This window comes from Ochotona curzoniae, unplaced genomic scaffold (assembly GCF_017591425.1).
Source record: "Ochotona curzoniae isolate NIBS_2020 unplaced genomic scaffold, NIBS_Ocur_1.0 contig_1071, whole genome shotgun sequence".
NCBI lineage: Eukaryota > Metazoa > Chordata > Mammalia > Lagomorpha > Ochotonidae > Ochotona > Ochotona curzoniae.
The window spans coordinates 12,858,369-13,002,547 of NW_024464939.1; the positions used below are offsets into that span (position 1 = coordinate 12,858,369).

A 144,179-nucleotide genomic window follows, 5' to 3' on the forward strand; every position below is an offset into this window, starting at 1 on the left:
ACATCCTCCTGTTAGCAGCCACAACACCATTACTTGCCAGTGAAAAGGAGAAGTGGGAAGACCTTTACCTGGGGAGGCATGAAACAGCTTGTGTTTTACAAATTCGAAGTGCAGACACAAATCAGGAAGCTGTAGGTCCAGACAGAGGTTGGAGAGTCAGTTCTCTCTATTCTCTCACCAAACGATTCTCCAGCAGCTTTCCATCTGTGGTCTTGTTTGGGTATTAATTCCAGTCCATTAAAAACAGAAAATGCCTGCCTGGCAGAAATGAAATGACCATGATCCTCACATAAATAAAAAGAAAGCATATGACTTTTCATAATTAATAACCCTATGTGTGATCTTTCTTACATTTAATCTAATTGATCTGTCATATCATTTGAACTTTATGCAACTGCATCTAAGATAAGCCAACCTGCCTCAAAAAGTAATGCCATCACCCAAGCAAATGTACTCTAATTTGGAACTTGGCAAGAGTGCCACCAGAACCAGTTCAAATGTTGTGTCACTCTTGAATCCTTTTCTTCTCTTCTCAGCACAGTGTATCTTGACATAGAGGCCAAAGTTATGAATCAACATTTTTACCTGTGTGAAGTTAGGTTTGGATTCTTATAAATGTCACTGGAACCTTGGCTCTTCTTATTACCAAGCTCAGACTATCATAGGTTATCACCTTTCCCTTTCTCCCCCACAGTGAGGAGCCCAGGCAAGACAGCCTATGCATCAACTGGGAATTGCTTTATAATCCTTGTGGGCCACTGAAATGAAATTTTCCTAAAAACAGACACTTGCACAGAGCCAACCCTGGACTTACATGCTTAGGACCCTACAGATATGAGCTAAAACAAATTTTAAAAAGCCTCAGTAGAATGGAGAGATGGAGCACCTCCCCTCATAGACTCTGTGGTAGAATCTCCAAACCCTGGAGACAGAGGGTTACAGACTAATTCTTAGAGTGTGTAGGACTTCTAGGATGCTGTGCCCCCTCCTTTCCAGACATGTACTGTTTGGAAACCCTGGGCTTTGACTACCAGATCGTAGAAGTACTGAATTTTCAACCAGGTAATTTTCATTGTTCTTCCTCTTCCAGAAAAATCTAACGTGTCTCCCTTATAATTCTTTTCACTTTACTCACTAATGAAGTGATACATGCTGTTACAGACTCTAGTAAAAATAAAAAATAACATAAAAACAACCACTGAAACATTTTCTACATGATTTATCATTTCATTAGATATGGATTAAACAGAACTAATAAAGTGGAAGATACAGGAAACTAAACAGTAGGAAGTAACAAAAAGAGAAATGAGTGGAAATATGGAAACGGGGAAATATGAGAAAGCAAATATCCTACAAGTAGAAGACAGAACACTGCAGGAAAAACATTTTACAAAACTAATAGCTGAGATTTTTCTAGAATTGATGAAACATGTCCAACTAGAGATTCAAGAATCCATGTGGCTCTAAAAAGGAATGAATAAAAATAAATTCACCCTGCAACACAACATAATAAATCTTTAGAACAAATAGCAGTAGAAAACGCCCAAGAACTAGCCACAATCAGAGGAACAGATTTTAATGTCCAACATATTATGACCCAGCAACTTTACATGCAAGACTAAAAAGTTCCAGAACATATGGGTCTCAGAGGATAGTCCAGTCTTTTAGTACAGAACTAAGACACCATATGAGAGAGACCACTGCACTGTTAGATAGCTGCAAATGGTAGAAAGTCAGTGTCTCACACTCTTCTTTCCAAAGGTATGCTAGTAGATGATGCATTTTATCACTTTCTATGCTGAACTTAATCTCACAGTCACTGACTTCAAGCAACCAATGGGCCTCATGTAATGTAGATTTCAGAAGAGGTACACATGATCACTTCTCTCCAACCAGTATGAGTCAACTCAAACACATTATTGGCTGTAATCCTGATTGTATTTTCTTGTCAAGCTTAGGCTTCTATAATTCTTCACTTTTTTCTTCAATGTGGTTGGTTATCTTATTCATTGTATATTAAATGTTTACTAAAGGCCTGTTAGTTGTAACTAAATCTCCTAGGTCCTAAGAATATACCAATAAACCAAAGGAAAAAATCATGAACCTATGTTCTAATGGTGAGGAAAAGGCAATCAACTGATAGGTGAATGCACAATCCATCAACTGTTGATAAGAGCTATGGGGGAAAAATTATGAAATAAGAAGAAAGAGTTATTTTATGTGAGGTGTGGAGATCATATTAGACTTGCACTTTGCTTTCATTCTCTCTTGTATGCTATCAGCAAATTCAAGAAAAGTATTTGTATAAAAATTTTGAAATTATGTGTTGATTACAGACAAGATGAAAAGATATTATTGTGAAGCAGAGATTGCAAATTTGATATTGAAAATAACTGAGAACATTTTTTCAAACTTGGGAAGTATATAAACATGAAAATTTCAGTCCAGCTGTGAAACTGGAAACCAAACAGTGCTGACACTGGTCCTTCAGACCAGTGATTTCCAGTCCCTGAAGCCCCATCATGCTCTCTGCATTCACTTCACATTGCCTGCTTGACTCAGTACGTAACTGATTTTTAATCCTGCCCAACATGAGTGAATAGTTAAGTTTTTTATAATTTTATTTCTTCTTACATTAAAAATAGTTGTCAGTGTTTTCAAAAGTCAGATGCACAATCAAATCACCAAAAACTAGAAATAAAATACTAGAAAAATATAATGGTTTCTAGGAAATATTTTGAGTGGTTTCTAGGAAATATTTTGAGTGGTTTCTAGGAAATATTTTGAGTGGTTTCTAGGAAATATTTTGAGGAATGGTAGCATGATTATAAAATAGCTATGTGAATTCCCAAAGTAATCAATTTGAAGAAAAACCACCATCAAAAGTAAATTTTTCAATGTATTGAAATATTAATGATAGATTATGTTAGTTCTGAGATATATAATATTATACAGATATTCAAATTCAATGTGTATATCCCAGCATAACTTGATGTTTTAGACCATACAATTTCTTTCTGTGATCATTGTACCCTTCCTTTAGCATTATGGAAATACAATGAAATATGAACAACATCATACGTAAACTGCTTAAAACATATTATATCATATCAAAGAGTTTGACCACATTAATTATAAATAAATAAAAGTATTTATTCATCAAGGCATACAGTGTCAAAATTATGAAGTCTAACCATTCATCCAATTCAGATATTTTCAATTTCACAATAAGATTATTAAAGCAGTTGTGGTCTATGTGTTACAGTAGATTAAGCCACTGTCTACAGTGCCGGCATTCCACATGGGCACTGGTTCAACTCTCAGTTGCTCCACTTCCAAATTCAGCTCCTTATAATGTGCCTAGTAAAACAACAGAAGACAGCAGAAGTACTCAGGGCCTGGCTCAACCCTGGCAATTGCAACCATTTGGCAAACAAACCAGCAGATGGAAGATATCTCTCTTCTCTCCCTCCCTCTGTAACTTCGACTTTCAAACAAATAATGTAGAAATGATGTAAACAATTCAAACAAATAATAATGTAATAATTATGTAAATGTTCTGTTCCCCTCCCCCTCCCCCGTTGTGGACTGTGTTTTCTGGCTCTGTATTTAAGGGAATGTATAAAAGAAGTATAGTGGAGACTGACGTATCCAGATGTGGAGACACAGTGCAGTATGCATCTCTGCATCCAGACCAAAGATGGACTCCCAGTGAAACTTTTGAATATATCTTGTCAGTAGGTTGCTGGACTCTGTAACATTGTCCATGCCGACAATGTTGGGAAATACTTCAATAGCGGAATAATGGACTTAGGACTATTGATGAAGGACCACCCATTGTAACACTTAGAGAGGAAATCATTGGCAGGTCTGTGAGGAGAGAAGGCAGGACACTTGGCGGGGAGGGATGAGGGGAAATCCCAGAGCCTACAGAACTGTATCACAAAATAATAGTAATAATTTTTAAAACTAAAAAATGCCATTTGTTTGAAAGGCAGATTTTGCAAAGAGAAGAAAATACGGGAGAAATATCTTCCATCTCCTAGTTCACTCCCCAAGTGGCCACAACAGCCAGAGCTGAGCCCATCTGAAGCCAGGAGATTCTTCCCTGTCTTCCACATGGGTATGGGATGCCAAGGCTTTTGGCCATCCTCTATTGCTTTCCGAGGCCACAGGTAGGGAGATGAATGGGAAGCGGAGCAGCCAGAACATGAATTGACACCTATATGAGATCATGGGGTGTGTAAGCTGAGAATTTAGCCACTCAGCAATTACACTGGGCCCAAACAGATAAGTCTTCAAAAAAAATTTTTTTTTCAAAACAGTTACAATCTAGTTGTTAAGTATTATTGGAATAAAGATTAACCCCATACAAGCTGCATTAGTCAGAACATCGTTTAGGAAATAAAATCTGAGTTTAGCTGGAGGGGTTGAGTGGGAAAGAATAGTGTCAGCTAAAAGTACAGAATGTGAAGAGATGGAAAAGAGGAAAAATCAGAGCGTATTGAGGATTCAGATGTCAAATGAGAGGACAGTGACTCTAAAGCATAAAGAACCATGTATTTCAGCAGAAATGACCATGTGCTTAGGGAAAAGAAAACTTCTGGAAAACTGAAAGAAGAGCATGATCATTTTCTCAAAATCATGTGTCTTTTCTGTAATCAAGAAAAGACAGGAAAAAGAAGAAGCTATACACAGGTAGCATGAATAGATAAGAATGGACAGTTAGTGGTGAGCAGTTGATATCAGTAGGATTAGGTGAGATTTTTATTTCCAAGTATAATCTAGGTGATAAATAAAGTGCACATTCAGAGAAGGTATAATAAGAAGAAGGAATGAAGTAGAAAAATCAATGTATATTTGTATTTGTTGAGTTTGAGATATCCTCAAAAGACTTAGGTGCAGGTGTCCATTAGTCTATTAGATAACAGGGTTGGAACTTGAGGTTGTGGATGACTAAACTACCGATCAATAGTTTGCAAACATTTGGTAGAAACCACTGGTGTGGATGTGAAGCTCCAGGAAGGTAATCTTGTGAAAATGGTGCCAAGGGTAGAACCCTGAGGAATAGAAAGATTACAAGCGACAGTGAGAGGAAGAGAATACAAAGAATGAAAGGAAGAACTTACATCTTTGAAGTGATTATTACTAGAATGATGTCAAGGGAAATACAGGAAAGGTCCTAAGGTGAAGTGTCAAATGCTTTGGAAACATCAACAAAGTGCAAGGGTTGAAAGGTGCTCACAGTGTTTTTGCAAGACTAAATCCAAATCTAGAAGCGACTAATAAAGTTATTGGTGTAAAAACCAATAAAGGTACTTCATACATAAGTTAGTTGCTCTAAGATAATAAAATTAGACCTTTATATTTAGTATGGAGAAAATAATTACCTCTTGGAACCCAAGGTATATATCATGTACAACTTTTTACACACAATTTATCTGCTATGCCTTTATATATACAACTACATTTTGAAAACATACATTAAATTGGTAAAATAATCATGAAAAATGATTGTTAGATCTCTTTTAACATATAATAATTGAAATTAAAAATGTTCTCCAAAGGACTCAAGAAACAATAAAAAAATTGAGGATCATTTAAGCTTCTCTTACATGTTGTTTGATTTAATATGTATATGTTATATGTAAGTAACTATTGTTTTAAAAAAAAGTAAGTCATTAGGGCTGGCATGGTGGCTTAGGAAGCTAGTAAGCACTGCTTGTGGTGCTGGTATCCCATGTGGATATCAGTTAGAGCCCTGGTTTCTCTACTTCCAGTCCAGCTCCACACTACTGGCCTTGAAAAACAGTGTAGAAGTGCCCAAGGCATAGGCCCGTGGGCCCATGTTGAAGAAACTTCTTGCGTCTGGCTTCAGCCCAGCCTAGTTCAGCTCCGGCCAATGCAGCCATTTGGGGAGTGAACCAGTGGAGGGACGATCCCTCCCTCTTTCTTCCCCTCCCTCTTTCTCTGCAATTCTACTTTTCAAATACGTAGATAAATCTTTAACAACAACAACCAAAAAGTCAATTTTGTTGTTTTGGTTTGATTTGGTTTGGCTTCTTTTGGAATTTACTTTGAAGTCACTGATTTACATTTATTATTGTTGGGAAATACCTGCAAAAACCTCTAGTCTCAACCATTCATGAATAACCAAGCCATTACCACAAAAGTAACATTTACTTAAGTTCACTCTGATGTTAGGCCATAAAGTCATGTAAGTAAAAGGTAAATATATATTCACATACTGAAAGCTTTGAAAAATTAGGTAATATAGTCTAATAGGCATACAGGAATTAATTTGTATGTGGTAAATGGTAGCAATGTTTCAAAATTTTCTTTTGGAAAAAGTTACAGTATGGATGAATTTCCAAATAAAGTAGATTACACTTCTGTAATCTAGATCAAAGTTTAAAGATCTTAGAGAACAAGTTTGGTAGTTATTATTATTTTGAAAAGCAGGCAAATAACAGGAACTAGAAAATTAAGCCTATGTGCCAGCAGGAAGCTGCATTGGAAATGGAGGAGCAAGGACTTGAAACAGCTATCCCATACTGGATGCAGACATCCCAGGTTGCATCTTAACTTCTGTATCAAACACTCAGCCACACCCTACTGTTTTTATCATTCCCAAACATCTTTATTTTTCTTAATTATTTGCATTTCTGATGATTTTTACATAGCTGATTAGGGTGATAAGGATCAAGGGTTGTAAGAAGGTGGATGAGATCACTATTTCCACATTCATTTTTTTCTTCTGTATCTGGAGGAAGGAGGTAGATAAGGAGAGAAGCCAGACCCAGCCTCCAAACAATCCCAGGGTCCCCATAGTTGAGCATGCTCTGAGGGTCCTGCTCAAGAGGTTTTGAAAGCTAAACAGTTCCGAATTACTGCCAATCTCACCACTCCAAGCACAATAAAAATCTCTCCAGAATCCACTGGTTGACATAGTCCACCTTAGAGTCTTCGTTTGCCCAGATATTCACTGCCAACACTTGGCTGGGGTAGTTGATCAATTTGTTCTGTCCTACGTCCTCCGTTGCAACAGGTGTCCTCTGCAGACTCCAATGTACTGCCATATCCTCATGTACACCCGGACATGCGATCCACTGTGCTCTGTCTAAGCCACTGAGGAGGACCAGCCCTGACACATGCACTCCATGATCAGACCATGGAACCTGCAATTTCTTCATGGTTGGAGTTCTGAATCCAGCAGTTCGGGGGGGAGGGGCGGGATCCCCGAAGAAACTTCATCTGATGTGATCTCTGACCTGATTCTTGTGTGTGCTTGCCAAAATAGGGTCCAGCACAGTCCATCGCCCCAATCAACAAATGCATATGCTAGTGATCGCAATTGCTGGGTCACTTTTGTCTCCAACCCTGTCTTCTACACAAACCACTGGATGTTGCAGCCCAGCCCGATCTTGCACACCACACTCTCAGCCTTCACATACACCAGTGGGAGCCACAGTATAGTCAGAGCAACCTGCAATAACCCCCACCAGACTTGCCCCTGCCCCAATTACCGTGTTTGCCAGTATGTACAGCCGACTGGTCCAGTCCATCCCACATCTCATTAAGCTATCCTACATGTCAATGGGCATTGAAACCTAGTTCAACCCAACCAGCCTCATCTATCCCACACACATGCTGGCCCATGCCACTCTTTATCTAGTCATGCCTGCCCCTAGTCCTGGTTCTCTTGCTCACCATTCAGAGTAGCAACCCAAGAGGGAGGTGCCCACTATTTCCTTATTGGACCCACTCCCACTCCTGGATCCTGCACTCTCAGGCAAACATCTTTAAAAGAATGTCCCTTCTAACAAACTTTTTTTCTTCTATCCCCTACAAACTAGAATACTGCTTCTGTCTACACGTTTCTTCTCTTACGAGGACCATGAGTGATCAATCTATAATGGCTACACCAAACTAAGTGTACATAACTTCAATCTTATTTAATCTCTTTTGTTGAGCGGAAATACTAACTAATTAGTCTATTTTGAAATGCATTTTCCACCTACTTCTGAAACATTGATTGCCAACTCTCTTCTTTTGCTACCTACTCTATGTTCATCTTGTTCTCATCACCCGTAGTTCTTTGTGTACTTGTTATGCTTGAGCCTCAGGGTTCCTTTTGGTATTGTGAGTTATTTTGTTTATTCCACAACTCAGACTATTACCCGTGCTCTGGCATGCACTTCCCCAGTTGGGTTCTTCCTGACTGACACAACTATCTTGATTAGACCTTCAGAACAAATCTTTTTATTCAAAATTTCATGAAGCTCAGAATTAACAGTCTTATCCTCTCTCTGGACTTCATCACATAAAATTAAGTATGTTGTATGGGTGAGCTCTAGCAAATCTTTCAGAAACAAATTGTCCATACAATGCACAAAGTTACAGACCTAAAAAATACAAAATTCCTAATTCCTTTCATGAAGTTACCAAAACATGACAAGACCAAACTGCTGTCACTATTCTCAGTTAATCACAATATAAGCAACCAATAAATCCCAATTGTAAATGTAGTTGCAAAACTCCAAGTTAAATATTGACAATTTAAATTGGTATTTATGGTTTATGGTTTATTCAAGAACATAAGAAAAATATGACTATGTAAATAGACGTTTATTAGTCCTTTGATAAAATTAAAATACAGTTCCCAGGCTTGGGCTTCAAAATCAAACGGCTTTGATTATAAATTAAAGGGCATCCACTTACAGCTATTTTTAACTAGACAGGTGAATAAAATTTTTAGATCTTATTTTAGTATAAAATAGTTCTAGACTGGCTTACATCTCTGGTTCACATAGCATTATTTTTTCCCTTTACATAATATTCTTCATGCTTGAAATTACACATCTAGCATCTGTTTCCTTTCTTGGGTTGTTACCATCCTAAAGTCATGCATTGCTATCCATAATGTAGAAATTAACATGTGAAAAGTCTGTGTGAACAGAGGAAGAATTTGTGCAGACCAATGCAAAATGAAAATAAGGTTCCGCTTGTCCAAAAATAATTAAGATTTTAAGATTCTAATAGCAGAACATTTAAAGCAATGATCCAACTTTCAAATCATATACCATCAGTTACCTTTGTGTGTGTTTGAAACATGCTGAATGTTATGCCTAGAAAATTAAATCAAGGAACTTCAGAAAAAATCTGTGAAATATGCATTAGATAGAATTCAGATCACAATCTCTGAAAAGTAGCAGAATTGAGTAAAATTTTATATAAATACTGAAGGAATATTTTATAGGAATACATTTTGAAATGTACTTGTAATTAAATATTGTAGAATACTAAAAATATACTGTTTAATAATTTCATGTGTTTATTTCAGTTTTTCTAATGCACTAAGTCCATCATTCTGAGAATGCTGTCTTCCCTTTCAATATTTGTTAATTATAGCTTACAAAATTTACATACTGCTTTTCTCCTTATTGGCTTTCCAGCATAATTTCTGTTTATGAGCCAACAGAAAGTTATTGATCCATTTATTTAATCATAAAGTACTATCATAAAACTTGTAAAATGCTATATTCTTATCAGCCTTATTAGAAATAATGCCAAGTTTACCAATACAAGCTTATTTAAGACTTTTTTTGCATTTTCCAAATTACATTTATTCTCTCATAGGCAGAAAAATAATAATTCATTGCAGTTAAATTGTGCTCTTTCTCCCACAACCATTAAAAAATCCAAGTGCTTTAAGCATATTCTCTTCAAGAAATCTATCACCCTTTGGGTCACATTTCAGTGACAATTTACATCTCCTAAATCTGAAAATAATTTCCTTCCTTTCCCCTAATGTTCATGTATGCACAAGTTCTTATTCTATCAGGTTTTATGGTTATTACAGCAAAAAGGAAAGCGGATTTTGCCTAGTGCGAGTCATTGATGGATGCTCTTTTACTCTGTCCCTGAAAGGTAGATAAATAAATAACAGACAAGTGCAGGCACTGAGCAGCTGTCTGCCTCAATGCTGTGGTTAAGGATTTTAAGTAAATACGTCACCTAGCTGCACCATGTTCAATTACAGGATTCATTTTTTTTAAGTAATGCCAGCTCCTTGTTTCTCTACTCCCCATCTCCCACTCTAAGTCCAGTCAAGTGAAAACTGTCAACTTTTCCCTCTTCATTGTGTCTGCTAACCACTCCTGCCCCAATCAGTTTCTTCCACTTTCCTTCTGTTTCCCATCTGCTGTCACACACTTTCACACAGTCATGCATGTGTTTTCACACAGAGCAGCTCTCGTTCATTCTGTCACTCAACAACAATTACTCATTGCTCCCCATGTGCTGGATACGGTTAAGTAGCAGCAAGCTGGGTTGGGTACAGGGAATTTTAGAAAGCCAAGGTGACTGAGCATAGCCTAAGGGTGCTTTGAGGGAAAGATTCAGAGAATTCAGATCACACAGTGTTTGGAGGACCTGGCATGCAATGGATCTGGGGTAAGGGAATGGCATCAGATATCTAACTTCTGGGAAGGGGCTGAAGCAACGGTGGGCAAGATTAAAAGCTTGCATATCCCTCAGACAGACTCTGTAATCACCAACAGGTTTTATTGGAAGGCTACACTGTCAGGACTTGCCTGAGCATTGCATTTGGAAAGTGAGAGCATTGCATTTGGAAAGGAGAGGATTCACAGACAACAGTGGAGAGCTTGAAATCTTTTGTCTTATAAATTTGTTCCAATTGTTTTTTTTTTTCTGTTTTTCTGGTTTGTTTGTTTGTTTGTTTTGCCACACTGCAAGAGAATCAAGAATGCCTTCCACTAGTCCACACCCTTTCAGGTGTCAATTTAAACATCACAAGCCCCAGAAACTTTCCCTGTGGTCAAAGGTCCATCTACAGGATGCCTTCTCTTTCCTGGCATCACTTTCTAAACGACTGCAGTGTTCAAAGGTCTAACACAGTGATTCCAAGAATACTCTCTAGAGCAAGAATTGAGATTTCTGTCCAAAATGAGGCAGTGAACTACGGCATGCCACTAAAGGAAGTCTCAGTTCCCACATCTTCAAAGCACAGGTAAAAAAAAAAAAAAAAAAAAAAAGTCTGCCCCATTGAAAGTCTTACATGAGACATGCATGTAAAATGCCTAGCCTCATTCTGGTACAGAGAAAAGGCTAGATAATGAATGCTGCTACTATTATCACTGTTGTTGCTAGTTTTCAATCCCCTCCATCAGCTCTACAGAATATAAACCAGAACAAAATAAGAAATAACTAGATAGCTCAGACCTAGGAAGGAAATGAACATCCTAAGGACATAGGAACATACTGTTATGATGGGCAGTTTGCTTTCTTATTCAGTAAATACACTCGCAGGAATCATGGTTATTACAATCAGTTTCCACACGCTCCACTTAATGGGAGTTAACTTTTTAAAGACATCACTTACCAGAGTAAGTAGTTCCACAGGACAATTTTTTTCATAGAGCTGCACCTGAGCAGGTGCATGTACGAAAGACAGAACAGAAAGAGACTGATTAGAGAGGTTAGAGGGACAAAGGGCGTGACCCTCTTAATCATTCTTCACTTCCTTTTTTTTTTTTTTTTTAACAAGACGACTTGGCAACGTCCACCACATCCGCAGCAGAAGCTGCAACGCCTCCTCGGTGGCGTCCACTTGGACACTCTGCACATTCGTGACTTCCGTGGACATATTAGCAACTGACAGCCTTAGCTCCCAGTCGCCCAGAGTTGCCAAGGCTGTTAGGAGTCCTCTGGAAAGTCGTTTGCCCCGGATCGCTTTGATTGAGAAGGCTGGCTAGTTTCTCCGGAGGTACTTGAGAAACTCTAGTCCTAGTCCAGGTGCATAGGAAGCTGTGAAGAAAGACGCAGGTGCCCAGGAGAGGGGAAATGGTGACGGCTCACCTGGAATAAACCCAGCGATTTTGAACCTGCAGACCAAGCGCAAACTAGAAACTGAAAGTACACTGCCGATTGATCCTACGGAAGTTATGGAAATGGCAAAGCACAGAGCTGGGCTGTGGTGTGTGCCGCCCCCTCGGGATGGATGAAACAACAGGCGCGGCGAGGGTGAGCAACCAGCCTCAGACACTGCCCTACCCGGCACCGACTCGCGGGAACTCCGCGGAAGACCAGGGTCCTGGGCGTGATTATGGGCGGTGAGAGCTTGCTCCTGCTGCAGTTGCGGTCATCATGACTACGCCCGCCTCCCGCAGACCATGTTCCATGGTAAGCGCTCCTCTCCCGGGCGCATAAGTTCGCGCACCGGGCGTGCCGAGTAACTCTGGGTGGCTCTGCCTGCCCCCTGCGCCCACGCACGTCCGGGAATAGCCCGGCCTTGCCCTTTGGACAGTTGAGAGCACTGCCTCTCCCACTAGCAGCCGCCAATCGGTCCTGGATACGGTGGCGCACAGGAGTAATTTTCCTTGAGGTCCCAAACAGCTGGGGCTACCGAGAATCAGTCCCGACACCTGCTTTCCGAACCCAGGTCAAACGCCACAGGCTTGGTGCCACTCATGGGCGACGGCCTGCAGCCAGGTCTAAGAGGTAGTCACCGGCTGTCTGTTACTCCCCAGCCAGCGTTATCTTCTGCCAGCTCCACGCCCAATCAGCCTTCTTTAGATTCCTGGCCACGCCGACTTACAGGCGGCCCGGGTTCAGCCAGTAACTGGGTTCTTTGCAGCTACGAACTGCCTAGAGAATTGAAAACAAGGCTCCCATGGGACACACTTTTAAAACCCTACGGTCGCCGGAAAACCCCGTTTTCCCCCCTCAGTGTGGCTGGGAGTTTCCGAATGGGGCAGTACCTAGCGCTCTTTGCTGAGAACCCAAATCTAAGAAATGGGCATTGACAAACTCTGTGTGTGTGTGTGTGTGTGTGTGTGTGTGTGTGTGTGTGTGTGTGTGTGTGTGTGTTTTCTGATCGCTTGCTCCTGGAGAAAAATTCTTACTAGGACCTAATTCATTTTATTTGCTCAAAATATTCATTTACAGTGAGAGGGGATAAATGGAGGTGGGATTGCTTCCTTTCGCAAAAGAAAAAAATAATATTGCAAGAAAAGAAGAGGGAAGAGGGAACAGGGATGTGAGGGGGAGGGGATATGAGTGGAACTGGAATGTTTTACAGCAAGCACTTCTTATGCAGAAGAGGACGGGTGGAGCAGGGCTGGGAAATGGGAAATCCACTGTGCTTGTCTCTCAGTGAGCTCCTTTACCTCGGGGGTCCTTTCCCTTTCCCAGGCTTTCAAGAATGAAGAATTGACGTAAGCATAGTGTGAGAAAATTAAATAGGATTAGGTAGGAGAAAACAGGCGATCAGGGAAGATTCAAAGAGGTGTCCTAAAGGTGCTGAACACAAAATTGGAAATTGAACACCACTCTCTTTACAACGCACGCGAAACCTCTTGAAACTACTATTTCCTGGATGACTCCTGGTTTCAAACCTTACATCACCGGTGCTCTAGGGAGTTGAAATGCGAACAGGGAGCTAGGATGTGCATTTATAATACGGAGTGGCTCTTTCCTGAACTGCTCTCACATTAATTCAGCACCACTAGTTGATAGTAGAAGTCAAAGATTAAAATTCTAAACTTCAAATAACGATGGTTATACTGAGGGACTTTCTGCAATTTGTTCCTACATTTTTCACTAACTGGTTAACTCCATCAACAGCTGGATAGAAATACATTTTACACTTCGTCCTGAGTGTCTCCTCTGTGCCACTCAGTCCTGCTAACTGCTTTGGGTCACTTTACCATACACAAGGACTGAAAAGCAGAATAATAGATAGAGAACTGAGAAAGATTAGAAAGCTAGAACAGATGCAAAGACGAATTATAAATAGCACTGTACCAAGGTGTAAAAGTCTTTAAGTGGAAAAGGTTGTTTCATGTCATGATCATACTCCTGTGTATGTGTGTTTTCTGATCTCAGTCCTCACCTGTAGCCAACTATAAGGAACAAATAGTTAATGTCTCTTTCTCTAAAATAAAAGTGCACGATATAGTTTCAGAACGTGGCCAGGAAACACTTTAATGAGGCTCATGCAAAAGACTATGGATTTGTGTGCATTACACTGGATCACTTCTATAAAGTTATTTAGTTAGTAAGTTGTGCAGTTCAGTGTCTCTACACACTGCGCCTATAGGCTCCACCTGACAAACCTGAATTTGACTCCTGGCTTTAACTAGTCACATTTTATAAAAGAATACACACCCCTTCTACCCTATATTCTCCATTTATAAAATATGAAAGACTTACAGGCCTAACCTTGTATCAGTGCAAATACGTCTATGAAATGTACACTCAGTAAACACTTACTATTCTTAAAGATGGATTGAAGACTGAATATGATGAAATATAGAAGCCAATTTATTTATATTCACTTTGACCCCATAACTTAAGCAGCTGAAGATTGGATGTATTACTTGGCTTAAATTAAAAACCAACAAGAATTTTTAGACAGTAATCATTCTGGTTTAACCAAATTCCCCACAGAAAAGAAATTCTTTGGTTTCAGTCCCTTCATCCAGGAGACTTAAGACCGTTCCACAAACCCACACTTGCTTTACATTATTCCTTATGGGTCTTTTTGGCTTGAAAAAAAAAGTTTAAGCTGGAAGGGATGAGTGTCTATTGTGTAATACAAGAAAATTTGAACAATATAGAACTCCTTTTTCTCACAGTTACACAAGTAAGATACTCTTAATACATTATTGGTTAAGAAGTATTGGAGAAACTACAGGCAAAACCATACATCACTAATGAAGACCTAGATATGCTTGCAGCATCACCCCTTAGGCAATTTCAACTTAAGAGACATATATAGAAGGCCAGTGAGAGTATTAAAATTAAAGTGTGTGGGAGCTGAATGTGATAATGAGAATTCAATTATTTTAAAATGTCTGCTTTAGAAATCAGAGAGGTGAAACATAAAGGATGATTTGTCATTCACTCAGTCATACAAGGTAGGGGGCATATAAAAACACAAATCCCAAGTCTGCTTATTTCAGTCTCTCAACACTTGCCTTGCTCTATTGCTTGGTGTGTGAGAAACTTAAAGTGACAATAGAAAAGTGAAATAGAAAAGACAAACAAAACTGAGTATTCTAGCATGGAACTGGTTTCCATTCAAAATGCCAATGTGATTGCATTGTTTCAAATTACTACAATCATTTCTGATCAAAGCTGGGTGCTGTAACAAATCCAGCAGCATTCAGACCTGGCACTTATCTGTGCATTAATAAATATCAAATGCCAATACTGCCTATAGGTATCAGATAAGCCACTATCTCCTTATACATGGTGAATCCATCTCCTGCCCCTCCCCGGCCACCTTAAACAGAGGCGATATATTCCAAGATGTCCAAGATGTGCAATGGCAGTTATGCCTAAAGCCTCACTTAGTACTCAACTCTGTATACTCAAATACTAGGTTTTTCAGTCTTAAGGAATTACTTAAAATGCACCATGGCCACAACTACTGTTTAATTAAAGTATAAGAATAAAATCAGCATGAATTTTCTTTCCCATTTACAAGTTCACATATAGAAAATTTGTAATTCTTAGCAACCTGAGCATATGTTCTTTCTTGTTTTTGTTTTTGTTTTTTGCTAAACAGATGGGTTTTTTTTTTTCCTTTTCACATAAAGGAGGCACATTATGGCTTCTCTTTGACATATGTGAATTACCAATATCACTAGTTGTGAGCTTTGTCATTGCCAAGTAAAATAAGGGTTACTTTAACACAAAGCACTCCAATATCACCATCAGTGATATGATAACTGCTAAGTGATTAACAGGCAGATAGTGTATATAGTGTGGATAAAAGAGACAAAAACAAGATTCACAAATAGAGTCAGATGTAGTAGGACAGTAAAATTTCTTGATTGCACATCAGAATGGCATACAATATAAAACTTGAGATATTATTGGAATTTTCCATTGAATATTTTGGGATAAAAAATATGTAACCTGATAACTATGGACCCATAATAGTTACTCAATTAAAGGTAAGTAGCATTATCATTATTAATCTGTCCATTCTTGCTTGTTGTTTATGTAAGCACTAAATCACAGAGCTGTGAATAAATTCCATGTCTTACTCCTGGGTTTTGTTTCTCTGACAACATCAAATGTCAGTGACAGCCTAATTAATTCTATTTGTAGAAATACGTACCACTAATATTATCTATTTACTAAGGGCTGTTTCCAACTCCAACTTCTTATGTGACAGATTATATGCTACATGATGCATTGCATGGAACTTTCTGATATGATTGTCACAATATTCCTTGTGTCTAAAGGGTGTTGCTTCTACTCTCAATCTTGTGAAATGTTTTGCACTCAACAACTAAGTAAAAATTCACTTGGGAAACTTATAGGGAATATATTGTTAGCATTACTCGGAGTTTGCAGAAAGATTCGAATAAAGTACGATGTTAACATATAAAGAAACAGATTCCCATGTAACCTGATTTTTATGTTTTTGGGAGTTACTTGCTTTCTGTCACTGTACATTCACTGTCTGAAATGATACCATTTATAATTTATTTTTTATTGCAGTAGGGTCTTTAGATGGGAAGCTTATCAAAGCAGATGTAAGTCATTAGTTAACAAGGGTATAGATTTATTTTTGGGCTCTTTGAACACAGAAAGAAGCTGGACAGAGCTATGCTTGAAAACATATGACTTTGAACACATAGAAAAAGAAACTAATGAAAGAATTGAAAGGAGGACTCCCAATGCACAACAATACATTTTTAATGATTTTGTGCTAAAAATGTCCATGATTTCAAAAGAATATAATCATAGCAGTTTTATGGAAATAGACTTTTCCAATTGTTGCCTCTAGAATGTAATTGGATATTTGGAATACCATCAAATCCATGTTGTAATTATACTTCCTAAAATGTCAAACTATGTCAGTTTAGAAAAAAGATGTTAGCACCACTTTGTACAAACATATTAATACCTCTTTGTACTTTGTAGATGTCTTTTCCTGGAGGGACCTTCAACATAAATACCAATTGTATAAACTGTTATCATAGCTTGAAATTTCTGTGAGAAGCAGAGTCTATGAGTTCATCATACCTGTTCTGCGCTTTTTCAAAGAATGATTTCTTTTTTATAGAGATTTATTTTATTTTTTTAATTGAAACATCATATATACAGAGCAGAGGAGAGACAGAGAGGAAGATCTTCCATCTAATGATTCACTCCCCAAGTGGCTACAACAGCTAGAGCTGAGCCGAACCTATCTGAAGGCAGGATCCCGGAGCCTCCACGGGGTCTCCCGTGCGGGTGCAGGGTCCCAAGGCTTTGGGCCGTCCTTGACTGCTTTCCCAGGCCACAAGCAGGGAGCTGGATGGAAAGCGGAGCTGCCAGGATACAATCCGGCGCCCATATGGGATACTGGCGCGTGCAAGGTGAGGACCCCAGCCTCTAGGCCATGTGCTGGGTCCACAAAGAATTTCTACATAAAAAATCAAAAAACCTTAAACCAGCAAATGCTATTCCCCTTTGATGCTTATAAAATTCTGATTTTTAGGACCCTTTTTTACCTAAATGCTAAAAATTCATCTTAAAATATGGAAATAAGTAATCAAGTCCTCTGAAAAGCTACGGTCAAATGTAATATAACCTAATGATTAGCTGATTCTTACTTACTGTTTCATTCAGTTTCTTTTAGGTATATCTTTGGAATTCCTCCTTTGATCCTTGTTCTGTTGCCAGTGACATCACCTAATTGTGATATAGAAAAAATTAAAGGCGGCCAAGTATATGAAAATGTTCTGTTAATCAGCATCAATGAATTGGTATGTGCTTATTGGTTTCCCTCGTATTTTCACTCACTGGGAAAGTTTGAAATATACTTTTGGTAGGCGATTTTATAATTAAGTTTACATCTATATTTCTTGACATATAATCAGCTACAGAATAAAATGTAATGTGATATCATGTAGTTTTTAGCATCAAATGTTCTTTAATTATTTCCTGAACCAAAGGCTTCCCAGTATTCATTTCAGCACTATTGTTTTTCACTACCAAATTTATTATATTCTAGCATCATTACCTAGATTTCCTCACCATGGTACACTAGTCCCTGAAGATGCATAACTTTAGGAAAGAAAACATACTAATACGTAACACTTAAAAATTATGACAACCAGATGTTTGTTATGGTATCAATGTGTGCATTTGTGTGTGTGAGTGTGTGTGTGTGTGTGTGTGTGTGTGTGTGTGTGTTTGATACACATATAATTTTATGCTAACTTTTAATGCTGTGGACAAAGTTTTTAGTTAAAACAATCACATTTTGTTTTACAGAAAATATATGCAAAAAGTAGAGCATTTCCTATTACTCCCCTTCCCCCTGCATAGTTCCCCTGTTATAATTTTGCTTTACTGTGACACATTTGTTACTATTGGTGATCTAACATTGATATGTTGTCATTAAAGTCTGTAATTGACATTAAGATTTAATACTTGTGTGAACCAGCTTTGCCAATTTTGATGCATGTGTAGCACCATCCCTCAGTGAGTATGGTATCATACAGAATAGCTTTTCTGCCTTAAAAGCATTAAGATCTACTGATTCATTTTTCCCTTCATCTCCTTGAACTATTGGCCACCACAGATGTTTGTTGTCTCTATAGTTTTGCCCTTCTAGCATGTTGTACAGTCTGAAACATGTAATGTGTCGACTTTGGACTTGATTTTTCCCTTTGTAAAGTGTACCAAGAGTTCTTCCCAGACTCTTGCACTTTGGTAATTCACTGTTTATTGATGCTGAATTATATTCCTTTGAAGGCATAAGCCACATTTTATTATCTCATCACTGATTGGTCATAACGTGTCTCATTGGCTATTTCTAGAAATAAAGAATAAATCTAGTAACACTACTGTTCAGGCTTATGTGGATGTAAGTTTTAACCTCATTGGAGTAAATACATAGGGCCATGATTGATGGATTATAGGGTAAAACTATGTTTATCTTAATTTTAAAAATACTCTGCCAAACCATCTTCCAAAGTGACTAGAGCCTCTTACGTTTTTACAATTAATGAATGATATCCTAAAATGCTTCCAATTTGACAGTCTTTTGTGTAGTTACTGTTTTAGGTTTAGGCTAATTTAGTAGGTATCTCATAGAATCTTTGCTGTTTTAAATTGCAATTACATAATGACATCTGATGATGAATATTTTTCAGATGCTTATTTATGTCTGCCTATCCTCTATGATCAGTTACATAAAATCACAGCTGACATCTTAACAATATTGGTCCATAATCATGTGATAGGACATATTCACTTAGTGGGTTCATCTAATCACAGTTTAGTGCTTTTCTTCCTATAAAGCCTGTACATATTTTGTTAGATATTCTAGTTATTTTCTATATTATAGAATTATAGGTGATGTATTTTTAGCTGCAGGTTGTTATTGCTGTTTACCAGTGCACAGGAAAGCAACTGATGTTTGTATATTAATCTTCTATTCTACAACCTTAACATAGTCGTTTATTAGTTCCAGATTTTGATATTATCGCCGAATTTGGGGGATTTTCTACAGAGATTATCATGTCATTTGCAGAAGTTAACTTTTACTAAGGCTTAGTAGCTGTTTCAATATAATGTGATGTATTATTTTGATAGTCCTTCTCATCAAACTGAGGTCTCAAAGAGCAAACAAAAATTCTCTCAAATGTTCAGAAGTTTGAATACATTATCTAATATGTCCACTTATCCTATACTTACATAGGCTCACTGCATTGTTTCTTCCTCCTACTTATACTGAAGTGGTGTGGCATCTTAGGATTTCAGTGTTATATCACTTGAAAGACACAAAATAATATACACTAAATGTTTAATGGTATGTTTTATAATTCATACTGTTCTTGACACTGTTTTAACTAAATAATGCTATATGTTGTAAAACTAAAAATAAAATAATGCTGTTGGGAATTGAGATGAAGTTTATCTAACAGATCTGCAGCAATTATTTTCTCTAGAAATATAGAAGAGCTTATCTGATTATTATATGTAACAACAAAAAGAACATCAATAACAATGAAATACTTTTTACTTTTGAAAGATTTTTCATTCCTACTGGAAAGGCAGATTTACAAAGAGAAGGAGAGCAGACACAAATGAAATGGTCTTCCATCTGCTGGTTCACTCCCCAAATGGCCACAATGGCTAGGACTGAGCAGATCCAAAGTCAGGAGCTAAGAGCTGCTTTTGGGACTCCCACATAGGTGCAGGGTCCCAAGGTTTGGGCCATTTACACTGCTTTCCCAGGGCACATGTAGGGAGCTGGAGAGGAAGTGGAGCAGCTGGGATACAAACCAACACCCATATGGAATCCCTGTGCTTGCAAGAAGAGGATTAACCAATTGAGCCATCATATTGGGATTACTAAAATACTCTTTTTTTAAAACGAAGAATATGGCAAGCAATTGCCGGTGACAGACAAGATACTACTTGAGGTACATCGATCCCATATTGGAGTATTTGGCCTTTGAGTCTTGTCTCCCCTTGTGACTGCAGTTCACTGTTAACGTGTACCGTATGAAGTAGCAGGTGATGGCTCAAGTTCTTGAGTCCCTGACACCCAGGTGGGAACCAGGCTACTGGTTTTGACCTGAAATTCTTGTGAGAACTTAGGAAATTCTCTTTTGGGCTTTCAAATAAAAAGAAAATATGCAACTATTAAAAAGTAAAGAATTGAGAGTGAAAAACCAAATCTGTGTGTTTGGGCTCAACTGATTTTGAATTAGAGTGCTAATGCAATTCAGTGAAGAAAATATTTCTTTTATGTAGTCATATCCATAGAATAGAATTTATATGTACCATATAAGCATCAACAAACAAGGAGTTATTTCCCTTCTTAGAGAGAGATCAGGTAAATTCTCATTCAGACAAGGTGTCTGAATCTTGAAATACAGACGGGTATTACTCACAGGGACTAAAACTGAGAGATGGCTCATGAAAACAACTGTAAGTAGGAAACCAACATTATGATACAGTTGCACTGTAGGATGCAAGATGAGAATCAAGTCCTTACAGGAGGCCTGGACACCTGATTGTCATATCCATCATAGAAATGAGTTTGGGCATTTTGGGGGGCGGGGTGTCACTGGGAAGTCACTGAGGAATTTTTTGGTAAGGGAGAGGATTAAGATGAAGGAACACTGAATGTTGATGCCATAACACCAAAACCTTAGTTCACGTTCACCACTGTACCCTGATAAACTAGAATGCTCAAGAAATCTTTGATAAACAGAAAATAAAATGACATGATCATATTTTTAATCTTATAAGATATTCTGGAAACTACATAGATGATTTGTGGGATAAAACTGGAAAAGAAACAGAAACAGCTTCAGTCATGGAGGAGAAAATGGTTGCTGGGTATGCACCAAGATTCCCAGATTGAGGATGCTTCAGAAAGCATGCTGAAACGCAAACTCCTGTGTCTCACCCATACAGCTTCCTATTTTTGAGGAATTTTAGTGATCTGGGAAACTCACTCGATAACTTGTGAATTTTTTACTGGGTCATATGGAAAAAAATTATAAGCTTAAAGGAAATACACTATAGTATCCCAATCTTTGCTTCATATCTCGGTTTTGTTGTATGTACCAAGTCGAAAATGTTATGGTTTATTTTGGATCCTGAAGCTTTGAATGTATTTGTTTTTCATGATTTGTCTTAATGATACTTACAAAATAGAAATAATGTAAAGAAAAAATAGTCGAAATCATAAATTTAATGAGCATATTTTGTTACTTATTTCAGAATTCATGTGTACATATTGATTCTAAGGACAAGGAAATCCCCTGCAATACTAAAATCAGTTTTTTTCAGTGATGCCCTGGTTGGGATTATTTTTCAGAGTAACAGCTCTTTTTTTTTTTAAATTAATTACATTTCATTTTGTGACACAGTTTCATAGGCTCTGGGATTTCCCCACCTCTCCCCGTACCCTTCCCTCATGATGGATTCCTCCACCTTGTTGCAGTGTTACAGTTCAAATCCAGTCAAGATTCTTTCAATGAAAGCGTATAAGAAGCATAGAGTCCAGCATCTCACTGTCCAGATAAAGTCAGTGGTTTCTTGGGGAGACCATCTCTGGTCTGAAGGCAGAGCTGGCAGAATATCATCCCAACCAATTAAAAGCCACAGCATAACATCAACAACAATTTACAACACTATGGAGTTAACTGACATGGTATTGAGTAACAAATATGTTAGAAAATTCAAGTTCTTAACCACATCCTGTGACTACTTCATTGACATTTCAATTTTAGTTTTTATACAGCCAGCTTCTATACACCTTAAAATGGCCGTAGGGTACTATTCAGCTTTCTCTTGTCTATTTTCATTTTTGTATTTAGCAATTTATAGTGTTGAAACATAATTTGTACTGAACTTGGCAGATTTTAGGATAAACTAAACTGGCTTATAACTCTAACAAGTAATATGTCAACAATTGAGGAGCGGAACAGTTTTAGGAGGGTGTGCAGAGAAATCTTCAATACCTTAGTGAGGAGTAACTTGTCTTTGTGTCCTACCTAGTAAGGTATATGTGAATCCAAGTTGACCATTTCCTGTCGGGTTCTAGGCTTTCTTTGTTATTCTCTATCTGTCTACTCTATTTTTTGGTGGGAGGGTGGGGGGCAGGGGGCTCCTGAGTGACCCTGATGATCATTTCAAGAGAGGGTGGGGATCCAAAGTTGAAACTAGAGAAAGCTCCTCTCCTGAGTTCCAAAGGAAGTTTACTGTTCTTCTGTTTCTGAGGTCCACTCAGGGCTCGTGGCTATTGTTCCAATGACATTAGATCCTGTGAGGAAGGATCTAGGTTTTTTCCATCCCATGTGGAAGATCCGAGAGAGAGTGGATGACCTCAGAGTTCTTGGCCTTCAAGGGCAGTCTAATTCCCAGCGGTCTCCTTGGCCCTTGCTGCCCATACTGATAATCCTTGGTGAGGATCCAGGAGTCTCCAGGGGTGAAGGGTAACAGCTCTTTGCGTAGTGACACTCACGAAAGATCAGAAATCCTAAACTGTTAACTTTAATATTAGCAGGCATTGTGATCTTGGATATCTCATGTGGTCTTTTTGATATTTTTTAAGATCTGCAAATTGGATATTTTAATTTATACATTTTAGTGCTCAAATTTTTTTTTAGGAGAAACTACATTTCATTCCTTGCTTGCTTCCTTTCTTCCGGTCTTCCTTTCCTTTCTTTTCATAATTGCCTGCATTAATTATTTCCCTCCTTTAACAAATATTTACTGATCTACTGCATGCAGTGTTCCATGTCAGCATTAAAGGAGGAGGACAAAAAAGAAAAAGGCCAAAGCACATATAACCAATAACTGGAGAAACTTTATTCACTCACTGCCACCCTATATAGCTATAAGTAAATGCTTGGAGAAGAAAGAATTTTTTCTACTTCCAGTATTCTTGCCACTCTCACCAAGCATCATTAGGCCACAGTTGCATGGATTTGTTTTAGGACTTTCTGATTCTGTTCATTGAGTCATAGATCTATTCTGGGCTAGTACCACACTGTCTTTATTATGCTCTGGAATAAGTTTTGAAATCGGAAGTGAGAATTGTCCTACACTGTCATTTACTTTCTAGATTGCTCTGGTTATTTCAGGCACATTGAAATTCCAAATAAATTTTAGAGTCAGCGTCTTGTTTCTACAAAGAAGTCAGCTGCAAATCTGATAGGAATCATATTGCACCTATAAGTCAATTTGTACATTATCATATTCTAAATAATGCTTCTGAATCATGAACATGAGCGTTTTCCATCTATTTATATATCCTTTATAGTATTTTAGCAGTATTTTGCACTTACTTTGCTGAATATTCCTATTTCGTATTATTACAGATAGAATTGTTTTCTTCATTTTATTTTTAAATCATCTATGCTCAGTAACTCTGTACTCATTGCAAACTTCTCTAGGTTTATTTTCCATACCAGTAACTGAGGCTCCTGAAGTACAGATTTTAGGTTTGATTCATCATTGTGTCATGCAGAATGCTCAGCAGAATATCCCTACACAATATGGCTCTTTCAAATATTTGATAAATATTATGTACATTTTAAATTAACAACATAAACTAATGAGAACCAAAAAGTTGTTTAAAATACTCTAGGAAATTTCATTTTGTATGGTTGCTTAGAAATTAATCAGCAAACAAATTTCAGATAACTGCTGATATCTAATATTGGAGTTTCAAGTTTCAAACATTGTTTTAACCATTAAACATTTTGCAAAAGAGACATTATTTCATAGAAATCTAGCTCACAGGATTGAACTGTGTAACTGTTAGTCAACAGAACTGAAGCTGTTTCAAAATACTTACACAAATGCTGCTACAAACATTTTTTTCCCAAGACTGACTCAATCCAATTACAAACACATGAAGAGATTTCCTGTTTAAGTTCTGAATTTACAAAGATCTAATGACTAATAGTTTGTACTCAAATTTTACAACTTTGAATGTCTTTAATTTTGAGTCCACTTCTATTCTAGAGACCTTCAAATTCACATCTCTTCTAGAGCATTTTACTTCAAGTACCAATTAACAATATTTACTCATATGGACTTGTAGTGAATTAAATATCTTAACTTGTAGTCTGCTCTTACTTCTCTATGCTCTAAGGCAATAACACCGACATTTCCCCTTTCGATCCTGCAGCCTGGAATCATCCTTGAGACCTTACTTCTTCACTTCATATCTCCAAATAGTGTAATTTAGTGTATTTCCTTTTCACTTGTTTAAGCCATTTACTATTGTCTTCTGCTAACGCATCTTTATTCAGGTGCTTACCAAATTTCACTGGGATTTTTTTCTTTAGCCTGCAGTAGGCCACTGGCTGATTCCTTTGTCTCCTATGTACACCTCTCCTCTTCACTGTCACTAGAGCTATCTTTCTGAAATTCAAATTTGGTGTTTCTCTCTCTTTTTCAAACTGTATAACATTGTAAAAGTTATTTTTCAAACGCCTATCAGGAGTTGGTCTTATAGTTGATGAGTTTACTAACAGAGGTTGCTGAATAAGCATCAAATTCTAGTCAAATACTGTTTCAAAATATATTTAAATATAATATGCCAAAACAAGTGTAATTAGTAGTAAATTAATCTAAATTGATCTCAATAAAATTTAAATAGCTGGTTATTAAATCAAGTCTTACTAGAATGTGAGCCACAGTATCTGTATATATAATATGACAGCATGACTGAATTAGTTATAATTTAACATGATAAGTTGCCTTTTAAAAGGTGAATCTCTTTATTGTAAAAATAACATGTTAAGTTATAAAGATTTACCTGTTAAAAGAGATTATTTGAGTGAGCTTAAAATAGCTATGTAACTACACCTGGGGCTGGAGTTGTGGTGCAGTTAATCCAGTGTCTGCAGAGCCAGCATCCCATATGAACACCCATTCGAGTGTTAGCTATGCCACTTCTAATCCAGCTCTTTGCTTGTGGTCTGGGAAATCAATAGAGGATGGCCCAGAGCCTTGGGATCCTGCACCCATTTGAGACCTGAAAGAAGCTCCTGGATCTTGGCTTTGGATTGGCTCAGTTTCAACCTATTACAGTCATTTGGAGAGTGAACCAGCAGCTGGAGAGTCTCTCTCCCTTTCTCTCTGTAACTCTGCATTTCAATAAAAATAAATAAATCTTTTTTGAAAGATGGATATGATTATATATTATCTACAAGAAGCCCACTTCAAATATAAAGATACACACAGTTTAAATATAAAGGAATGGAGGTAGGTGCTGTTGCACATTATATTAAGTTGTTCTTTGGGGTGCCTGCATCCTATATGGTAGTGTCTGAAATTATGTCCTGCCTCTGCCTCTTTTTCTGATTCAGCTTCCAGTTAATATGCCTGCAAAGCAGCAGTGACAGCTCAGGCACTGAGTCTGACACCAAGTGAGGTGGGAAACCTAAATGCAGTTGACTAGCCTTGGCAGCTGCAGGTATCTAGGGTGTGAACCAATGAACAGAAAAAAAAATATCTCTCTCTCTCTCTCCTTCCCTCCCTCTCTACCTGTATATCTTTTAAATAAATATGAATATATTCTATTTTACATTTTTAAAAGGAAAACTACAGTGATCTACTATAGTAACACTAATCAAATTCAGAATACCAATGTTTATTTTAGCCAAAGTTATCTTCAGAACAAGGAAGGTTATCAGCAATGAAGATAGGCATTATACAATAAAAATAGTGTCAATTATACCAGACATAGAACATTTAGTGTGTACATGCCTAACTACAGCATCAAAATCTGTGAGGCAAAAACTGATTACAAGAACAAATAAATAAATCCACTATTATATCTGGTAACACTTCACCATTTTTCTTAAGTAATTGACAGATTCAGCAAACAGAAAATCAGTAACAATAACCACTGAACTAAAAAGCACCATAAATCAACTGAATCTAATTGACATTTACAAATTATTTCATCCAACAGTGGCACAATATATATTTCATAACCTCCTATGGAATAGTCAGCAAGTACATTCTTAAATAAAACACACTTCTAACAATATTTTTAGGTAGAAATCCTACAAAGTGCACTTCCAATCCAAAATATGATAAAATTAGATACTGATAACTTGAAGATAGAGGGACAGGGCAGATGTTATGACACAGTGTTTTAAACTGCTGCCTGTGACTGGCATCCCTTATCAGAGCTGGCTGCTCCACTTCCAAATCAACTCCCAGCTAACGCATCTGGGAAAGCAGCACAAGGTGGCCCATGTGCTCAAGCCCATGCACCCATGTGAGAGACCTAGGAGAAACTCCTGGCTCCTGGATTTAGCTCTAACTGTTGTAGCCATTTGGGGAATGAACCAATAGTTGGAAGCTCTAACTGTTGTAGCCATTTGGGGAATGAACCAATAGTTGGAAGATCACTCTACCTATCCATGTCTGTCTATCTGTCTCTTCCTTCCTTCCTTCCTTCCTCCCTCCTTCTCTCCCTTCCTTCCTTTCTTTCTCTCCTTTTTTTCTTTCTTTCTTTCTTTCTTTCTTTCTTTCTTTCTTTCTTTCTTTCTTTCTTTCTTTCTTTCTTTCTTTCTTTCTTTCTTTCTTTCTCTTTCTTCTTCACTCCTCCTTGAAGATATGAAGATAAAGAGCTTATCTTTTTTTAAAAAAAAAAGATTTATTTTTATTACAAAGTCAGGTATACAGAGAGGAGGAGAGACAGAGAGGAAGATCTTCCTTCCGATGATTCACTCCCTAAGTGAGCCGCAATGGCCAGTGCTATGCCGATCCGAAGCCAGGAACCAGGAACCTCTTCCGGATCTCCCACAGGGATGCAGGGTCCCAAAGCTTTGGGCTGTCCTCAGCTGCTTACCCAGGCCACAAGCAGGGAGCTGGATGGGAAGCTGGGCTGCTGGAATTAGAACCAGTGCCTATATGGGATCCTGGGGCGTTCAAGGCAAGGACTTTAGCCGCTAGGCCATGCTGCTGGGCCCCAAATAACTTATCTTTAAAAAGATGATGGAAAATTTCAAAGTATTTGGAAACTCCACATATTATTTTTAGATAATAAAGTAAAAAGAATATATATATATATCTATATATATTCAGTTAGGTAATACATAGTTCAGTAAAATTGATGAACTCTAAACATGCTAAGGAATTGACTAAGAAGGAACAAATGACTAATGTTCATGAAACAGGGGATTTAATTCTATGGATATTAATGTAAGAGGGCCTATAAGTACTAATTCCAAAGGAATAGTGCTATGATGGCTAGTTGTACATGTCAATTTGGCTAGGCTATACGACCAGTTTGCTTGTTCAATGATCAGTCTAGATATTTGTGTTAAGTAATTCTTTAGATTTTATTACTATTTAAGTCCATAGACTATGAGTACAGCAAAGTTCTTCTCCACAATATAAGTGCTTTCCATTTAGTATGGATCAGATGTTTATGTCAGCTCAAACTTCACCAGGTATTGCACTAATTCTCAATGTGATGCTATTAGAACATAGATCTTTCGGAGGCAAATGAGTTAAAGTGAGGTCATGAGATTAGAGAGCATAGTGGGATTTTGTACTCTTATAAAAACAGGAAGACACACAAGGTTCTTCTCTTCAACACATGAGGGCACAGCTTAAAGATGGCCATTTGAAAGCTAGAAAAAGGGCCCACACCAGAAACTGAATCAGTCAGCCTTTTGGTTTTAGATTTCCCAACCTCCAGAATTATGAAAACTAAATTTATCCTATTTAAGTCACTTAGTCTATGGTATTATGCTGTAGATACCAAACAGATCTCATTCCATTGATCGAAGATTTTTTTCATAAAGCTCTCCAAAGAAAAAGGAAATCTACCTCCAGCCTGCCATCAGCCCCAAGACAGTAAGATGAGCTCTGTGCTGGGTCTGCACACCACTGGTCTAATCCTGTGAATTTTGAATTTGTTAGCCCTACAATTTTATGGATATTCCCTTAAAAATACACACCCACACGCGCGCGCACACACACCCACACACACATATGTATTCCATTAGATCTTCTACAGAATTTTTTTCTAAAATATATAAGAAATATAAATAAGAAATCTATGTCCACAAATTGGATGGTATAGTTGAATTTGACAAATTCTTTGAGACACAAACTGCAGAATTCCACACAAAAAGAAATAGGTCATCTTGATAGGTGTTAATCTTCTAAAAAAAAAATGAATTAGGCAACTATTTGGCCTAACAGTGGAGACATTCATATCCCATAGCACAATACCTGGGTTAAGTTCCAGTTCAGCTGCCTTTTCAATTTCTGAGCAATGTGTATGTGTATGAGATAGAAGGGATGGATTACGTAGCTATGATCCTGCCTTCATGTGAGAGATGTGAATTAAGTTCCAAACTCCAGCTCTAGCTGAGATGTTGCAGACACGTAAGGAGTGAACTGGTGCATAAGCAACCTCTCGTTCTCTCTTTCTCTTTCTCATTTCTTTCTCCATCCCTCTTTCTCCTTCTTAATTTTCTAAAAAGAACAAAAAGGATAAATTTACTTAAAAAACAACTTTCCAAATCCCAAAGTAATAGACCTACATTATTTCACTGGAGAACTATACAAGGCATTTGACAGAAAAAGAAAATGATGGCAATTTTTAGAAATTAAAAACAAAAGGAAAAAAATTTTTAATTAGTTTTGTGAGATCAGTATTATTATCCTAATACCAAAATAAGACAAAACAATTGCAGGAAAGAAAAGTTTCAGGTGTATCTTTCTAAGAGCATAAATTAAAAAGAGAACCTAAATAAAACATGAAAAATTGAGTCTAATACTGAATTAAAAGCTATACATTATGATCATATAGGATTCATTCTGAATTTTTAAACTTAGTTTGATATTTGGAAATCACTTAACATAGTTGATTGCATTAACAGATTAAAAAAAGAAATGTCACATGAGTGAATCAATATATGTAGAAAAAGCACTCAATAAAATCCAGTGGTATTATTTATGAAGTATGAGGAGAGGGGAAACTTACAAAAAAACCTACAGCAATTATTATACCTCATGATGAAAAATGAGGTGTTTCCCTTAAGACAGGGAAAAAAAAAATGACGTACTTTCACCATTTCTGATCAGCAACAATCTGCAAGTCCTAGTTAAGGCAACAAGATAAAAAAACAAAGGAATACAAGAAATAAAACTGCCCTCATGTGTACATTAGAAGCTTATCTTACAGAGCATCCAAAGAAGAAATCAACAAAAGAATTCACGCAACTTTAAGAAGTTAGAGGAAAATTTAAGACACATAGTTAATATAGAAAGGTCAATTACTTTCCTGTACATCAACAACAAACATTGACACTGAATTTAAAATATTTAAAAACATTTACTTTTGCCAGAAAATAGGAGTAAACACTTAAATATGTCTCTACTAAAAAAAAAGGGAGGGGCATATATATCTGTATGGAAAAAATTACCAAGCTTCGATAAAATAAATGAAAGAATATCTAAATAAGTGGAGAGAAGTTTCATGTTTTTTAATGTGATGACTCAATATTGTTAAGATGTCTGCTCTTTTCACCCTTATCTGTAAATTCTGATCTAAATATGACATCATTTTGTAGATATCATCAACCTAATTCTAAAATGTATATGGAAGTTCAAGAGTCAAAATGACTAACACAATACTAAAGGCAAAAATAGTGGGAGAACTGATAATATATAAATTCAATGCATATTATACAGGAAAATAATTAAAACAGCATGATGCTGGTGGAATACAGAGAGCAATAGAACACAAGAATAGAGAGTCAAAAATAGACCAAGCCAACACACTTAATTCATCTCTGACAAAGGATCAAAGGCAATTCAAACGAGAAAGGATAGTCTTTTTCAAAAAACAGTGCCAGAACAACTGAACATCTACCTGCAGGATAACTCAACTGTATAAAGATATTTAAGTTTTTATAATATCGATTCTAAATGGATTACAGCTTTATATGCAAAATGCAAAGCTACAAAACTAATAGAAGATAACATTGAAAGTTTCCAGATCTTAAATTGATAACTTTTGATACATAACGTCAAGTATAATCTATTACATGAAAGAAAAAAAAAATCATTGGTAAACTGGGCTTCATTGAATGACAACTGCAACCAACTTGAGAGTTCTTGGAATGCCCAGCTCCTGTCTCTGGCCCCCCAGCCTCGGATAGAATGAGCATTTGGTGAATGAACCTGTGTAGAGAAATGCCCTCTGTTTCCACACCCCGGTCTGTGTCCATGTATCTTTGTCTGTACCTCTATGGATTTTAAGTAAAAGTAAATAACTAAAAACATAAAGAAATTCTCTAGATCATATGCCATTAGGGGGTTATAAATGAAAAGAATGAGTTAGCCTTCCACAGCTAACCAAATCACTAAAATCCCCCAAAAAAGTTTTAATATATGCTGAAAAGTATGTAGAAAAACAGTATTTCTCTTTTTATTGGTGGAATTACAAAATAGTACAACCACTTTGGAAGATGATTTAGCAGTTCTTTACAAATATAAATACGTCATACAATAAGTGTAGCAGTCACACTCCTAGGTATTTATCCTAATGAGTTGGAAATATGTCTATACTGAAATTTACACACTAATGTTAATAGGGCTTTATGTAATAATAACTGCTAGAATTGAAGGGATGTGGAGACAGAAAGGTCATTGTTTGCTGTATATTCTGCTGTGAGTGAATGCATGAATACATGGAGCACAGGGTAATTCTAGAATAATAAAACTATGGTGTACAACTCCGCAATGGTAATTTTATTTATATATGAACATTCATTATTGTTTACAGCACACACACACAAAAAAAATAATCCTAAAGTAAATACAAATATAAGTGAATAATAATGTAGCAATGTTTTCCCATCAATTGTAACAAATGTGCCCTATTCTGGTAAGACATTAAAACATGGAAAATTCAGGTTGCAGGGAAGAGGAAAGAAGTGGTATTTGTAAACTCGTTCTGTTCAATTTTACTGGGATCCTAAAATTCAAAATAATTATCTGAAAAAATAACATAGAATAAATTGGTATTTCTTCTACAATTTAAGGAAAGCTAGCAACATTTATCTTATAGCTATAAAAAGTGCAAATCCATCATCTTTCAGCATGTGCAACTAGTTTCTGGGGGAGAAGTGATTATATTTTTAACACATAGCTCTCTGGCAAGCAGGAATTTAAGACTCCAACTCTATTTCTGGAGGGATCAAGACACTAGAAAGACTTTTTCTAGGCTAAATTCCACCAGTACGCTGATTTCTTCATGAGGTAAAGAGTTCTAATTGCTTTACATGGACTGACCACAACGTTAAAGATGGTTACAGGAGAAAGTTTATTCCAGAAAAGACTGTTAAGATTGGCATCACTTCTAATACAAGTTCTCGACCATTACATACTTCTTTAGAGACAATACTCTGCACAAATATAAATTAAATAACTACATAATTTGGACCTCAGGTCTGTGCCCTGTTGGAGCTTGTTCAGATCTGAACTAGCAATATTAGACTATGTTTTTACTATTTTCTCTACTTTAACAGAAAGGGAAAAAAAAACATAATCCAAAAACAATAGCTTTATTAGCTAGTCCTAATTTCTCTATATGGTATGTGAAAAGAACCCATTCTCTTTGGTCTGAATCATCCAAAGCACACATGTTTTTTCATGATCTAGTTCCTTAGGCTCAGGGATTTCCCCTTCCATAGTCTTGGGCTCCCTCATTGTTTTCCCCTACATTGTAAGGATAGTTTAGTTCCACAACAACGGTGACAAGTCCATCATTCTGTTATTTAAGAGCATCCTGACATTGTAGGTATAGAGAATGGTATAAAGCCCAGCATTCTAGTGTCAAGATGTATTTAGTAGTTTTATTGGGAGTCCATCTTCTATTCAGAAGTAGAGATGCATATTTCAATATACCTCCACTTCATGGTATACTTGGCTCCATTATACAGATCCTCTAAATAATTATATGTATAAAGAAACTGATATGTCTTCTCTATGAAATATTACTCAGTCATTAAAAAGAATGACATTCTACCATTTGCAAGCAAATGGTCCCAACTAGAGATCATTATGATCAGTGATGTAAGCTAATTCCAGGACAAATACCATATTTTGTCTGTGATAGAATGCAACCTTCATGCAAAATACTACATCAATAAATATACAGGTAAGCATGTATAAAAAGCATTCATTCTTTAACAACATGAAAGATTGGAGAAAACTTTGCTAATCTAGCAGTGTAGTGGAGCTGGTTTAATTGGAAAAATTGAATAACATGACCTTATAATTGATCTAACTGTGTTGAAGCATGTCGTACCTACTTTTAATAATATCAACTCATATGATCTTGTTACAATAAGGAAATAACATTTCATGGACTTTAACACACTCTCAATTAGAGCAACTGTGCATATTCATGTTGTTCATGATTTAAAATGATGGAAGAGGAAAACATTAAAGTCAATTAAAATTGGGAATTTAAGCCTAACAAAACATGGAGAATTAAATTAAGGAAAAGATACATTCTTTTGCAAAAAAAAAAAAAATCATTGAAAAGTGGCAGTCCGAAAACGAGGGGGGCATGCCAAGAACTTATATGATCTTCAACATCTCCTAAAATCTCAGTCCTCCAAAGGTCATACATTAGATAATACAGCGGCTTGAAAAGCACACATACACCTGGAATCTGTGACTGTGACCACATTGGAATAAAAGAGCTTTGTAGTTATAATTAACAGCCTTCAAATTAAATCCCATAGAGTATATGAATCCCAAATCTAATAACAAGTCTCCTTAAAAATGAAAAACATACAAGAGACACAAAAGAAAAGGCCACATGAATACAGAAATGAAGACTGAATTTCCAGTTACAAACACTAAAGATTGTCGGTAGCCACTAAAAGCTAGGAGAGATACAGGGAACAGCTTCTTCCGTAGAATCTCCTAGTACCTAGCATCTTGAACTTGCTAGCACCTTGACTTCAGACTTCTGGCCTTTACAACCAGGAGAGAACAGATTTCTGTTGTTCTAAGCAAACTCATTTGTTGAAATTTGTTACATTAGCTGTAATAAGTTCATGTAGATGGCTTAGGTAATACTGCACCCCCACAAAGGTCTCATTAGTACTCCACTGTGGAGAAGCATTGAAAATGTCTACAGGGGAAAGGCCAGTAAAGTACAGAAATGACACCCTGAGTATGACAGCCTTTACCAAAACCAAAAATTTCTGTTCTCAATTGGGAAGAAATTCAAAGGTAAAGTGCCCATTTGTTCTTTATGGGAGTCAGATCACCTTAGTAGCGATTCTGCAAATGTATACTTACATTTGCAGATATGGCTATATCTATAATTAAGAAGAGCAGTGTTGAAAAGGAGGAAGGCTATGCATTACAGGGACAGGAGATACAAAGAAAATCTGCACAAAATGGAACTAATACAACAAAGGAGGTACACTACCTGCTGTATAAAAAATAGATGCCAGGATTGTCAATAAGTTAGAAGTTGGCAAAGTGACTGATTTTCAAAATAAAGAACAGTAGTTTGGGAATTCTTTGTTCTACCTGGGCCCACCCCACTTAAGCCCATCAAATTTTTTCAACATATTTGGTCTAGTACAAGGGTTCTCATGTTGTTTCATTCATAAAATACAAATATGTCTTACAATTGAAATGAGTACATAAAGTTAGGTAAATATTAAGGCACTTTGGTGATTACAAAACTCACATGACACATTCGTTACTTGTATTTTAAATTTCCTCTTTTAAAATAACGATTAATGATTAACCTTAAGATTAATCACTAAAGTCTGCTAAAATGATCCATATGCCAAAATTGGTAGGTCTACAATAAACTTTTCTTGATCTCTAAAATTTCCATTCCTTAGTGGTTCCATTAATTAAACACTTATTAAACATCTACTTAAAAATTATATTCTCCACTCTCCTGGTACTCCAGTGACTAAGGGAAGGGTCAGAACTTTAATAGGAAATTGAATCATGGGTAGGTCTTAGATGACAGAAATGAAAAGGAATACTATGCCATTTTTAAAAGTACTTTATAATCCTGGATTTTCAAAAATAATTTTGTACATAGTTTTGAAATTCCTGTTGCTGATGGCATGCAAGTTGTCAAATAATGAGCATGATTCACAACAGTAAAGTCTACCAGACTGGCTTCCAGTACTGTGACATTCAGTTTTGCAAGAGTCAGACACTTTGACTCTTCAATTTAAAACATGCTCATAATTACAATTCAGTAAAGTTTGAAGAAAGCAACTATCTTGATTTGGAAGTTTAGAAACTACATGTAAAAAGCCAGTAGTCCTTGTGGATTGAGTTTAGGATAAGATTTGAAACAGAAACTTTAGGTGTTGTCAGATCTTGGAAAGCCTTGCACACCACCCTGAGGAATGAAACTTGATTTTACAGGATTATGCAATAGGGAGCCACTGAAGGTTTCCTAACTTCAGAGTGATAGAATTAGATCTAAATGATGGCTATAAAATAAATCGGAAATAATTAGCATTCAGAAATACAGATTTTGGCATTCACAGTTTAACATAAATGCTGTTAACTTTAAAAAAATGGTAAAATTTACAGATGTCCTTTGAAACTTCTGGAGTATACAATTAGTGATATTGTCATTTAATCAGCAATTTTTTATTATATAAAGTGACACTAGAAAATTTGAAGATTGGCAAAAAGCTCTTCTAAGAATAAGTAAATATAAAGCAGTAAACACTAAGTAAATGAAGAAAGTTCTTTAAGTTTCCCAAAAAGAGTGGTGCAATTAAAAGGTTCCAAGAACCTGGGAAGGAAAAGAAGTTTTTCTAAGCTGGGGCAATGAGATGATTACTAAACTACCTTATGATTACAAGGTCTGTCCTTGTGAGGAAGGAAGGTCCCTCAGAACTCTCATTTTTACCAGTGATGTCTACTGTTATAACTTCCTCTGCTTATACTTATTTCAGTCTTCTACTAAAGCAGTGCATTCATCTTGATAGCTAGAGCACAGTAGAATGTCCAAAACTGTCATGATTAAGGAACAACCCACTGAAAGTTATCACAGTAATAATTATGTGTCAGCATTAGCTATGGTAACCATTATTAAATCTGGTTTTCCTAGCCTGTTGTATATTAAATTAACTCTCAGATAACCTTTAAGGCAATGTAGATCACCTAATGATATTTGTACTTAAGTTATTTTCACATTAATGATAATTATTTAGTATGGTTATTAATTCAAAAACTATTACTACAGCTCAGGATTTTAATGTTACTTATAGAAAAGGAAAGTTTCTATGAACCGTGAAGATTACAGATAAACTTTATTCTGCAAGTACCTGTTTATGTGATGAACTCATGGAGCCATTATTAAAATTGAGCCTGTATCTGCTACTTGCTGGATACTAGACACTGGGTAAATTACTCAAACTTTCTTTGCATTCACATGATGATTCCTAAATGTAGATTAAAACTAGTACCCATATTTTGTTGGTTATCATAAAGACTAAATGAGTTAACAAAGGAGCTTCAAAAAATCCGTAAGAATGCATATTTTAATAACATTTTCAATGAACTTTTTTGAAACATCCCTTTGCATTAAAAGCTAATAGAAAGTAACCAGAATAAAAGCACTTAGTAATTATAAGTTCTTATATTATTCAAGCTAAAAAATAACACACATGAAGCCATGCTTTCTAAATTTCCCAAGGAAACAAAATTTTAAAACATACTCTATTTGAAAATGATTATAAACTGCTTCACTTTTGAGAGCAAGTTTTTATTAACATTCAAACATATACAAGATGATTTTGCATTTATAGAACTTAGAGGAGGGTCTTTAACACTTGTGAATTTCAAATTTTAAAGTGAGGCAAGATTTATTTTTTGAAATATTAATATCTTGAGATTAACAAAATACTAGCTTACATATCAGAGTAGTGTCACAGATGCATCCCATAAATATAAAACACATATGCATTGTTTTGTTACCACCCCAAAAATGAATTTAATATACATACAACTTTATGAAAGACTAAATATGAGTTTATCAACTAAGATTTAGTCAATACCCCACTCATGAGATCCTTCATTATTTTGTATTCAACATTAGTGGTATTTCTAATGAGTGTATCAATTGCACAATTTCTTTTATGTTAAGCCTCATCAAAGAAATGCTATAATAGTGTTTTCACAAGAGGACACTCACAAAATGGTTCTTAACTAACTCTCTTCATAAAAATTTTAGGAGCATGATCATCATGATACTATAAAACAGATATTTATAATATAGTCATTTTCAATATTTTTTAAGTTGCCATTCTTTCATTCTTGGTTTTCCTCTGGTAGTTTGTCACCAGAATATTTTTAAGAATTTTATATTTACTGGAGAAACAGAGAAAGAGCACTCCCATTTGTTGGAGTCAGCTCAAAGCTGGGAGCTAGAAACCATTCTGGTCTACCACAGGGCTGGCAAGGACCTAAGTAGTTGAGTCTTATTCCACTGCCTTTCCAGTCACATTAGCAGGAAGATAGCTCAGAAGAAGAATAGCCAGGCCTCAAACCCAGGCTCGGATATGACGTTGGTATTACAATTGGTCATTTCACCTGTTGTGTCAAATGCTGGCTCTGCTCACCACCAATATAAATTATTAAAATATTTAACTATTTATTTATTTTATTATAATTTGCAATTCTTTTATTACCATGGAAACAGGCAATAAAAAAACATTCTATTTACCAGTTAAATAAGCAGCATACCGACAATAAACTGTGTAATAAAGTCTTCATTTGGTCTACTACTGGTCAAAGGAAAGACTGAAAAAATAATGTAACCGTATTTTAGAGACTCAGAACTTGCTTTAATTAATTACAGTCATTAGTGAATAGCAGGATATATTCACCTCAAAGTCTTCTCATAAAATTTAGTAAGAAACACAATTTAGATATTAAATTACTATATTATATATATATATCTGTTATTGACATATAAAAATACAATTTTTATTCATGTTAAAACAAGTAACAGGTAGTTACTATTTTCCACCTTAGTTATTCTAACAATGCTGGACTTGGAAGCAAAACAAAAGATAAATACTTTGATAGTGATCTGCTGTTTTTTTCTGCAAATATTTGATCCTCTTACCTTCTCAAAACTTGTCCAGTGAGAAACATCTCCAATCAGTGAAATGAAAAAAAAAATCCAATATATTAGGCAGAATAAACATAGCTGAGTTTACAAATATTTGTATGTGGTTCTTTTACATACTATATCTTTGGTAGAAAATGTAGAGTGTGATTTTTAAGTTTAGAGTTGATTATAGCTCATTTCATACTGGTTAGTTCAAACTGAATAATGCCTGTTCATTATTGCCTAGTTAGAGCCAATACTTTCATTTACATGAACTTTATCCAGTTGTATATTTCCAGGGGAGGCTTAATTCATACAAATATAGTCTTTCTTTGGATCCTTCCATCTTTGCTTCTTATCACATAATTTATAGCTGCCTCTAATTTGCTCCCTGGGGAAGCCAGATAAGCATCACACTCAGACATGCATTATGAATGCTTCTCAATCACATACTAATTATCATAAGCAGGGATGAGATCATGTCATATCTCAACAACTTTGCATCAGCTACCACTCCTTATCCTTATGCATGCAGAATTAATTTCTTATCTGTACATTTGGAAAACACAATCCATTTTCTGCCTGCACTGCTAATAATTATTATCTTGAATTACCCTCCCAACACCACAACCAAACTGGATTATATCACCACAGTGTCTTTGTACTGCATTTTCTTAGTTTTGGCATTTTTCTACTTGACACAAGCACAATTGTACAATTTCAAATATAGTTCAGATTCTACTTTGGTCTAAGCATAAAACCAGCCAAAAATAACCAAAATATTAGCCAAAAATAGCCAAAATATTCTTTTTGTAATACTTTCTTTGTCTATACTATACTTTGTATACTTTGTATATGTTACTTTATCTTTTATGTGTAAAAAATGTAAGTATACATCTGCAACCAATATTTCAAAGTAAACATGTAATTAAGCAAATAAAAATTATTGCAAGTCCTATTATGGACACATGTTTAAAAATTTAGAAAGGAATAGGAAGCTGTAGCTTTTTGGAGTAGAACTTACATTCTCAGCTCTTTTTTCAAGCTCTGCTGATGGATACTTTGAATCAAGTCTAATTTACTTGTTAAGTCAGCACCATAGAAAAAACATGCACGTGTAATTGAGCAAACCTGCATTTGCGTGTTGGCTTTCTCAGTTACTATTCTGTGAATCTACCTTGTCTGGAATTGAGTTGTGATGTCTAATGGTAATGGTGACAAAAGTTAGAAATTTTTTTTACTGTCAACCATTCTAGCAAGGAGAGTTGCTATGAAAGGAAATGTGACAGGTTTTATTTTTATGAAGAGGAGTCAGAATCTCTCCCTTTAGTGGGACACATTCTATGATTAAGTGTTCTAAACAACTCAATTAAGACAGGGCAAGAGCTGCTCTAAATGCTCTAAATGGGTAAACTCCCCCTGAGTAATACGTAAATAAACAAACCCTTAAGCTAAAAGAATAAGGTAGAAATGCTGGCGTATGACTTACAAAACTAGTTCATAAAAGTACAAAACGCCCCCTCTCTTGTTTTGCATGCTTAGGAGAAAGCCATGTGCAATCTTGTAAAGATGCTCAAGAAAGTTGAGGAGAGGCTGGCTCACAGGATGAGAAACCGGGGCCTACACTCAGTTGCTATGTGAATGAGACATCATGGGAATTGACTCTCCAATCCCAGCCAAGCTACATAACTAAACACAAGGCCACCATTTTGACCACATGCCTTTAAGATGCAGATTCAGAAACTCCCAGTTAAGCAGTCCCTAATTTTGTGACCTAAAGAAACTACACAATGGTAAATTTTTATCATTTTAAGCTACCTTTTGTGCTCATTTATTTAATGTTTACTTTTTGCTTATTTATTTATTTGAAAGTCAGAGTTACAGAGAGAGAGGAAACGGGGAGAGCGAGTGAGAGAGACTTTTCACTCACTGACTCATTCCTCACATGTCTACAACATCTGAGGTTGGTCTCAGCCAAAACAGAGGGAAAAAACCCCAACCATGTCTCCCATGAAGGTAGCAAGGACTTATAGAACTAAGTTATCCAGATGTCTTAACAGGAAGCTGCACTGGAAGTAGAGATGAAACTTGATCCTAGGCATTCCGATATGGGATAGAAGTGTCCCAAGCAGTACTACTATGGCCACTGACTTTTGTAGTAACTTATTACATAATAATAGATAATGAACACCTATACCAAAAACTTATTCTCACTATGTGGAGAGTAAAACATACAAGAGGCTAAACCCCGATGGGCAATGGGATTTCCAGCCTCTACTTAATGTGTAATCTGCTAACATCTGCTACTATAGCAAATCTTCTGGTGAAACTCAACATTAACAGGCCAAGGAGCATACTTTCTGTAGTAGCCTCAGAAGCAACCCTCTAAAGTTATCAAAGTTCATAAGGTAGAAGAGTTTTTGTTGGTGGATTAAATTAAGGACTTTGAGATGGTGAGGTTTGCTGGGTCATCCAGGTGGGCCCAAATCACATTACCAGGATTCTTTTGAAAGAGAGGCAGAAATGTGACATGCAAGCAATGAAGGCACTGTATAAAGGTGGAGACAAAAAAAAGGTTGGAGTCATGTGGCCACAAGCCGATACGAAGGAATTTTGGCACCTGCCAGAAGGCAAAAGAGGCAAACAGTGGATCCTCTGCCAGAGCCTGACTCTGGATGTCTGGCCCAAAAATGTGAGACAATAGCTTTCTACTATTTCAGAGCACTTAGTTAGTTATTGGTAACTTACTTATATTAACTCTGCAAACCTCATATATCCTCCTTTGTATTGGATTGTAATTCTGAATGATGGTTAAATAATACCAGAACCAACTTTCGCATTCAAAAAAAAAAATAATGAGAAGATCAAATAATAGGAAACATCATACATTGACAAAATATATGAACATATAAACATAAATAAAAAGAAAATAAGTATTTTGCTCAAAAAATAAATTATCTATGAAAGAAGTAGAATAGTTATCAAAAATATCTCTTAACACTAAGAAGCTAGTCAAAAGATCTAAAATTGATACAGTATAGGGCAAGCACTCGGCAGGCAGGTGATGGCTCAAGTAATTCATCTCCACTAGTGCTGTGGGAAATCCGGACAGCGTTCTGAGCCTCCAGCTTTAGCTACATCCATCCACACATGTCGTAGGAATTTGGAAAGTAAACCAACAGGAGGGAGTCCTCTTTGTATCTGCCTGTTCTTCTCTTTTCTTTTTTTTTTTTCCTTTCTTTCCTCTCTGTTTTCCAACAAGTCAAATTAATTAATCAATCAAAAGCAGGCTTACCAAAGGTGTGATATAGGAAATTACATGAAATTTTAAAGAAAAAAAGTGTGAAATAAAGTGAAATAGATGATCTTTTCAGATAATTAGTATCTGTAAATAAGAAACCTTAAATGTAATGACAAAAATTCATAGGAGAAGCTTCTACATATTGGAAGGATGTTGTATGCAGTACCATAGTCCACAGTTACATGATATGAGGTTTCATTTTGTGATTTTTCCATATTAATGTTAAAGAAAATCTTTACACATATCAAGGTGTCTTTAAGAAATTATTATAATGATCTTAGCCAAATAATTCTGTTCCTTGTTAAATTAAGACAGAGCTGTATAAGTGACTTTTTGACTTCTGGATTCTCTAATTCCTTCTCTGAATTTCTCTTATGATAGAACTTCAGTGAAAACTTCAGAAAACAATTGTAGCTGACATCCATGTAGATCTATGCTAAATATATTCATAAAATATACAAATGTTAGCTCATTAGTAATTGCAATCTCTGTAAGAGTTTACATTTTAAGAACATAATAAATCGTTATATTCTGTATCACTCAAACAGGAAAAGAAACCAACTTGTATAGTATGTATAAAATGAATATTTTTGGTGCAGATTTTCTGGGCATTTTTCTGCCTTCATTTTTGAAATATTGAATAGCAAAAAATAAATGTTCTATGTTTGACCAAAAAAATATTTATTTATGATTCATAGGAGTCAACAGGAAACTAGCTCAATAGCCACATGTCAATCCTCTGGTACTTTTTTCGGAGTGTGGATTGTGGAAACATGAAAATAGTTATGAAAGCGATATAATTTGTACCTGAAATGTTTACATTATGGTTCAGATGGTTGGTGCTACAAAGCTTGTTTCCAAAAGCATACTTTCCAAAGATAACAAGTGATACGAATGTGTCCAAGGGATGTTGTGTCCATCAACTATAGCAAATGACACAAGAAACCAGGACTGTGTTTTCTTATCTTTGTTTCTACATAGGGTTTGGCAGAAGACCTTGCACATTGGCCCTTAGTAAGTATTGAATGGTTAAATGAATATGTATTCAGACACTGCCTTCTGCAGGTAAAACATATAACATATGCATTTGAAGGTGAGAATGAATATAGAAATCATTTACACATGTCACTAGTGATGAGTAACACATACTTTGCTGAGAGACAAATAAAGCAGAGACATTCGTGACTAAATCTTGCCATTGCTCCACTTTTTACCCTGCTTTTATGATGACATCATAGACTATGCTTGCTCAAAAGCCTTCTAGAAGCTCTGATAGCTTGGAATTGCTAATTTACTGGAAAGAACTAATCCAAAAGTGTGTATAATGTGAATTCTTAGGAAGTTCTTTCTTCTTGTATGTGAACTATGCACTGTCTTCATCACCTCCCCTACCTTCTTACACTACGCTGCCTAGAAGTCATGACTGAGCATGTAGTAATCTTCGTTTCTACCTCTGTGTTTACAGTATCTATACAGTCTCATTATATTCTCTAAATTTCTGCCTCAACAATACAAGACAAAATGAGACAAAATGAAGTTTGTGAAGGCCACTGTTATGCATAATTTAAACATTTTATATTACATTAAACTTCTTTTAGTTACATGTTTTACAAAAATAAAATGGATTGTTAAGGATGTCAAAAAATGAATCTTAACTTTAGCTCTGTCAAGGTTGCATTCCTTAACTCTAATTTCAATGTCATTTTTTAAGGTAATTTCTCTTCCTTGTTTTATGATGGTAGGACATTGAATGGAATAAATACATTTTAATTCGCGATTTAAAAGTTTACATTATAATGCCTACATAATAGCTATGATCTCTAACACTGGTATGTTCATAATTCTATATAAGACAGATTCTTTTCCTGAAGTCTGAGGTTAAATTATAAAGTCTGGGATATGCTCTCAGTATATAAGGGATTAAATATATACTTGTTTATTATTCAAAAATTAAAAAAAAAAAACTATTCTTCATGCCTAATCAGCAGAGCCTGGAAAAATTATCTGTCTTAAAATACACGTAAGAACACCAGATATTATAAGATTGCTATTTTTATAACTAGAAAAGCCCTCAGTTTTAACCATATTATTTTATATTATTTATTACAGGACAGAATGATAGAAATTGGTAGCAATTGCCTGAATAATGAATCTAACTTTTTTAAAAAACATTCATGTGATGATAATAAGGTAATGATAACTGGAGTTTGTCATTCAAGCTTGGTTTTATTTAAGCTTTTTGTCTCTGTTAGATAATTATTTATATTAATAACATTCTTTCGGTTCTTACAAAATAATTCCCTTTGATCTATTAAATTTTTCAATGTGCAGCGTCTTCTTTAATACTTGTATATTACAAACAGCTCTATCTTTGTTAGTTTTTCATGTATTGCCAATATGTTTTTCACAATCATCAGAACTACTGAATCCAATGACACATATATTTCTTATTTGTAAGGTTCTTATGTAGGAAAAGAGTTGCTAAAATGATTGTTTTCATGCCTAAACATGTGAGTAATTGGTATAATTTAGCTGCAGTGTTTTGAAATTTTTCTTTCAATATTTACTTAGTTTAGGTTACTATCATGTTTACTCAGTATATCATTATAATTTACAAAAGTTCCAAAAGTTTGTGTAATTTCTACCTATAAAAAGTAGTGCACTTTTTGATATTTTCTTTAAAACTCAGAATTACTGAGTTCATCTCTTGGTATCTCAGAGTATAACCAGATTATTTTATTTCTTACGACAAATACTGGGAAAACACATGCTTTATATGACAATGACCCTTTGCTTTCCTAACATCACTCATTTATCCAAAGTTCAATATTTTCAAAAATAGTAAGAAAAGCCATACTTACCTTTCATCATTATTGCTTCTAGAAATATTCTTTGGTTATCTTATTGAAACCAGAATAATCCTGTAGATGCCATATATTAGTCCATAAACGAAAAGGTCACACTTATATAATAAAGAAAAGAGATTTTAAGAGTGAGCTAAGCATTAAGCCAAGCTGTAGTCACTTCTTGCTGCCACCTGGGAACTGTCCAGTTTCAGTTCCATTGCTTGTCAGTCACATGATAAACTGGAAAAGAAAACTGGGTTAGAGGCGGGGTATTGCAGAGCAATACCGCTCCAGCTGTAGGCTTTTTAAAGAAGCTTATCATTTGTCAATACTTTATTTGAACCAGCCCTTGTTCCTTTCTATTACAATAGGAAGCTGCTTTTCTAGAACGTGCTGCTCGTAAGTTGGATCAATTTCACAATATGAGTATCTCGGATCAAGCGAATAATACGAGTATCAATGAGGATTTCCAAAACCACTTAAAAATAGTATCAAAAGGCACATTAACTGTGGTGAATTGCACTGGTAAGGTAAGCTAAGGAATATTTACTTTGAACAAAAACTTCTATTATTCTCTGATGATCATACAAATTAACATAGAATTTTAAATGCTTACTGTAGCTTAAGGTTGAGATATATTTATTCAATTCTAGAAAAAAAAAAGTCAAAATCAGAAAGTACCTCTCCAAGGTACTAGGGTGAGTTCACTCTATCCAAGGCTAACGTGACTTAAGGATTTGTGAATGGGGACAGTAAAAAAACAAATGAACAAATAGTTTGTTGCTATAATTTATTCCAGGAATTCAGTGGTGATAAAATGTGGTGGGGAAGTTTTACTTTTTATAAAGATTTGCCTATTTGTTTGAAAGTCCATCATAGAAAGAAAGGAAGGGAGGGAAGTGAGAGAGAGAGAGGAGTAAGGGAAACTATTATTGCTTTATCTACTTGAGGAAAATCAGTCTGAGCTTGATAGCCTTCATCTGACAAGCTTATTTCTAATTTTGTGCCTTTACTTTCATTGTTGGTTCCCTAAGGGAGATTATACTCTGCTCATTCAAGGCACAGCTCAAGATTCCTAAAGAGTTCATAGTTTAATCTAATGCTCCTATTCCTACTTACAGTAATTCCGACGTGCCAACTCAGGAATAACACATTTTCCTGTTGTTGTACATGCCGTTGCGTAGTAGTAACTGTTGGAAATAACATGCTGAATATAAGCCTCGGTGTGGGCTTGCCTGAAAGGAGTGCAGAAAACATAAATGATTTCATGCTTTGCATAGGAAGAGGTAAGAGTGTAGATAGGTTCTATACTTGAAGATCCCTCTTTCATATATTGAACATTGCATAGATTATTATATTCTTAAAACAACTGATTATAAAGGGAAATAAATAAATGTTGAAACTATACTTCAACATTAACAAAATTGACATCATTCACTTATTGAAATAGAAAGGCAGGATATTAAGGATAGCTACACAGAGTATAAGCTTTTTTGCTGTTTCATTTCATTTTGCTTCTGTGAAGTGCAGCTAAATAAAGAAATGGCTAGGCTTTAACAATTAAATGTTAATGTTTTGCATGTTCATTTAAATTCAAATATCTTAGATGAATAAATTTTATGTGAAAATCCACAATTACAATCATTGGGAGGAACAGTAAAGGATTAATTCTTACTCTTATAAGTGTGACTTTGTTTTTAAGATTATAGAAAGAAAACTACCATCCCAGGTAGAGCCCAATTAACGAAGAGTTTAGTGAAAGCAATTGTGTACTTCTATTTATAGTTCATCAGTTTTTATACAACTTAAATTCCTTAATATTTCTGATACATTCCTTTTTTATGGTTGTTTTTGAAAATATCTATTTTAATATCAGTAAACAGAGATGGAAAATTCCTCTTAAAAAAACAAATTCCCTTTAACTGTATTTTTAAAAAGTCACTATTTTGAAACGAAAACAATGAGAGGATTATATTTTAAATCAATAAAGTCGTATCAACAGATAATAGGCAAAGACACTAAGAAAACACATGAGGGCAAAAAAAGCTAGAAAATAAGTGTCTGGCAAAAAAAAATGTGTTAATCTGACAAAAATGGATAATAAGGATCTATATTATGCCTATTAGTATAAAGTACGCAGTATTGATTTTACATAATAGTGTTTGAATATTCTGTTTTTTATATATATATATACACACACACATATACTTTTGTTTACTAGTACACTATATAGCAAAATGGAAAAATTTTTAAAGATTTATTTATTTCATAGAAAGGTAAAGTTGCAGAGACAGAAGGAGAAACACAGAGAGAGATTTTCCATCCACTAATTCACTGCCCAAATGACAGTAATGTCCAGACCAAAGCAGGTAACAAGAGCCTCTTCCAGATTTCCCACGTGGGTGCAGGAGCCTAAAGCCTCAAGCCAGCGTTCACTGCTTTCTCAGGCCATAATCAGGGAGCTGAATTGAAAGTGGAACAAATAGGCCCAGAGCAATAGTCTAGCAGCTAAAGTTCTCACCTTGCATGTACCGGGATCCCATTTGGGTGCTGGTTCTAATCCTGGTCGCCCTGTTTCCCATTCAACTCCATGCTTGTGGCCTGGCAATGCAGTTGAGGATGGCCCAAACCCTTGGAACCCTGCATCCTTGTGGGAGACCTGGAAGAGGCTCTGAGCTCCTGGCTTTGCATTGGCTCAGCTACGGCAGTTGCAGCTGCTTCGGGTATGAATCAACAGACAGAAGATCTTCCTCTCTGTCTCTCCTCTCTGTATATCTGACTTTCAATAAAAGTATATAAATCTTTAAGGGAAAAAAAAAGTGGAGCAACCAGATTCCAACTGGCACCATATGGAATGCTGACACCGCAGGTGGAGGCTTGCCATGTCACACCCCCAAGCTGACCTCTAGCAAAATGGAAAACATTTGTGAGTATATAAGATAGAATATATAAAGAAAAAACCGTGATTAGAGTAGGACATGAGAAATGAACATAGCTGATCCATATGAGGGGTAAGTTCCTTGGTATTTCTATAATTATGACCATGAGGTTTGATCAATAGATACAGAAACATGGATATGTGTTTCATACTCCTAGAGAAATAGGGTGAAATCATATCCTGGGGCTCAGGAAACCCCAGCAATTCCACCTGAAATGGAAGAAAGGAAATAAATGTATGAGCTTAAAGCAAGGTGAGCAGTTTGTCGTTTGGCATTCAGCTCTTGGTAAACTGGTTCCATTGCCTCCTAACGACTGCAGAATTTGCAGACTCATATCCCTTGTCTAAAATGACATAATGCATGCCTAGTCCACACAATCCTACTGTGCACTTTAAATCATCTCTAGCATACTTTCACTGCCTAATAAAATGCAATGATTACAGAAATGTCTGTTGTTCTCTATTATTTAGGAAATAACACTAAAAAATCTGCATGTGTTCAGTACAGCTACAATTATCACGATTATTTTTGATCTGTGATTGACTGAAACCATGCCTGTGAAAACTTTAAATACACTTAATAAGCAAATTTCACTTAAAAATCCAAATGCATTTACTTAAATTTAAAATATTACTTCATATTCACCTTTGAAATCTGTTGTCTAATCTTTGCCATATGTCATTAAAAGATATGTGTTAAAAAAAAAAGGTATGTGTTAGCGTTACTAAGTATACAAGTGATCAGAATTTATGAATAAACAGATGAGCTCACAATATACTCACTGCTGTTACTTGGCCTGTGATCTTGGCAGTGTATTATTCTCTTTGCAAAATGGGATGAAATCAAGTTCATAGGATAAGATGTAGCAGCACTTGTAAACCCTGGAACATAAAGCCTGATCTAGAAAACAGGCAATGACTGGTCATTATCTAAGTGAATAATTACTTTAGGTGTGCTAATTCCACTTCTTGGGGTCAAAGGGCTCAGAGGGATATAACAGTCTATGCAGAACTATTCATTAGGAATAGGAATGCCCATTCCTTGTAAGATAACTGTTATTCCAGTTTCTATAGGTTGTATAGAAATTATAACTTTCTGTATAAATTACAGTGTATAATTTTAAGACTTATATCATTACAAAAAAGTAGCACATGAAAGAAACATCTGTCACATTCCATTGACTACTTTTAGAGTAGATTCTAGGACAAAAGCTCAATCAGTTATATCTTTATTAAGCAGTTTTGCCAAAATAATATAAATGTTCCTTGCTAATTATTTCATCAACCATAAATGCATTATCCATATTTTAAAATTTAATCTACAAGTACCTTCTGATGTAAATTTAAACAATAATATATCCATTGTTGGTTTATGAAAGTGGCAGCCAGATGATGGTTCATGGATAAAACTTATATCTTAAAATTACATCTATCTTGAACTTTCTACATGTTAAATATCATGTATACTTATAGTTAAAAATTAGGGTTTAAAAATGTGCAACATTATGCTTTTCTCATTATAGTAGACTTTCAGTATATCATATCATATGGAAATGAAAGATTGCACATTTTAAAACAAGTGATTTTATTAAAATGTGAAATTTAAATTTTTTAAATATATTTCCCTAGGAAGAAAAGAAACCTTTAAAGGATCAGAAAAAGAATAACCGGTGTTTCCTAAAGAAATTACTACAAAAGATAAAAACTTGTTGGAACAAAATTTTGAGGGGAATTAAAGAAAACTGAAAAATGTGGAGTGGCAGTATAGAAAAAATTAAACTGTAGTGCATTCCCCCAAGTATATATCTACTTATACAATTTTAGGGAGGGAAGAATACCTCCTAGAAGTTACTGAACGCATCCAAGCAGAAAAGGATTACAGCACTTGAAAGACTGATATTCTACGACAACTTGGACGCAGCAATGGAAACTGAACGCTTCACTCAAAGTATTTCATATGCATGCTGACATATTTCAATCATAGTAATTCTGTGTTGATTATAAGACAATCTATGTTAGGTATCAGTTGCAAAAATTCTTTTTAAATTTGTATAAATAACTCAGGAGAAGATATCAAATCTAGCAAGTATATACAAAAGCTACAAGGATTCAAAATCAACACTGCTTTATACTCAAAATAAGGTTACACTGCATTAGTATAGTATATTAAGAATGGATATTGTCATCTATGCTGGAGATGTTTTAGGGTTAATACTTACATATGAATAATGTCCATGAGAACAAGAAAGCCATATACCTTTAACAAGCAGCAACATAAAGAAGTTCAAGACAAATAGCAGACATAACATGAGATGTAATCAAACATGCATGTATAATATGAGTCCCTTCATGAAGTGATATATCAAATATTTTTGAGTGGAAATAAGGTTTGTAATAAAAACAGAGATTCACCTCATCCAAGGATGCTATATGTTAGTATTGAGTTACTTTGGTCATTTATGTATAATAAAACTTGTCTAAGTGGGTTTTGATTGATGAGTCTGGAAAGTATATTTTTAAGAGAATAATATATGTTGAACTCTTAACCTATGGAATGTATATATTTAACACTATGTATATAAAATATTTTCATATAGTAATTAGAAATACTTTGGATACCATTTCTCTTGATAATAAATTTTGTATGTATTAATACTGTCAGATTCAGTGAATGAAGCATAACAGGATTAAACATGTTTTGGCTTTTAATAGGTTCAATGCAGTTCTGAGAATATGATGCTATTGCCTTTCACCCTTACTCCTTACCCAACAGTATTTGTGATAACCTACCACTCCTTGTTCTTTCATATTCTGTGAGTACATGACTTTAGTACCTGATTATTGAGAATCAATGTGGGATCAGGATGTCAAAACTACGTAAGACTGGGAACACTGCTTTCTAAGTTAAATACTAGTCTTTCATAAGGAATTTTGCATACACTAGGGCCTGTTGAGAAAAACCTGAAATTCTTGTTCATTTACAGAATGATATAAACACTATTCTAGGCAAGAAAATGTACAGAAGAGTAGCAAAGCTAGTCCAGGATAGTTCCATATCAAATGTGCCTTTTTCTAATGGCACATCTAATTAGTCTGAATATTTATCCAAACTAGGAAAGTGAGTAGCTGTGCTCTGCTATGCATGGTAGGATATATATATAGTGGCATCCTGGGTCTCTGCCATTTAGAGGTGAGAGACATTCTCCCACAAATAGTAATAATAGACCTTCAATGCCCTATGAAACAAAATCACTCAGCTGAAACAGTTCTAGAAGTTATGCATGTTTAAGTACAGAACATATTTTAAGCTTCTTGTGTAAGATGGAAAGTGTATATTAAGGTTCATTTAATTGCATGTGGACATTCACCTATTTATCATTTGTTGAGAAGACTGTACTTTCTCAAATTTCCTTTGTATTTCTATAGAACTGAACAAATTATATTTGTGTGGATATATATATATGTATGTATAGATAATGTTCTACTCTATTCCAATCATCTGTATGTCGATAATTTATCCATGTCATGATTAGTATATCATCATCATAAGTCTAAAAATTAGGTCACTGTGTGTTTTTTTTTCCTTTTTCTGATATTCTTGTTCTTTTGTCTTTTCATATACAGTTTATGATCAGCCCGTTAGACCACTAAAATGCTTACAGGAATTTGAGGAGAAATTGTTATTAAGCCTACAGTTTAAACTGGGGGGTGCAAAGTTTATTGTTTGACCTAAGGAATACAGTATGATTCTGTATTTAGGTCTTTGAGTTCTTCCATCAAGTTTTATATTTTCCAGCATACAACCCCTAAACATATTTTAGTCAACATATATGCGTAAATACTTGGGTAAGTTCATGTGTGTAATATTACAAATGGTATTTTTAAATATAAAGTGATCCTGCTTACCGTTGTCATATATAAATAATTATTGCTATTGTACATTGTCATTGTATCCTGTGATCTTGATAAACTCACTTGTTAATTCAGCCTTTCTATGGATTCTGTGGGATCATCTATATAAGCAGTCATGATGCTGGCAAATAGTGATCCATTCTCTGTGCTTATAGATACTTGTGAAATCTCACATTTTAAATTCTTATTTTATCTTCTGCATAGCACCATCAGAAAAAAAATATGATTTTTTTTTTTAGCTTTGTAGCATGAAGACACTAGGTATATTCAGTTTTCCTTTTTAAACAATCTATTGCTCCATCATCAAAATGGCTGATGCATTACTACTCAGGGATCTTTACACTGACATAGAGAATATTTGTATCGGATTAATACTAATAAAGAGTTACTGAGAGTTTTTTGTATTTCTGCATTTTTATTTTAACTGCATCTCAAATATGCCAGTTTAAAGGTTATCACAAATAAATAATAGGTCAAATCATTACCTGCCAAGTTTACATCTGCAAGAATTTTGCACAACCCGACTTGAACTAAGTGGCTCTGTTCTTTGCCATGTGAATTTATGCCTCTGTCTCAAATACTGAGAAAACACAGAAGGGAAATTGCACTGAGTGAAACCAATTAATAGTTGGCAGTGTTATATGTCAAAGCTCAAAAAGATATGCTTATTTAGGTGATAAGAATTTGAGCTACAATTCCACATGAATTTACTCTAAATGGCTGAAGTAGTAGTCAAGTTTAGTCAAATTGGGCAATGGCAAGATAAAGAGGTGAGGAAGCAAACAATACTTACCAGTGAGTAAAGGAATACACGAGCTAAGTGAGCCGCTGAGGTTGATAGATGGACCAATCCTTTGAGCTTCCTAAGGGACTAACCACTTTTCGGTTCTGCTCCATCTTGCACCTTATATAAAATTCCTTTTCTCTGGTTAATTTGGAAGGACCCCTATCACTTATATCTGAAAGTGCCATTGAAACTGTTTTCCATGAATGAATGCGGAACAAAGAATGAAAAGTTTGTGTATAAACATTAGGTACTATTTTAAGAAAGTAAAAGAAAATGAATGACTAAAATGTGCTCCATGATCAAGACAAAGCAACTGAGTCAACAGCAAACAGGAATTTATTTCCCTCCCACTTTTGTATTTTTTATTGTTACTATTATTTTCTATGACATGGCTTTCTAGACAGGGGATGCCCATTCCACCTCTCCTTCCTCCATCCACATTATTCCCTACCACCACCATCCCCCCCCCCCCATATTATTACAATAGTATAGTCCTACAGCAACAGTCACAAGTCCACCATTCTGCTATTCAAGTATAGGTATTAGAAATTCTGAAAAAATCTAGTATCATAGTCAAGGCATATTTAACAGGAAACAGATAAAGAAACTGTGATATATCTACTCCATGAACTACTTCTAAGTCATTAAAAAGAATGAAATTCTACCATTTCCACCAAAATGCTCCCAACTGGAGACCATTATGTTCAGTCAGTGAAATAAGCCAATCCCCAAAGGACAAATACCATATGTTCTCTCTGACATAAGGCAATAATCGTGCAAAATACAAAACAATTAGAAATATAGGTAAACATGTATTTATATACATATATATCCTCAATAGATGAACTGCATAATGAAGACTAAGAAATTGGTTAGGGAAGATAGGCTGTGCATGTATCTCTGTTCTCGAATAAAAGGAGGACTCCTATGAGTAGACCCACAGATGGCAGAGTAGTGGACAGGAGAGCAGTCTTACGAAATGAGAAAACTTCTCTTTTTATGTTAAACCAAGGGGTGGGACAAAAGCCTCAGTTTGTTTCAACTCTAAGTCATCACGTGAGCACGTTTTTCTGAAAGCTAAATGCTCAGAATGCTTTATGTGGTCAATGTAAGTTCATACGGCTATTTCAGAGAGGAATGGGATACAACCACCATCTCTTGCTTTGTTTCTCACTAACTTGGGGACCAAATAACATAAGAGTATTCAGATTATTTATTTAAGTGAGACCATATTACTCTCATATTCAAATCTTAATCTGAATGAGCCAACCTCATATTTATGCCACCCAGAACATACACTATATGGCTGCTTGGTTACCTGATTTAACTTTCTACTCTCTACCCACACAGACAAACTGTTCAGGACTACCAGGAATGTGGCTTTACCACAGACCTACGGAGTTTATTTTACTTTCATTATGAAATGTCCTTTCCTCTCCTATCTACCTATATACTTTAACCTTAATGAATAAACTTAAAGAGAGAGCATTCAAACCTCAGGGGTACTCAATACAAATATAAGAACAATAAACAAGTAGTAATGGCTTAGCCTCTCTCAAGTTTGTGCTCACAGATCACTTTATCAATGAAATCAACTCTAAACATTGGAACTAAAATTGTAATCGACTCCCACTCTCCCCGTCTACCTTCTAACCACCCTCCTACTTTTTCTATATAGCATTGTCATTATTTAAGATAAAGTATTTTAACTTATTAATTGTCCATGTTTTCATTCTTCCTTTACTATAATGTGACCTTCAAAAGGGCAGGCAATCTTGACTGCTTTGCTTATTATACATAGGAAAGTGTCTTAGCCAGAATTAACATGTAATATGTACATCACCTTGTAACATAAGCAAAATTATGTAATAAAAAGTATCAGTAAGAACCTGGTATTGGGCATTGTGACAAGATTTTATACAAAATGTTGATAACCCTCAAATTAGTCCAACAAAATAGAGGCCAAAGTCAGCAAAGATTTAATATTGTCCTTCTCAACAGTGTGAAAACACCCTGCCGCCACTTCCTAAGTAACAGGATCTTTCAGAGTACCTCAGCAGTGGACAAGGAAGCATCTACTGTCCCTTAGGAATGGACTCTTCCAGAACCATCGCAGAAGAACGACTGATTCCATTATTTCATTCTGCATATATGCCACACCCTGTGTGGGAAAGTGACATGCCTCCTTATCAATAATCAGGTCTGTTAACTACCTCAATTTTCAATGATGTACTCCTCAACTATCTATGTGATTGATAACTATACATAATGTTGTATTCCAACCTGATTCAATGCAAGTACACACCCTGTTAAAAAAAAAAAAGAGGGGTACAAAGCCTATTATCAAACTCAGGCTTTTCTGAGCAGCCAATTCAAGAAATTACTTTTTATTTTTTTTTTCTTCCTTCTTCCTTCCTTTTCTTTTCCTTTCCTTTCCTTTCCTTTCCTTCTTTCCTTCCCTTTCCTTTCCTTTCCTTTTTTTTTTCTTTCCTTTTTCTCTGTCCAGTGATTTAAACCTTTAGCTTGACTAGCTGAATAAGCTTTCACTTTGCTTTTTCCAGCAGATTTTGTCAGTAAGAGGTAAAATTATACCTGAAATATATTAAGTCAGTTTACAATTATCTAATACCATGATAGGAATGAAAAAGGATGTTAATTTAGCTTCTCTTAAACATTTCCTCATTATCACAGCCATTGTAGAAGAGAAGCAGAAGATCACATTACTTTGTTGAAGCTTTTGCATGCCAATGGAAGGCCTTAGTGCAACAGATGTAAGCAACAAGGAATTAGTAAAACACTGTCAGGTAATTCCTATAGTCCTCTGGAGAACCAGATTGTAAGCGTGGAAGTTGCCCAGCAGAAATAATACCCAAATAGTAATGACAGATGATTCTAGCAGAGGACAAAATCAATGCAAGTGCTCTCCCAGGGAGCAGGTCACATTTTGTGATGAGGATGCCATTTCGTGTCTGCCTACTAAATCCCAGCGATTACAACAAGCAATGCAGATTGCACAGTCTTTGCCTTCTATGACCTGCTGCAGAAGCAAAATCTCTTCGGTCGCTCCCAAGTAACATAACTACTTGTAGCTATGGAAAGGATGGAAAATAAAACTCCGGCTGAGTCTGAGTCATTGAGATTTAATATAGAAAAATCATTAAACCAGGAGGAATTAAAAAAAAATGCTAGCCATAAACACATACATGCCTATTACTGATAATTTAGGGTATATTACAAACCAAGCTATTTTTTTCTCTAGTACGTTACGTGAGCTGTAATTAATTCTACGATCGTCCAGTATGGTAATAGATCTGTGACAATTAGTAAGATCTCCAACAGCCCCCCTCTGTCCCCCAAATAACTGTTGATGGTATCTATGAGGAGAAGAAATCTTTCTGTTGATACAAGAGGGATAACCATGAAAGCATTTACCAAAATGGCCATGAGAAGAGGGTCTCACAGAGAATTTTTGAGCTGGGCTTGCACACAAGCTGCTCATTCAACTGCTTTGATATCATGTATAGCCAGACATATTGTTGAAATATCTATTGTTTAAGATTTTCAAATTAATATCTAATGGCACAGAATGTTTTCAGCAAATCATGGTTGAGAAATTAGGGTTTAAAATGAAACTTTTCATTCCTGTTTCTTTGTGAGATCTATTTTTTTTTTCCTGTAAGGATTCTCAAGTGTGATATTAGTAAAAATCCTGGACTAACATTATGAGAATCAGAACAAAAAAATATTTTAAGTTTTAAAAGGAATATGCAAAAGTAGATCTACGTTATCTTTATACAGACATATGAATATATAAAAACATATATCCTCACTCTAGCTTGATACCATGACCAAATAGCTTTTAAATATTTAGACCAAGTTTATCTTTCACTTTGTGTGCTATGAAGCAAAAATCCATGTTTTAGAATATCTTCTTGAGTTAAATTCAGGAAAAATGATTACATTAATTCTTTTACCTTCACATATCATTTTCAGTAATAAAGGTATTATGAAAATTATCTATTGCAGCTGACATTGTGGCAAAGTGCGTAAATTCACTGCCTCACATTCTGGCATTACATAGAGGTGCTTGTTCAACAGTAGGCTGCTTCACTTCCAATCCAGCTCATTGCTAATGTGCCTGGAAAAACAACAAAAAATATGAAAAGGGGAAGGGAAGGGGAGGGGAAGGGAAGGGGAGGGAAGGGAAGGGAAGGGAAGGGGAAGGAAGAGAAGGAGAGAGTCTAACAGTGCTGCAGAACTCTATCAGTTCCTTTATAATTAAAACAAACATGATGCATTAAACTGGGTGGGAGTGGGCATTTGATGGAGGTCAGGATGCTGCTTGAGATGTACACATCCCACCTTCGTGGTTTGAGTGCTGGCTCCAGTTCCAAATCTAGTCTCCTGCTAATACAGACTAGAAGAGGTTACAGGTGATGGTTCAAGCCATTTGGGCCCTTGCCACCTCTGTGGGAGACACAGGCTGAGTTCCTGCTCCAAGTGGTAGAACGGTAAAGTACAGCCATTTCAGGCATGCACTTGACGAGGAAATGGGAGCTTTCTGGCTCTCAAATTTAAATGAAGAATTTTTCAAAAGGAATCACTTCTTTTTGCCCTAAGTTGCAATCACTTTGGTTTCACATCAGCTATTATAAATAAATCATACCAGTTTAATAACAGAATTAACCACATCATATTCTCTTGATAGTGAAGATTTTATAGAATGAGCACATACTTTTCAAAATATTTCTAAGCATAAAGTTTTAGCTTTTCACATCTTACAGTAATTGGAATATCCACTAATGTAATAGCTATTAACTAATAGAAGCCAGCTTGCCAGATTAGATATTAATTTAGGGCAAATGAGAAAAAAAAAAAAGATCTTTACGCTAAGATCTTAACCTACTAAACTGCACTATAGCACAGATGAAAGATTAGTGCAACTGTTCCAGTTATTTGGCAACGTGAAAGCTTAAGATTCACAACTCTGGTAATAAAATATTGTAAAGTATAAATTCTTACTATTCCTCTCAATTACTACTAGTTGGTGGCATAACAGATTGAATTAGGTTTTTAAAATAAGTTCAACAACTTTGAATTATTAAAATCATAATAAAAGAAATTAAAGTCTCTTTATTCCTATGCATGAAAAAGGGAAGGAAAAAATTTATCAAAATTATCAGAAAAAAAATCATTCTTATATTGCTGAAGCCTGTCAACTTAACATAGTAATTCAGACTAGCAATTACACTATGCATTATCCACAAGCACCCTCTAGTGGCAAAAGAAGCAACTCACACATTACATTAAGAAAACATATTTACCTTGGCATCCTGAGTATTTTATTTTTCCAAATGAAAATAAAAACAAGTATGGCTACAAATAACTTAAAAAAAAAAAACCAATTAGTTGTTGTGACATTCAATAATATAACCATTTGTAAAAAAATAACCTTATCACTCAAAATATATTCATCATACAAAACATGCATTACACACATAATTCTCACTGATTTTTTCTATGTACTTCCATTATTTTCCAATCTTTTACTTATATTTTTACTGCAGATAACTCTACATTTTTAAGTCTAAATCATAAAATATTATAAAACAGCTTCTGCTATGACATCATACCAGTTACAAATAAGTTTCCTATTAATTTGACATCACTAATGTTTTTAATTACTATTTCTTATTTTAAAGATTTATTTTTATTTGAAAGGCAGAATTACAGAGAAAGAATCTTCCATATGTTGCCTCACTCCCCAAATGACCTCAAAGGCAGAAACTAGAAGATGATTCCAGGTTTCCCATGCAGGCAATTTTCTGCTGCCTTCCTACACACCTTAGTGCTGGATTAGAAGTGGAGCAGCTCCGATTCTCTCCGTCACCCATGTGGGATGGCAGAGGTGCAGGAAAAGGCTTAGCCTGCTACACCACGGTGCTAGGCCCAATTGCTAAGTTTTATTAGATGTGAAGATAATGTCTGTATACTTGAAAAAGTATCTATAATACTGTCATGATATAATCTAGTAGTAAGAAAAATTTAAAGAGGCCATCAAAAAGCCAGTAAAAGCTACCTTCTCATTTTTCTTTTTTAAGATTTATTTTATTTTATTGGAAAGTCAGATATAGAGAGGAGGAGAGACAGAGAGGAAGATCTTCCTTTCGATGATTCACTCCCCAAGTGACCTCAACGGCCGATGCTATGCCAATCCGAAGCCAGGAGCCAGGAACTTTCTTCCAGGTACCCCACACAGGTGCAGGGTCCCAAAGCTTTGGGCCATCCTTGACTGCTTTCCCAGGCCACAAGCAGGGAGCTGGATGGGAAGTGGAGTAGCCGGGATTAGAACCGGCGCCCATATGGGATCCTGGCGTGTTCAAGGTGAAGACTTTAGCCGCTAGGCCACACCGCTGGGCCCTACCTTCTCATTTTTAAAAATCTATACATTTCAGTTCAAATATTTCCTGATCAGTGAGTTCTTATCTACTTACATGTTGCTAGAATCAATGAATACCAACTAGCATATTTATGCTTTGTGTCTTTATTGAATTGACTCGAAAAAGATAACATCTTGATAAAAACACTTAAGAGACAACAAACAGCAGCCACATTCTTACTTTTTCAAGCTAACGACTTTCAGAATAATATATAATTTTTACAATTTAATTTAAGCTTATCATTTCTTATTCTACTACACAAATACTTGTGAAAATAAATAAAATGATGCATAGAAAATTTTCTCAACAAGAATTGCACAAAAAATCAATGTGAGAACAAGATATGCAATATGAAATGCATTTAAATTGTCACATGTTTATATGTCATAAATATATTTCATCTACTTACTGCTTATAATAATCTTTGAGGCCTGGATTAGATCATCTCTTACCAATTCAATTTCATTTGGCAGACTACAACATTTACTTGCTACTATAAAATTCAGTGAGAAACAAACATATGCCAATTTACTCACCTTTTAAAAATTTTTTGTTATTTAGTTTAACCTACCCCTGCCTTAAGCACACACGAAAAAATTATACAATCTTTAAAAATACTAGAATGAAAATAGTGCTCATTCCTAAGATAAAAGAAAGTGTTCAGTGCTCCTCATCTGATTTCTGACAATGAGGATAGAATAAACATAACGAAGAGGAAGCCCAATGCATACACAAGTCTTTAAACACATTATAGCTTATTCTAGCTGATGGATATTTGCTTTTTCTTTATCAATATGACTGAATATGATAGAAAGGAAAATACTAATAAAAATTATCAGGAAGAAATCTATAAGGTACACAAAAATAATAATCCTATAAATAAACTAGGTTTAAACTCCTGCACAAATCAACAATAAAAAAGCAAGTAAGAAAAATTCAGAATTTCTGAAAAACTATAACCTACAATTTTTTACAATGAATACAGTTGATCAGAATCATAAACAAGCTAGAGATTACATAAGATATAAAAGGTTTGCTTCTACCTTTTTAAGATGTTCACTTACATTTGACTGAACTGAAATTACTACAAAATGACTGATTTCCTACTAAACACTGTGTCATCCTAAAAATGACGATGATTGAAAGCTCATTTTTAGTCGAGCTGAAGAAAAAAATACAAACTTTTGTATATATTTAGTTATATAACAGGTTGGTTACACATTAAACATATTTTGACTTTGAGATGTGAATGGTGATTCAATACTAAACACTAAACAAAATGAGTAGGAAAAATGAAATATCCTTTTATCCTACTCACATCTGTATTTAAATATACGTCAAGGAACTAATATTCAAATACTTTTGACTTGCATGCTCAGCACTAATGATTAATACTGTGGTTATTATTTATTAGGTGAAGTGCCTTAAGATGTATTAGAAATAGTTTATTCTAAATTCAGTTACACAAAAATAAAAAATTTTAAACATGTAGGATATAACAAAAATTTATAAAAATGAAGCAGTAAACTAAAAGTGCTCCATAAAGGTTTTGGAAAAGAAAAAGGAATGAGAAATTTGGCAACATGATTAGAATGCAGGAAGAAAACATAATTGTTCAACTAATTCACACAAAAGTTTTAAAAGCTCATTTGGTTATAAATTAGACATGTCTTTAAATTTGTGTCTCTGAAAAGAAATGCATCATTACATTTTCACAGAATGAGTAGTAATAATCTTTACATAATTAATAATACGCTGTGAGCAATGTCGATCTCGGGGGGTCTACTGCTTGCATTTTTTTTAGGATTTATAAAATTAGCTATAACTTAATTAAAAATCTCAATAGGAAAATGACCTCACAAACCCAATAGTACTAAAATCATTATCCTCAATCAGTAAATTCAGAATATGCCATCCTATCACACCACTATCTAGAGACAGGCATCAATAATGAAAACAATCACTCTGATTTGTTTTTAACCTTCTGATTACCCCAAGTGTGAAGCATAAAGTCTGAGAATTTGTGGACACATACACTGAATGTGCCTGCACTACAGGAGAAATGTAATACCTAAGTTAATGGTTCCATTAGAAATTATTTTCTGAAAGACAAGTATTTCCTTGCATGGTATAGTTTAAGGAATATCATCAGGTATTTATTCTATACAGCTTATGTACACATATATACAAATACTCATAATACAACCATAAGATATGTGCCCAAAATTACCAGTAAAGATATTTTGAATATTTTTAGCACAAAATAACCAGAGGAAGTGCTCTAGCTGTCCAAGCAGCAATAATCATAGAATTCTGAACCTGGTTCTTTTTCATCTGGGTTGCTATTCATAGAAGCATTCTCCGAACGCCACATTCACAACAGAACTTCGCCCATTCTACAGGGTATTTAGTCCCACACTCGTGGCAAAATTTTGGTAAGTGTCCAGATGAATTTCCTTCAGTGCTTCTAATGCTTCCACCATTAAACGAAGATGTGTAGTCCCCATCTGGCCTGGAAAAGTATAGGAGAAAACAGAAATACAAAGTTCTCATCAGCTTTTCATTGAGATGTGAATGGTGATCCAACATTAGGCACTAAACAAAATGAGTATGAAAAATTATTCTTTTATTCTACTCACATCTACAATTAAATATAAATCAAAGAACTAATATTCAAATACATAAGACTTGAGAAAAAATAAAATATAATAACTTACTCAATCTCATTTTCAATAGTCTTCTAGTTCAAATTCTAAGAGAACTCCTGTTAGTACGTATCATAATTTTAAAAGCCCTCTTTAACAGATCTGTCAGTGTTAGAATTTATCTTGACCAAAGATAGTCAAACTTCCGTCTCTTCTCTGTGTAGGCATTTGGTACACTAAACCCTCATACAAAGAAAATCTAAACTCACAGAGAAAACCAAGGGTCTTCGGTTTCCAGGTCTCCCTCCTCAGTTAGAAGGATTGTGACGTGAAATCTCCATTAATTTACTCTTTAATTTTATTATTCAATTAGATCAAGCTATTGTGACGTGATGGTAAGCACTTGTGCATGTCATGATGGGTTATTTAATTCTATAAGAATGTCTTCTCTCTCTTCTGAGAATATGATGTTTACTTTAAAATCACCACAAAGGGAACTTCTCATCACTGGAAGATTATAAGCATGGTACTCCTAGAAAATAAAATATTCTTTCTCCGCAGAAATTTATTGAAGAATTCTAGTTAATTCACAATTTTGGTATGATTTTCATACCTTTTGGGAATAATAAAGAATTCTTAAAAAGTCTGGCCTTGTGAAACTGCTGGGTTAAGCTGCTGCTTTAGGGACACATACAGCCCATATTACAGTGCTTAAGATCAAGTGTGAACTCCGCTTTCAATCCCGTTAATACTCACTGTTGGGAGGCAGCACACAACAGCTCAAGTATTTAGGTCCCTGACATCATGTGGGCCCAGCAGGGAAATAGTGGGCACCTCCGTCTTGGGTTTCTTCTCCAACCAGTGAGCATGAGAACCAGAAGTGGGGCAGCCATGGCTAGACAGAGTGGCATCCACTGGCATGTGTATGGGCTGGATAGCGTGGCTGGTTGGGTTGAACTAGGCTCAATGCCCATTGACATGTATGAGAGCTAAAAGGGATATGGGACAGACCGAACCAGTCTGCTGTACATACTGACAAGCACGAGAACTGGGATAGAGTGTGGGCCAGGTGGGGATTATTGCAGGTTGCTCTGATTAGGCTGCAGCTCCCACTGGTGTACATGAGGGCCGAGTGTGTGATGGGCAAGATCGGACTGAACTGCAATACCCATTGGTTTGTGTAGAAGACAGTGCTGAGAAACAGAACTGACCCAGCATATGCATTAGCTGACTGGGGTGGCTCACTGCGCCAGATCCTGCACTGGCAAGCAGACACAAAGAATCAGGTCTGGGATCACCTCAGATAAATTCTCTTTGAGGATCCCCCCAACACGATAGTCTAGTGTCAAAAGCTCTTGCCTTGCTGCACTGCTGGTTCCTATTCTGGCTGTTCTACTTCCCATCCAGCTTCCTGTTTGTGGCCTGAGAAAGCAGTAGAGAGGATGGTCCAAAGCCTTGGCAGACTAAACTGGGTGAGAGACCCAGAATAAGCTCCTGGCTCCTGGCTTTGGATCAGCTCAGCTCCAGCCAATGTGGCCACTTGACAGTGAACCAGTGGATGGAAGATCTTTCTCTCTGCCTCTGCTCCGTAAATCCGCCTTTCCAATTAAAACAAATCTTTAAAAACACTTTTTAAAAAAGATTTATTTATTTTTATTGGAAAGGCAGATATACAGAGAGGAAGATCTTCCTTCCGATGGTTCACTTCACAAGTGACCATAACAGCTGCTGCTGAACCTCTTCCAGGTCTCCCACGTGGGTAGGGTCCCAAAGCTTTGGACCATCCTTGATTGCATTCCCAGGCCACAGGCAGGAAGCTGGATGGGAAGCAAAACCACCAGTATTAAAACTGGCGCCCATATGGGAACCTAGCATGTTTAAGAGGAATTTAACCGCCACACTATTGCGTCGGGCCCTAAAAACATTTTTCTTAAATGTTAGCCTACTACGGATTTTACATACATTTTTCCCAACTGCTTATAAGGCTGATCATCTGTTCATGTTTCTTGCCATCTGAATTTCTTCCACTGTGACATATCTGCCTCCAATTTCCCATCCACAAGGCACATTTTGTACCACACAGGTTCAGTTAAAATTCTGCTTGTAGAAGCTGAACAAATATTCTCAACTATAACTTGTCACGTATATTGTAAGTTTCCTTTCTAATGTGTACTGTTTATTTCACTCTATCCCAGCAGTCTTTTGCAGTAGTAGTTTTTCAGTTTAATCTGAATAACACTTTCTTGCCCACAAGCAATATTAATCAAGAAATCATGATAATGACACTTCATATTCAAAGATAGCTTTCCTTCCACCTTAATTTACTTGTAGTTTTTTCTCCACATATGCAAGACCCATATGTCTAAATACTCCACACTTTTACATATTCATTGCTACCTTTCAAGTATGATAAATTTCCAAGTATTTGTGGGATAGTGGTCTTATCTGAATGCTCAATTTTGACCTATTATTTCATTTTACTCTCCTTGAGACAGTATCACAATGTCTTAACTGTTATAGTTGCATACAGCATTCACACATAATTTTATTTTTTTGATACACACATTATTGTTTTCAAATTCTCTTTGCTCCTTCACTCTTCTCTTGATTACTGACAGTGGGACAAAAGTTTGTCAAGACACGTGATTTCTGCACTGACTTTGTTAACTCGGGTAAGGATACGTGTATAAGACAACTTTGTGATATTACTCTATTTGATGGAAAAAGCATATATCTCTTATTTTTTCTCTTAATGTCTTTTATGTTTTACAATGTTACCAAATTTAAAGCTCTTGCTTAGCTTTTTAACGGATTCTTATATACCTAACACTTATGGATGTTTGTCTAAAAAAAACTGACTATAATAACTTTCAGTATACTGACCGCATCAGCAGAACATTCACTGAGATATCACTATTTACATTTTAGTAAATAATACCTTTTTCCTCTATTCACCGTTTTTAGGTTGTTTTACTAGACTTACCAAAAATATGTATCCTATCAGGTTTGAAGAAAAAAAGAGTCACTGAATTTTCTTTATCTATTACGGTTAGAATTATTTCTCTCCGGGTGGGGGTAAGGATGAAGCCCAGTGAGAAAGAGGCAGGATCCTGGCTTCCCGTTAAATACCGGCCATTTTTTAAAGGAATAAAACCAAGAGCCAAAACTTACTGCTTAATATGATTTTTGTGCCTCTCTTTTGGCATTTCTTTTTCTCATCTTTTGAAGAGATGGACGCTTAATTCACATAGATTACTGCATATATTAAGCTTTCCATTTTTATAAGAGATTAATTTTGCTTAGATTAAAAAAACACATTATATAATATGATAATTCATTCAAAACACAAGGCACTCTCTCTACATTTATATATATATAAATGTAGCACATTGTAACATTAAATTTTCTGAGATAATTAGCATACTTTCTTTCCTAATTTGTCATGTTATTCACTCATCTTTGACGTCACTGTTTTTAAAGGTAATAAACTAGGGCCTGGAGTGGTAGCCTCGCAGCTATAGTACTCCTCTTGCAAGTGCCAGGATCCCATATGGGCACTGGTTATAATCCCCATGACCCTGCTTTCCATCCAGCTTCCTGCTCGTGGCCTGGGAAATCAGTTGAGGACAGCCCAAAGCCTTGGGACCCTGCACCCATGTGGGAGACCCAGGAAAAAACTCCTGGCTCCTGGCTTCGGACTGGCTTAGCTCCGGCCACTACAGCCATTGGGGAGATGAAAGATCTTTGTCTCTGTCTCTCCTCCTCTTTGTACATCTGCTTTCCAATAAAAATAAAATAAATCTTAAAAAGAAAATCATGAACTCATCTCAGTTATAGCTATTTTATACCAATCTCATGCTGTTCCAGAAACTGAAGGGAAGGGACATAAATCTGTGAAGTACAATGAGCTGCAGCAACAGCCATAACTGAGTTCATTACACTTAAAACACTAATGTCAAAGAGTAAACATCATGAAAATCAGAAAAGGAAGTATGTTAATCATCAGAGGGTGGACAACAATAAACCTGCTGACAATAACGAGAGCACAAGTTCAAAGGACCCATTTCTCCACCTGTTGAAGTAAAAACGCTGTGCAGTTAAAATTAACACCAAAAATCCATATGGATTCAACAAAATGAATAAATGAAGCATTCATAACAAATAATGACAAATTACAGGAAAATTTTACATTCAAACTGTGTCTAGTGTACAATTTAAAGATTAAATTACATAGTAAAAGAAAAAAATCACTGTATGAACAGCATATTATGTATTTTTGTCCATGGTTTGTGAGAAACTAAATACTCTAACTTCAATTTTAGTTATTAGTTATAGTAAAATGGAACATACCTTGCTACCTGACTGTCAGCTCCATATGTTTTTCTTTTGTTTGTAAGTGCACCCGAGGCAGGGTTTCTTGCCAAACTAGGTGGTGTGGAATTTCGAGGTTTGATGTTAGTTCTAGAAGACAGAAAGAGATGACATAATGAAAAATCACTGAAAGACCATTATTCAATTACAAAAATTATTAAAGCTGAAGAGAACTTGAAAACATCGAAGTCCCAATGATTATTTGCAACATGGAAACAAACAGTAGACAATCTGGAATAAATTAAAAAGAATTTACTAACATCATCCTTGTAATATCTACAATCAGTTAAAATCTGCACATACACTTTACATGAAATTTTGTAATATAATCCTTAAAGGCTTGAAATTTTCTTCAAAAGTGAATTTATAGTATTTTCAAATAAGTTGTTAATGCCTACTAATTAAAAAGTAAGTAATACATTCAACAAGCTTTTACTATAACTCTAGTCATATGAAGTGTGGTTGAAAAATAATACACAGCTAACTACTTCAGATGGTAATGATTCAGAGACTGTAAATGAAATAAAGGAGGCAGTGTAACTTCTCCTTTAAAGATTTAATTTTGCGAACTACACAAGAGCTGTCTGGCATTAGAACTCTTAGTTACATTATCAACTAATTCTCACTTTGAAATTTTAGAAGTCATAGAAAGTTTAAGAAATTAAATGATTAAAAAGAGACAAGAAAGTTAAATGACGAGCCTAATACAGTAGTCTAGTGGCCCAAGTCCTTGCCTAGCTTGGCCCAGGATCCCATATGGGCACTGGGTCGTATTCCGGCTGCTCCACTTTGCATCCAGCTCCCTGCTTATGGAAAGCAGTTCACTTGGGGAGTGAATCAGCGGATGGAAGATATTTGTCTCTGTCTCTCCTTCTCTCTGTAAACCTGACTTTCCAATTTAAAAAAAAATAAATGTTTAAAAAGTTATTTTTAAAAAAGGTTAAATGATGATACAATACTAAAGGTAAAGAAAGGCTTTGGTACACATAATTCTAAATTCAAATTCAAACAGCTACTGATATGCTTTGTAAGAGTAGCCAACTTCTCTGCATCTGAACGCCCTCATTTATAAAATGATGCCTTACAGGAATGTAAGATAGAAATTTGCATAAAAGTAGTATAACTGATATTACTATTACTAATGGTATTGCTGCTGTTCTAAGTTACCCCTTATATACTCATTCTTCTAGTGTTAAATACATTTTGGTCACTGTACATATGTATGATGTCTTAATAAACCTATTACATATAGAACAACTAATAACTTCATTTTATATAAGAGGCAACTGAGGCAAAGAACCCGTTAGTAACTTGCCCAAGGTGACAAAGCCAGTATTCTGCAGTCAGGGATCTGATGTTCACAAAGCATTATTTCTCTATCCCTCTTTTGCAAGTCAGTTAAACTTTGGCATTTCATAAATAATCAGCATAATGTTCTTATATGTAAAAGGAGAGCACATTTTACAATACTGTGCAATTAGCAGTTTCAAGCTTTTGCTACAATTCTTCTGACTCTATTTGTGTGATAAAATATCCTAAATGCTTATGTGGTTATTTCTAAAACACACATAGGTTTAACAACATGGACTATTAGTCAGATACGCACTATAGGCCAGATTGGAAGTCATATACTTCATTTAATTTAGTGTTCTCCAAAATTTCAGAAGATACCACTCCACTCTGAAGCTGAAGAAACCTGGGCTTAGTGAGATAATACAGGTTGCAAAGCTATTCTGTGATCATAGTAGTACTTGAACTTCTACTTAGGTGTACTGTACTACAAATGCATTCAAATATGTACTACTTTCCTTCAGAAACAGGCTGCTTTGAATAAATCATTTAAAATATTTCTAAATGTCCACAAGCAAAGAATCACCTTGGTGCATGGATGACATATCATGGAACTCTTAAAACTGCCACTCTAACTCCATCCATGAGGATTAGGCTACTCTGCTTTTGCGTATTTGTTCTAGATTTCACAGAACTATTAAAGTGCCTTTCCACGAATTCAAGGTCTAAAAAAATAACTGTCAAAAAATAGCATTTGAATGGCAAGGGTGCTTTTATGCTTTGGCTCTAGAACAGCCAATTTAAAAATTCTGTCACACCTTCATATAATATATACAATGAGATACACAACTAACACAAACATACTCATGAACATACACATGAGCTCACTGTATCAATAAAGTTGCTCAAAAGGTTTACATTTAAAGGAAAATTATCAACATTAACAGCTGTCATACTTATGCTTAATAATATCTTTTAAGCGATGGAAATTGAATGTCAAGCATAACTCTCAGGAAATGAAACAAGTCTGTCTTGATTGATCAGTACATAAAACATGTTGTTCCAGTATCTGAGTTGCACTTTTTTCTTTCTGGCAAAAGTTTGAAAATCATTGCTCTCTGTATATCTATCTATATATCATATTCTATATCTGGAATCTGCTTTTACTCCTCAAATGATAAGAGGCTTAACTTTGTTACTGTAATTAACTTATTTTTCTACTAGGGTTTCTTAGAGTACCACTTCAGAAGGTGCAGGAGGTACTACTACAACAAAATGGCTCAGACCATATCTTTGTGCTAGTATTTACCAATAATGTTTCAAGTTTATGATTTCCTGCCACTTGTATGGGGGATGGGAGCCCAGGTAGATGTTCTAGTTTCCTGGCTTCAGCGGCAACTGGGGAACACTGAACATATCTGATGAGTGAATCAGGAAAGGGGAATTCTCTCTCTCCTACTCACAAAAATTAATCATATGCTGATTAAACTTGTTACTATTCACACACACACAGCAGGAAACATTTTGCAGTAGGAATTGGTTTAAAAGATAACTATAATAATATGCTATTCAACTTTAATAAGTAAGATAATTTATTATATCAGAATTTTATCATTTGATAAAGGGACTAGTCTTGACATTGAGGCTCAATGGAGTGAACTTTGAAGATTCACAATGAAAATTCACCATGAAAATTCATTCACTGTTCCATCTTCTCAGCTTGATTAGAACAGAACAGAAATGAATCTGTCTTGGAATTTACATATGCTAACAAAAACACTAAGGGCTGCTAGCTTAATGTTTTCTGAGTTCTTTCATTCAGGTAGTTTATAATAATTCATCAGCTGCTTCACTAAAACTAATCTGGCAAGATAACATAATGTATGGGGATACTTCAAAATGTTCATAAAAATGAAGTAAAGACAGTTATTCTGTTGCAAACATGTTTTAACTACATGCACACAGTTTTCTATAATATGTGTTTTCTGTGAACATTTTGAAGACTCTCTGTAGAGGAGCATCAAGACCATTACTCTTGAAAACAATTTCATTGAAGGTGACTGTTATGGAAAACCTCTTTTAGTTGAATGGTCTAAAAGCAGTTCTATCTTAACACACTAAAAATATTGATAAGAGATTTGAACATTTTAAGTCCTAAAAGATTAGTGTTTTTTGACTTGAGTATGAAAGCGGAAAGTCACAGTATTCTACTATACAAATCATTTAAAGAAATATCTGAAAATGATTAATCAAACTGAGTTACAAATACTTACTTGTAAATGGGTAATAACTCATGTCTTTTGATGGCACTGTTTGATTTTGTATCACAGTCATACAACTTTTGCATATTTCTTCCAGTTCGAAGTGGAGGGCCTAACATGCCCATCTTACTATTAAAATATATAAAGGTGTACCCATAAGGAGGTTGCTAATGCTTTTTATATAAAGAATTTTAAAAAAAAAAAGACATACTAGTTTATCAGAAATCCACCCCATAATTATCTGGCTGCCAGATGAGATCCAATGTAAAAAAGAAATCCTCAAAAAGCTCACATGGAATGCATAATTTGACTGGGAAATTCTGATCTTGCAGGCCATCCTGCCAGTTTGGTGCTCATCCAAACAGATCCCATATTCACACAGCAAGCAGATGTAACCACAGGAAAAACAAAAACTATTCCAAAGAAACTTCGTGTAGTCAAAAGTGATATGCAACTTGCTATTCACAATAAAGGCAATTTTCATTCTTCTCTAAATTTTTCTTCTCTATTATGACTTCCCAAGTATTAAAATTCCAACATAAAATAAGTAATTGAATGCAGTTTATATAATTACCCCATCTAATCTTCTAATACTTTGCTCCTGAAATGTATCTAGAGAAAAGTGAAATGACTTTATCTGAAAAACATTGGAGAGCAATGTTTTTTCATAAAAAAATCAGATGTAAAATTGTAAAGTAACCATGTCATCTAAAACTTTCTACTTATTTTTTAACCGAAGTTTATAGTATCTCCCTTGAGAGGATAATAGGATAAATTGGCATGTTTATAGACTTTGCATGGCTTTGCCAACACCAAATAATTTAAACACATACACTACCACCAATTTTCATTCATAGAGTAGGGAAATAATTAGGAAATTATAAAAAGTATCTTACATAACTACTGAATGAGATATTGCTGTGGTTACATTGAAAAGTACATTTTTTTTAAAAAAAAGGAGGGTTGTTTACTGATTGCTTTTTACTTACTCACTGACTAAATAAAACTCTGAAAACATAGTACATGTCAGACACTGTACTGATTTTTGTAGAGACAGAGAAGATAGCTCTGATAATGGATAAATAAACTCAGTATCCTAAAAAGAATTTCTTCATTTTTCTGGAGTAAATGGAATTCTGATGAGGGACTCCTTACACTCATTGCATGTTCTGAAGCAGCCTATGTATAAAAAGCATTTTGTTATAAAAAGTATCACTAATATTCTGCAGGTAGCGGTACATACATTAGTATTTAAGATTTTTTTTTTTAAAAAAAAAAGGCTTCATCTGATCATACATTAAACAATTTCTATAATGATATTAAAGTTTGTTTTTAATCAGGAAACATTATTGAAAAATTTACTTATTTGAGATTTTAATCAGATTTTCTTTGAAGTGTTATTTAATAGTTATCAAAGCACTACTGTTTCACAGCAGTTATCTTTAAGATACCTAAAATTTTATAAGGTACTACTTTCTCTGAAAAAAAAAGTTACTGAGATTAAGATTTATAAAATTTTACATCAGAGTTTTAAGAGAGATTTCTCTGAAGGTATCATGATACCAGACGCCAGGAAGTACTTTAGAGCAGATACAATCAAAACAGCATGATTGTGGCACAAAAACAGACCGGTGCATCCATCAGACAGAATCCCAGAAATGAACCCACACGTTCCCAGGCAGTTAACTTCCGATAAGCAAACTGAAATCAATTCCTGGCAAAGGACAGTCTCTTCAAGAAACTGTACTGGGAAAGCTGAAGTGACGTGTACAGAAGTATGAAACAAGACCTCTGCTTTTCACATTATACAAAGATCTATGCAAAACAGATCAAGGACCTAAATCTATGACCAAACACCATCAAATCACTAGAGGAAAACTGCTCAGATGTAGATACAGCCAGAGATTTCTTCAAAAAGGCCCTAGAAGGACAAGCCATAAAAGCAAAAATAAATAGGAATACACCAAGCTAGAAGCTTCTGTATTCCAAAATGTTCAACTAAAGAGAGAACCAAGAAAAGGGGAGATCTCTTTCACTGATGGAAACTAGAGAAGCTGATCTCACAGCTGAGAGTGGAATGATGGTGAATAGAGGCTGTGGACAATTGGAAGGAGGAATGAGGGAGGAAAGCGTGACTTTCGAGTCTAAGTTATGGATAAGAGAGAGAAGTTTTTCTGGTCTATTGCACAGGTAGTGTGATTATAGGCAAGCATAATACACTACGAATATTTTTTAAAAGCTAGAAGATTTTTGAATGGTGTCGCCAAAAGTAACAAGTTGAGATCAGTATATGTACCCTGAATGAACATTACACAATGCACCTTAATATTGAAGCAACACATGACACCACATGATTATATATTACATTGACAATACTTGGCAACATTATCCATGTATAAATGATTTAGATGAATAATCTATGAATGGTCCCTGTTGTTGAAACCATAAGAGTGAATTCATTTAGAAAATAAAGTCAGGCAGTATGGCTGATACAGTGTACTGTAAAATGGTATGAAGCATAACATGAAAATGTCATAAAAAGATGACTTCTAAAATGCCAACAACGGGGATTTTTTTTTTTATCAAATTTTATTTCACATCTCTGTGGACTCTACAGTTAATGCTATGAGGCATCTTAAGTTTTACACTTTGTCTTTTATCGACTTTTGGTCACAAATTCATAAATGCATAAATTCATGAATTTATTATCTCAACTCCATGGCAAAGTTAGCTTCCTAATTCAACAGCTTCAATCATTTTCATTTGTATAACAGTCAAGGCTCTGTTATCTTAGGTTGTCTTAGGGATTTGCAAATCAGTAAGACATAAAAGTTTATAAAAATCTAACTCCTATTTCATACATAGTCAATTCACACATATCAAAAGATTAGCTTATCAAAAAAAAAAAGCAAAAATGTTACATTCACATAAAAATATATTTTAGGGCCCAATGTAGTAGCTAGTGGCTAAAATCCTTGCTTTGCATGTGCCAGAATGCCACACGGGCACTGGTTCATATCCTAGCTGCTCCATTTCTCTTCCAGCATTCTGCTTGTGGCCTGTGAAAGCAGTTGTGGATGGCCCAGAGCCTTGGGACTTTGCACCCACGTGGAAGACCCAGAAAAAGCTCCTAGCTCCTGGTTTCAGATGGGCTCAACTCTAGCCACCTGGGGAGTGAACCAGTGGATGCAATATCTTTCTCTCTGTCTCTACTTCTCTCTGTATATCTCCCTTTCCATAAAGATAAATCTTTTTTTTAAAAAAAGAAAAATCTCACATATATATAAATATTAGATAAATAAATATTTTTTAAAATATAGAAAAATCACATATATATAAATATTAAAAATCATGTGTTATTTCCTACTGGTTCTAATGGTATTAAGCATTAGATTTTTCATTAAATAGGTGCACCACACATGTATTATGTGGCTCTGATTTTATACCTGTTATGAACTCCAAAGTAAACATTTTTTTCTTAGTGATTGAACAAAAGTAAAATCTTTAAAATTTAATATTTTAATTATTAATTATCTGCCAAAACACTCATTTGAATTGGTAATTAACTATTAAGAAACACACATGTAGCACAGCAGTTATGATGCTGCTTGGATGTCCACAAGTCCTGGCTCTGGTTCCAATTCTAGCAGCGTGATAATACACACTCTAGAAGGTAGAACAGAACGGCTCACATGGTTCAGTCCCTGCTACCAGTTTGGGAAATACGCCCTTCTCTGGCCCAGGCATGGCTGCTGCAGGATTCTTGGAAATGAACCAGCACATACCAGATCACTATCATCCTTTCCAACCTACGAAATAACTTCTTTATTACCAATTAGAAACACATGCTGTTCACAAAGTGCAACTGTGTAAATTCTGACACAATTTAAATGTGGTAATACTTGTACGAAAGTACAGTACCTCATCATACTTTAAGAATTTCCTAGGATTAAAGATAATTATCTTATAAGGGAAAGTTTTCCACCAGTGTAAGTTTAAAACATTAGTTACAGTTGATCCACAGCTTGCCTAGATGTTAACCATCAAATATGAATACATTTTCTAGTGCAAAGGTAAAAATCTCTATGTAAACACGATAAATGTTTCAGATCACTAATTTGGCCTTGTAAACCAAAATAAATATTATATACATCAGGCTTCCAACAATTACAAGCTAATGAAATGATTTAATTTATAGATCTCATTTCTTGAACATGATAGCTAACTGGATATCTTAATTACACCTTTAATAATCCTGAATCAACTCTAAATGGAAAAAATTGTGGCCATACAAACTTCAAGTTAATCTTCCACTTGTTCCAGGACCACAGTTCTACGATGTATCAACAGATTTACAGATCAGGAATTTATTTTACTAATTATTTTTTCAGTTATTCACCAAAAATCCTTGGGTGTCTACACATGAGCTTCTGTAACTATTTCTGTAAAGCAAGGCAGACATGCTCTCGGCCATCATGGAATGTTCATCTAGTAAGGAAAATGAATCATTATCTCAGTAATTCTGAAAAAGGAATGGACTCTGGCACTAACCAGTAAGCTTTGAATCTTTCTAGTACACTACAGTAATATTCCAATTATTACAGCAAATGTGTAGAAAAAATAACAGTGTTTTCAGAAGAAACCCTCCTGACTCACAGGGCCTTGTAGTTCATCATGGAAGGTTGTTCTCTGTCATACTGCAAAACATCTTTGTAAAGTAGATTGCTACATTTATACTCCACTTTTATCCAATGAGTTAACACAGACGCAAGGAAACAGCAAATTAATTTATTAGTGGAAGACTACTGATAATCAAAGCTTCCTGCAGATGGCAAATCCCCTCACTTAGGAACACAAACAAAAAGAAAAAAAATGTAGCATTCAACTCTTCCAATCTTGTTATCTTCTTTTTCTACCACGGTAATTAAACACTCTGTAGGTCTTTTCTGTTTGATACGAAATGAAAAACAGAGATAACTATTTCATTTGATAAATATCCTTGTAAGTAACTACACCAAGTGAAAGAGAGCCTCTCACTGGGCTATACTTACGCAGCTAACTGCATCAACGTAAGTAAAAACAAGTGTAAGCCTTAATTCGAGCAGTTTTGTGACAATCTCAATTGTTTTATTAATCAAAATGGAAGAGCATGTGCCTTCTACATAGACTCAATACCTGTGTTACTAAAATCTTTCACATATTAAAACAAATTATTAAAAGTTTAGTTGTGTGACTTTAATAAAAACCATGTATACAAAACTAGAGAAAGTACTATAAAATACCAAAGAAAAATTCACTGTTCCTGTTGCACAAAATTTTTCTCATGTACACACTTTTATATTTCCCATCACAGTATATAAAGGATTTTGTATCCTACATTTTTTTTTACTATTGTAGGATCACATTGTTAAAACAAGTACATGTATTATTAAATGGTTTCAAAATATTGCTTTGTAGATTTTTATAATGTATTATTCAAACAAAGATGTCTATTCAGCAAATTTTTGAGATGATAAAACATGTATAAAGTACAATATTTCAAGCAAATATAGATCCCAATTTGTATTCTGCTTCTAACTCTTAAAAACTTCATGAATTTTAACAAATTATTGTTTTCCTGGTTTTCTTGATCATGGTGCAGTTTTAATAAAAGTATATGTAAAATGTCCAGCACAGTGCCTGAGTGCTTAATAAATTAGTTATTATAAAATTCATCTATATTTGAATTATTTCTTTACAGTCCCAAAATAGAAGCATTAAAATCTTCATATTTCTGAAGCTCTTAAAAAATGCCACCAGATGGTTCACAAAATGCTTATACTAATCTGAATTCTCAACATCAGTAAATGAGCTCCTGACTAGTTATCACTATTTATAAAAAACAAAACTAAGCTTAATTTAAAAAGTCATCTAAACAAAATCAAAGTTTAGCATGATTTAAATACACTCCACTAATAAGTTATTCAATGGAGACTTACCCTGTCTGAGGGGCTGCCATCCCTTTATGAGAGGGAGATAAGGTCTGAAGTTTAGTTCCCAAAGAGCTGTTAACTGAAGACACTTTACCTGAAGGCAAACCTTATAATAAAAAGGGCATTAGTTTTAACAATAAAAAAAGAAAATACAGAAATGTACAATAGAACATGTGACAAAAAAAGATTCAGTGCTACTCTCTGTGGGTATAATCAGCAGTAATCAACAAACAAAATTCTTTTTTTACTATTTATTTATTTTATTGGAAAGGCTGATGTACAGAGAGGAAGATCTTCCGTCCAATGATTCACTCCCCAAGTGGCCGCAACAGCCGGTGCTGCGCCAATCCGAAGCCAGGAGCCAGAAAGTTTTTTCTGGGTCTACCACGCAGGGTGCAGGGTCCCAAGGTTTTGGGCCATCCTTGACTGCTTTCCCAGGCCACAAGCAGGGAGCTGGATGGGAAGTGGAGTGGCCGGGATTAGAACCAGTGCCCATATGGGATCTTGGCACGTTCAAGGAGGGGACCTTAACCATTATGCTATTGCGCCGGGCCTAACAAATAAAATTCTTTACAAAATAGTATTTCCCAGGAACAACATAAAGTATCACTTATTTAAAACTACTAAAAAAATTTATTTTTAAGATATACATAAAAATAAAGGTTTATTTTAGCGGTAAATATCTTCTTCAAAGAGTATAAACATTAAATGTCGATTTCTATAAGCTGTTAAGAGCAGAAAGGCCTGAGGAGTTAACATAAAAAATGAGGAGGAAATATTGTGCTCAAAGAATCAAGAAAACCAGTGCTAGAACTGTGGCACAGGACATTAGGATGTTGCCCGCAATAAACAGCTGCCTCCCACCTGGGAGTGCTGGTTCGAATTCAGGCTGCTCCCTTTCATCCAGCTTCCTGCTAAGGCACCTGGGAAGGCAGTGCGGGACAGCGCGTGCACCTAGGCTTCTGACACCAAGCAAGATGGAGCTACCTCCTCCTGCCTAGGGCCTTGCCCAGAACTGGCTGCTGGAGTCAGTAAGCCAACGGGCAGAAGATCTCTCTCTCTGTCTTTAAAATTAAGGAAAAAAAAAAACCTTTAAAAACAAAGCAAACTTGGGCGACTATTCTGAACACATGATATATCAAAAATTTCATCAGAGATGGATTTTAAAAATAATAAAATACCTAAAATAGAAACTTTATTAACAGGTAGTTTACTTTTACTGCAAAATCATTATTTTTCTTTCTGTTATCTAATCATAAGTTTAGTAATCTAGAATACACCACAACTTTCACTTCCTTCTCTACCAACAGAATTTTTTTAAGTATCAGATACTGCAGCTTTCATTACCTACAACAGGTTTGCTAGTTCCACTTGGTTGTGGTAATCGTGAAGATCCTGACGATGTGGTTCCAGGAGAACTGGACTTCTTAACTGCAGGTGGTTTATACTAAGATAAAGAAAATAAAATATTTCATCAACATGATCTCTTGATTATGGACTATAAACTAGTAGTTACATGCTCACATTCCATGAGTACAGAATTTTTACAAAATAAAGTTATAGAAATTATGATTGCATAATAAATTTATTTAATGCCATGGAATTGTACATTTAAAAATGATTCAGGGAAAGTTGCTCAGATTTTTAACAGTTAGTGTTTGATAAATGTTTTGGATAAACGGCTTCTGCTAACGCATACTTTCAGCGGCCGAGGTGATGCCCAAGTCTATGCAGGCCTTGATCTTTGTTCCCAGCTGCTGTCGTCACTAGGCCCAGTCCTGGACAGCACAGGCATCAGAGGAGGCCCCACTAGACGGGAGTTAGCTTTCTCCCTCTATCCTTTTCTCTACCTCTCAAATGAGTAGAAACTTCTGAAAAGATAGTTATGATATTAAATTTTGTTATGTATTTCACTACCAAAAAAATCTAAAGGAAAAAGCTCACTCTCTTAAACAGCATTTTTATTAGTTACTGAAATAAATACTCAAGTCAAAAAAATATAAATTAACATCTGTTCCATAATAGAAAGATTTTCTGAAACACATTCTCTATTAAAACCGGTACACTACACGCTTGTTTCAAAAGTTCTACTGCTAAAGCAAACGGGCAGGGGGGAGCATAACAACAAATTCCATGAGTGATAAGATTTGAAAAAAGAAACACCATAAAAACAACAGAAAATCTTAGAAACACATAATCATGCTCAACTGAAGTTTAACTTTAAAAGTCAAGATTCTTAGGTATTCCTGGGTGTGTTTTTATTTCATATGATTAATCCAGCTGTATTTCCTACTGAAAAAAATCAGATTATCAGCCTGGACAAATTTTATAATAGCTATCTTAAGGATACCTCCAATATAAATAAAAACAGCTAAGTCTGGCTTCACTAACCTTAACACATATAAAAGTTGAATATTATGGTTTTTTTCTGTTTTTTTTTCCTATATTTTTTAGATAGATGTCAGTTTTATTTTCAAATCTGGCTTAGAAAGATGTAAGACAGGACTCCTACTGTTAATAATTTTGTAAAAAAAGGTATATTAATTATATCAGCATTAACTTTTTGAGCCAAATATTTGCTTAATTCACTAAAAAAACAAACAAAAATTCATTAATCCTCTTTTGCAATACTAAGAAATGACCAGAATTACCCACCTTAACTGCACAAGAGGAGTAAAACTAACACCATCCAGTTCAAGTTCAGTGTTGCAACTATAAAGACATCTGCTTGTGCAGTTAAGTATTAGTCCAAAATATTGTAAGACTGTTCAGGACTTTATGGGAAAACTGGTTTGGTTCAATTTTTAAAGACAACTCATACTTTTCATCACTAAGCACTACAAAAATTTAAGACATTAACTACCAAAAATAATTAACAATAATTTTGAAGTCATATGTTCACAAAACTACATTTTGTTAAAGGGTCATAAAAATGAGTGCAAGCAATTTTGCACTAGTATGTTAGCAATCAAACATCTTATATGCTACTTGTGAAACAGAAAAACAAATTTTGGAAACTTTGGGAGATGAGCCCCACAGATATATGATTTCTTTGTTTCTGTGTTTAGAAGTACATTGCTTTAATTTCAGACTCATTCAAATACCAATGGCATTAGAAAAATTTTAAAGCAAAAAAAGACTTCAAAAAAGACTGATGAAATTATCAGTTATGTCCTCTTAAAATATGAACAATAAAGAACCAAACCACACTGGTGACATGCTCATACTGAGCTAACCATCCGAAAAAAAGTGCAGAACAATTAATGTAAACACAGGATGCATGTGTGGTATACCATAAGTTAAGCAGCCCAAGACTGGGCTTCATAATAGTTAACATTTATTAAGTTAATAACCTACTGATACATCAAAAATGGCAAAATATTTCTTTCAACAGGTGTTTTATTCTTCCCTTCTCCTCATTAGACCTCTCATCACTTTAATTCAGGTAATGTTTTCTTGCTGAATGTCTTTCTTTTAAAACATACTCACCTGCCTATCAGTACCTTACTGCTCCCCCGAAGCAGACAATCTGATTTGTTCTTTCCTGTGCTGTGTCCTATTCAGCATGCAGCTGAAAATTTGTAACTATTATAAGGTCTTTTAAGACAATGTTAGCTGTCTACAATTTTGTATAAGGCTATTTTAAATGGTCAGAAAACATGACCATTTCATTTTTAAACAATTACACTCAACACACATATTTTCATTCATCAAAATATTTGCTAGTTACCATTATTTTATTTTTTATAAATCATGAATACGGAGTGGGGAAAAACCACGAATATAACAAATTTTCCTGGTAAAATATTAAATTTACAAAGCTTACTCATGGGAATTGGAAAAGTTTAAAGAATATGGAGAACATCTATTTCTGTAAACAAGTACAAAAAATTATTTGGCCCAACTGAAACCGAAAAATGCTCAAGACAGTATATAAAAAAGCACTGAACACCAGAAAAAATGAAAAAGAAAAGTTACAGGCCAATACCACATAAGTTCTGTCTGGCTAACATGGGAACCTGCTGTACAAATTAGGCTATTTTAGGAAAATTAAAGTCCATTATTTAATTTAAATTGGTTCTACACTAAGAGTAACACCAAATACTTGGAAGAAACAAGCACTTCATACAAAGAATCATGAATGAAGCTTTAAGGGTCATGTAGGGCAAACAGTCAGCTGTTATCTCTGATTTAAGTATACAGGCAACCATGAATAAGGAAGCAGAATAGCAAAAATGCACCTATCAAGGTCACCTTTGAAAATGATCATACATATACAGGTATCACAATTACACATGCGAGGTTTGGGTTTTTGTTTTTTTTTTTTTTACTATTTTATTTGGAAGGGAATCGGAGAGACAGGGATAGAGGAAGATTTCCTAATCCACTGGTACATTCCTCAAAATTCCCAGCAGTTGGAGTTGTGTCCTTTGAAACCAAATGCCCAGAGCTCAATCCAACTCTCTGACATAAATGGTTTGGACCCAAGAAACTTAGGCATCATTAGCTACTTGTCGTGATGTACATCAGCAGTAAGCTGGAACTGGAAGCAGATCCACAACCCAAATCCTACTGCTCTTCTGATAGGGGATGTAGTTGTAAAAATTCTTAATAAAATTCAGCATATCAAATCTAAGTATTTATATTAAGGATTTATTCATGAAGTACACAATTGGTTTAATATCAGAAAATCAATAAGTGCAACTCTTTTGGAATAATGGGGGAAAAAACTATATTATCATTTCAATACATAAGAACATTCAAAATCTGCTCATGGTTCCAAAAGATCTCTGAGAACAGAACTATCTGATGCTGACAAGGCACAGATGAAAATCACTCAGCTAACCTCACACTTAACAGTAAACCTTTCACAAAGAATGGGAACAAGGCAAGAATAAGACCTCTCATAATTTACATCTAGCAATGATAAACACTATAATCAGTACAATAAATTATATGCACATAAAAAAGGCAAGTGGTTTGCAGAGAAAGAAGCAAAACTACCCTAATATATAGGTGACATAATCAACAAAATCTATAGGGCAGTTATCCAACATTAATTGAACAAAACAACAGGCACAATATATCTATACTTACAGATAGACAAAGATAACCGTTATATATTGATATCTATATACACACAGATATACAGACATACTTATCTGTAATATTCCTGGTCTAGCAATAAATTGAAAATGAAATAATAGAATTACATCTGCAAGAACATCCAAAAATATGGAACACTTAAGGAAATTCATAATAAAAATCTGTGTATTATCTATCCTATATACTGAAAACTACAAATCACTGCAGGTAATGTTAACAAGTTCATGAATTGGAAAATGTAATACACTTAAGATGTTATTTCTCCCCAAAGTGATTTATAGATTTAGTGTAACCTCAAATTTTTGTAGAAATTCACAAGTCAATTTTAAAATTCATATTAAAAATATAAACAACTTGGTCTACTAGACCACTTATAAAGAAACAATAGAAGAATGTAGACTGTCACATCTTAATAATTAGAAAGGTAGCTAGATTTTCCTTCCCATATATACCACACTCCCATATTACCTGGAAATGTGATTATTCAAACTGACACATATGTTCACTTCCACACACTTTTTACTAACACAACGTCAACTATCTCTACCTCATTTTCTTACATTTTTCCTCTTCTGTCCTCAGGTCCTATAAACTCAAATCCTTCTAAAATCATGTAGATTTCACAATTTTTCTCTATCAGCTATTCAAACTTTGAAGCTATTTACTAACTCTCAAAGAAATGCATTTAATTTGGTAGGGAAAGCATATATATTTGGAAGACCCATTTTCTGATGCCTACATAGAAATTATTCAAATTCACTATTTCACCTGCGTCCGGGAAGCTGGTTTTCCTTTGGTATCTGTAGAAAACTTTCCTTTATTGCTAATACGCGCTGCCTGTTCTTTACAGAAATTTATATGTCTATCAGCTGCATTTTCATTGAATCTCCTCTGGCAATATGGGCATTGAATATAATCTAAAAAAGATAAAAACAGGAGATTGATTACATCATATCTGAAATGAAGGGAGACTCATTAGCTTGTATAAATGGCAATTAAAGATGTATGACATAATTAGCAACATGTGATAAGCAAAAGCACCTAATTCTTTATAAAAACCTAACAGGTATTACCAAAAGATAGCAAAGACTTTCACAATCGAAATCAAATATAGCTAAAGAAAAGAATAAAAGAGAAATTCTCAATTTAAAGAACTAAATGATGAAAAAAAAGAAAAAGTTACTTCTTTTGCTCAAAATAACACCTTATGTTTTCATCATGGATGCATATTTTTATATAATAGACTGGTTAATTGGCAATATACAAAAATGTAACATTACAATATGTTTCAAAAAGTGGGTTCATCTATGAAATCTATAATTTCACTTACAGAAAATGAAGAAATTGTTTCATGGATTTGAAACAGTTGTCTCTTAGATGACCTAACAGATGGAGCGATTTTTTAAAGGCCTCATTAACATAATTAATTCAAATTTAAGACACAGCAAATGTTTCCAAGACGAAATATCTTTCCAAAATGCAAAGTATACTGTAAATAAAATTTATTTTAAAATTCAATCTAGGAATTATCACAGACAAGGATTTTGGAGGATTGTCAAAGATATCAACTAAATGTGACACTGGGAATAAACACAAAAATTTAACAATGTGAAAAAATAATCTTAGTTTCAACATTTTTACTTTTTCATAGGGAGCATATCATTTATACTTTACACTCTCTGAGCTCAGAAATCTGTTTTCCTTACTGATGGAATAAGTATAAAACCTTTAATAAAAAGAAATTGCTGGAGCTGGTACTGTAACGTAATTGGTGAAGCCACAGCCTGCAGTGCCAGCAACCCATACGAATGCCTGTTTAAGTATCCACTGTTCCAATTCCAATCCAGCTCCTTGCTAAAGTGCTCCTTGGGAAAGTAGCATGAGATGACCCAAGTCTTTGGGACCTTCCTTGTACCCACACAAGAGACCTGGAAGACATTCCAGCTACCATAGCCATTTGGGGAGTGAATCTGCAGTTGGAATACCTTTCTCTCTGTGTCTCCCAAGTAAACAGATAAATCTTTCAAAAGCAAAAACAAAACAAAACAAAACAAAAAAACCCACTATTTCACCAATCCCAAGAAAACAATTTCAAAAGTCAAAATTATCCTTAAGGACAGATATTCTGCGTCTGGTTCTGTGCTATAGCATGTTAACAGCAGCTCAGCTCCCTGTGCCACCACCCACATGGGCACTGGTTCGAATCCAAAATGCTCCATTACCAATCCAGCTCCCTGCTAATGCACCTGAGAAAGCAGCAGAGGATGCTCCGGGCGCTTTGAGACATGGGGACACACACACACACAGACACACAGAGGATGCTCCAAGTGCATTGACACACACACACACACACAGAAGCTCAGAGCTTTGACCTGGCACAGACCTGGCCATTGCAGCCATCTTAGGGATGAACCTATGCATGGAAGATCTCTCTCTGTGCAACGCTGCCTTTCAAATAAATGAATCTTAAAAAAAAAAAAAAAAAAAACCAAACTGACATTCCATCTTATTTATATAGACATGAGAATATAGCCATGGAAAGTAATATGTAACACAATGCTCTAAAGCAGATAAAACTCAATTTCATGAAGAAAATTAAAGTAGAAATAGAAGAGACACAAGTTAAATTCATAGCACTAAAGTTAATTATAAATTCTTTAAACAAGAACTGGCAAACTGTGGCATGGACAGCGTGTCAGTCTTGTGTGTGTTTGTGTTTTAAAGAAAGTTTTGCTAACATTGAACAAAGACAACCATTGCTGCCAATAAGAATTAAAATTCAGGGCATAACTTAGGTAGCCCAGTCTCTATAGTAGTTAACTCATGTCAACGGTACCAATAATTACTATTGTGGTTCTTTCCTCTTCCCAGATGATAAGGTATCAAGGTAAGAGAACTATGTGAATTATTTTATTGAATGACAATATCCCAACAAGCGTGATTACATTACATACTGGAATATTAAGTTAATAGCCGCTATAATTTTTAAAACACTACAATGTTATGTGCTTAACTACAAGTATTGACATACAAGACAAAGGATTCCCTATTTCCACAGTTATATGTCTTTTTTTTTTAAGATTTTATTTCTATTGGAAAGTCAGATATACAGACAGAAGAGACAGAGAGGAAGATCTTTCCACCTGCTAATTCAATCCCCAACTGGCCGCAACTCCCAGAGTTGCACTGATCCAAAGCAAGGAGCAAGGAGCCTCTTTGGGTCTCCCATGTAGGCACAGGTTCCCAAGGCTTCTGGCTGTCCTCAACTGTTTTCCCAGGCCAGAAGTAGGGAGCTGGAAGGGAAGCAGCGCTGCTGGGATTAAAACTGGCACGTGCAAGGCAAGGACTTTAGCCACTAGGCTACAGCAGTGGGACCCTGATACGCCTTTATGATCTCAGCTGTATGAACTGTCACTACTAGTTACCAAAGCATTTATAAAGATAACATTTCATTAGATTCTATTATAAATTAGTAACACTTAAAATTTGCAAAATTCTTTTTTTTTTTTTAAAGATTTATTTTTATTATTTTTTCATTGGAAAGGCGGATATACAGAGAGGAGAGACAGAGAGGAAGATCTTCCATCCGATGATTCACTCCCCAAGTGAGCGCAACGGGCCGATACTATGCCGATCCGAAGCCAGGAGCCTCTTCCGGGTCTCCCACGCGGGTGCAGGGTCCCAAAGCTTTGGGCCGTCCTCGACTGCTTTCCCAGGCCACAGGCAGGGAGCTGGAAGGGAAGCGGGGCTGCCGGGATTAGAACCGGCGCCCATATGGGATCCCGGGCGTGCAAGGCGAGGACTTAACCACTTGCGCCACCGCGCCGGGCCCTGCAAAATTCTTATAATTGTTATCTCTGCACATTTGTATTTCCGTCTACAATATCTCATATACCAGGATCATAGGAAGGTGGAGGAGGGGGAGGAAGCTTGCCACCCTCTTTCAGTGCCTGATCAAGGCCTTTAGCTGCTCGAATGGTGGCAATAAATTCTTCATGCTTTCTTCTCCAATTAGATGGCTTCTTTGGTGGTTCTGGCTATAAAGAAAGGAAAATCAGTATCAAACTTTATTTTACTGAACTGAAATAACAGAATTAGTACTGCTTTAAATGTTTTTAGCAGAAATGCTTAATCTCAAATTTAGAAACTTTTGAAGAAAATCCACACAATTGCATTGCATTATACGCAATTTCTACCATAATTCTGTGACAGACTATGTATCACATCCATTTATCCTCCTCCTAAGACTGTATCTCTGTTTTCCCATAGTCGGAGTATGTCCCCAGGCCCTGGTGTTTTTAACTGTTGAGGAAGTGAAAAACAGTGCTCTGCATTTGTAACTGGGTTTTCTCTGAACAAGAAGTCAAGCACCTGCTATCAGTCATTTCTGTAATAACTTCCTATAGCTACAGAGGAGGCTATCTCAACTAAGCGGTATGTCTTGCGATTCTGTATGGGTATGCTGACTTGCAGAATTATTTTTAAGATTTAGCTTAATGATCTTAACTAAGGCTAATCTGCTACCAAAACAATAAATAAATAAATGTATGTCTTCATTGTTTGGAAGCATGCTGTATAGCCATGCAGCTGTGTTAATATCCTTTACTGAATCATCTCCACACAAAACTGAGACAGCATCTTCATCAGGAAAAAGATTTCCTTTTGGAACGGAGCCCACTTCTGAACTTGGGTTTCACTGTTCAGATCATCCTGTGCTGAATACTGCCATTTAAGTATTCAGATTTTATAACACTGAAATACAAGAAAGCATTATGCCTTTATTTTCCTTTTACAGTGTGTTTATTACTACATGTATATGAGACTACGTAACACATTCACAGCAAAATTAACAAATATCTAATGGTTTTAATTACCACATTGTTTTTTATTATTGACTATTATTTTATGATACGGTTCCATAGGATCTGGGATTTCCCTTGCCCACCTTCCCCAAATGCTCTCTCTCCCACGAATCCCCCCCATATTATTACAGTAAAATAGTCCTTCATAAGCAGTCCTGAGTCCCTCATTCTGCTCTTTAAGTGTATCCTGACATTGTAGGTATGCACAACAGAGGAGAGTCCATCTTTGATTTGGAAGTAGAGGTGTGTACTGCATTATATCTTCACAAATGGATATGATAGTACCTTTTGCACAGTTACTGTTATGGGGTGTGACGAGATCACACCAGACATGTCTAAGGTTTATGAAGGAGTCTTTATTAACCAAGCTTGGTGATAATAGAGCATACTAGAAATAGCAAATCACAAGTCCATGTGGCAATCCAAGCAGTCATAATCCAACCAAACATAATCCAAAGAGGAACAAATGGTCATTATTCTTAAGTCCATCCATTAACCTGAAGATCTATGTCCCAGCTTCCTCAACAATATAACTTATCCTAGAGACAGGCAACGAATAACCTAGACACACAAAGCTGCAGACATTCACCGTTCCCTGGCTTCTCTGCCCACATTCCACTACTGCGAGGCCTCACCTCTCCTGGAACTCCTGACAGCACACAAACCAGAAACAGCATTATTATATCCCATTGTCCCATCTAAGCAGTACACAGGGACCATGCTCAGGGGATTACCTGTCCTGGGTCAGCCAGCAGTCGAGGTCAACAGGAAGAAAAATAGGAAGTTTACAAAAACATGAAGTTAATCAACATGCTATTGAATGATGAATGTGTCACTGAAGAAATGAAAAAGAAAAAAAAATCAAAACCCTTCTTAAAGAAAATGGTGCTACTGTCTGGGAATATATCCAAAGGAAATGAAATCTGCCTATGAGAAAGGGATCAGTAATCCTATAGTTACAGCAGCACAATCTATAATCGCAAAGACATGGAAATAACCCAGACACCCACCAAAAGAGGAGTGGATAAAGAAATTGTGGTACATCTACTCCATAGAATACTACTCAGCCATTAAAAAGAATGAAATGTAACCTTTTGCAACCAAATGTTCTCAACTACAGACCTTCACACTCACTAAAAAAAATCAATCCCAAAAGGATAAATAGTATATGTTCTGTTTGATATAAGGCAACCTTCATGCAAAATAAAAGATCAATAGCCTTTTCAATACTGTTTTTGCAACATTTCAGAGGGTTTGATACTTTTGTCTTCCATTTTCATTCAAAAAAGCTTTTTCTTATTAATTTCTTCACTGACTCATAAGTCATACATTCTATTACTTTCAAAATTTCATCCAGAAAAGAGAGAGAACTCTGATCTGCCAGTTCACTCCCCAAATACTCTCAATAGACAAGGACTAGGCTCTGTGCTGAATCCTGAAGTTAGCAATGCTATCCAGATCCTCTGGTGAATGGTAGGAACAAGATGACCTGACTTATCAGGGCCACCTCCCTAGGACTGTGATGGCAGAATTTGAGTCCAGAGCCAGAAACAGGCATCAGACCCACACGCTCACTTATGTATGCCAACATCTCAACTGCTAGGCTAGTGCAGAACATCAGGAGTCCTAACTTGGCAACAGCACTTCCCACTACACTCCAGCGGCTACTGCACCAAGTGGCAGAAGTCAGGGGTTTTTAAGCTCTCATCCTCCAATCAGACTGACAGTCACACAGAAAAGTTTCCATACATTCAATTTACTAAGTTGCTGGAGGCAGGAAGAGAGCTGCCAGAGCCCAAAGTTTTCCTGCAGTTAATTAAGCTAGCAACAGGAAGCAGGAAGTGCCACACTGTCAGTTAACTTGAATAGCTCTGGAGGCAGGAGGGGTGAGTGGGGAACACGCAAAGAGCCTCCAGAAGTAGTTTTGCACATTCTATTAACTTGAATGGATCTAGGAAAGGCAGGGCATAAAAAACTCCCCCTCTGCATTCTCTGCAACTGTCAATTAACTCCGCAAGCAGGTGCTAGCCATCAACCAGCTGCAGCTGCACCCTATCACAATCAGTTACTGGTAAATTCTATTCCTCTCTTTCTCTTTCTCTTTTTTTGCTTGTAATGTCAAGCCAGCAGATTCTGTTATTACTTATCATTAATGAGTTCGGCTTTCTAGATACAACTATTTGCAAAAGATTTTTGGGAAGACACGAGCAGCACAGCCTTTCAGATTATCCAAGCTAGCAAACTTCACTGCTATATCAAAGGCTACCTCCTGTGCATAATCAGGGCTTCAGTGTAATTACTACATTGCTCCTTCTGCTTCTCTGAAACCATCTGAATCCAGGAGAACTAATGCTACCATCCCAGCTTTGCTAAGTTTTCACAAACCACTTCAAAAACAAGACAGCCATTTCGGGGGGGGGGGGTCCCCCATCTTCAGGAAGGCTTCCCAAGAATGCTTCAATGCCTCCTCAATTTCCTATTCCTCTCCTGTCCACTTTCTGGTTTGTGTCCAACATCAACTTGTTCATTATAGGTCATGGGTCCAAAAAGGGTACTTCAAAAAGTTTGGAGAGAAACTGAGTTAAAAGTGAATTAAAAGTTGACACATTGGCTTAACTGGCTAATCCTTCACCTCCAAGTGCTGCATCCCATATGGGCTCAGTTCATGTCCTTGCTGCTCCACTTCCGATTCAGCTCTGCCTATAGTCTAGGAAAGCAGTTGAGGATGGCCAAAAGCCTTGGGACCCTACTACTGTGAACAAGACCAGGTGGGCAGTCCTGGATCCTGGCTTCAGATTAGTTCAGCTCTGGCCATTTGGAGAGCAAACCAGGTGGTGGAAGATTTTTCTCTCTGTTTCTTCTCTGTGTAAATTTTTCTTTCCAATTAAAATAATAATAATAATACTTCAAAAAAAGTAAAGTGTTTTCTGATATAAATTCTTTTGGAAATGTATGAAGATATTTTATCTTACACATTTTCCACACATTTTTGAAGACTTATTGTAGGTTTATAATTAAATTTCTTTTCACCACAATGAACTTATCCTTCAATTTCTTTGAAGTATTCTTGTTTATTTTTAAATAAGACCTGTCATCTTTAGGAATCACCTGTAAAAGAGACCTTTAGCCTAAGGTGGCAGATGTCTAAAATCAAAGCTAGAGTTCTGGAAACTTAGTGCACTTTCTACCATGGCCCCATTGACCCAGATCTCTCAGGAGCCTTGGGCAGCTCTTACAAATATTTGGTAATATGTGGAATAAGCCCATTTGTCTAAAAGTGGAGCTTCTACAATTGTCTTTCCCTACTTGAGATTTGGTAGGATTTCTTTGATACAGGTAATTATACTATGAACTATACAATTTTTAAATTTTCTAAGACATTGCTTCTCAAATTTAACATCCATGCAATTCACCTAAGATTTTGTCACATTTCAGATTCTCAGTATGTCTGAGTATGACCTAAGATTATGCATTTCTAATAAGTCCCAAAATAATGTTAATATTAATTCTCTGAACCACAATTTAAGTAGCAAGTCAATGAACTATTATTGTAAAGCAATGTTCTTTAACTTGGCTGCTTTTCTGAAGACAACTAAGGATAATTACCATCCCTTTACAAAACTAACAGGATAACTAACATTTACTAAGATTACCATGTATGATTTTATCAACAACATATCCAAAAGTTAGACACTATTATTATCACCACTGCACGGGCAAGAAGAAACATAAATAGATTAAGTAACTTTCTCAAACAGTGTGCCTCTCAAGCCAGCTCCCACAATCACTTTATTACACTAACATTACAGATTGCTTTACTTTATCTACTTTAAATAATACAATCACACATCTTGAAGTTTAAAAGACAACTTCAAACACTGTACCTTATTCAAACCTCACCACACTTCCCATCAATATTCACAACTCAAAAAGATGGATATCTGATTTTCCTATTACCAAATAATTTTATTACTAAGGTGAATTCCATGTTAGGGAAGTGCTCTTTCAGAAGCATCAGAAAACAGGGTTTGGTTTCAAAAACCTATTCAATCAGGTACTTAGCTTTGACTCTCTCACTGAAATGACTTGTTAAAATTATGTCAATGCACCCATGAGAATGGCATCGAATGAATGGGGTAGCCCTCCAGGTCTCGAGGCAGGCGCTAGGCAGCTAGATGGAGGCCCAGACATGGTGTACCTCGAAGCTTCTCAGGGGTGTCTGGCGGGTCTTTGGGGGACAGTGCTAATTCCTGGGTTCCCTGCTACTGCTGTCACCTCGGGAATTCTCTGAGAATTGAATTTCTGGGTTTGGCTGATGGGAGGAATTTCAATCCTAAAATAAAGCTTAATCTAATGCAAAAAAAAAAAAATTATGTCATTGTATTTAAGTGAATTATTTTGGGCAACATATAGCAGATATTGAGCAGAGATTATTGCAGCAGGGTCTCAGCTTGGTTCTAAGAACGAAAATAAGCTAACAATAACTATATGTGTATAATTCAACAACTGATAAACTTCTCCCCCAAAAGCATGATATAGATCACAAACATCCGAAACACTGAAACAGGACAACACATTCTTAGTAAGCTAAGACACCTGTGAACAGTTGCTTCACTTTCTACATACAGAATTAAGGGGTTATACCACTACCAAGAAACAGTAAAACCTGACACCTTAAATCGTATCTGAAATAGACCACGACTCAAAAAGAGTGCATAAAAACTTTCAAACCATTTTCAGAATATAGCCAGCCATTGAGTTTCAATGCTAAAATAAAAAGAAAAAACCTCACTTTAATTAAAATTCGAGAGAGTACTATGGACTCTCCTTTGTAGTTTAAAATTTAATTTGAAATAAAATGTTTTATCCATCCATTTCTTAACACATGTGTTTAGAAAACGGAACACAGAATTTTGTTAAGACATTCTATTGGGTTAAAGTAACAGACATGCACAAGGTTTTCAACATATTAACAGCAAAGTTTATACTGTTCCAAAGATTTTACAATTACCCTTGGTTTAAGAGGTTTTACTGTTGGAATATCCGTTCCTTCAGCTCTCTGTCTGCTTGAATCAAAAGTCTTCCGTTTTTTGGTTGCAGTTTTCTGGCAAATAGGTCCATGCTTTTTCTGTGAAGATGAAGAAATGCAGCATAATCTCCTTATTGCAAAAAAGAAAGACTAAAATCTCATTTCAGTTGAGATCAGTTTAAAAATCACACAAAATTAGACCCAATTAACACACCTGAGGATAAATAATAAGATGCACCTTGCCTTAACTAAAATTATATATATATACACATAAATATAATGCATGCTACGTTATCTCTCTCATAATAACAAATTATAAAGAAATACTCTCAAATATTTTAAAGACCTTTTAAAGATATTCTCTCAGTTTTCACATTATTAATACTAAAAAGTATACAAGAGCCATTGTACAGACCTCTACTTAATCAATAAAACTTCTCCTTCCATACATGCTGACTGACCATATCAGCTGTACCAAAAGAACTTTTTATTCTATATTTTCATAAACAATTAAGAAACCACAACTAACTGTTAAGCCTTATTTGGGAAGAAAAGGTAAATCTTGGGTGGATGTATTTGTCATGGAAGCTCTTAACGCTTTCAGTACATAACTAGTAATCAACTGTTTCACATACTGGATTTCAATCTTCGTTCAGCAAGCAAGCATTGTAATTAGAATTACTAGAATCAAATGTCTAAGTAATAAAAATGAGGCTAGCAGCACTTTCCGGTACACCCAAGCATGTCTGTTAACATAAATTTTTCTGTGTCAGGTATACACACAAACTGTTTACAAGCATGATTATATAAATTGTCAGTACAGTGATAACATCACTTAAACAAAGATTAGATAAATGAATAAGAATACTTTTGCCTATGAAAACTCATAAAAATAATGCAAAGATAATCAAAAACAACACTGAATAAGTAGAGAATATGCTTTGGAATTACAAGAAGCCATTGCTAACTAAATCACAGTAGTAGTCAGAAAGCTACTATAGATCATTAATTCCTTTTTTTTAAGAGCTTATTTATTTGAAAAGCAGAATTACAGAGACAGTCAGAAGAAAAGTCTTCCATCTGCACTTTCCCTTCCCCAAATGATCACAATGGCCAGTGCTGCACCAGGCCAAAGCAGGAACCCAGAACTCCAACCTATGTCCCCTGTGGGTTAAGGGGCCCAAGTGTTTGGGTCATCTTCCATCGCTTTCCCAGGCACATTTTCAGGGAGCTGACTACAGTAGAAACCCTACAAACTTAAACTGGTCCCCATAAGGAATGCTTATGAAAACGCCTAGGCTTCAGGTTAACCCGCAGCCATAGCACGAGCCCCTTCACTTTGCTTGTAAGAAACAAACTGGAAACAGTAAAAGGATGTATAGTGGATTACTGCAGGTTCATATCCAGCAGATCTATACTTAAAGAAATATTTTTATCTTATGTAAAGTGTTAATAAATGTATGTGGCACATGAACACGCTTTTTATTGTTCCCTATTTAGCTGATTATTTTTTATCAAAATCAGTTAAAAGTGCTACTAGAATATGCTAAATATCTGAAAGTACCTAATAAATTAGATAACTTCAAAAGCAATGCTATACTGAAAAAAAAATTCTTTGTAACATTTCAAGCATGCAAAAAAGTGCAAAGTATAAAATCTTTCATTTACTTATCACTCTTTTAACAATTACATTTTAGCAATTTTACTTCATTTACTTGTTTTTATTCCTGAAGTACTTTAAAGCAAATCCCAGACATCATATCATTTTCTGTAAATAAACACAACATATTATCATATGTTTAAAAGATTAATTATTTTGACAGAGACACCAGAGGAGAGTCAGACAAAGAAACAGAGATCTGCCATCTGTTGGTTAGCTCCCCAGATGTTTCAACAGTCCGGGTTGGGCCAGGCCAAAGCTACAAACTATGAAGTTTTGAAGATAAATTCTTCCATCTGCGCTTCCCATGTGGAAACAGGTTGCAGGGGACCAAAGCATTTGGGCTATCTTCTGCTGTTTTCCCAGGCCACTAATATAGAACTAGATACAGAAGTGAAAGCTGCCAGACCTCGAACCGGTGCCCATATGGGATGCCACTGGCACAAGCGGTCACTTAACAGGCTTCACCACAAAGCTGGCCCCTATCACATATTTCTGAAAGGTGTTTTGTCCTATTTTTGCTAACAGACACACAGAGTTAGGAATAATTTTACTTTTTAATAGAGGGGTTCTGAAGATCAAACTCTGAAAAGAGTCCTGGAAGGAATGCCAACAGACGCTCCTGAATATCCCTTCAAAAGTTGTTCTTGTAGCTTTTCCCATTAGGGTTGTTCTGAGTAAAGAATAGTAACAACTCCACCAAAAAAAAAAAAAAAAGAAAGAAAACAACCTCTTTACTTACTAATGCTACTGGAAAGAATGTTCTTCCACAAATCTTGCAAGGCAGTAATTCTCCTACTTGGACAACACTTCCATTCTCTGAAACAGAAAATAATTTATTACTTCCTATCAAACTGTGAAACCCAAATTTTAATGCTGTTTCTCAGTTTTACTGGTAGGCTAACAGCTGTTGTGAAAAATGTTTTGATCTATTTTGAAATAAGCAAAATTATCAATTACAATGGGCACAAGACTTAGTGATCATTGATCAAAATAGGCTATCATAAACACATAATAGTGATAATTTAAGAACAACCAAATTTACATTGCTATAAAATCTAGTTTTAAGTATTTTTTTTTAAAGATTTATTTTTATTATTTTTTGATTGGAAAGGCGGATATACAGAGAGGAGAGACAGAGAGGAAGATCTTCCGTCCGATGATTCACTCCCCTAGTGAGCGCAACGGGGCCGATACTATGCCGGTCCGAAGCCAGGAGCCTCTTCCGGGTCTCCCACGCGGGTGCAGGTTCCCAAAGCCTTGGGCCGTCCTCGACTGCTTTCCCAGGCCACAGGCAGGGAGCTGGAAGGGAAGCGGGGCTGCCGGGATTAGAACCGGCACCCATATGGGATCCCGGGCGTGCTAGGCGAGGACCTTAATCACTTGCACCACCGCGCCGGGCCCTAGTTTTAAGTATTTTAACCAAACCAATTCCTTATGTTTTGTTAACTTGTGAGTTATATCTATTATAAATTATTAAACATAAAATTGTTTATCTTATTAAACTCCAAGTCATGAAAATATGTCACTAATGTCTAAAGAATTCGGAATAAAACTTACTTTATGTAACACCACACGATGCAAGTATAATGCCCTAACGATAATATCTTTCAGTTATGCACACTGCCTATCCTGAATAATGTGAAATATTCACTATTTTACATATATGTTAAGATTCACAACAGTACTTACTGGAGATATTTTGATCTAAGGAGAAAAATTCATTAAAGAGTAAAGAGGTAGGTATAACTTCCTTCAGTTAAAATTAATTTACCAATCATACACCAAGATATCACAAATTTTAGCATGAAAATATTCAAAAGAACTCACACTATTAGGGATTCTTCTGAGTTAATTCATCACCTTACTTTCTAACTAAAATTTAAATCTAATTTATTTTCACAATTAATACTTTGCTACAAATGGTATTGGAATCGATAACATCTCTCATGGGGACATTCCCCATGTTTCCAGCCTAGTATTTTACTGACTTTTAACATGTGTATCATACAAAAGACAACAGAAGACCATTTCTTTCAACAGTGACATAAGTAAACTTATGAAAAAAAAGAGCAACTAGGACTCCCTAATATTTGTTCCTATACATTTGATGAGTGTACAGAAACCAGGTGACCTAAAACAGATGTTGGTAAGAATATTGTCAAACACAGAAGTGACCTCTGTTCTACAATTCTTCTAGTTCTTCACACTACCCAATTTGATTGAAAGAGAGGAATTTTTTTATTGTTTGTTTATTTAAGGATTTATTTATTTTATTGCAAAGTTGATATACAGAGAAGAGGAGAAACAGGAAGATCTTCCTTCTGATGATTCACTCCCCAAGTGAGCACAACGGCCAATGCTATGCCAATCCAAAGCCAGGAGCCTCTTCCGGGTCTCCCACGCGGGTGCAGGGTCCCAAAGCTTTGGGATATCCTCGACTGCTTTCCCGGGCTACAGGCAGGGAGCTGGATGGGAAGTGGAGCTGCCGGCATTAGAACCGGCGCCCATATGGGATCCCGGGCGTGCAAGGCGAGGACCTTAACCACTGTGACACCGCTGGGACCAGCCCAGAAATATTTTTACAATGAAGTAAAATAGCGGATATTAATTACAAAAGAAAGCTAAGATTTGTTGACATGTCCTTCAGCAGCAGTGGGTATATTATTCAGGGAGAGCAATTTATTTTTTAAAGATTTTTCTTATTTTATTGGAAAGAGAGAAGTAGAAACACAACGATCCCCTTCCTGCTGGTTTAACTCCCCCAATGGCCACAATGGACAGAGCAGAGCCAATCCAAAGCCAGGAGCCAGGAGCTTCCCCCAGGTGCAGGGTCCCAAGGCCTTGGGCCGTCCTCTGCTGCTTTCCCAGATCATAAGCAGGAAGCTGGATGGGAAATGGAGCAGCCAGGACAGGAACCAGCACCACATGGGATTCCAGCACTTGAAGGGGTGGGATTAGCCAATTGAGCCATATTATCTAGATCACTTAGTCCACTAACAATACTGAAAGTTGAGGTAGCTACGAGACAGATTCCACTTGGCTCATTAAGAATGTGTTCAAAGAATAGTCAAAGTAATGTCACAGGGTGGATAACCTTGATTGTAGTTATTCCTTTAAATAAATATTAATAAGTAGTTTAAACACTGAGCAATATAAAACATTACAAAAAATTTAAAAGTTTTGCTTGCTTTATATTACATTTGAATATATTTGTTAAGTAGGTGATAAAACACACTCACACAAAAGTAAACTATTGAGAAAAAACCAATCTGAACACTGAAATAATGGATGTGCTACATAAGCATCTACTATTTGTCAACCGCAGACCAAGTAATAGCATTACAAGGTTAACTACTGAGACATTGCTCTCATAAAGCTAACACAAACTGTGTGATTTACTTAATAACTCTATTATCCAACTCAGTTCCCATTTTTATACAAAAACTTCAACTAACAATCAGAATGTACCATACAGCAAAATACAATGCTCAGGATTAATTTTCACAAGTTATCAACATGCTAAAATATGCTTTTTAAAGTTTATTTTTAATATTATTTACATAGTCGAGACATGCCTGTGTGGGACTCTGATTAGGGTGTGCTGGGTCAGGTATGGAGGAAAGTGGGGGTGGGACACACGTTTCAATCTTTTTCCTCCTTTGTCCACAGGGGAAGCAAGGGAAAATGCCACTACTTGCTGTGAAACTACATCAGCACTTGGGGAAGGGGGACAGTCCTCTGATGATGCTCTAGGGTCCAGGGTATTACTTGAGTGGTTTCAATAATCCTAAAACATTGTCAGTTTTATTGCACTGGGTTGAGAAAATCTTCCCCCCAAGGCCTACTAGCTGACAAAGTCCACTTTAGTGCATCCCATAGACCCAGAAACATGCTGCAGTGCTTGGCCAGGAGAACAGTTCAACCTCTTCTTTTATCCATCCTCTGATGAGGCAGTTGTCATCCCCTGCTGGCCTAAATGAATGAGCTGGCTGTCATGATACCCATGTGCATGTGGACTTGCTATCGACCAACAGGCATCAGCAAATAAAATCTAGCATCAATACATGCACTCCAAGGTTGGATTACACATGCTATAACTTTCCCTGTGGACAGGGTCTGAATCCAGTGGTCCAGCCTAGCAGTCCCCCAAGAAATCTCACCTAGGGTGACCTCAGATTTGACTCTAATGTGTGCCAGACAGTACAGGACCAGGTGCAGTCAGTCACTTGCTCCAGCCAACACATACACACACACACACACACACACACACACTACTGAATGCAGTTTGGTCAGTTCTATCTCAACCCTATAAGTCACACAAGCCATAGGGTGTTGTGCCCCAGCCCAGACCCAGCCCACTACAGAACTGGTCCACACATATACAAGCCAGTGCCATGGGCTAGTCAGGGTGACCTCCTCCACTAATGCCCAGCACACATACCACTGGCCTAGCTTTTTACACATATCAGCCCTTGCTGTAGCCTGTCCCGGTCCAGCACATATCTCATCCAAGTCTCATGTACTCTCGTGGGTTCTGTGGCTTAGCTTGACCCTAGATCTAGCCCTCACATATGCCAACAGGTGCTGCCACCTTGTCCAGTTGGCCGGGCCCAACCCTGGCTCTTTTGCTCAGCAGCTATAGGTACAGTCTAGTAGGGGAGTTCCCACAGTTCCCTACCAGGAATGTTTCCACCCCCAGATCTTGCATCCGTCCCAGGGTACTGCATTCCAGCCTGACATGACTTACAGCCATTCCTACCACTTGCCAACTGGTGCTATGGCCCAGCTTTGCTGGCCCGCACCCATTTCGCACACCAGTGAGTACAGCAGCCTAGCCTAGCTTGACCCACCAGGAGAACCAGTTCTCAAACTTACCAGTAGAAATAGCAACCCAGCAAGGGAGTCCCCAAAGTTCTATGCAGCCCACAACTTCCTCTAGGTCTTGCATGTGCCAGCAGGTATAGCAACTCTGGCTGAGATAGCCTGCCCCTAGTCTAAACATTCCCCAGCAGGTGCTACACACTGGTTTAGCCTGGCTCACCCCTCAACCTAGTTCTCGCCAGCAGGTCCAGCAGCCTAGCCTAGCCTCACCTGGCTCACCAGTAGTCTTTATGTGAACTAGTGGGTATTGTGGTCCAATCCAGCCTGGCCTGAACCGTGTCCTGGCTCTCATTCATGCCAGTATGTGCTATAGACTGACCCTGCCTGGTTTTCCCCTACCCAGCTCACACATGTGCCAATGGCCTGGTCTAGCCTGCTCCCAGGCCCAGCTCTCACACTCAACAGCAAGAGCTGTGACTAGCAGAGGGGTTCCCTAAGTTCCTCCACCAGGTTCAATCCCAGCTATAGAGGCTGAGTGTGCTGTCAAGCGCCGCTTTTCATCATGACATTGCAGGCCCCTAGCACCAGTTTTCACAAGTGCTAGTAGGTGGCAGGTCCAGGTCTCCCACTTAGGCAGGTGCCTAGGCCTGACTCAGACATGCTCTCTAGCTTCCCCCCTCTAAACCACTTGTCTCAGCTCTCTTGCATACCTGCAAATGAGTCATCCAGTCCATGGAAGAACCCAAAATCTTTCCTTCCCTGACAAACATGCCTTAGCTATTCCTATTGCAATACATCTCTAGATCCCTTCCTTGGGCAATCTGCAGTTCCTTAACCTGGGGGCAAAGGTAGCATGTCCCAGCCTAGAATTCCCTGCATTCCCCAGTTTTCTTAAAAAAAAAAAAAAAAAGGAAACTATGCTGACATACTAGTATAGTTAACACAAATTTGTCATTAACCAGGCCCAGAATGTCCACCAGCTATTGGCTGCTTTTCTCCCAGGAGTGTAACACTTGCCAACGTACTAGGCTACCTAAGCATCTGCCTTCAACTGCAGTGAAATATCCTCACAGGAAAAGGAAATCACCATCACTCACAGGCACAAATACACAAAAAAGAGCAAGAGAGAGCGAGAAAATAGTATTGCAAATACTTAAAAGCAATTATGTCAATTGCATAAAAAAGTCATTATTTAATTCTAAACAAATGCACATAATATCAAAGTATAGGTATATAAATATAATTTTAGGTCCCGCGCGGTGGCACAGTGGTTAAGGCCCTCGCCTTGCACGCCAAGGATCCCATATGGGTGCTGGTTCTATCCTGGCAGCCCCGCTTCCCTTCCAGCTCCCTGCCTGTGGCCCGGGAGAGCAGTCAAGGACAGCCCAAGGCTTTGGGACCCTGCACCTGCGTGGGAGACCCGGAAGAGGCTCCTGGCTTCGGATAGGCATAGCATCGGCCATTGCGCTCACTTGGGGAGTGAATCATCAGATGGAAGATCTTCCTCTCTGTCTCTCCTCTCTGTATATCCGCCTTTCCGATAAAAAATAATAAAAATAAATCTTAAAAAAAATAATAAATATAATTTTATAATTTCCTTTTGCATTATCTGATTTTAGGGCACAGTCCTCTAATTCACAGGATGTGGCATGCACATGTATATTGACAAATCTACTGAGCCAAATTCTACCAACACATCATTATAAATAGCTTCAGCCTTGGAATTTGTTCTAATTGTACTCATTAAAAGACATGAAAATGTAGTAGAAAAAGCACTGGAACCTAGGGGCCATTATTGCTAGCAAAGCATGTAAAGCCCGCCAGCTACATTGCTAGCATCTAACATGGGTGCCAGTTCACATCCCTGGATTTTCTATTTCCAATCCAGCCCCCTATCAATGGATTGAGAAAAGCAGAGGTAGAGGACTCAAGTGTTAAGCACCCTGCTACCTGGGAGACCACATGAAGCTTCTGGCTCACACTTTCCACCTAGTCCAGCTCTGACCTGGCCCACCTAAGCAGTGAACCAGCAGAGGATCCAGAAGAGAGGATCTCTCTATCCCTGGCTAGCTCTCTCTGTAAAACTCCTGGAAATAATAAGCAATTCTTTAAACACACACACACAAGCAGGCAACCAAAACAAACCCACCAGAATTTGCCTTATGTTATATAACTTCAAACTCTCTGCTGTGTCACTGGGAAAAAACAGTATTTAACCTAAGGTCCAGATTTCTCTAGTATGAAAACAAGGAAGTTATATTAAATGATATATACGGCCCACATATACTAATATGTCTGGGAAATCAGCAGACAGCCCAACTGCTTGGCTCCCGACACCCACGTACTAGACTCAGAAGAACTTCCCAGCTCCTTGCTTCCAACTAGCCCAGCTCTGTCCATTGAGGCCATTTAGGGGTGGGAGGTGAACAGATAGATGCATTTCTTTTTGTTTTTCCCTGTGGCTCTGCCTTTCAAATAAATATTTTTTAATGAATGTAACTGATCAACAGTGATCTGTCAGATTTGAAGCCCTCTTTCGAAGCCTCATCTTACTGGATCTTCCTACAGCATGAGCATGGCAGCACTTTTCTCTCAGCTTTAATGGTATCTTTTTCTGCTAAGCCCAGGCTTTCCAAATTTCACAAGTTAAGCAAGGTTTGATCTAGGCAGCATTTAAGACTTAAGAATAATAAGTGCTACAGACTCTTTTTTTTTTAAAGATTTATTTATTTTTATTTGAAAGTCAGATGTACAGAGAGGAAGATCTTCTGTCCGACGATTCGGACAGAAGCAGCCGCAACGGCAGGAACTGAGCCAATCCAAAGCCAGGAGGCAGGAGCTTCTTCCAGGTCTCCCACGCGGGTGCAGGGTGCCAAAACTTTGAGCCATCCTCGACTGCTTTCCCAGGCCACAAGCAGGGAGCTGGATGGGAAGCAGGGCTGCCAGGATTAGAACCGGTACCCATATGGGATTCCAGGCATGCAAGGCAAGGAGCTTAACCACTATGTTATTGCGCTGGGCCCAACAGATTTTTTTGAAATATATTTTCTGTTAAATAAATATTAGATTCTTCTGCACTTTTCTTACTGGAACATTTTAAAATCTCTTGAAGTTTTCCCTTACCCCAATTTTCTTTACTGCTCAATGTAAAAGAATTAACTTCTTTGAAGTTTGTTTCCTTATTTTGTAAGTATGGTTTGCCTAGGGGATTGTATCCGTGTCACTCAGGTGATAAGTACTACATACCTGCAGTTAGATATTTCCAAGTATTTACTAGACATTCCTGTCTGATATCCTCAAGTAGAGCACAAACATATTGAAAGGCAAGCTCATTACTTCATCTCCCTAATGTGGTTTTCCTGTTGCTTAAAGACAACGCATCTCAGCCAAAGCAAGACAGTTTATGTCTTTGATTCCTTTCCCCTTTCCTGTTCAGCAGTCATAACTCACTTCTCATCTCAGAAATGCTTTCTATTATTCCTTTCAAAGTGCAGCTACCTTTGCCTTAGTTCAAATTCTCATCATGAGAGTGGTTCCAGCCTCTCCTTTCCCCCATCTATCTTCCTGCCATAGCTGCATAGACAGGGAGAGGACAATCCCTCTAAAGCATGTCTTATTTTACACACATGTGCCACTTTCAAGCCTACAATATGACTCCTGCAAATTCATTCACCCAATAAACATCTATCAAAGGTGCCTCTTAGGTACGAAGTACTTAAATGCTTTATTATGCTACATCATTTAATATTCATCATAATTCAACTAGTTAATATTACATAGCTCCATTTTTTATAAATAGCTGATAAAAACTGAGGTTTAGATTAAATGAAATGCCCTAAACACAAAGCTTAATAGAACAAAAGTACCCCTTCCTCGCCAGCATGCTATTCAGAATTCTGGCATCCAACTCAGTACTGAAAAACAATGAATGTGAATTAAAATAACAGAGATGAAATTTTCAGTAAAGGAGCATTTGCTTATACTAAGGAAATGCGAAGCAAACCAGAAACCCTAAAGAAACATGAATCTGTCTTCAACTCTCAGGGCTTTTTTTCTTCTTTCCTGACATGCATTGTTTGGATGTTTATAAGATCATTCAAGAGTCATATGAAATTATCGATCTAAACATTAGGCTTCTAAAGTTTCACTCAATTTCAAGTTCCACCTGTGGTTGCCTTGGTAAGGCCAGATCAAATGATTTTGCAGGTCAGATGGTTCCCCACCCAATTACTAAATGAAGGGTTACACGAAAGAAGGGCTATGGGACTTCTCAGGCTTTACAGGACAGTGGCAAGGCCTGACTGAGTTCAAATGAGGATGGGCAGCCTGATCACACAACTGTTACAAAAACCTGCAAACGCTTCTAAAGCACTTTTTCTTTGATAATAGAGGATGCTCCAACCCACTTTAATAGCAGCAGGTATTTTAACTTAAAGCACATGATAAGGGACAGTGTTATGACTCAGCAGGTCAAACCACCATCTAGAATGCCAGCATCCCCTACTGGAGTGCCAATTCAAACCCCACCCAGTCCACTTAGAATCCAGCCAAAGCTGGCCCAAATACCAGGATTCCTGCCACCATTAGTGAGCTATCTGCCTCTCCCTCTCAACTAAGCACATTCTTTAAAATAATAAATAATTACAAAGGGGGAGTGGGGAAAGCCACCTCTCAAGGAACCCCACAAGCAGAAGTATCATTAAAGTAAGCAGTAAGCATTACACCCCCTTATTTCACAGAAACCCGGATACTCGAAAACTAAGCAAGGAACAAGTTCTTCACAGGTCATACCACACTGCGGCTGCTCACAAACGAAAGTTATCAGAATCCGCTGATTATTTATCATCCTTAAGATGCTTACTGTGAGAGCTTCACCTCAGGGAAAAAGTATGAGATAAACTCACACTGACAATCACATTTGCTCTCTGAGGAGAATGGGCCACTGCAGAAGTTACCAGTTACCATAACACAACCCCGAGATTTTCCACTCCAACATGCAATTCTTAATTGTGGTTGAACCCATCTAAACTAAAAGAACTGTTAACAGAATCAAACAACAATTGAAAAGCAAAACGGAAAAAAAAAAACTGAAGCTGTTGTTGTCATAAATTTTTTCTCCTTATTTTATTGGGCGAATGCAGTCATTAGGATAAAATGAATACAGAGAACAGAAAAAAAAAATGGGAACAAAGCAAAATCTGAAATCACCGTTACAATGCAGGGATAAGCCCAAAATAAGGAACAAGTACTGGCTCTTCTTTAGCCAGATCCCGTGAATAAGCCACTAAGTCCTTCCAGTCGCCCATTGTCCCCCCTAAACCTGGCCAGCGACACTTCCTCGGACGTCCCTCCGATTGAAGATGCCGTAGAAATGGAAGAACGGTTACTCTGAGAAACTGGCTAGGGAGGTGTGGGAGCTCGAGGCTGCAGACACACCCCAAGGCCCCAGCGGACCGGCGGTGCGGATGCCGCGGATCCTAACCGAGTCCAGCTTGCAAGGAACAAAAAATCTGGCCAGACCTTGTGGTTTGCCAGAGGCAACTCGGCAACCAGGCACGACCGAGAGGACGTGCAAACGTGCACTAGAGAGAGGGGGAGGCTAGCTTTCAGGCTCTGGGACCATCCGAGGTGGAGCAGCCTGCGAGTCAAGCGCTCCCCCCGTGCCGGGGGGCTCTCCGCCCACTGCCGCTCGCCCCGGTCCCCAAAAGGAGGTGCGGACCCCTCCGCTCCAAACGTGCCCTCGGCCTGCGGAACTGCTGCCCGAGGCCCCCCTCGAGCCTCCAAGAGCGCTCTCGCCTCTCGGCTCCCATCCCTTCACGCCTCACCTTCCAGTCCGTCCATTGCGCCAGCGCCTCCCGATCGGATGGACGCTCCAGCAGCGCCCGCCACCGCCCAGCTCCGGCTGTAGCAACGCGGCTACGCCTCCCACCCGCTAACATCCCGGCCTCCGATTGGTCCGCGCCGGGGCGGGCGGCGTGCGGCCGGGCCGCGGCTGAGGTGCGCCTCCTGCTGTCTCGGGCGGCCGCCTCCCGGCTCGCGGCGCTCCTGTCCAGCCTCCAGGGAAGCGGGAGCCGCCTCAGATTGCACCCTGCAGCCCAACGGCGCCTTTGTTCCACTCCGGCCTGGTTTTCCCTCACACCGTATCCTCCTATTCAGTGTATGTCAGCACTTCGCGGCTCCCCGTCGCCGCTCAATGCCGCTCTGTTTTCTGTTCTCTCAGCGGATTCTTTAAACCCGAACAAGCACAGCGAACAAGTGCCCTGCCCTCCTGGACGCGGCCCACGCTCCATTTTCAGCTCTTTGGTCAGAGGACTTCTCCTAGCTGTGTCCCCTAGATTTTACCTTCCCGCAGGAGTCCGTGTGTTAATAAACGCCGTTTATCGTGAAAAAGTCACTTTTTGAGATTGTGAAACAGAGAATGCTTTAAACGCTTGTAAACAATTGCCTCAGCGTGAAAGCTGGGGCCAAAAATTAGAAGTGAAACCCAGCCTTCCTGCCATCTTCCTCCACTCTTGGCCTTCTCTGGCAATAGTAAACTAGTCTGGATACGTGGTAACTAAGGAGAGGACATCAAATTCATATTTGAGGCAGTTGCAACTGCAGGGCTGACCAACCTGTGGCAGGACAGTTTTCCGTCAGACAAAACCTGGATGTGAAGAAGTTCAAGAAGTTCATGGCTTGGTTGAACAACCTAACATACTTCACTGAGACTAGAAATCTTTAAAACGTTGGTTTAACAGTAATACACATGCTGTGTTGTTTGCTCACTGGTAAGTTATCAGCATTAAGGTATTGTCCATAGCAAATCTTAGCATTAATTTTCTGATGAATTCGTGTCATGGGCTATTTTGACATGTGTAACCATCTCTACTGTGGAAAGGTTCCATCCTAAAAAGTCTGTAACAGTTACGACCTTTCCACTTCTTTCACATGGAGGAGTATTGTTTGAACAAATTAACAGATGTTTGTGGGGGCATCACCTCTCCTAGAGAAGTGTGGTAGGAATGTGATATGAGGTCCATACTTTGTGTGCGGTCATAAAAAGGCAACTTCCACCATGGCTGAATGGCCGCCTTTGGCCTTTTGGCAAGTCCTCCTCTGGTGCTTCTGCTGCTTTGACATCCTGGTCCCATTGTCCAGACCTCAGCCACACCAGCGATATAGATTTCCGGGATTGGACGGGGGAAATTTCTTTCTCCTCGCCAGTGCTGCTAAGACAAAGTTAGAATTTAGAGTAGGGCAGAGGAAATTGAAAGAAGAGTGGATAGGAAAAAGTACACACAGAAAAGAATACTAAAATAGGCTATTCATAGTTCTAGACAAACATTGTTTCAAACATTGAGCTAGCTGGTACACACCTTGTTAGGCATAAGGTTTACAGTAACAGCAAAGCAATCATGACAATATAAGGAATGGGTCATGTTAGGAATGTTCTAGGTCATTTTTGTATGTCACTTAATTTTTAATGCTTTTCTGCATTATAGATGCTACAATTTCCACTTTTTAAGAATTAACATCTTCATTTTCTCAATGTCTTGGAAAGATCTTGATGTTTTTATTATTTGTATTATTAGTGAAGGAGTGAAGCTTGGATTTCAATTCTGTCCTGTCTTAAAGCTTAGGATGATTTCATCTGGCTTCTCACTCCCTTTTTTTGCCTTGCTTTCTGGCTCCAAATTTTAATCCAAGTGTACATCCGTGTTTAACTGACATATCACTAAACAATTCTGTGGTGTCCAAGACATGTTGGCTGGTGTTGTTTATAAACATTAGGTTCTCAGAATGTTTGTGCCTAGGGCAGTCTGGCGCCTAGTCTTTTACCTGGTACTGCATAGAGAGGGACGACTTCCTATCTGCCCTTGTAAATTCCTTCCTCTATTTCCTTCACTCCTGGCCTGAGAATCCTGTGTTAATGTCATTATCTGACTTTATTTCCTCTCTACCTTGTTCCATGTTCTATTACATTTGTTCCACAAATATTTATTACTTACCTTCTAAGTTTCCAATCTATCTCATCAATAGGCCATGTATAAAGTTCAGTTTTTTTCTCTTACATTCTTAAGTTCTTATCCATATAAATCTTTTATCTATTAAGTTACCATGTTAGTTGATGATAAAATTCTAGGATGACTGTGAGTTAGAACTCTTCCTACTTCCTTATAATACAAAAAAGAAAATAGATTTTCTGAAATGTTTTTGGCCTGATTCAGATCAAATACTAGGATGAAGCTGAAATAGTGTGCCTTTGTCTTACTGTGTGATATCCGTAATTCTTTCCACTTTACTTTATATTCCCTTCAATCATTAATCCCTGGATCCAGTCTACATCTTATATAAATTTACACAAGATTCAGCAAGCTGCATCTATCTTTGTGTTTTTAACACTCAAACCTCTTGTTGGATATCATGCAAAGTTCAGGTTGTCTTTCAGAAACTTGGGTTCTCGTTCATGTCATTTGTAGAAGGAAGCAAATTGAGATTGTGAGTCTCAGTGAGAACACAGTTTCTCAACTCTACTATCTTGTCTCTTCTTCTCTCACACTCAGCAGAATGAGCTACTATAATTTAGCATATTCAAATGAATTCATACGCTATGTTATCATTAAAAAATAAAATAGATGGACACATAATCCTGAAATAATTGGGAAAATACATTCTGGACTTTCTCGTAAATTTGGGTTTTTTTTAGATTGAAGGAAAAACAAAATTCTTTAAGCATTCGGGGGGGGAGGGAGGGAAGCAGTAGTGATTAATTACGGCATAAAGACAAACAGAAAGAAAATAGGTAGTATTTTAGATGCGAATATTATGTATCTTTGGTTTTCCAATAAACTACATTGCCAGAGAGGAACCTTTCTCCAACTACACTTTAAAAAGTACTTTCCAGGGGCTCAGTGTGGTGGACTAGTGGCTAAAGTCCTCACCTTGAACCCGCTGGGATTCCATATTGACACCAGTTCTAATGCTGGCAGCTCCACTTCCTCTCCAGCTCTCTGCTTGTGGCCTGAGAGAGCAGTCGAGGACAGCCCAAAGCTTTGGGACCCTGCACCCACGTGGGAGACTGGGAAGAAGTTTCTGGATCCTGGCTTTGGATCAGCATAGCATTGGCCGTTGCACTCACTTGGGGAGTGAATCATCAGAAGGAAGATCTTCCTCTCTGTCTCTCCTCCTCTCTGTATATCTGACTTTCCAATAAATAAATAAATCTTTAAAAATAATAATAATAAAAAGTACTTTCCAGCTGCAAAATAATTTTTAAACCCTTAGTAATGATCACACTTATCCAAACCTTTGCACAACAATTTCATTTTATCTGAAAATGTATTGAGATCTTATCATGTACACAGTACTATCGTAGATACAAAAGGGAGCTTCAAAAAAGTCTCTCAGATCCCCAGAAAGTTAACATGTAATATAAAGGAAGCCTGAGAAAATCATTATGCAAAATAGAACATTATGTAATTATTAAGTCTTAGTTATTGTTAAACAGCTTATGAAAGCAATTTGTTTCAGGAATTCATTTATGTAAATGAAGTGGCGGTAAAGGCCATTAGAGAGCCAGAGCTTAAATTGGGTGTATAAGAGTATCTTTGGAGAGCTAGTCTGAGAAGGGATCTGATGCAAGAGAAATGAAAATGCTTCCTTAAGAAAATAATGCGCCCTTGATATATTTAAAAAGAATTTAAAAATCTCAAGAAGGAAATTTTTACATATCTTTGTTCATGTCTAGGGTTCTGTTTTAATTATATTACAGGCTTTTTGAATTATATAATGCAGAAATTTGGATAATTTATATATATATTTTTGTCTCAGGTGTGAAATTAACTGAGGTGCCCTCACAATTCAATTTTCAGACAGTTATACTCTTCTTTTTTGTTATTATTCTTTTGCTGTTCATCTTCCACTTCCACCCTATTTGCTAACTTCCTCACTATAAATATCATTCTATTGCATTGGTGTTCCCAGTGTGTATGTATCTTTAGATGTGAGTCATTCCTTGAAACATAAGCATTGCTGTTTTGTATATGCATCTTAATTTCTTTTTTTAAGATTTATTTTACTTGAAAGAATTCCAGAGAGGGACGAAGAGCCACAAATGCGCACGCTTACACACACATTATCCATCTGCTGGTTTACTCTCCCGGTGGTCACAACAGCCATAGCTGGGCTGATCTGAAGCTAGGCCTTCCTCCAGGTTTCCTAAATGGCCATAGGGGCCTGGGCTATCCTCTGCTGCGTTCGCAGTCACATTAGCAGGGAATTGGATTGGAAGTGGAGAAGCCAGGACTACATTATTTTTACTTTCTATAAAGAATATTATACTGTGGCTTTTACTCTAATTTTAAAAATTCTAAATTATTTTTTTTAATTTACTATTAATTTTTAAACAGCCTATCAAAGATATACCAATGTTGTTATATGTAACACTGATTATTGCTTCTTAATGTTGGATAGTATTTTACTGTATGTACATTCCAGGTTTTTACCTACTTATTCCTGAGTGATGGGGGACTCCGTTTGTCACTAGCTGGATGGTACAATGAACATCTTTGTGCTTGTCCCCTTGTGAACCTGAGCTCATGTTTCTCTGGAATTTGTGTCTAGAATAGATTACTGGATCATATTCATTTTCACTGCAAAGGCTATATCAGTATATACTCCCAGTTTCAGCACACCAAGCACCCATGCTCCTATTCTCATTAATAGCTGGCTTTTTAATATTTTGTAAATCTTTTATAACTTTTTATAATTCAATCATTCATATTTTACTTTTAATAAATTCCCAACTTTATAATTTTGTATTGGAATTCTCAACCCACTGATTTGTAAGGTCATTGTATATTCCAGATGTTATCTTCTTGCTAATTTCAAATATTTAAAAAAAAATTTCCCACCTATCCAATACTTTATTATTGTTCTATGACTTTTTTCATTACACAGAAGGTATTAATTTTAGTTCTGCATACCCATCAATATATACTTTTAACTTTTGGCTTTAACTTTCTATTAAAGTTTCTTCACCCTGAAGTATGAGGAAATTTGTTTATATGTTTTCTATGTTCTGCTTTTTATCCTTCTTAATTAACCTTTGTATTAATCAAGAGATCACCTTTGTATAGGACATGCACTGAAAATCCAAAGATTCAAAGATATATACAATTAGTTCCTGAAATAGAATATGGTTTTTGTTTGTTGTTATTTTAAGCCTTATTTATATATTTACTTAAAGTTTAGAGTTATACTTAAAAGAGGGAGATACAGAGAAAGAGAGAGATCTTCCATCTGCTGATTGATTTCCCAGATGAAAGCAATGGCTGGGGCCAGCCCAGGCTGAAACCGCAGTCCAGGTTTTTCACATGGGTATCAGGGGCCTAAACACTTGAGCCATCTTTAACAGTTGTTTCCAGGCCATCAGTAGGGAGCTGGATCAGAAATAAAGCAGCTGGGACTCAATCATTGGGTTAATTTGCTAGACCAGGACATGGGCCCTCAAAGCTAACCTTTCTGTCTTAAATGAGTTACTTTTTCCAAAACCTACATATTAACAGAGGTGGTAAATTTAGGTAAAATAAATTTATAAATAAAATATTTAGCAGCTTTTCTATTATGAATGTAAGAGCTCAGAGGAAATGGATAGATTTCTAGATAAAATGTTTTAAAAACAGGATAAAGAGAAACTTGAGAAAAATGAAAAATATTGAATAAAATGAAAAGGAAAAAACAACTCTTCACTTTACTGTCCAACATGGGAAAAGATCTAGAATTAATTTTTGCAGAATCTTCAAGACAGAGGTAATCTCTATTGTGTCCAAGCTGTTTCACAAAATTCCATATCTGATTTTCTAAGATTAGTATAACCATAATTGAAAGCAAAATAAAGGCAATAATTGTAAAATAATTGTAAGGTTATCTCAACTTGTAACAATGTATGCAAAAGTTATAAGTAAATTATTAGTCATCCAAATTCAACCAAATCATCACTAAAGCATATTACAGAAATGCATATGTAGTTTCACATTAGAAAAAATAGCAGTATGAAATTAAGCTTTTTTCCTTCTGTTTTCTGTTTGACAGAAAAGTTGACAATTTAGTACTTGAAAATGTTAAGATACATTCGGTAATAAATGTTGTTATTCTTTGCATTGCTGAAATCACCGAAGATAAATAAATATGATTAGTGACGGTGTATGGAAGAGATTTGCTATGGAAGAGGAAATGCATTTTCTAGAGAACTTGTAGTAATGCCATTTTGTTAATTGAATTCCCTTGGAAAATTTCCAGTTGAGGTAGGGAGTGGGTAGACAAAGGATAAAGTATAGTTCTAGTTTTAAACACCCTCTTCTCCCTTGAATGATTCCAGACGTTTGGGCATTCATACCTTGATTTGAAACAACTAGAATGCTAACTAGATCAATGGTGAAATTCACAGCTGCAATACTAGGAATTTTGATTAACACCAAACTGGAGGAGAGGGTGCAGATGAATAGGAATGGGAAAAGAAAGGCTTTGATTTTCAAAAGCAGGCCACGTCATGAGTCCAATGGAGGCCTGAATAATAGTTCTATGATATGCTCTTTCCATTTTTATCATAGTGTTATTACTGATCTTTCAAATACACACATGCTTGTAGAAGACTGTTTTTGAACCTTTTTTTTTTCTTTACTAGAGACCAGGGTTTAATCGTCCAACTTGACTGACTTGGATGTGTTCCTGTTGATGTAGATTTTGTCCTGGTTGGTGGGGAAGCCGAGGCTGGCACCCCGGCTGTGCTTCCAGCTCATGGCCCAGTTGGTCGTAGTACCTCTGCAGGTCCTGCTGAAGCTTCTCCGCTGCCTTCTTGCTGAGCGCCATGTTGGGCCTCCCGAGCATGCTAGAGGGCCGGCTGAAGGAGGGAATGGGTTGTTAAAGCCACCCAGGAGTTTGAGAAATGCAGCTAGTGCTACAGGTGACTACATATTGGGAACGTGCATGTAGGAATTTTTAGAAAGTTTTTCAGAAAACCGCTAGAGAGATAACCATTTACCTTTGGCTCTCTCCTGTTGGCTTAAGTATAGGAGTGGCAGCTGGCGTTTGCATAACCCTCTGGCCTGCATTGTGACGAGAGCAGTAGTTTGTTCACAGGAGACCTAAAGTGGAGGAATGCCTGGCTCCCTGGCACCTGAAAGTCAATCTCCAGAATCGTTCATGAGACAGAATAATTTTGCCTCTGGCACTCTGTTTTGAGAGGGGAGAGAAGAGACAAGGGGGAACATTCATATTAACAGCCAAACCTAATCTTACAAAGCTAGATGTTACAGACCCAGAGGGAAAAGGACAACAAAACTCTTTTTCCAGAGTATTTTGTGTTGCAGTCAAAATTTGAAGAGGTGTTAATGCCCAAAATTCTTTGGAGATGTTGCGAACCAATTTTCCCTATCGTCTACAAGGAAGACACTTATTTTCAGAAGTTTCTTTTCCTACCTGGAAGAAAATTAGGAAAGGAAAAGAAAATATCAAGAATATCAAGAATACTTTTCCTCTTGTTTTATTATTGCTCATAATAGCTTCTAAGAGCCTTTAAAGAACTGTTAAGTGTTGCATGTTAACATCATGTAATCCTTTTGATCATATCAGGGTATTTAGGACAAAGAAGGGTTTTCTTATTACAAATCACCTAAATGAGCATCTTGGCACTTTTTCATGATTTTAAAGCTTTTCATTTCTTCCACTTGAGACAATTATTAGATCCTATAATTTCTGCAAATGCCTTTTAATGGAAGTATCTTTACGAGAGTACACCTTTTGGACATATAGCGATTGCTATTATATCTTTAGAATAGGTAAAAGTAACTGAAACTCTAACTCTGATGTAATTAGAGTTATCTCCTGTTAATTAAAAACAATTTTCTGTATTTGCAGATTTTTTTTTGTTACAGAGAAAGTTGCTTATTTAAAACTGGAAAGGTAGCATTCTATTTATTAACTTACTTAAAAAGTGTGCCAAAGGTAGGCTCTTGGTGTATTGTTTAATTTTATCACATGAATCCAACAAGTGTTCGTTCACTTGCTGTTTCTAAGAGACAGAGTTTTCTTAAGCCTTTGTACATTTGTGTATCTTAGCAGCTAATGGATACTCAACAAAACAGAAATAAGAATCTCTTCTGGCTATATTTTCCAAACATAATGAAGAGTATGCTGTCATTGTAAATGGAAATTCTAGATAATAAAATATTAGTTCCACAGAAATAATTCAGACATATTCTTTCCATTTTCATTTTAATTTTTTTACATTTATTATTATTATTATTATTATTATTTTATGATATAGTTCCATAGGCTCCTGGTATTTCTCTTATCCCAGGCCCAGTTTCCACCCCCCCACCTAGTTCCTCTGTATCATTACTAAAGTATAATGCTTCATACACAGTCATATGTCCATCATTGTGGGCATGGACAATGGCAGAGTCCAGCATCCTATTGTCAAGATATAGTAAACAGTTTCATTGTAAGTCCATCTTTGTCTGGAAGTAGAAATGCATACTACATTGTATCCTCACATCTGGATATGTTAGTCTCCATTTCACAGCTACTGTACATCCCCTCAAATGAAAAGTCATAATACAAAATCAACAATAGAAAGAAAAATAGAAATTTACAGTGCCATGAAGTTAAATAACATGTTACTAGATATGACAGTCTCTATTACACAGCTGCTATACATCCTGTTAAATGAAAAACCACAAAGCAAAATCAACATCAGGAAGAAAAAAAATTAACAACACCATAAAGTTAAATAACATGCTACTAAATGACTAACGTGTAGCTGAAAAAATGAAAATTAAGAACATTCTTGTAGAAAATGATGCTACTGTATGATCTATATGAGTCATTTAATGATTTAATTAGAAGAAAGTGTTTTGAAGAGATGAAACTAACAGAAAACATGGAAACCCATGTAATATAGTTTCCGCTGATTTTTGTTGGTGAAATGTGTCTTTTCTAGACAACAACTAGATGGGTTTTGTTTTTTAATCCAGTCTACTAATCTATGATGTTTGATTGAGTTTAAGCTATTTACATTCAGGGTTAATATGTATGGGTGGTTCTTTGGTTCTGTCATTTTAGGAATGGGTTGTTCTAGCAGTTTCAGTTTAGCCAAGAAAATTAAATTGAAGTTTATTTTTAAAATAAAAATGAAGTTTATAAGACTTATCCTTTTCAAATGGAAAATAAGAATACAAAATAGAAGGGACATTTGAGGCCTTTGTTAGAATTTTCACTTATTTATTATTTGAAAACAGAGCAAGGCATCTTCATAAGAATCACTTTATATTTTTTTTCCCTAAAACAGCAATAGAAGCAAATGTCAAGATAATTTTTGTGAGCCAATAAAATATTTAGCATTTTGCCCAGTAATTTAGTTAAGTCTGGCTCAAAATTGCAGTGTCATCAGAGTTTTTGCATAATTTTACTCTAGCTGAGATCAGTCTGTACTTTGAGAATTTATTAAATTGAATACAGTTTTTTTGTGGGAAGCCCAAGATGTTGGCCAGTTTATAGATCTTACATTTTTTTTTAGTCATAACTGAGTCCTACTGATTGAACAACTTTATCATGCCCCATGATGATTCCTATGCAGGAGTGCGATACTTTTCTTGGATTCTATAACTTTTGTTCCCATAAACAATTAAACATATAGTGAATTTGTGGAACTCTAGTTTTAAAAGCAATATTAGGTCTGATTATAGGACTTAGTAAATAGATTATTAATGATACCGTGATTCTTCTACAGGTCTCCTCCATAATTTAGAGGAAAAATAGGCATTCTATTTTGGGTTAAAACAAACTATACTGATGAAATTAAAGGCATATATTATAATTTATGGGTCATTTTCTGTTGCTTTCCCAGGCACATTCACTAAAACTGGTGCCCGGATGGAATGGTAGCATTCAAGTCTAACTCTGAGTTAAAGTTTAACTCTCTGAGCCACAGTGTGGGTCCTAGAACTTTTAACATCCCAAACCGAATAGCTCACCCATAGATATCTGAATGTTATCTATTTAGGACACTTTATACTGGGTTGTAGGATTGTGGGATTTAAAACTGAGTGACACTTAATATTATGTGTCTTCCAAGTCAGAAAATGAGCACAAGAGAAAAATAGACTAAAATATTGAATATATACTAATAATGGTGAAAATGTAATACATTTTATGAATCTAAAGAAAGTAAAGCCTTGATTTAACCTGTAATTCATGCTTGGTTGATGGTTACTTTTTGAACCTGTCACTGAAACTGTCTAAACCCAGAAGTTTTGAAGAATTGAACTTTTTTTTTTTTTTAACATATTGTTCACTCAGTACTATACTAATTAATCCCATAACATTGGATATCGGCGCTGATGTTTTGTTGGGGGTTTTGACTGATCGGAACTTTACTCTGTCAGCTCTGCCTTCAGACCAGAGAAGGTCTTCCCAAGAGGCCACTGAACTTATCTGGACAATGGGACGCTGGACTTTATGCTGGGTATATGCTTACAATGAAGGAATTTCAACTGAACTTGAACCGCGGTTATGCAGCAAGGTGGAGGAATCCACTATGGGAGGAGGGGGGTGGGAGGGGTGGGAGGACTCCCCAGTGCTTACAAAACTGTATCACATAATGCAATGTTAATAAAAAAAAAAGAATATGTAAACTTATTAGATATGAATATATTCAAGTTACTAGAATTTAGGAAAACTAAATAATTGTGTCAAATGTATGTTTCATGTTATTTTATCTTGGGAAAGAAATATTGACTTCATGTTTGTATTCTCTCTGAATTGTCTTCCTCATTTCTCAAGCGCTCTTGTCTCTTGATTATTTCTGTTTCTCAAGAAAAACATTCTAATTGTCTGATTTTTTTTTAAAGATTTATTTTTATTATTTTTTCATTGGAAAGGCGGATATACAGAGAGGAGAGACAGAGAGAGGAAGGTCTTCCGTCCGATGATTCACTCCCCAAGTGAGCGCAACGGGCCTATACTATGCCGGTCCGAAGCCAGGAGCCTCTTCTGGGTCTCCCACGCGGGTGCAGGTTCCCAAAGCTTTGGGCTGTCCTCGACTGCTTTCCCAGGCCACAGGCAGGGAGCTGGAAGGGAAGCGGGGCTGCCGGGATTAGAACCGGCGCCCATATGGGATCCCGGGCATGCAAGGCGAGGACCTTTAACCACTTGCGCCACCGCGCCGGGCCCTAATTGTCTGATTTTTGACATCAGTTTCCACTGTAACTTGATCTTAAGAAGTAAATCCTGCAGTTTCATAAAGCCATACAGTTGTGACCATTCCTGGAAATATTTCTGAGTAATTCTGTGTTACGACAGAGGCATTTGGAAATTCACCATGCTCAGTAAATTATAAGGAATTGATATAATAAAAATAAGTACCAAAAGTAAACTGGTAAAAATATAATATTTAAAAGCCCTGTTATATTACTATTATCAAAAAGATAAAATGTACCAAGTGTTGTGTGTGTATTCTATGACTAGCAATGTTGATTATAACAACTATTATGGAATATAATATAGAGCCGTCATGTTATCCAGCAATCCTACTAGAGGAAATACACTCAGAGAATATGAAATTGATTTCTTGAAGAGCAATTTCTATGTTCTATGATGTACTATTCACAATAACCAAGATACACAATCAAACTTGGTGACCATCAACAAATGAATGAAAGAATAGGCTGTGTGACATTCTGGGCAACCTTTAAAAGGGAAGAAATTCTGTAACTTGTGACACAAATATGAGGTTAAATTAAATAAACCATGTTCAGAAACTCAAATACTAATGATTAACCTCATATGTAGAACATAAAAATTTGAAGTTGGAGTAACAGGGAGTAAAATGGTGGTTACCAGAAGCTGAAGGTCAGAGTGATGAAGGTATATAGATTAAAGGACACAATATTTAGATTAGAAAGAACAAATTTAAGAAATGAATTGTACAACATGGTGACTATAGTTCATAACACTATTTGATATATATGAAAGTTACTAAAATAATAAATTATACATGTTTTTACAATAAAAATAAATGTGGGGCCGGGCATTATAACATAGTGGCTAAATCCTCACTTTCATGCACCGGGATCCCATAAGGGTGCCGGTACATGTCCTGGCTTTTCCATTTCCCATCCAGCTCCCTGCTTTGGCCTGGGAAGGCAGCAGAGGATGGCCCAAAGCCTTGGGACCCTGCACCCGTGTGGGAAACCCAGAGGAAGTTCCTGGCCCCTGACTTTGGATGTGCGTGGCTCTGGTCACCTGGGGATTAATCTAGCGGACAGATATTTCTCTCTGTCTTTTCTCTTTCTATATATCTGCCTTTACAATAAAACAAATAAACCTTTAAAAAATATATATGGAGCAGTTCATATATGCTACAATATGAAATTCAGTTGTTTAGTCTTAAATTTTTGTGCTAATGGTATTAAGGATGTGGAAACTGTGGTATTTAGAAGGGAGACCTTTGACTAGTATTGGATTAGTTCATAGGTACACACCCTATGATTGACTCCTGGTGACTTCTTTAGAAGCATCTTAGGTACACAGATGTTCATGTTCCCTGTCTTTTTCTGTTACATGCCACTGTGGGACGCTGTCAGCATGAATTTCATTGTCAGAGGCTGAAGTGATGATACCTGCACAGTCTTGGATGGTGAACTCTCCAGAACTGGGAGCCAAAATATGCTAAGCTACCTCAGGTATTTCATTATAGCAGACAAAGCTGCTGTGTTTTTTTACTCATTCCATAATGTATCATGAACATCATGCTGCATAGACTAACATTTGGAGTTTGACATGTTAATATTAAAAGGCTAATTAAAATATTTCAGTCTAAAATTATTCTCATATTTAATGACCTAATAGTATAATCACAACTGATTATAGTTATTTATTATAATGGAATTATGTTAATTGCATCAGTGTTAGAAAATGTGATTTGTGTGTAGAAGAGAGATTATACAGAATAATAGAACTTTGGTCTCCAGCACATGGATTGGCAAGCTCTAGCACATGGGTCTTGTGCCTAAATTTGTTTTTTGCATCACTGCCATCTACATTGATTTATGAGTGGCTGCTTTTGTATCTTACATACAGAATTGAGTGTTTGCCACAGAGACTTCATGGCCCACATGCATGAAATGATGAATATCTCGCCATTTAAGAAAAAAAAAAACCAACCTACTTTTGTGTTGGTATCTATCAAACTGAAATTTGTGCCTCTTGTAACCTTGAAAAGAGAATAAGACTCCTTTGAATCATTGGTTCCACAATTGTGGCATCCAGATAGTAGTAGATACTTAACAAAGTTACAACAAAGATTAAATGTGGAAGCTTAAGTGATGCTCTGAGTACATAGTAAGGTATTAGCAATTGTTGGGATTATGCATTCTGTCTTACAGATCTACCTATGGATACTTCCATTAGTATGTAACACAATTTATAATCATTACTAATGTTATAAATGAAAATGTGTTAGCCTAAACAGAATAAGTTTAAATGTCAAAAGTGTGCCATATATTTGTTAATCAAAGCTAACAGATTATACTTGGTTGCATTTCTTAGCAAGTAGCTGTATTCTTATTTGAAATACTGTTATTGTGATGATACAGTTCTGGCTAAGTTGAAGTTAGCACATATAGCCCGTTTTTCCCACTCAATATAGTTAAAATTCCAAGACAGAAAGTCTGGCCCATGTATTTGAAGAGTACAAAACAAAATAAAAGGTACCAAGGAGACTGGGCAAGAAAGACCCAATTCTTAGTGGAACAGTATGGCGGTAAGTTTCCAGTTTTACTTGTTTTTTTAAATGTCCTGACTTGAACTCAAAAGCATATCAAATCTCAGAATTGAATACCAGCATGGACAAAAACCACTTTTGGGGAAAGAACCTTATTTCTGGTTGGGGGAATGGGAAAGACAGGCAGAGATGGACGATTCACAGAATAAAAAGTGTAGCGAGGGACTGGAGCAGTGGTTCAGCTGGCAAATTCTCTGCCTGTAATAGCAAGTATTCCATATTGTTTGTGTCCCCACTGCTCCACTTCCTATGCGGCTCCCTGCCTATGGTCTACAAAAGCAGCAGATCATGGTCCAAGTGTGTGGGACCCTGCACCCATATAAAAGACCTGGAAGAAGTTTCTGGTTTCTGATATCTGATCAATGCAACTCTGCTCATTGTAGCCATTTGTGGAGTATCCAGTTGATGGAAGAACTTTGTCTCTCCTTCTCTCTAAAAATCTACTTTTCCTATTTAAAAAACAAAACAAAATGAAAACAATAAAAACCCCCTAGGCCAGCCAGCTCCAGTTCTGCAGCTGTAGTCCTCTGGAGGCTGGGCATAACAGAACCCTGCAAAGCACCCAAAGCTCTCCTTCTCTGACAAAGGGGGACTTTAGTTGGAAAAAATGTGAGCATGTGTACTTACTAGTTTTTGCTTTTCTCCAACCTGTTGTCATTGGCTCTCGAAATTGATTCAGTCCCATGAAGTGTGTTGAGAGGCTAAAGGCAAAGTTGGTTAACATTGAAAAAGAAGGCAAAGGAGGAGGAAGAAGAAAAGAAGGAAAAGAAGAAGAAGAGGAAGAAGAGGAAGAAGAGGAAGAAGAGGAAGAGGTGAAATAGAAACAAAAAATGGTCAAGAAAGAGAAGCTATAGAAAAAATCCAAGAGGACATTTTAAAACAGTCCAAATAAATAATAATCAAAATGCTGAAAATTAGGCTAAGAAAGAACCTTGAAATTAGCCAGAGTGAAAGATGAATTACGTTAGAGGCACCTTTGAAATCTTCATGGAAAATGGAGTCAAAAGATGTTTATTTTGGTATCAAAAAAAAAAAATGGACACTGGCATTGTGGGTGGGTTAAGTCACCTGGGGGGAAACACTTTGAATCCTAGCTGCTCCACCTCCTAGTCAGCTCCCTGCTGATGCACCTGGGAAAGCAGTGAAACGTGGCCCAAGTGCTTAGGCCCTTGTGTCCTTGTTGGAGACCTGAGTGGAGCTCCTGGCTCCTGGGCTCAGCCATGATTGTTGTGACCAGTTGTGGAAGGAATGGGAGATCTCTGTTTTTTTTTTTTTTTTTCCTGCTCTTCCTGCTCTCCTTCTACAATTCTGTCCTTCAAGTGAAGGAAATAAATATTTTAAAATATTTTCAAAGATTTAAATACACTTACCATTTTTCATAATATGTACGTTTCCATACGCTTTTGGAAGCCTCCTCCTAAAAGGAAAGAAGGATTTGACAGATTCTGTGTTTCCATCAGACATAATGGAAAAGGTAGGCAGTAGGAAAACAACTTTAAAGAAGTGTGCTATCAACCTAAATTTTTGCATCTAGTTAAGATATTGTTATTTAGGAATAAAGGAAAAAGAAAAACATTCATAGATCAAGGAAAATTAAAGCCAATAGTCCTGCCTTGAAGAAATACTAATAAAAGCTTTTAGTGTAGATGGCAAATGATAGGAAAAGTAATAGATATGCTCAACTCTGCATAAATAAAATTGCTCAATTTTTAAAATTTTCTTTCAAATATATATGAAATATATATGAAATAAATAACTCACGACTGTTTTCAGTATTTGTAGGCATAGTATATATGACCAATATAACATAATACAGTATAAAGATTTCCACATGTCATTTATAACATATTAATTCCAGATAGAATGTAAGAAACTGAAAATGTACATTTTCAACTTTAAAACAACAATTGAAATAACTATTCGTATAGCTATAGTCACAATTTAATAAGCAAGTAAAAATGGACTACAGAAAAATATTCAAATCAAAGGAAAATAGCAAATTGGAAACAGGAACAAAAACACAAGTCATGAGCATCAAATAATGAAATGTTAGACACAAATACAAACCTGTAAAGAATTAAATTAAGTGTAAAGGTTTTAATATATCACTTAAAAGGCAGACTGATATTTATTTTAAAAACTTATAAGAATCAACCATATGCTGGTTCGAAAAGCTCCACTTTACAATGTTCAATAGTTTAAAAGGATGGAAAAACTTCATTTGTTCAAAAACTAGTCATGAAACAAACCAAACAAACAAATGAAAAAGAAAAAACCTGTTTGAATGCTAACTCAACAACAAAGTAAACTTCTCCAAGGAAAATTATGAAGGATTCAGAGTGACATCACAAAATGATTAAAAGCGTTGGTTCACAAAGAAGACATAACAGATTAGGTAACTAACAAAAGAGATGCAAAAGGCTTGAGGCACATACTCACAGAGCCAAGAGAAACAGAAATAGAAAACAGGAGATGGAAATTCTAACTGTCCTCTCTCAGGAATTAACAGAAAAATAGACAAAAAGTTGAAATTATCAAGGAGCTCTTTACTTATAATGAGATTAAACTGGAAATCTATTAAAAAAAAGAAATATGCAACCCCCACCATCATTTTGGAATAACACATTTTTGCATTGCCTGTGGCACAAATATAGGACAGCATACAAGATCCAGGACAACTAAATCTAATACTTGGTGTTGTAAGTGCAAAAGGGAATAGACAATGGGAAATACATTGACAATGTCTTTTTTTCCCAACAATGTCTTATAACAATCTCATAATTTTAATTTAAATTTAACAAATTGACCTAGTTATCTTATTTCTAAGTACTTATTTTAGATGAATTAAAATTAATCTTCACACAAAGCCAAGTACACACATGAATATTTGTACAATTTTGTCATTAATTGCCAGACTAGAATAATTCAAATGTCTCTCCATAATTCAATGCCAAAAATATTTTAGTTTTTAAAGATTTGTTCATTTTTGTTTGAAAAGCATATTTACAGAGAGACGGAGAAACGGAGTAAGAGAAGGAGGGAAGGAGAGAAGGGCCTTCCGTTCGCTGGTTCTCTCCCTAAATGGCCTCTGCAGTTAGAACTGGGCCAGTATGAAGCCGAGAGCCAGGAGCTTCCTCTGGGTCTCCTGTGGAGCCCAAGGACTTGAGGCATCCTTCTCCGCTTTCCCAGACAATCAGCAGGGAGCAGGATCAGAAGTGGAACAGCCAGGACACGAACCAGAGCCCATATGGGATGCCTGTGCTAGCTGGTAGAGGATTAGCTGTGACTCAGCTCCGACTGCCAAAAATCAACTTTATAACATACATTTTTAACAAGTAGCATGTGAAATATAAAACTAGTTTATGATTTCTTATTTTGGTTTATTTAGACAAGCAATAATTGGAAGCAGCTAAAAAAGTTTCCTTTAGCAATATAACAGGTTGACCATTTGTCTAAAGCTGGGATTAAGAATTCATTTGGGTTGTAGTAGCTCTGAAGATGGGAGAGAGCCATAAAAACAACTTCTTGATAAAATTTCTCTGGTGACCATATTTGAAATCTTCTGACATATAGATTTTCCACTATAATTCAACTATTCCTTTAATTTTTTGTGAAAACATTTTTATCAATGAAATATTCCTTCCATAGCAATTTGGACTTGACTATTTAAATGCCTATGCCAAGAAGTTCAACATTTGTGGCTTTTTTCTTTTGAAGTTCAGGGATTTTAGTTTACGTATCGTCAAAAGTAGAGATGTAATCCTTGAATAAATCAGTTCCCATCTCTGCCTTAGTTCTTTTTTCATAAAGTAGATGTTTTGCATGACTCGGTCCACCTGAAAACAAGCAGTTTGTGATTTTTAGCAGTTTCCATAATCATGAATAAAAGCCATAGGGGAAGTATTTTTTTTTTTTTCTTGATTTATGCTGTATCAGGCCGTAAAGCTCACCTCAAGTTCTGCAAGTAACACATTGACTCAGAGCTGAACTCAAGGTAAGGCAGTCTAACTGTTTCCAAATGATATTTTGATTAAATGGTGTGATTCTGAACAATGACACATCCATGTTGAATTTTAATCCTATTGCTTATCAGCTGTGTGGCTTTGGACAAGTTCATGGGTTTCATTTTCTCCAGCTGTTGAGTAGAGAGGACAGTATTAGCATTTAAACAGATTTTTGAAAATGACAACCTAAAATACACATGAACGTACCTAAACAGAATTTCTTATGCATAATCATTTACTATTGTTATTAAATTTTTATAAACTCCAATTTTTGCTTTTTGTTTTTGAAATTAAAAGATCAGGAGATGTGATTTTCAGAACACAGGAGTGATAATCATGCTAGCCAAGGTTTATTTGGAAGTCCAGCTGCTGACACTTCTACATTTGTGGGAGAAGGGGTCCAGAAACTATTTGTCAGAAATGGGATGGACTTGTAAGAAAATAAAACACAAAACGGGCAAAGAATCAGCACCTTAAATTGTGAAACTTAAATCAGCTTCATCTATTCCATAGCACCACCAGCAGACATAAAAACACAAAGAAAATTTAGATGATCTCCAGGAAACTCAAATGTCACTCTCCTTAATTAGACCATCTCTGACAGCAGCAGTTTCCAGTATTCAACAAATATTTTTTACACAAACCTCTTAGATTTCATACTGTAATCAATTATGCATTTTTGGTAACCGTGATGATTAGAAAACAAGTCCTCTCTGTTAATTTTCTAATGTTACTATAAGGTACAACCACAAATTGCTGACTTAACACATCAGAAATATATGTTCCCATGGTTTTGGTGGCCAAAATTCTGATATGCAGTTTCCTGCTCTCCCCAAGAACTCTCGCAGAGATTCTGTTCTCATGTTGCACAACTCTGTATTTGTGTTTGTACGGCTTTCTCATTTGAACCTAGGTGCTATGATATGGCGTACAGGTACCCTAAGTACCAACTTGACTACTGTGGCCAACATCCGTTCCGCTCTGTCTCTCTTGTGAGAATATTTGTCAGTGGATTTAGGGTTTGCCTGGATAATCCAAAGTGGCCACATTTCAAGATTCTTAGATTTATTATACCTGCACAAATTATTGTTGTCTAATTTGTAGGGTAATGTTCACAAACTTTGGGGGTTAGGGGTACGGGAGGGACAGAAGTGTGAGCATTTGGGTGGGGGAGCCGGCGTTCACTTTGTGCCCTGAACATCATTTTTGTCTCCATGGTCTTTCAGTGGTAGGATTTCTAATTTAGTCTCTGTGAGCTCTCACCTTGTCTTCTCTTTTTTCTCTGCCACCATCAATGTTCTCGAGTGATACCTACGTCATAGGTTAGCAGGAATTAACAGTTTTCTAAAAGCAAAAGGGTAGCAGCCATATGCTAAAGAAAATGAGAAAGTGATACATCTGTCCAAGCAACACATCTAGATGCAGCACTCACTCATTATATTGTGATAATTCTGGTATAATTATACTATAAAAGTATACTATTCTAATGTTTATATTCATGATTATTAATATATATTTTTATCAGGCTTTATCAGGATAAATAAGGGAAATAAAATAAAAATTTAGCACTTTTGCCAATTAGTTGCCATAAAAGACAAAATTTAATGCCATAAAAGACATGAAATATATGATTAGTTTTCAGTTTGATAAATTTATTTTGAAAGGAAGGACAAAGGGAGAGAGAGAGAGAGAGAAGGATAGACCGTCCTTCCATCTGCTGGAAGATCGAGCCAGGGCTAGACTGAGCTAGGAGCCAGGAATTCTGTTCAGGTTTCCTGTGTGGGTGAAAGGGATCCAAGATCTTGATCCATCATCTCCCACCTCCAGGATGAGTTTCAGTAAAAAGAATCAGGAATGGGGCAAGGATTTGCATCTAGAATTACGTAGTCTTTTTTTTCCCCCAACATTGGGGTTGTTTCCTAATATAACTCAATAGAAATTTAAAAAATCACTTTTTATGATGCTTAATTTTATACATCAACATAGCTGTGCCTAGGGGTGCCCAGTGTTAGGCATTGTTGATGTATCTGTGAAGGTGTTTGCAGGTAACTGTAGCAGTTCACTGGGTGAAGTCAGTAAAATAGATTGCCCTTTCCCATTGCAGTCAGCATCGGCCAATCCCAAGGGAGGAAAAAGCAAGGGGAAGGAGAGATGACTGGTTTCCCTGTTTTCTTGATTGCTTAAGCTGGCACATCTATATTCTCTTCCTCTGGTAAGCAGGCCTTTGCATTAAACTGAATTACAGGATCCAGTTCTGGTGGATCTGTGATTTTCAGAGTGTATATCATGGAACTTGTTAGTCTCCAAGTTGGGTGAGTCAATTCCGTATAAATCTCTTAAAGAATCTATATTCTCATGATGTTCCTTTTCTGGAGATCTCTAACTAAAACACTTATAGTGGAGTAGCAGTTTCTATTTCACATTTGACTTTTCTTTTTTTTTTTTAAAGATTTATTTTATTATTTTTTTTAATTGGAAAGAGATATACAGAGAGGAAAGACAGAGAGGAAGATCTTCCGTCCGATGATTCACTCCCCAAGTGAGCGCAACGGCTGATGCTATGCCGACCCGAAGCCAGGAGCCAGGAGCCTCCTCCGGGTCTCCCATGTGGGTGCAGGGTCCCAAAGCTTTGGGCTGTCCTAGACTGCTTTCCTGGGCCACAGGCAGGGAGCTGGAAGGGAAGCAGGGCTGCCGGGATAGAACCGGCGCCCATATGGGATCCCGGACGTGCAAGGTGAGGACCTTAACCACTGCGCCACCGCGCCGGGCCTCACATTTGACTTTTCAACAGATTTTAAAGAGGTTTTCAAATACTGGTTCAAATGTTTTAGACTAAGCAAAATGGCAGATTTAGCAATATTTCTTGTGAGTAATTTTATTGAGTTCAGCTTTGTACAAATTGTTCTAGTAATGAGAAGCATTCAAGGATACCACTGAATTAATTTATGGTAAAACATGTACACGATGTTAACAACCTAAGCAATGTTAATAACCAAAGTGAAGGAAAGAAAATGATGCTCAGTCGCCCCCTAGTGGTGTATGTTTTAAAATTAACTAGAAGAAACCACATTCATACAGGAACCACACCAAAAACTGACATGTAAAAAAATTTTTTTGCTTAAATTGGTTAGCTTTGGGGGGTATTTAGTTATATTTAAATTTGGCTAATATTCTTGAATGTAAGTAAGTCTCTGTTGACATAGATAATGAAAACTTAAAAGACAGAATATTGTCAAAGTTTAGCTTATGTTTTCTTTTGAACAAAATAAAATATGCTTAACAGCTGCTCAGGGAAAAGGAGTAACTTTTCTACAGAATTACGATTATTAGATGGCACTCATACTATATTAATTTTCTTATTATCAAATGTATTTAGCAATTATGTTTATATTTGCTAATGTAGTCAGAGTTGATAGTGTTGTTTTTGGACCTAATTTTATGGTGTTTTTATGAATAAATGGTTAATTTCCAGTGCTATTTTATAGTTATATATACATCTGAATTTCACATACGTTAAGTTTTGTTTGATTCAACTAAGACACAAAACATGGCTAGGATACATTTTTAGGATTTGCAAATGAAGGAGAAACTGTAAATATGTTTTATTAAATCCTGTTTAGAATGCTTCCAAGTATGAGTTGAGGCAAGTAACAGTAAAATATACCTGTATGTCTGTATACTCCTACGTAACAGACAAATTCATATCTGCCGAGAAGGAAATACGGAATCTCTAACCAAGAGTTCAAAATGAATTAGAACCTTCTGTTCTCCTTGAATATATTTCTTCTTAAATATTTGATTTTATTTTAAAAATATGGTTTACCTAGTTGAGAGGGGTGCATATCATGTGGGCCTCAGATTAGGGTAAGGAAGGTTCAGGTATGGAGGAATGCTGGTGGGATAAACATTTCAATTTTTTTTTGCTTGCTTGTTTTTGTTTTCTGTATCTGTGGGGTGGCAGCAGTGGACAGAGTGCTCCTTGCTGTCCTTGATGTCAAACTATATCAGCACCCCGAGATGGGAGATGGTTGCATGATGATGCCTTAGAGACCTCAGTGTAGGGAAGCATGTTCTGATAGCATTACTTGAGTGGATTTGATAGTTCTGAGATGTTGCCAGTTTTATTGCTTCAAGGCTGAATAAATCTTTTCAAGTTTGTTGGTTGACAACGTCCACCTCAGGGCATCCATAGAGCCAGGAACGTGGCACAAAGCTTGGCAAAAAGAGTTGTCTGTCCTTCTCTGCTTTCCATCCTCTGATGAGGCGCTTGATATCCATTGCTGGCCTAGATGAGCTAGCTGCCATGTCCTTTGTGTGCGACTGTGTATGTGTTTCCATTGTATGGGCATCAGGAACAGAGCAGATACAGACCCAAGATGTTCCCTCCAAGGTCAGACCACATATCCTGTGGATTTCCCTGAGCCAGGATTTGAGTCCAGTGGTCTAGTTGTAGAGTCCCCAAAGAAATCTCACCTTGGACAACCTGACTTGGATTGTGTGTGCCAACCAGTGCAGGGTCAGTTTTATTCTGTCACCTGAACCAATCAATACACGTACGGATAGAGATGAAGCTGCCTAATCAGATTCTCTCCTAGCAAACCTGTTTGTCTGATGTGGCCTAGCACAGCCCAGCCTGCCACAAACCTGGCCTTTGTGCACATCAGCAGATGCCATAGCCTAGTCGGGCAAACCCCAATGACTCTTACTATGCCCAGTCCCAGCCCTAGTTTTTGTCTGTGCTGGCATGTACTGCAGTTTAGCAAGGTTCATTCTGTGTCACACCTGGCTCTGGTATACACCCATGAATGTTGTCAGTTCACTGCCTCTTCAGACAAGGCCCACACATATGCTGATGGGTGCTGCTGTTTTATGCAGTCTGGGACCATCTCCAGTCACAGCTCTCATGCCCATCAGTGGAAGATGTACCCTACCAGGGGCATCCCCACAGTCTGCTCCCAGTCCTGGTTCTTGCATGAGTCCACAAGGTCTTCAATCTATCAAGCATAGCCCAGTCCTAGTCTTGGCACTTGCCAGCAGATGTTGGAGCCTGAGCTGGCCTGGTCCACCCCTAGCCCCAACTCACATGCTCACCAGTGGGAACTGTGACCTAGTAAGTTAAAGAACTCATCTCTTCATGTTCTTTATTGTTCCTTATTGTTCCATTTGGTCTCATTGGCTATTGCATACCTCTCATTACAGTATAAAAGGTAGCTGTTGCCACAGTGAGGTAGCTATTTGGAAAATGTATCAGAAGAAATAGAAAATCTTACCAATATGCTTCCCAATTAAAACTCTGGTTTCGTATCCAAGGCGCTGCATCAGCCCTCCTGGGATTCATGAGTAGTTCTGGGGCCCAGTGTCTCTCCTGATGTCTGTGACTGCCTCATCGATCATGCTACATGTAGGAGTTTCACTAAGAATATATGGGAAAATATAAACCATGTTCACTTTTTGCTAAATTTACTGTTTTTGATTTTCACAAAACAAGAAGTGAGCACAATGTCCTAGAACCAAGTTTTCCCTTGAAGTGTTTAGGCTGAAATATGGCATTCCTAGAATGTTGTCTTTTTCGTAATAACCACACTTCTACTGTCCACACATCACCACTAGTGCCAAATATACAGCAGAGATAATGTTCAGACTCATTTGTGCACACATACACATCTATCCTTCTAGCAGCTATTAATGCACAAATATGGTGGCACCTATTTGTAAGAGAGCAGAGGGGATATAAAAAGTGATAGAAAATGTTCTTACTTCAGCTCATAGAGATTCAACAAAATATGTATTGTTAAATAACAGAACTTTTAAAGTAATGCAAATTTAATTAACTAAACCCTATTACCATTTTTATAAGTTGATAACTTAATGCAGTTTTGATGAATGAAATTGACTATAAAATCACAATGTTATTTATGTGTGTATTTATATATGGGATTCTAAGAAATTACCTAAAGAAATATCTAAACATATTACTATAAGGCCCTCAAAAGAAGTTGGAATTTTAAAGACAGTTGTATCCTCAGATGCACAAAGTCTTAAACACAGACTGACAGTGGAAAGTGAGGGAATCCCATCAAGCCTCAGACTGCATAATCTAGAGATACCTATCTCAAAAGCCTGATTTCTGTATGACTAAGAGGTAGTTCATAAGGTGGATGTCATATTTGTTTCTTATTGTCAAAGTTATTGCTTGATTAAAGTGCGCGTAAGCATCCTCGTTGGACTTTGTTATGGACCTGGGGCTGCTGTGGAAGCCTGGGGGCAGAATTGAGTGTAATGAACAAAGGTAGCAATTGCTGCTAAATGCAAACCTGATCCTTGCATACCCATTATGCCAAGAGTAGTAATAGCCATTTGCTTCATTTCTCTGGAGCCCAAGAAGGTATATTCCTTACCTAGTGTATTGAATATGAATATAAAATAGGGAATTGAGAAATGACATTGGGAAAATGAATCAATTTACTTACATCCTAACTTCCTCTTGTAATAAAGGGACAAAGATCATGCCGAGACACTCAAGGCTACCCCAGGACTGGGTACAGAGAGCATCATCATTTCATCGGTCCTGCTCCTGCTTCTTGAATTTCTAAATTATCCATCAGAACACTTAATTCGCTTAAATGTGAAATTATGCTTTACTTACTTTTATATACACAATTTGGGGGAACCAAAGAGGAGACTATGTTTCATGGAGTGGATGACCCTTACAATAATCTTGCAAAACAACTTGTCCATCACAATTTCAAAGCAGTGTGACAGTATATTCCACAACTGAAAACAAAATCATTGCTATGGACTTATAACATTATTTTATCCAAATCCTCAGGATAGCAAATCTTTTAGGTAACTGTATATACTAATTTATATCCCGTGGGAAATTTCTGTGACATTTGTAATGAAAGTTTTGGTAGTTAATTTTATGTTATTCTTAATCATTTTTTTTTACTAAATAAATGAGACTGTTATTAATGACAGTTAGAAAGCAAAGTAATTCTATTATTCTTTAAGTTGAACTGCTTTCTCTGCCCAGAGCAAATAAGACTATACTAATAGATGAATTGGGGGATTAAGGAGCCACTTAATGTCTTGCTTAATAGATAAAGACAACTGCAGGGCATCCAGGGCAGAAATTTAAAACTCTGTTAAGAATAGCAGGAAGCATTTTGGTTCTCAGCAATAGAGCTCCACTTGTGGTTTTGCTAAGTACACAAAACAAGTCAGTTCAAGCCTGTGGCTTTTTTGGGTGAATGGAAATAACTCCCCTCTGGGCTTCTTCTTCACTGGTATGCTGACATGTGCAATGCTTGAAAATTCAGATCACTTCATTGGAATCTGCCAGAGTTTACCCTGGCCCTTGAAAGGAAGAAAATATTTCAGTGGTACAGAAGTGTTCATTTTCAAGTTAGGAGAAAATAAATAACAGTACTCAGAAATGCAAAATTTGCTGGCTCACTTACTTTCTCAGTAACATAGAGTTATAGGTGAAAATAAGGGAAATCATGATTTGCAGTTCACAAACTTGGCAGGAAAGGCAGATGGAAGCAAATGAAAAATATTGTCACTTGTATTAAATTTCAGAATGTACAAACTTGTAAATCTTAAAATTTTTCAAGTGTATCACAAGTTCTGCACAAATTTGAAATTTTCCAAGTTTGTGATTTGTGAAAATAGTTGGACTGCTTGTGCACTGTGTTTATGTTGGTTTCCGTGCACATAAGTACTGCCCAGTGAAAAACCAAATAGAACAAGGGGCAAAGGGAGTGTAATTGGCAATCAAGATAAAAATTAAAATTGAATGAGTGTGTAGCAGGTACCAGTTTTTACTCAATTGAGTTAGACTTAATGATAGTCACTGAGCAGAGCTGTGTACTCTAGAATCCTGTTAGGGAAAGACATTTGAACATTGAATCAGAGTCTGTAAGCAGTCAGCAAGTTCTCTTAAATTCCACAATTCTTCAGCTCTAAGTGATTCACAGAATCCACCTGTTTCTTGCTGTTTTATTTTGTCTTGTTTAGCTAAAATCTTATTTGTGCTCTCAAGCTATACTTAACACATGTGTTCTTTCTGATCTTATGTTAACTTTAGGAGAATTTATTGGATTGGCCTATGTATAACAAATATTCCCCATTGTTTTCAACTATGATTTTTGATAAAAATGCAAATATGTCACTACCACGTGTGATTTCTTCTACCTATATCTCTTTTCAGTGGTGAAAGCTGAAAGACAATAAAGATAATGCTAGTGTTGTTTTTTTTTTTAAGATTTTATTTTCATTCTTTTGAGTCAGAGAGCGTGAAAGGGAAAAGCAGAGAGAATGCTCCCATCTGTTGGTTCTCTCCACGAATGGCTGCAATGGGCTGGGGCTGGACCAGGCCCATTCCAGGAACCTCAAATTCCATCCATGCCTCCCCACAGGGTTCAGAGACCCTTAAACCTAGGCTATCTTCTGTTACTTTCCCAGGCAATTAGCAGGGAGCTTGGTCACATTCAGAGCAGCTAACTGGCACCCATGCAGTTGGCTGGGATCCAACCACTTAGGCTTTTTCACTACTGTCTCCCAATGTCCATATAACTGGAAAATGGATTTGTAAGTGGAACCTGGACTGTAACTAATTGCTCTTCTATGGGATGTAGGCCTCTCAAACTGTGTCTGAATCACTGTTCTAAATGCCAGCTCCTCCCTCTCCCCCGATATTATTAAAGTTGGAGCCTGAATAAGGTAACTCAAGTATGTAACGTATTTGGGTACTGTTTAGTTTCATGAAGCGCCAAAACTTCTAGATCACAAAGGGTAACTATCTCAAGGAGGCCATGAAGCTGCCTCTCTCTCGTATAGTCTATTTTTTTCAGAGACTTTTATAAAATGTTGCATCGTAATTTATCCTTATCGATATCTTATGACATCAAAATATCAGTATTTTAGAGTTTGAAGTGACACGTATACTCTGTTGAAATTTTTTGTCCCTGGAAACAGTCTGGGCACCAGAATCTCAACAATAGGTGAATTTTTCACTTCTGCATTGACACATGTTCCAGGTCTTTCTGAAAGAGACCCAGCATATTTTTCATAAGACTGGTTTAGGCTCTTTCAGTGATAAATGAGAATTTTCTAAAATCAGTAATAATAGCAGCACTATTTGTAGAACCATGAATCAAATGATATACTTAGAAATAAACCTTGACAGCAGTTGTAACTGGGGAAAAAAGATAAAACTATAGGGAGCTAAAACAGAGACAATTACAAAATGGTATGTATGTTTGAAAAGTTTGAAGAATCTAATGCATCATGACTGTGTTTCAATAAAGAATTTAAAGTCATGTTCAAATGCAAGAGGAAAGATAGTCTGAAAACAAAAAGCAAGCATCACAACTATATTTTCATATCAAACAAGATTTTGAAATTCTAATCTAAGGCATTTAGGATCCTTATAATTGGGCCTGGCATGATAGCACAAATCCTTACCTTATGTGTGCTGGAATGCCATATGAGTGCCTGTTCATAGCCCAGCTGCTCCACTTCCCATCCAGCTTCTTGCTTGTGGCCTGGGAAAGCAATAGAAGATGGCCAAGAACTTAGGACCCTGCACCCGCGTGGGAGACCTGGGAGAAGCTCCTAGATTCTGGATTCGGATTGGTTTAACACAGACTGTTGTGCCCACTTGGGGAGTGGACTAGCAGATGGAAGATCTTTCTGTCTCTCCTTTCTCTGTATATCTGTCTTTTCAAAGATCAGTATAGTCAATATGCTAAGGATTCTAGTAGAAAGGATAGCCAGGATACAAAAACAGATGGATAATATAAGCTGAAAGCCAAAAATATGAGCAAATGTTAGAAATAAAAAACATACTCTCTCTTAATCTTTCTTCTCCTCTTGACTTTCAATAAATAAGATAAATAAATGAAGAGACAGGTGTTATAATGCAGCCGTTAAACTGTCATTTGAGATGCTCATATTCCGTATCTGAGTTTTGCATTTAAATCCCACCTCCACTTTTGATGCAGTTCCTGCAAATGTGCAACCCAGGAGAGAGAATATGGTGACTCAAATATCTTTATCCCGCCATTCATGTACGAGGCTTGGCTGGAGTTTTTGGCTTCTGGCCTTGACCTGGCCCAGCCCTGGCTGTGCGGGGCTTAAGGGAGTAAACGAATAAACAGAGAATTGCTCTCTTTAGCAGATTAGCCAGTAGATAGTAACTCCTTCTCTTTCACTCTTGCTCTCACTCTCCTTCTCACATCAACAATATTCAGTAAATAACCTCAAAGAAAATTTCTATAATTAAAATGAATTCCTACAAGGTTCATGAAACCACTGTGGAAACTGGAAACATTCAGTTATTGGTAAGGTGAACTTTGTTAAAGAACAAAACTTCCAAATCTATAAAAATACTATAAAAAGAAGAAGACATATAAGTCGCATACCAAGACAAAAATATTGGTTAAATTCCCATATTTTAGAGGAGTTGTATCTGAAATGTAGAAATAATTGTTAAAACTTAAAAGAAAACAAAAAACCCAACTGAAAAATAGTTAATATCTGAGCAGATACCTCATGAAGAAAGGCATAAAATAAAGATCAGTAGGTAAATAAATGACTGGATGGATTAGAAATTCAGTATGTGAATGAGATCGATATTTATAGCCCTTGTCTACATTCCCTGGCAACAGTGGTCATTATACTCTTTGATTTCTGAATACCACATTTAGTATATAAGGAGTATTAAGGTTGTGATTATAAAGTTAATTGAAAGCATGCTATTGCAGAAAAAATTTAAAAGGAAAAAAAAAGAAGAAAGAACTATCCTTATGTTCTTAGAACTGTATCTTTAAAATACATAAAATCAATTCTTTTTATAATAAGGCAAATACTACAATGGATAAATACATAAAATAAAAAGAAATTAGAAAGAAGCTAATATCCCATGCAGAATTCCAAATGAAATATATTAAAACTCCATCTCAAAGGAAGGTTGCGTAACTCCTCACAACTGGGTATGGGATACAGACTGTGTACTCTTTCTAAACGGCATAGAATTGAAAGGCGGAAATAAAAAGAATATTTGAGGAACATGACAAAAGTGGTTTCATGCCTGGTGATCAAGGTCAACATCTAAAATTATAGTGATAGCATGTATTCTGGACTTGATGTAATAAAAGTGGTTCTTTGCTTTTGAGTGCTAGAACGTTAGTCTAATGAGGTGAAAAATATTAGATAAATTGAAATTAGACTACTTTGTACAAAATATGCAACAAATACTCACGAATTCTTCAAAAAACAAGGACAATTTGAAAAACTGTAATTGACAAGAAATAAGGAAATCTGACAAAATTACTGTGCCATAATGAGTACAATCCTAGAACAGAGCAAAGACATTAGGCAAAAGCAAAGGTATTTACATTTTTATGTTATAATTCTGTATCATTTTTGTTGTATCAGTTGTTCTGACTTTATCAAGCTAATGTAAAATATTAGTGATCAGGGAAACTGTGTTCCAGGTGTATTTTGAAACTCTGTAGTACCTGCTCAGTTAATTTGCAAAGTTAAAACTGTTCTAAAGACTGTTAACAAAAATGAATTCCCACAGGGTTATCAATAATTAGAGTGTATGGAAATATTATGAGCCCAAATTTAAATCAAATACTCATTGTCATTTTTTAGATGGCTATTAACTGAAACAGTGATTATTAGGTAACAAAAATTACTCTTTTGCATTAGTTATGATAGATTGTCATTAATTCTAAAGTAATTTCTATGATTTAAAGATACAAACTGAAGTGTTTACATTAAAAAATGATATAATATCTGGCCCTTCCTTATAATTATCCAGATGAGTTTGGAAGCATAGAAATACAACTCAGATTTTCAGCCAGCATTAGAGCTGGAAATTGGCTACATGCAGGCATCATACCTTCTACTCAGCACATATTTCAATTTTCCTACTAATATTTTTTAGAAACCAGAACTCATATCTGAGTTTTAGCATGATTAAGTGAATGTTAGTTTTGGCATTTATATAGTCACATATATTATTTTATCTTGTGTGTTGTTTCTTGAGGTGCTTAAATAGCTCTCCTATGATAAAGTCAACTCTTATGTTCTCAAGACAATGGTAAAATAAGAATGAAGAAATTCTGAGTGTAACAAAATACCTTGTATGCTACTGTATTCAGTATTTAGGATTCAATTAGTTTGTTCATGTTTATTGCTCCTGTTAACATAATAGACATTCTATGTTCTCCCATCAGCAGACCAGTAGTATTCAATCATTATCACATGTCTGAAATAAAATGCAATTATTCCCTACATCATTTTCCCATGAAATACTTATGTTCCAATGTAAATATTATCAAACTGCTTAATGGTTAAATTAATTCATTTAAAATTCCAGAATTATAAGTTAACCTTGCCTGAATTTATTATATACTTAAGTGCATTTCTTCTATTGAAAAAATGTTCTGTATTAAGGATTATAAATGCTTATCAAATGAGCACTTCAAAACTTTTATGAAAATTAAAAGATAAATGTTTCAGTAAAAATCATTTTGAAATCTGTGCATAGTTTAACTTTTTAAATTTTCAAAAGGCTTCTTTATTTGAGCGGTAGAGTTGCACAAAGAAGGAGACAGAGAGCTCTAGGTCTTCCATTTTGCTGGTTCATTCCCCAAATGACCGCAGTGGGCAGAGCTGAGTTGATCTGAAACCAGAAGTCAGAAGCCTCTTTCAGGTTTCCCACATGAGTGCAGGGGCTCAAAGACTTGAGCCATCCTCCACAACCTTGCCAGGCAATAAGTGGGGAGCTAGATTTTAAGTGGAGCAGCCACTAAAAGAAATAGTGTCCTTGTGGGTTGCCTATGCTAGTATATAGAGAACTAGCATGTTGAGTCAAAGTGTCGGCCCCATAGCTTAGCTTTTATAATATGCATTTTTCCATGAACTTCTTGGAGTATCCTGGGAATAGTTACGTAATATAAAATCAACTTTGCTATTTTTCTTTGAGATTTATTTTTCTTTTTATTGGAAAGCCAGATATACAGTGAGGAGGAGACACAGGCAGGAAGATAGTTTTTTGTTTTTGATATTAATTTTTAAATTATTTTTTATTAATTACATTGCATTATGTGACACAGTTTCATAGGCTCTGGGATTTCCCCAACCCCTCCCCGTACCCTCTCCCCATGGTGGATTCCTCCACCTTGTTGCAGTATTACAGTTCAAATTCAGTCAAGATTCTTTCATTGCAATCATATACCAAGCATAGAGTCCAGCATACTATTGTCCAGCTAAATTCAATGGTTTTTCGGGGAGACCATCTCTGGTCTGAAGCAGAGCTGGCAGAATATCATCCTGATCAATTAAAAGCCACAACATAACATCAACAATAATTTACAATATTATGGAATTAATTGACATGGTACTGAGTAACCAATATGTTAAAAAATGCAAGTTCTTAACCACATCTTATGACTACTTCATTGACATTTTAGTTTATATACAACCGGATTCTATACACCTTAAAATGGCTATCGGGTACTATTCAGCTTTCTCGTGTCTATTTTCATTTTAGTATTTAGCAATTTATAGTGTTGAAGCATGATTTTGCTGAACTTGGCAGATTTTAGAATAGTCTAGACGGGCTTATAGCTCTAACAAGGCATATGTCAACAGTTGAGGTGCAAAACCGTTTTAGGAGGGATGTGCAGGGAAATCTTCAATGCCTTAGTGAGGAGTACCTAATCTTTGTGTCCTACCTAGTAAGGTATATATGAATCCAAGATGAACATTTCCTGTCTGGTTCTAAGCTTTCCTTGCTGTTCTCTGTCTATCTATTCTAATTTGTATGTGTCTGTGTGTGTGTGTTTTGGGGTAGGGGGCTCCGTGAGTGACCCTGATGGTCATTGCAAGAGAGGGTGGAAATCCAAAGTTGGGCCTAAGTAAGGACCAGAGAAAGCTCTGCTCCCAAATCTCAAAGGGAGTTTACTGTTCTTCTGTTTCTGCGGACTGTTCAGGGCTCCTGGCTGTTGTTCCGATTACCTTGGATCCTGCAAGGAAGGATTTGGGCTTCTGAGGAAGATCGTCTGTCCATTGGTTCACTCCCCAAGTGGCCGCAGTGGTTGGAGCTGAGCCGAACTGAAGCCAGGAGCCAGAGCTTCTTCCGGGTCTCCCAGGCGGGTACAGGGCCCAAGGCTTTGGGCCATCCTCTACTGCTTTCCCAGGCCACAAGCAGGGAGCTGGATGGGAAATGGAGCTGCCGGGATTAAAACCAGTGTCCATATGGGATCCTGGCACATTCAAGACGAGGACCTTAACCATTATGCTATCATTCTGGGCTTGTTTTTTTTAAAAGGATTTATATATTTTTTTTATTTTTATTGGAAAGGCAGATATATAGAGAGGAGGAGAGACAGAGAGGAAGTATTTTTCTTATTAAGATGACATGTCAAGCATTGATTCTACTTTAATTACTCAGTTTTAAAAACCGTGTCAGTAAATTACACTTTTTGCAAAATCTTACACATTTCTAAGTAGAGTTTAAATAAGTAACATATGGTACTTTTTTCTTTTAGAATTGCTAGTGTAATGGCCCCTCTGTCTGATCCAAGTGCTGCAGTCCCATAAGGGTATCAGTTCATGTCCAAGCTGTTCCATTTCCATCCAGCTCTCTGGGAACTGGGAAAACAGCAGAGGATGGCTCAAATCTTTGAGTTCCTGGCGATCCGGGAAGAAGCTCCTGGTTCCTAGCTTTGGATTGGCTCGACTCTGGCCATTGTGGCCAATTGTGGAGTGAAACAGTGAATCAAAGATCTTGTCTCTCTTTGTCTCCCCTTTTCTGTGTAGATCTGCCTTTCTAACAAAAATAAATATTAAAAAAAAGAATTGCGTATGACCACCAGGAGGCAGATGTCTTTTACTTACTATATATCAACATTCATAGAACTACAGATTTCAAAGTAGAACTGTAGAAAAAATAGGTAAATGTACAAGTTACAGATTTATGAAAAATTAGTTTAATTTTTTGGTAAATGATGTCTACTATTATATTAAATATATGCCTTCTTACATACAAAGATATTTATTCAAGGACAATTATAATAAATATTTGTATTAAACAGAATTTCTGTTATGTGAAATTTGTAGCACAGAGGAAAATACTCTTCTATTTTACAGTTGTTATAAATAATCTTAAATGTTAAGTTTTCTATCTGAGTTTATAGATTGTAGCATTATATCCTCTATATATACTGTTGTGATTTTGAGAACTTTAAAGGCCTTCTTTCCTTACATTATCAAGAAAATATTTCTGTATATATGAATAATGTGAATACAACCTTAATAATAAAATTAAAACAGTAAATATTTAGGTTAAAATTGTTTGGATACATCTAACTAGTATAATAAAAGTCTCTCTTAATCTAGACACTGAAATAGGAGAAAGAGGCGATAGAAGCAAAGTACAAGTTTTCTCGTCTTCCTTTGGAGGATGTCGTATTCTGGCCACACTAAACATGAGAAACAGAAAATTGCATGTGCACTTTTGTTTTTCTCTTTTTGCTATTCTATGTGTTTATTTATACAGCTTTAAACCTTGGTTTCAATTTTATTGAAGAAGTCAGATAATGTGCTTGTATCTGCACCTTAATCAGAAAACCAACAAGAGAGCGGCTTGTCAGAGGTGCTAGTGGAAGTGTCATCAAATCACCAAGTCTGTTAGTGCGATTCCGGATGGTTTTAGATAAAAAGAACTTACACTACCTTTTACTGCTTCTTAGCATTGTAAAAATACAAACGTAACAGTTCCAAGAAAAAGGACTGATCTGATGCCTAAGTTATTTTTTCTTCCTCTCCCTCTTTTTATCTCTGTCTTTCAAATCCTGACTCAAATAATTAATAGCACTTTACATTTCTGAATTTGGCATTTTTCATTAGCCTAGGGGAAATCTCTAAATATTTGGTTTGCTGGGTTCCAACTAAACTAGGTGCACACCTGTGCTTAAACCACCGAATAGTAGCATTGTTTTATTCTATTTCCTATTTTCATTTTTAATTTAAAAATCTTGTTATATTCGTTTATGCTACTGTTCACACAGCTGCAAAGGCCCCATGTGGGCTTCGGATTAGGGTGGGGAAGATTGAGAGGCAGGAAGGTGAGCTGGACAAGTGTTTCATTTCTCTTTCTCTTCTTTTTCCTCCTCTGTCCAGACAGGAAAAGGAGGCAGCTGCTTATTGCTGTCAGACCACATTAGCACCTGAGGCTGGGGAACATTCGCTTAAAGATGCCTTAGAGACCCTGATATGGGCAAGAATGTTCCAAGGGTGTTACCTGAATGTTCTTGATAGTTCAGAGATGTTGTCAGCTTCATTGTACCAGGGTTGAGAAACTCTTTTCAAGGTCTATTATTGGCTGACCAAGGTGGACTTGGTGCATCTACACACTCAGACACAAGCTGAAAACTTGGCCAGGAGGATTGTCCATTCTGTTCTGCTTCCCATCCTCTGATAATATAGGTGCATTAGCCCAGCCTGATATGGCCCCAGTCTCAGCTGTTGCTGGTGGGTCTTGCAGCTTAGCTCCGCCAGGCATGGCCAACACCCAGTCCAAGCTTTTGTCTGTCCCAAAGGGTATTGCAGCCTGGCCTAGCCCAGCCTACCCACAGTTTTGGCCCACTCATATGCTGATAGGTGCTACAACCCTGCCTGGCCTGGCATAACCCCAGCTCTAGCTCTTGTGCTCCCCAACAGGAGCTGTGGCCTAGCAGACAAATTTCCCAAGTTCTGTTGCCAAACCTGCTCTGAGACCTGGATCTCACACATGCCAATGAGTGCTGTGGCCTTGCTCGACATGATCTGCATTCAGTCCTGGCCTTTGCATGTACCTGCAGGTGCTGCAGCCTAGCCCAGCCCTGCCCTCTTCCAGTCCTAGCATCCTTGAATATTGCTCAGTTGTGCAATCCAGCCTGGCTCATCCCATCACCATGCCCAGCTGTCACCCAAAATGACAGATTCTACAGTCCCGCAGAGGTGAGCCCACAAATCCCCTACAGAATCTATGCCCATATTTGGTTCTTTAACATTCTAGTGGGTGCTGTAACCCATCCACACCTGCCCAACCCCATGACCCTACACTCATGAGCGGTGATTGTGGCCTAGCCCAGCCCCAGCCTTCACATGCGACAGTGAGCATCAACAGGTGGTGCTATTCAATCCAGTCCAGATCTCCCACCTAGACAGATACCTTGGCCCAATCCAGACATGACCTCCAGTTTTTCCCCTTTAAGCTCTCTGATCTCAGCTCCCTCAACTACCAGTGAGTACAGTGGCCTGGATGACGGAAACCCCAGAAGTCACTGTTCACCTGTCAAACGTGCCCTCAGAAGTCCCCATGCCAACATGTCCCCAGACCTCCTTTCTCAAGCAATCTGAAGTACCCCACCATCACTTGGCAGTGTGGTGTGCTGGCAGCCAGAATGGTGTGTCCCTGCCCAGTCTCCCCCAACTTCCCCACATGTCTTTTTAAATTTATTATTATTTTATTTTGATAATCTTTACATTGTTGATTAGGGTGCAAAGGGTCAAGGGATGCAGGACAGTGGGTAAGACCACTGTTTCCACATTCTCTTTTTTCCTTCCTGTGTCTGGGGGAAGGGGAGAGATAAAGGGAGACGCCCCACCCAGCCTCCAAACCATCCCGGAGCATTCTGATGTAGGACATGCTCTGAGGGCACTGCTCAAGTGGTTTTAATAATTCACCAGTTCTGAATTGCTGTGATCTTACCATTTCAAGCACAATGAAATCTCTCCAGAATTCATTAGCTGACATAGTCCACCTTAGAGTCTCCATTTGCCCAGAATTTTACTGCCAACACTTGGCTGGGGTAGTTGGTCAATTTGTTCTGTCCTCCATCCTCTCTAGTGGTACCAGGTGTCTTCTACAGCTCCAGTGTACTGCCGTATCCTCCATGTGCACCTGGATGTGCTGTCTGCTGCTCCACTGAGGAGGCACAGCTCTGACATATGCACACCACGATCAGACCATGGAACTTGCAGTCCTTTCCATGCTTGAGGTTCTGAGTCCAGCAATTCATTTGTGGGGATCCCCATAGCAACTTCATCTGATGTGATCCCTGACTTGATTCTTGTGTGTACTTGCCAATATAGTGTCCGGCATATGTTAGTGGTTGCAATTGCTGGGTCAGTTCTGCCCTCAGCTCTGTCTTTTACACAAACCAATAGTGTTGTAGCCCAGCCTGATCCTGCCCATCACACACTTGGACCTCATACAAACCAGTGGGAGATGCAGCCTAGTCGGACTGATATGCAGTTACTCCCACCTGTCCCTACCCCGTACCAGTTCTCCCTGCTTGCCAATATGTACAGCAGACTTGTCCAGTCTGTCCCACATCCTTTCCAGCTCTCAAGTGTCAATAGGCATTGAAGCCTAGTTCAACCCAACCAGTCCCACTATCCAGCCCACACACATGCCAGTTGGTGCTCCTCTCTGTGTATCCATGTCTATCCCAGTCCTGGTTCTCATACTTACCAGTGGGAGTGGCAACACAAGAGGGAGGTGCCCGCTGTTTCCCTACTGGGCCCATTCTCACTCTGGAATCATGCACTCTCCAGGTCGTTCTGCAGTTTAACTTGAAAGAATTGGCTCCAGTGCCAGCATCTGCCTGCTGATGCTGAGGCAAAACCCAACCAACCCATACCCATTCTGACTAATGGTATGCACCAGCAGGAACAGTCAATCTAGCCTGGCTTTTCCCTGATCAGCTCACATGAGGTCAACAAGTGATGTAGCCAGGCCGAGTCTGATCTGCCCCCATCCCAGGTCTCATGCTCTCAAATGGGAGTTGTGGTGCAGCAAGGGAGCCCCCTGCAGACCCCAACCAGGTTTGCCCCTTCCCCCTCGGTCTCATGTGTACTGGTTGGGTGCTGTAGGCCCGTCTGACGTTCCTGCCTCTCCTGGGTATTTGCCAGCGGATGCTGTAGCTTGCCCAGGCATGGCCCATCCCCAATTCTAGCTCACTCTGGTGGAATGTCCCCCAACTTCTCCAAATGTCTTAAAAAATAAAAGAATAGGCAACTATGCTAGCATACTTGTATAGTTAACACAGGTCAAGCATTAACCAAGTCAGAATGTCAATGCCTGTCAGCTATTGGCTACTTTCCTCACAGAAGGGTTTAACATTTTCCTAGATACAAGGCAACCTAGGCAGTTGTCTACAGCTGAGGAGACAGTCAGCATTTTAAAAGTCTGTTTCACATAGAAGGAACTAATTCATATTTATTTGAAAAATGAATTAATAAAGCATTTATCATTTGGGTGGCACTACTTCCTAAAAAGGTAAAAACCACTTAACTAGATGCTATTATGTCACTTAAAACTGTGATCTGTATATCTCCAAGTGTTTTTAAAAAATGTTCAGTCATTTGGAATTTCTCTGAATGAGTAAATGAAAAATCAAGGTGTCTGTTATTTGGAGAACTTGTAAGAGTTCTGACTTGTGTTGGTGGTGGCAATGGATGGAACGATTATCACTTAATTCTCTCTTATAGTAGACGAAATGGCTCCATCAAAATCTGTAACAATAGAAGTAAAGATGATTTTTTCTACTACTGTTATTTACACATCCATCTTTTGCTCTTTTACCACAATCCCTATCTCATATCAATAGTTAGAGGTTATTTCCATACTTCTGACAAACTTGAGGTTGCATTGTATCTTAGAAGCTTAAGTATGGTGCTCTTTTCCTTCTGTTTCCCACCTTACCACCGCATAAAATTGCAAAAATGCAAGGCAGAAGATTGGAGAAGGAAGCTGAGATTGGAATACGGAGACTGGAGAGCAACAGGTGAAGCATTTTTTGTTGTTAGACAGCCTTGAGGTTTAAAAGCAATTTTGAAAAGTGGAAGGTCTTAAGCTACTGCCTAGAACTGCTGCATCTCCTATCATAATCCCATTTTCTCCATGCCTCCCATCCAGACTGATGGCTCCTGGGAGGCAGTGGTTGTGGTCCAGTTATTTGTGCTCCTGGTGTATCAAAAAGGAGTTTTGGTTTCTACTTCAGCCTGGTGTATTCACAGCTGTTGTGGTCATTTTTGAAATGACTCATAGGCTGGAAGATTTCTATCTTTCTGTTTTGGCTCTTTCTGTCACTCTGACTTTCAAATATATAAATAAGTTTTTTTTTTGTAAGAGTGAATCATGAAGAGATAAAATGAAAGGAAGTAGTGTAATGTGAGTAGGTAGAGTGGAACGTGGAGACACACAATGTAAGTGAGGAAGCTCAAGTGGGAAATGGGGACAGGGACAGGTGGGCTGTGTAGGATGCAGTCAATGAGGAAGACAGCTGTATGAGGATTTTGTCAGATTGAATCATGAAGAGAGAGAACAGATGGCTCCCTTTATTCCTTTTGTTTCAACTGTAAATGCTGTCTTTGCAAAGTCAGACTCATTCAAACTGTTCTTGTATGCGCTGGAAGTAGAACACGGCATTGTTATAACAGCAGAGGGGAAAAAAAAACTGTGAAGCAATTGTAATTGCAGCAAATGCCAGACCAAATGTTGTTGGGTATTTAAAGCATTTGGAAGTTGTTTATCTAGAGCTTATTGTAACATGGACTCCAGGATTCAGTTCATCTTTGTATTTTCTTAGATTAACTGGAGTTAGGAAATGTCTTAATTATTGATATCTTCCAGATTATGTTGATTTGGAGTAATATCTATGGAAGATTTAGAATTTGAATTTTCTTAGTAAACATTTGTAAATCAAGTAAATACGTAAAAAAGTAAATGGAAAAGTAAATTAGCAACACCAGCAGAATAAATGCTTTTCCTGTAGAATTTAGTCTAGGGAATTGGAGATTACATGTGGTAATGAGAATGGCTGGAGCTGAGTGTTGGGGAATTGTGTACCAAAGAAATGGGAGTCATTTTGGCTCTTATAATAGATACCCTGCAGCAGGAAAGTGCAGTCTGTGTTGGCATTCATGAGGTTGTCAGGATCTGATCTGTTGGTAAGGAGAGAGGTGAAAATCAAGTGGGAAATTAGTGTATACTTCAGAAAAGGATGAGAGGACTAAGTTGTTGGAATCACACAGCGAGGTAGGGCTGAACAGAGAGGAAGCGAGCACAGAGTTCTATTTCTGAATGGGGACTGAGCCTGCTTGGACCAAAGAATATAAAGTTTGGAGGATTTAGCTATATTCTTTTGCAGAAATCCTCCAGAAGATGAGTGGTATCGCATGTGGGTTTTGACTTCTGTGGTTTCAGATTGATGTGAGAAAAATGAAAATAGAATTATACACAAAGGCAAGCTGTTAAGAGCATTAATTTATTAGAAGACAATTCTGGGCTGAACTAGAAAGACAGTCCTGGAAGGACAAAAGAGGATTTATCATTTTACTAGTTTTAGGAGTTATAGCCCTTTCCAAAAGGTAAAATCTGAAAGAGAATGTGATGGGGACTTTTAGGGTGTGGCAACATTTGGATTTTGTATCTGAATGCTGCTTTCCAGAGTGTGGTAATTTCCTAACAGTTCACACTTGTGCATACTTTTAAGTATTTGTTACACTTCAGTATAAAGTCCAGAAAACATTGATGTCTGAATGTCACTTTGCAATGAAATCAAAATATGTGGAGATTTTCACTTTGTTGTATATTTAAAATATGTTTAAAATGTTTTACAAGAGCTGGCATTGTGGCAAAGAGGGTTATCCTGCCTTGCCTACCTCTCCCTTTTCTTTTCCTTGCCCCCCAAGTCATCCCACCAGTGTCCTTCAAATAAAATATATTCTTAAAAATTTCCAGGTTTTTCTAGCAGAACACCAGAGTTGAAAATCATTGAAAAATAAAGAACTATTGACACACTTTCACACCATGCACCACCATTTCCTCAACATGAATGATTTCCTTGTTTAACCCATGATAAAACAGATAGTAACTTATACTGGATTTGACTTTTGTTAAATTTAGTTAGTGTGAATTGAGATACATGTGTAGAACAGACATTGGATTTTCAAGAATTGATACTGAAAAAGGAAGCTATCAATAATTTTTATGTTGACCACGTATTAAATAGCCATATTTTGAACACCAGTAACTTTACTTTATATTTTAAAGTATTTACTTACTTATTTTAACTTATTTGAAAGTCAGAGAAACAGAGAAACAAAGACAGAAAATGAGAGTGATAAGGGTGAGGATGTGAGCCTGGCACGATAGCCTAGTAGCCAGAATCCTCACTTTGCATGCCTGGGATCCCATATAGGCACCGGTTCATGTCCTGGCTGCTCCCTTACCTATCCAGCTCCCTGCTTGTGGCCTGGGAAAGCAGTCAAGGACAGCCCAAAGCTTTGGGGTCCTGCACCCATTTGGGAGACCTAGAAGAAGTCCCTGACTCCTAGCTTCGGGTCAGGGCAGCTCTGGCCGTTGGGGCCACTTGGGGAATGAACCAGCCAACAGAAGAGCCTTCTCTCTGTATCTCCTTCTCTCTGTAATTCTGACTTTCCAATTAAAAATATAAATAAATTTAAAAAAAAAGTGTGAGGTTGTGATGGGGAGTTAAAAATGAAGAGAGAATTTTTCATCTTGCTTGTTCCCTTTCCAAAAGACCCCAACGACTAGTGTTAGACCAGACTAAAGCCAGGGGCCCAGAAATCCACTTGGGTCATTCAATGGGAGGCAGGGATCCAAATAACTGAGCCATCATTTACTGCCTCTAGTTGCACTGGACGGAACCTGGGTAGGAAGTGAAGGATGCCAGCACTATTACCTGAACTCCAATAGTGCAGGCACTCATCCCAAGTAGCTACTTAGTCAGCTGCGCTGCAATATCCACTATCTTTGTATTCTTCCTGTAGCTTCCAGAAAATATGAAATTACATGTTTTGATTGTTTTATTTGAAGCTCCTGTGACATAGTTGGAAAACTCATCATAGACAAGATAGGCATTAGTGCCAGTACTGGTTACCCAGCTTTGCAGAAGTCACTCAACCTCTTTGAGCCTTAGATTGCTCATAAAAAGGAAATAACTAAGATTTATTTATTTTCATCTACTAAAATGTCAAGAGAAGATATGTTGTTATGATTGAGAAATAAAAGTAATATAGTCTAGAATGTGATATGTGTTCAGAATGTAACAGTTGCTACTACTATAAGAAAAGGTAAAAGAATCTTCTACCACTTCCTATGATGCAAAACACAAAAGCATTTTCCTCTAACGTTTGACTCATGTGTCTGCAGAAGAACATGTTGCCTTTAAACACTGAGGAGTGTGTGATGGTATGAGTGCAAAGTGTGGACGAAGGGCAGCAGCAGCTGCTTTGCCAGAAAGAATCTCATCCAGGCCTCATTGTGTGCATTTCTACTGCTTCTCATTTTTCCGCTGCCGTCTTTGATTTTTTTTCAGCTGCTGAATTCTTAACCTTGAAATAAGTCCTATGTCTACTTTCTTATCTGTCAGTAAGATTACCTTCAAAAAATGTAGCTCTGACTTTCAAAATGCTTTTTTGGTTGCTAGACCCCTTGCCATGGACTCTGTTGGTGGCCCAATGCTCTTGTGTGTGACCTACGGCTGGTGTGAACACTCTTCTCTGTGACTGATCTCCTGAAGTTGCTTTTTCAGCCACTGTTCAACTGTATGAGACATACTTAGACTGCAGTAATTTTCATGAGGTTTTGGGCTTTCAAGTACTCTTCCCTAATTCTGATTTCTGCTTCTCCAAAAACTTCATGTGAAATGCAAATTAAAAAAAAACTTATGCATGGATTTAAATATTTTTTCCACCAAAATAAAATTATTTTAAAATTTAATTCCCCCTTGAACATTATGAAATATCCTTGTATAATATGCTGTAGTTACTTATTTTTAAAATATGATCTCATGTATGCCTACTTGGGCAACTTAGTTTATGTCACTTTTATATGTGGGATATCTAATTTTCCCCTCTACATTGACAGATATTTTCATAAACAGTTTCATTGCATTGTTTTTTTTTTTAAAGATTTATTTTTATTATTTTTTCATTGGAAAGGCGGATATACAGAGAGGAGAGACAGAGAGGAAGATCTTCCGTCCGATGATTCACTCCCCAAGTGAGCGCAACGGGCCGATACTATGCCGATCCGAAGCCAGGAGCCTCTTCCGGGTCTCCCACGCGGGTGCAGGGTCCCAAAGCTTTGGGCCATCCTCGACTGCTTTCCCAGGCCACAGGCAGGGAGCTGGAAGGGAAGCGGGGCTGCCGGGATTAGAACCGGCGCCCATATGGGATCCCGGGCGTGCAAGGCGAGGACCGCGCCGGGCCCGATTGCATTGTTTTACATTATACTTCTGCTGAGTAAATTTTTTTCCCACAGAATCTGTATGGAACTATTCTGTGTTATTCTGTTACCAGTAATAGTCTTAAGTTGATTTTTGTTTTTGTTT

At 36.8% G+C, this 144,179-nt stretch overlaps 2 protein-coding genes across 4 annotated transcripts; one reads left to right on the plus strand and one right to left on the minus strand.

Annotated features, from left to right (window-relative positions):
* Nucleotides 1-11,552: 11,552 nt before the first annotated feature.
* On the plus strand, nt 11,553-50,798 carry IL7 (interleukin 7). Of its 2 annotated transcripts, XM_040994147.1 has the most exons (5): nt 11,553-12,204; nt 17,656-17,792; nt 43,086-43,166; nt 44,194-44,352; nt 48,390-50,798. In XM_040994147.1, exons 1-5 carry the CDS (start codon nt 12,195-12,197, stop codon nt 48,504-48,506), a joined length of 504 nt encoding a protein of 167 aa, XP_040850081.1. In that variant the 5' UTR covers nt 11,553-12,194; the 3' UTR covers nt 48,507-50,798. The 2 variants fall into 2 exon arrangements, with proteins under 2 accessions (XP_040850081.1, XP_040850085.1); XM_040994151.1 differs by lacking the exons at nt 11,553-12,204; nt 17,656-17,792 and adding an exon at nt 41,856-41,990.
* A 7,189-nt stretch (nt 50,799-57,987) lies between these two features.
* ZC2HC1A (zinc finger C2HC-type containing 1A) lies at nt 57,988-101,825 on the minus strand. 2 transcript variants are annotated; one of them, XM_040994152.1, is made up of 10 exons: nt 101,745-101,825; nt 91,838-91,914; nt 89,418-89,534; nt 83,440-83,581; nt 80,313-80,461; nt 75,786-75,885; nt 74,445-74,544; nt 68,479-68,595; nt 64,895-65,005; nt 57,988-60,411 (listed from the first exon to the last, which is right to left on the minus strand). In XM_040994152.1, exons 1-10 carry the CDS (start codon nt 101,758-101,760, stop codon nt 60,246-60,248), a joined length of 1,095 nt encoding a protein of 364 aa, XP_040850086.1. In that variant the 5' UTR covers nt 101,761-101,825; the 3' UTR covers nt 57,988-60,245. The 2 variants fall into 2 exon arrangements, with proteins under 2 accessions (XP_040850086.1, XP_040850087.1); XM_040994153.1 differs by lacking the exon at nt 68,479-68,595.
* Between the last annotated feature and the right edge of the window lie 42,354 nt (nt 101,826-144,179).

Coding starts and splice junctions, on each gene's coding strand:
- ZC2HC1A (XM_040994152.1), bottom strand. Junction 89,535..91,837: donor CATTCTTTCCAGTAGCATTA/GTAAGTAAAGAG, acceptor TCATCTTCACAG/AAAAAGCATGGACCTATTTG. Junction 60,412..64,894: donor GCTGACAGTCAGGTAGCAAG/GTATGTTCCATT, acceptor ATACTTTTCCAG/GCCAGATGGGGACTACACAT.
- IL7 (XM_040994147.1), top strand. Junction 17,793..43,085: donor TAATCAGCATCAATGAATTG/GTATGTGCTTAT, acceptor TATTTATTACAG/GACAGAATGATAGAAATTGG. Junction 43,167..44,193: donor ATTCATGTGATGATAATAAG/GTAATGATAACT, acceptor CTATTACAATAG/GAAGCTGCTTTTCTAGAACG.